This window comes from Bufo gargarizans, chromosome 3 (genome assembly GCF_014858855.1).
Source record: "Bufo gargarizans isolate SCDJY-AF-19 chromosome 3, ASM1485885v1, whole genome shotgun sequence".
In the NCBI taxonomy this organism is placed as follows: Eukaryota; Metazoa; Chordata; class Amphibia; order Anura; family Bufonidae; genus Bufo; species Bufo gargarizans.
Window position 1 is genome coordinate 157,956,982 of NC_058082.1, and position 106,285 is coordinate 158,063,266.

Sequence of the window (106,285 nt, forward strand, 5' to 3'; positions counted from 1 at the left end):
GCAACATTTTTCCAGTCTTCAACAGTCCAATTTTGGTGAGCTTGTGCAAATTGTAGCCTCTTTTTCCTATTTGTAGTGGAGATGAGTGGTACCCGGTGGGGTCTTCTGCTGTTGTAGCCCACCTTTCGTTCCCATTCTGACATTCAGTTTGGAGTTCAGGAGATTGTCTTGACCAGGACCACAACCCTACATGCATTGAAGCAACTGCCATGTGATTGGTTGACTAGATAATCGCATTAATGAGAAATAGAACAGGTATTCCTAATAATTCTTTAGGTGAGTGTATATCTGGGGAAAAGCCCATATATACATACATATATATATATATATACAGATGTGTGTAATATAAGGGGCATACACATCCATCCATATCTCTCTCTCTCTCTTCTCTCTCTCTCTCTCTTCTCTCTTCTCTCTTCTCTCTTCTCTCTTCTCTCTTCTCTCTTCTCTCTTCTCTCTTCTCTCTTCTCTCTTCTCTCTTCTCTCTTCTCTCTTCTCTCTTCTCTCTTCTCTCTTCTCTCTTCTCTCTTCTCTCTCTCTTGAGAAAGGCTCTGTGTTTTGAGCCGAAACGTCGCCTCACTGTGCCACTGTGGTTGAATAAATCTTGAATTTTTCTACTGGATGTGCTGTCCGTTTCCATCTACATACTTTGGGTAAGCAGTGACAACCCTGGACATAGCACCCGCTATGTTTTTTAGTGAATTGGTGCTGCCACACTTTTCCCTTTTTTATATAGATATATATATATATATATATACCGTATTTTTAGGTTTTTGGGGAGGAAAATAAGAAAAAAAATATTTTTAACCAAAAGGTGTGCTGTGTGTTTGGTGGGTTTGGAACTAATGGTGGTCTGTGGATGGCACTATTACTGGAGATCTGTGGATGACTGACACTGTTATGGGGGGGATCTGTGGATGACGGACACTGTTATGTGGGGGATCTGTGGATGACGGACACTGTTATGGGGGGATCTGTGGATGACGGACACTGTTATGGGGGGATCTGTGGATGACGGACACTGTTATGGGGGGATCTGTGGATGACGGACACTGTTATGGGGGATCTGTGGATGACGGACACTGTTATGGGGGGATCTGTGGATGACGGACACTGTTATGGGGGGATCTGTGGATGACGGACACTGTTATGGGGGATCTGGGGGACACTGTAGGGGGATCTGTGGATGACGGACACTGTTATAGGGGGGGATCTGTGGATGACGGACACTGTTATGGGGGGATCTGTGGATGACGGACACTGTTATGGGGGGATCTGTGGATGACGGACACTGTTATGGGGGGATCTGTGGATGACTGACACTGTTATGGGGGATCTGTGGATGACTGACACTGTTATGGGGGGGATCTGTGGCTTGCACTTTTACAGGGGGGTTGATCTGTGGCTGACACTGTTACAGGGGGGATCTGTGGATGGCACTGTTACAGCGGGGATCTGTGGATGGCACTGTTACAGGGGGGATCTGTGGATGGCACTGTTATGGGCTGGGGGGGATCTGTGGGTGGCACTGTTATATATGTGCCATCCACAGACCCCCCAGCCCATAACAATGCCATGCACAGACCCCCCCAGCCCATAACAGTGCCATTCACAGATCCCCCCCTGTAACAGTGTCATCCACAGATCGCAATCCGAATCCCCCCCCGCCGCCATACAAATATAAGATGTCATATTGAATTAATAGTTATTAAACATGCCCCCCAACTCCTATTACTACCTTACATCCTAATCGCTTCTGTAAAATTCAGGCAGGCCGGCCGGCCGGCCGGACGGCCGGCGCGTCTCACTGACGTCACTTGCCTGCGCCGCCTACTTCATTCATAAAGTAGGCGGCGCAGGGTGACACAAGTTACGCTGCCGCCCGCCTGGCCTGCCTGAATTCTACAGCAGCGATTAGGATGTAAGGTAGTAATAGCAGTTGGGGGGCATGTTTAATAACTATTACTTGAATATGAAATCTTATATTAGTATACCGGAGCAGCGGGGCTATACTACACTGACTGCACCGCCCTGCCGCTATTGCCGGCCCCCAGCTCCTCCTCCCAGTCCCTCCCCGAGTCCCCGCTCTGCTCATGCATCGCAGCTTGCGATGTAAAACTGGCAGCCATTTTGGGGGAAGAAAAAGTGCGTCTTATGGGGCGAAAAATACGGTATATATATACCCATACCTGGGCCCATACAGGGCCAATATATATATATATATATATATATATATATATATATATATATATATATATATATATGTTCATATTAAAAAACATATATACATATATTTGCATAATACTCCTTCCCTCTACAGAGTAAATCTTGGTAAATTCAATTGATTGTTTTTGTGCTGACATGCATCGACTAAGAAATTATTTGTAGAAGTCAGGTTGAATTGTAGAAGTCAGGTTGCCATATGTGCTTCATAATTTGTGACTTTTTAGGGGGCGGGTCTTTACGCAGCGGAAGTTATATCTTTACTATATACACCAGCTTGTAGCTGGTGTAGAGTTCAGTTTCTGGCACAGAGCAGGGCATAGGTGCATCTAATTTATTGCCTCTTAATAAATTAGGTACATCTTACACCAGAGCAGGGAATTCAAGACTGGCATATGGAAATGCCAGTGTTGATAAATCTCCCCCATTGGCTTCTATCATTCTCAGGCCGAATGCACACGGCCGTTGTTCACGGCCGTGAGCGGTCCGTGGAACCGTGGCCTGGATTCCTCCTGAGAGCAGGAGCGCACGGCGTCATGGGTTGCTATGACGCCGTGCGCTCCCCGCTGCCGCCGCAATACATCTATACCAGTGTATTACCGTACTGTGGCTGCAGCAGGGAGCGCACGGCGTCATAGCAACCAATGACGCCGTGCGCTCCGGCTCTCAGGAGGAATCCAGGCCGCGGTTCGACGGACCGCTCACGGCCGTGAACAACGGCCGTGTGCATTCGGTCTTACCTTAAGGACAATTGTAACTATCAGGAACTGGGGGAAAAGAGCCTTGGTGGCAAAAAATATCCAAAAGAGTTACACTGAAATTTCCCAAAATGACTCGGACCACTAGAGACAATATTCTATGGTCTGATGAAACCAAGATTTAATTTTTCTGGGAAACTAGTTACGATTAAGGGAAAGATGAACAGAGGAAAGTATGGAGAAATCCTTGATTAATACCAGTAACAGACTGGGAAGTTTAAGTGGCCCTGGAAAAAAAAAACTAAAAGTGGCCCCATGTTGTAGAGGTGTCCAAATTGACACCTCTTATCAGTTGCCGGATGCACATAGAGGTGACCAGGAGCAGCACACTATATGTGTAGTCTGCTTTCCTGCACATAGATGCACAACAGCATAGGTAGGTTTAGCTTAGGAACTGCCTGACTGAGACCACCTTGGCGCTTGGTAGGTGGGCAGAGATGTGTTTTGATCAAAATATATTGGCTAAGAGTCTCAGATTTTATTATATCAGAATGAGGGCTTAGTCTGTATATAATGCTCACATCTATTCAGTTAGTGTAGTATTATTTGTTTTCTGTGTTTTTTTCCATAAATGTAGCCCTGTCTGCAGTCTTACTGCTAGGATACTCATGTTGAATGTGTGGGACTACAAGTCCCAGCCGTACAGTACAATCATATTGCTGATACACACAGGATATTCCCCCTACCTGTTTGTGTGCAATGTTCTGTAGACACTTCTTCACAGCCAGTAGAAGAGTACAGAGCTGGTTGCTACAACCAGCACAGCTCTCACAGTGACGTTCCATGCACAGAGGCAGACCTGCTCCTCCCGCTCCCTCAGGCTTGTGCACAGAACGTCATCAGAGCAGGGAAGAAGCTGACATCATAGGTCATGTGACGCTCAGCTAACTAGGAAGTGAATTGAAAACCCTTATATTTGCTTAGTCAGAAACATACAAAGAACAAAAAAAATAACTTGGCCAACCCCTTTAAAGGCATATTCCCAACACAAACATGTAAAGGCATATTCCCAACACAAACATGTATGGCATATCAAAGGAATATTCCATAGGTGAAAGATGCAGGTCCCAGAAAAGTACTTATTTGCAGAACAGGGGACCCTCATTATGGAACTGACCTATTATGTTATCAGAATTGCTGCTGTACCAAGACAAATAGTTTTGTAGGGAATTAAAATTCCATTCCTCTGCCCTGCTGGCAACATATTACAGCAGCCAGTATTCTGTTAATGGAGATAAACAAAGCAGTTGTTGCAGCGTTTTTTTTTTCTATAACCAGAAGGTAAAGGTGTATTCTAATCTCAGGCATTTATGGGGTATCTAAAGGATATACCACAACTGACAGATACAGATCCCAGCTCTGGAACTCACAACCTCTTCCCTCCCAGATGCGGCAGCTAAAGATGGCTATTTCCGTAGTCACCACTGAGCGGGCTGTGATGTGCTGTACCTCTTTGACATGGGAAAATCCCTTTAACCACTTCCAGGCCATTTACCCCCCCTTCCTGACCAAGCCTAATTTGCAAATATGACATGTCACTTTAGGTGGCAATTACTTATCCGAGCTGTGGTGGTATAGATATCGAAATAATTTGTAGATGGCAGAATATTAGATACCCCCCCTGATAGTCTTGTGGCTGTCCATAAAATCGTCAATGTCTTATTCCCAAAACCAGAACACAAGGTCTGTCTAAACAAAACCAAGGGAGCAGAACAACTCCACTCCAACACCCATCATTACCTATCATAAACCCTAAATTAGAGATGTCCTCAGGGCCCTAGACCTGGCGCCCGGGGATCTCACTGCACTTACTATTATGCCTGGGCACCGCTCTGTTCTCCCGCTATGCCCTCCGGTATCTCCGGCCACTAAGTTATAGTAGGTGGAGATTTCAGTCACTAAGTTATGGTAGGCGGAGTCTGCCCTTGTTCTGCTCTAGCGCTGGCCAATCGCAGTGCAGAGCTCATAGCCTGGGAGGTTATTTTCTCCCAGGCTGTGAGCTCTGCAATGCGATTGGCCAGCACTACAGCAGAACAAGGGCAGACTCCGCCTACTATAACTTACTGAGCGGAGATACCGGTGGGCATAGCAGAAGAACAGAGCGGCGCCCGGGGATAATAGTAAGTGCAGTCAGATCCCCGGGCGCCGCTCTACATGTCTGTGTACTTAGTTCACAGTGTAATAATCGGTGAAAGGTTCTCTTTAAGTAGAGGATACCATCAACTGCAGAAGGGGTCACTTATCAAAAACTCTACCGATGAATATTCATCAAAGTAATACTGGACCTGGGGATAAATGCTTTTATATATATATATATATATATATATATATATAAAACTCATTCAGAGTATGTTCATCCCCTTTCCATATCATAAAGATATCGTCGATGTAGCGCCACCAACTCAGGATGCGCTCACAGAAGTTGGACCTGTACACATACCGATCTTCAAAGCGCCCCATAAAGATATTGGCATAAGTTGGGGCCACGTTCGACCCCATCGTCGTGCCCCTCCTCTGCCAATAGAGATCCTCCCCAAAGAGGAAATATATAATTTAATTGAGTTGAGGACTGGCGAAGGGTGCTGATATGTCTTAAGGTGTCGGTATTTGACACCTATGAGGAGAAGTGTATATATATGGTGGTGAAGGAGAACAAAGGTTAATGTATCCTGTTGTCCCTATTAATAAAGTTGAGTGAAGAGAGACGCATCGTTACATGCGCAGTCTGGTGAATAAAGTGTAGGAAGTGTGGACATGCGCAGTTGATTGTTGATCACGCTGAGGAGACATGCGGCGGCAGCCATGCTACAACTAGCAGATGCATGGGTGATGTTAGGAAAAAGATGTAAGAAGGGGCTCCATGTATGGGGAGGATAAATGCTTACATATATATAAACACAGATAATTGGTTTAAGTATGTTTTAATCTGTATACAAGTGTTTTATTTGTGTAACCTGGAGGAGGTATATACAGGGAGTGCAGAATTATTAGGCAAATGAGTATTTTGACCACATCATCCTCTTTATGCATGTTGTCTTACTCCAAGCTGTATAGGCTCGAAAGCCTTCTACCAATTAAGCATATTAGGTGATGTGCATCTCTGTAATAATAAGGGGTGTGGTCTAATGACATCAACACCCTATATCAGGTGTGCATAATTATTAGGCAACTTCCTTTCCTTTGGCAAAATGGGTCAAAAGAAGGACTTGACAGGCTCAGAAAAGTCAAAAATAGTGAGATATCTTGCAGAGGGATGCAGCACTCTTAGAATTGCAAAGCTTCTGAAGCGTGATCATCGAACAATCAAGCGTTTCATTCAAAATAGTCAACAGGGTAGCAAGAAGTGTGTGGAAAAACCAAGGCGCAAAATAACTGCCCATGAACTGAGAAAAGTCAAGCGTGCAGCTGCCAAGATGCCACTTGCCACCAGTTTGGCCATATTTCAGAGCTGCAACATCAAAGCACAAGGTGTTTGGCCAAGGTAAGAGAGGCTGAAAGACGACTACCACTGAATAAGACACACAAGCTGAAACGTCAAGACTGGGCCAAGAAATATCTCAAGACTGATTTTTCTAAGGTTTTATGGACTGATGAAATGAGAGTGAGTCTTGATGGGCCAGATGGATGGGCCCGTGGCTGGATTGGTAAAGGGCAGAGAGCTCCAGTCCGACTCAGACGCCAGCAAGGTGGAGGTGGAGTACTGGTTTGGGCTGGTATCATCAAAGATGAGCTTGTGGGGCCTTTTCGGGTTGAGGATGGAGTCAAGCTCAACTCCCAGTCCTACTGCCAGTTTCTGGAAGACACCTTCTTCAAGCAGTGGTACAGGAAGAAGTCTGCATCCTTCAAAAAAACATGATTTTCATGCAGGACAATGCTCCATCACACGCGTCCAAGTACTCCACAGCGTGGCTGGCAAGAAAGGGTATAAAAGAAGAAAATCTAATGACATGGCCTCCTTGTTCACCTGATCTGAACCCCATTGAGAACCTGTGGTCCATCATCAAATGTGAGATTTACAAGGAGGGAAAACAGTACACCTCTCTGAACAGTGTCTGGGAGGCTGTGGTTGCTGCTGCACGCAATGTTGATGGTGAACAGATCAAAACACTGACAGAATCCATGGATGGCAGGCTTTTGAGTGTCCTTGCAAAGAAAGGTGGCTATATTGGTCACTGATTTGTTTTTGTTTTGTTTTTGAATGTCAGAAATGTATATTTGTGAATGTTGAGATGTTATATTGGTTTCACTGGTAAAAATAAATAATTGAAATGGGTATATATTTGTTTTTTGTTAAGTTGCCTAATAATTATGCACAGTAATAGTCACCTGCACACACAGATATCTCCCTAAAATAGCTAAAACTAAAAACAAACTAAAAACTACTTCCAAAAATATTCAGCTTTGATATTAATGAGTTTTTTGGGTTCATTGAGAACATGGTTGTTGTTCAATAATAAAATTAATCCTCAAAAATACAACTTGCCTAATAATTCTGCACTCCCTGTAAGTTCACACTGTGTGATGTTTATTATAGCTTGAGAAAGGCTTGTGTTAAGCCGAAACATTGCCTGTTTGCTTTGTTGATCGGGGATAAAAATCTTGCACTAGGAAGACGCTGGTTATGATCTTGTTTTATGTATAATGTGCAAAATTGTCAAAGATCGTTACTGGGGTAACGGGGTGTATGGGGTGTCTAGGGAGGGGTAGTACCTCTGGTGGAGGGCATGTCGTGCTCTTTTTAGGGCAGCTCATACACCTTTGGTCCCCACCTGACACTCAGCTCTCACCTGTGGCTCCTAGCAGCTGTAACATGTGCAGCGGCCAAACCCCGGGCAACAGCTTCGACAGGCTGGCTAAACCAGGTTGAAAGAAGCCGTCGGGTCATTGACCTTCGGTAACAGAGGGATTTGTCTATCTCGAGCATGTGAAGACAGAGTCTGGCGGAGTAAGCAGATGAGAGCCACTAAATAGGACTAACAGATAACTGCAGTATCTGCAAGCAATGTGGTGCGCTAAGAGCACAGCAAGACACGAAAGATGCCCTGGTCAACCACTGCGCCCAGCCCATCTCCAAACATCTCAACTCTTGTCCTGCCATTGGAGCAAGATGCAATCTGGGAAGAGAGAGTGAGGCTGACTCTGCACACCTCTCCCTCACTTAAATCCAATTAATGCACAAATCTTGACATCCCAACCAGCTCAAAGTCCCGTGGCGATAGGCGAGCGATGAAGCAGCAGGTCTGGAATTACTGGGAGCTGTGGGCGCGGACCTGCACTCAGGTGGCTCAGGTCTAATGGTCGTCTACATGCTGACAAAGCAACAGCTGGATTTGGCGTCTACCTGAGTGACTGAGCAGCCCTCTTTAGGATAAAACTGCTCACCTCCGTAGTATGAGGAAGCGCTAGAAAAGTTGCCCTAAACATTATTGCTTCTCTCAAAACCCTGTCCAGCTTACCGTGGCTGAAGGGAATCCCATTTTATGCGGTCAAAATACAAAACCCAAGATGAGACAAAAGGTATTGCCTCTTACTATTGGAACATGGAATGTATGTACGCTTCAAGACAATCCATTAGCAGATCGCCAGAAAGAATAACAGCTCTGGTAGCTAGAGAGCTTGCAACATTTGACATCGACATTGTGGGCCTGTGTGAAACTCAGCTTAGCAAATTAAGGTCTCTCACAGAAAGGCGGCTATACATTCTTTTGGTGTGGACTTGGCAGTGACCAATGTCGTGAGTCTGGAGTTGGCTTTGCGGTTAAGAATCATCTTGTTCGCCCACTTTTCAATCTTCCTAAGGGTGTAATTGACGATCGGCTTATGTCACTGCAACTTCCATTACTACGTGGAAAAAAGCTACGCTGATCAGTGCCTATGCACCCACAATGAAAAATCCTGATGAAGTAAAGGACAAGTTTTATAATGATCTCGTTGCCCTACTTTCATCTGTGAAGCGCACTGACAGAATAATTCTACCTGGTGATTTTAATGCGAGAGTGGGATCCGATCACTCCACCTGGGATGGCGTCATTGGCAAAAATGGAATCAGCACATTGAATAGCAATGGTCTGTTATTATTGAAGACGTGCTGCTCATGACTTGGTGATTACTAACACCATCTTCCGTCAACCCACTCGCAAAGGAGCATGAGAGCGTCAGAGCTGCGACGCTAGGCTCCGCCCCCCGCTCCCCCCGGCACGCTGGCCGCCCGGTCCGCTCGGATCGCGTGTGTGCTGTCCGCGGATCCCGCCATGTGAGACGCCGGTCTTGTAATGTGACATGCTGGGGGAATCTCCTGTTGTTGCCCTGCTTCCTATCCTGCCGGCGCCCTGATCCGCTGGATAGTCTGGCCATTGATGCTATTTCCCTGCCACCGGAGTGGTGAGTTGTTGGATTGCCGAGACTGAAGGAGGCTGCTGGGGGTGGAGTGGTGGTAAGGCGTGCAGACGTTATGAGGGACCGGTGCAGTCGGCGGTGAGCAGGAGGTAACTGTAGACCTTGGCAGAAAGAGGCTTCAGTAACTCTTTTTTATGGGACTTGTTGAGAAGTTACTTTCACTGTTGTTTGGCAATTCGTCATGCCGGCTGATATAACTGCCCCCCTTTCCTCAGTTTGATAAACATTGTTGGAGACCCGTAAATGAGGGTGAAGACCCTTAAATGAGGGTGAAGAAAGACGCGGATGGGGGAAAAGTGTATCCTCTGAAATCAAAGGTGAAATTAGAAGCATATGCTCTGGAAAGTGTCGGCTGAAGCTGGTGTGGTCTTCTTAATATTGGTGGAATAAAGTAATGAAGTGAAAGAGGGGAGAGGGAAGGGAAGGGAAGGAAAGAAAGAGAAGAGAAGAAGAAGAAAGGAAGAAAGGGAAGGGGAAAAAAAAATAAAAAGCGGGGGTCCTGGGAGGAGGAAATATCTAGCCGGTGGTCTATGATATTATATGGTAGTCGTTACAGTCCTTGACTCCCCCAGCTTGATTATGTTTAATTTCATGAAGAACCCCCCCCCCCCTTATGAACTTTCACCCTTTCTAACATTTAACCCTTCTAATACTTCCATCCCTAACCCCCTTCTGGATTAAACCTGGATTAACGGACTATCATCTCTACCTACAGTGCTATTTTACTCTATCTCATGCTGAAGATTTAACAGACAAGTGGATACTAAGTCGCTGTGTTTTTTTTATTTTTTATTTTAACATCAGAGGTGACTTTGAGTGTCTTCATGGAAAACAAGGACAACATCTATAACTTTGGACGGTTTTGTTTTATCCCCATCCCCCCCTTACTGTTGTGGTTGGTTTTTTTTTTCTCTCTCCTTTTCTTTCTTCGTTTTCTTCTTTTTGTGTTATTAACAAATTGTGAATACTTTGTTAATTTCCTTTTTGGTTCCCTGTGACTTGTGGTGGGTGGGTTGACGGGAGGCAAGAAGGGGAGGGAGATAAGGGGAGCTCAAAATGTCACCTAAGAAAGGCCCTACGGGGGGTAGTAATAGGAGATCAGCTACGGGATTGGAGACTGGGCCCAAACAGCAGGGTTTAAATACATTTTTAGCTCCAAACTCGCCAGGTTTTGGGTCCCCACAGAAGGAGAGAGCGACAGAACCAGGGTCCCATGGTCTGGTGCAGGACGGTGGGACCGTGGGAGGGGAACAGTAGTAGCATTCACAGAAACTGATGCAAAGATGATGAAAGACATACTTTGCACTGTCTCGAGGATGGAGAATGTAATGGGGAACATAGTGACCCAGATCGGGGCAGTGCAAATGGATGTTAGTGTGATACGGGATGAGATGGAGAAAACAAGGCAGCGCCTACATGAGATGGAGGAAAAGGTTCCCGTTCTGAAACATTCGGTACAGAAATTGGAGAAAGAGGTGGTCTTGTTAAAGGAAATGAATACTAGGATGGAACAAAAAATAATAAGTCAAGAAGATAGATCAAGGAGATCTAATATAAGATGCGTAGGGATCCCAGAGCGCGCAGAGGGTGATAACTGCACCGAATATATGGAGAGATGGATAAGGGATAATTGCATGGAAGGTGTTCTTTCTCCACTGTTTGCCATTGAAAGAGCACATAGGGTTCCTACAAGAAAGAGGGTTCCAGGAGAATCTCCTAGACAGATACTGGTTAAATGTCTATTAGGTAGGGACCGAGATATAATATTATCTGATGCAAGGACTTCCGAAAAATACCAGATACAGGGTGTAAAGATAAGGTTATTCCCAGACTATTCTGCACACACTAATGCCCATAGGAAAGAGTATATTGCCGTTAAGAAAAGATTAAGGGAAGCAGGTTTAAAGTATAGTTTACTTTTCCCGGCAAAACTAAGGGTGGAATATAAAGGTAGGACCGTTTTTTTTTCAGACCCCGGAGGAGGTTAGCGATTGGGCGGACGGGGAAGGCCTGTGAGGCCGGGGGTTGTGGAGGGGGAAGGAGCTAGTATGCTATGGTATGGAGTCGCCCCGACTGCTGGCTAGCAGGGAGGGGGGCTATTTAGGATGGGAGGGTGTGTGTGGGATGAGGGAGAGGGAGACGTGTTTTTTTTTTTTTCCCCTCTGCTAGATGGTTAGGATTGTCTCACTGAATACGAGAAGTCTACGGGAGAGAGTAAAGAGATATGCTATCCTTGAGTGGATGAAGAGGTTCCTGCCAGCCATCATTTGCTTACAGGAGAAACATTTGGATAAGAAATCTTTAAGATGGTTGCAGAAGAGATGGATAGGGGAAAGTTACCATTCCGTATACACCACTTATTCAAGAGGGGTCTCAATTTTGATTCATAATAAAATTAAATTTGAGTGTCTGGCATGTGAGGCCGATGACTATGGTAGGTACCTCTTTCTATATTGCAATATAGAAGGGGTTAAAACGGTAATTGCAAATATCTATATCCCTCCACCGTATAAGCCAGATGTTTTGTACCAATTGTATGGATTCATGCTGGATAGAAAGGAATCCATAATGATTGCGATAGGAGATTATAACGCAGTAATGGATCCACTCAGGGATAGAACGTCTAGCAGAGGGGGAAGAACACAAAAAGTAGATTTTTATAAACTAGCCCATGAATTTAACTGGATCGACGTTTGGCGCCTCCAGAACCCGGATGAAATCATGTATTCCTGTTATTCCAAAACACACCAAACTTGGTCTAGAATAGATATGGCCCTGGGAAATAAAAATCTGATGTCCTATAATAGGATTAAAATAAAGTACTTCCCCATGGCCCTATCAGACCATAATGCGGTGGTAATGGAACTAGATTTGAATAAAAAGAAGGCTTTACCACCGTTTAAGTTTAACCCCCATTGGTTACCAATGATTCCAGATAAAGAAAGTATAATGGAAGAATTAAAAATTTTTTAGGGAGAATAATTATTCCGCGAGTAGGTTAATTGTTTGGGATACTGCTAAAGCATATCTAAGAGGATTGCTTTGTAAAAAAGTGAACTACTGGAAAAAACTACTAGGGAAACGGGGATTGTTTTGGAAAAAAAAGTTCAAGAATTAGGAATGACATGTATAAGATACCCCACTGATCATAATAAGAAAATATGGGAGGAAGAACAGGAAAAGTTAAAGGTATATCAAATGGAGAGAAGTAGGAAAGAATTACTTTTTCAAGGGATTCGGTTGGCCACAGAGGGAGAAAAAGTTGGTAAAATCTTGGCAAATATAGCAAGAAATCAAAGAGAGAAATTCTGGATTGGGGCGATTAAAGATAAAATGGGTGAGATAATTAATACACCTGAAGGAGTTAAAGAAGTGTTCCTGAAATATTTCCAGGAGGTATATAAGTCCAAGGTACAATATTCAAAACAAGAATTAGATTTGTATTTAGATCAGATTCCTCTTAGGGAGATATCCCAGGCCCAAAAAGTATTTTTAGAAAAAGAAATATCAATTGCAGAAATAAATAAGGTTTTGGGGCAGGTAAAATCTGAAAAAGCACCCGGATGTGATGGGCTCCCTTTTGAAATATATAAAACCTTCTCCCAGGTGTTAGTACCTGAATTAAAAACAACATTGGACGAGGCTAAAAAAATTGGGGCTCTACCAGACTCTATGAAAGAGGCAATTATTACACTAATTCCAAAAAAGGGCAAAGAACAACTAGACCCTGGATCATATAGGCCAATATCACTTCTAAACACCAATGTTAAAATTTTGGCAAAAGTTTTGGCCGATAGGCTATCAAAGGTAGTTAAAGGTGTAATAAACCCAGATCAAACAGGCTTTATACCTGGTAGAACGATATATTCAAACATAAGAAGGTTGTTTTTAAATATTGAAGCCAATAGAACAGAAGCGGGGGAGAAAGCTGTACTATCATTGGATGCCCAAAAGGCATTTGACTGTATTGAATGGGAATATTTATGGGCAGTATTAAAAAGGGTTGGCATAGGGGAAGGATTTATAAGATGGATACAGTTAATATATCATAATCCTCGGGCTAGAGTGATGGTGGACGGGAGCTTGTCCCTGCCCCTTGCCCTATATCGGGGCACTAGGCAGGGATGCCCTCTCTCTCCACTATTATTCACTATTGCGATTGAACCTTTGGCATGTATAATAAGAAATGACAGGGAGATTAAAGGTTTTCACTATGAGGGTGGGGAAGAAAAATTGTTAATGTACGCGGATGACTATTTTGTTATTTATGCATAATAGTGGGGATCAGTTTAATAGAGTTATAGACATAATAGATAAGTTTGGCTGTTTTTCTGGATTAAATATTAATTGGGGGAAATCATATATGTTGATGTTGGGAGATGCACAACCACAGGGGCTTTTAAAGGTGCAGGTGTTGGGAAAACAAGAAAACTTTAAATACTTAGGGATACAAATCTCTGGAAATATAGAAGAATATGAAAAATTAAATGTACTCCCCCTATTAAAAGAACTTAGGGCCAAAATACATGTCTGGTGTAGATTACCAATTTCAATACAGGGTCGTGTAAATTTAATAAAAATGGTTTTCCTCCCTAAAATATTATATGTTCTTCAAAATGCCCCAGTTAGGCTGCTGCAGGGTACTTTTAGACTACTTGATAGTTTAATGGGAGATTTCCTTTGGAAAGGTAAGATTCCCAGAATAAAGAGAGAGATACTCCAGCTCCCAGTGAGAGAAGGTGGATTAGCAGTTCCGAATTGGTTTTTTACTATATAATTACACAATATGGTCATATAAAAGTAGTTTAGATGGTTTGGTGGGTAGGCAGGTAGTAAATAGATTGGGGATGGAAAGAAGAATGGAACTTTTTAGAGGTGCTGGAATCAGGTACACTGGGGAGAAATAGTATCGGAAATAGAGTTTTAAACTTACTGGAATACATATGGGTGGAAATTAAAAAAATATTAGAGATTAAAGGGTTTTTGCAATATACACCTATATATAAAATATTAACCTTAAGGAACTGCAAGGGATTAAGACGTATATAGACTGGGAAAAAAATGGGATGAAATACTTAAACCAGATATTTGAACAGGGTAAATTGAAAGACTTTAATACAATGGTTAGAGAGTTTGGTATACCGCATAAGGACATATATAAATATTTTCAGCTTAGGAATGCATTGAGGTCAGCTATGCAAGAGGACAAATATAAGATGGAAAGATCTGAGTTATTGCACAAATTTACCAACGTGGGTGAAAGAGGAGGAATAACGGCAAAAAGATATAAGATATTGATGGAGGGAAAAAAGAAACGGGTTACAATATTAGCTAGGAAAAAATGGGAGAATGAACTTCAATTCTTTACGGAAGAAAAATGGAACGATGCTTTAAAGAATTATTCTCGAGTCTCAAACAGGGGTTCACATAAGATCTCACAATTCTTTGTAGTTCACAGGTTGCATCGATCCCCATGGATATTGAAAAGAATGGGTGTTAGAGCTTCGGATGATTGTATAAAATGTGGGGGAGAGAATGCCGATTTAATACATTGTTTTTGGAGATGCCCAAGACTGTTCAGATATTGGACAGAAATAACAGATACTATATACCGAATTTTGAAGGTTCAAATATCAGAAGATCCCATGACTTGTATTTTGGGGGCAACCGAACACCTGAGCCTAAATAGAGATATACGTATGGTCTTGAGTAAAGTGCTATTTCAAGCTAGACTCCTAATACTTAAGAAATGGGTAGGGGCTGACCCTCCAACAGCTCGGCAGTGGAGAAAAGCAGTTGACGACTTGATTAAAGAAGAACGGGTGATGGAGGGCCATAGTAGAAAAGAAAAAACTGTTGATGAAATATGGAAGAAGTGGTTACTTTAGGGCTGGATAGATCGAGGTTTTTTTTTTAATTCTTTTTGTTGTATTACACGTCCCCCTCTCCCTCCCCATAAGGGTGGTAGGAGGGTGGGTAAACAGGGAGTAAAAATATTTGCTTATGTACAAAGATTAGAATGTTCTCTTTCTGATGGATTAAAAATGTAACTTTTATCTATTGATGATGAAATTTGAAATGATGGAAATAAAGAGATATTTAAAAAAAAAAAAAAACACTCGCAAAAAGACGTCCTGGATGCACCCACGCTCCAAGCACTGGCACCTAATTGATTATGTTATAGTGCGGAGGAAAGACATACAGGATGTAAGAGTAACTATGGCCATGCTGAGTGCTGACTGCTGGACTGACCATAAACTCATCATTTCTAAACTAAATATCCAAATCAAACCAAAGAAGCGGCCACATGGAAACAGAGTTGTGATAAAGAAGATCAATGTCAATACATTGGCAAATCCCAATATAGCAGCCTCATTGGTAAAAGATATTGATAATCAACTCACGAACCTGCAAATACAGGAAAGCGCTGAGAAGGATTGGAAATGTTTCCGGAACATCTTGCATTCGTTTGCACTTAAGGCTCTTGGACCCGCATGCAGGAAACGACTGAACTGGTTTGATGAAAGCGATGAAGAGATTAAGGCCTTGTTAGCCGAAAAAAAAATTGCCTTCACCGTTCTCATCAAAATGGCCCGTCATCAACTGCAAAGAAAAATGCTTTTATCAACACTCACAGGACTATACAGAGTAAACTCTGTAAGATGCAGGACTGCTGGCTGAGTGCCAAAGCAGATACCAAACGTTTCTATGAAGCCATCAGATCCCTGTATGGACCTTAGTCCTCAGGAAGCTCTCCTCTACTGGATTTGAATGGTACAACTCTCATCACTGAGAAAACTCTGATTCTACAGCATTGGGCTGAACATTTCCACTCTGTGCTGAACCGCCCATCCACCATCAATAATGAGGCAATTGACAGAATACCCCAGGTGGATATCAACTATAGCCTGGATGTCCGACCATCAGATGCTAAAACCTTACAGGCCATCAGTCAACTGTCCAGCGGTAAGGTGCCAGGATCTGATGGAATTCTGGCGGAAGTTGGTGCAGTGCTTGTTGAAAAACTCACCCAATTGTTCCAGTCTTTCTGGAATCAAGGTTCCATACCTCAGGAACTGAAAGATGCGTCCATCGTGTACCTTTATAAAAGGAAAGATAATAGACAAATCTGCGATAATTATAGAGGAATATCACTTTTATCAATTGCAGGCAAGATCTTGGCACGAATGTTGCTGAATCGTCTGATTGACCATCTGGAACGGGGTCTGATACCTGAGACACAGTGTGGTTTTCGCAAAGAGTGTGGCACGATGGACATAATATTTGCAGCTCGACAGCTTCAGGAGAAATATCAGGAGCAGAATCGTGAACTATACATCACCTTTATAGATCTTACCAAGGCTTTTGACACAGTTAGTCGCAAAGGCTTATGGTGCGTTATGCTGAAGTTTGGATGCCCAAACAGATTAATCCTGATTCCTGATGGTATGGCAATTCCATGATGGTATGGCGGCTTGTGTTCTGAGCGTTGGTGAATCTTCATAGGCCTTCCTTGTCACAAATGGCGTTAAACAATGATGCGTGCTCGCACCAACCCTATTCAGCATAATGTTTTCAGCCATGCTGTCAGATGCCTTCCAGAATAGTTCACTGGGAATCAATCTGAGGTATAGAACCGATGGGAAATTGTTTAACCTACAAAGACTCCAGTCTATCACCAAGGTAAAAGAGATTGTGCTTCGTGACTTTCTTTTTGCTGACGATTATGCCCTTAATGGGAAATCAGAGCAGGAAATACAAGCCAGTATGGACAAATTCGCAGCAGCATGTGACAACTTTGGCCTCATCATCAATGCGAAGAAAACCAAAGTGATGTACCCGCCAGCTCCGAAAGCCCAATATCATGAACCTACCATCACAGTCAAAGGACAAAAGCTGCATGCAGTGGACAAATATACGTATCTTGGCAGTACCCTCTCCCGTGCAGTGACAATTGACATTGAGGTCAACTGCAGAATTGCAAAGGCAAGTTCTGCATTCGGCAGACTGCGGACCATTGCGTGGGACCGCCGTGGAAGTATACAGAAGACATGCTAGACAGCTGAACCACTTTCACATGACTTGCCTCCGTAGAATCCTGAGGATCCAGTGGCAGGATAAGCTGCCAGATACAGAAGTCCTCTTTAGAGCAGGCTTACCATCAGTTTACACCTTACTGATAAAAGCCCAGATGCGCTGGTCAGGCCATGTCATAAGGATGCCAGACCATCGCATCCCTAGACAGATCTTCTATGGTGAGCTGTCCGAGTGTAAGCGATTGCAGAGGGGGCAAAAGAAGCGATACAAAGATACACTGGAAGCCTCTCTCAAGTCCCTGGATATCAACATCACCTTGTGGGAATATCTGGCGCATGATCGTTATATATGGCGTTCCCTGATCCGTCAGGACAATCTTCTAATGGCCGAAGATCTATCAGATGTCAAGGTCCTCATCGAAAAAACGATGGATGAACAACACCACATGGTCCTCATGCTTCCAGAGTGGTCAGTATTGCCCTAAAAAGAGGGTTTCCTTTCTCTCTCCACATTGTTCAAACAGATGGTGATGGAAGGTTTATATTCTTAAAGGGCTATGTAGGTAACACACTGCTTTCCATAGCAAATCTATATGAACCTAATTCTGGTCAGATTAGTTTGATGGTGGCCACATTACGCAAATTTCAGGCGTTCGATGAGGGCGCCCGGATTGTGGGAAGTGACCTCAACTTAATGCTAGATCCCCTTCAGGACTCCTCCACTTCGTGCTCAGCGATTTCCTTTCTCCACCTTAGACAGCTGAAATCTCTATTGGCCACAATGCATTTGATATAGACGCATGGAGGATAATGCACCCGAGTGACAGGGACTACACATTCTACAATGTCCACAATAGCTATCAGAGATTTGACTACTTACTGGTCTCTCAGACCCTCCTATCCTCAATCTCTAGGTCTGATATAGGGAATAACACTGTTTCAGACCACGCATCGGTGACACTGAGATGTAACTTGCTGGATTTGGGGAAGATTCTTGGAGACTAAATGAGACCCTGCTGGGCAGCGAGGAGATACTCACAAGCTTTTGTTCCAAACTGACATTCTTCTTGCAAACTAACGATACTGGGGAAGTTCCTTTTCCTACGGTCTGGGAAACCCACAAGGCATATATTCATTGAAAATTCATAGCTCTGGGGTCCCGACTTAAAAAACGTAGAAATAAACAATTAGATTTACTACTAGCCCAGATTGCGGCCCTGGAGAAAATAGGGGGAAAAAAATCCATGGCCCCCTGTGATCAAGATGATTTAAGGGATCTTCGCTCGCAGTTGAAGTCTTTACTCAATGCCCATACTGCTAAAAACCTGATGTATGCTAAACAGAAAGTTTATGTCCACAGGGATAGAGGGAGCAGGTGCATGGCAGCGCTGGTTAAATCTGCTAAATCCTCAACTACCATAGATGCCATATGCTCGGAGAATGGTGCCTCCCTCACCAAGACAGAGCAGATAGCTGAGCAGTTCAGAGCCTTTTACAGTACCCTTTACAACCTCATAGTCAAAGAAACAACTTAATTTATACAATCACGATTGTCGAGTATCCAATCTTTCCTTAACGCACTCTTCCTAAGCACGGTTGACGCCACCAACTTTCGTCCCTGACAGACCCGGTGACAATACAGGAGATTAGATTGGCCCTTCAGTCAACCCCATTAGGTAAAACTCCAGGCCTGGATGACCTTCCTGTTGTGTATTTTAAAAAGTTATTTTCTGTGCTGGGCCCTAACCTCCAAAAGTTATGTCGCTATTTGCAAACCGGCTCTTCATTGCCTCCACAGGCAATTGAAACACAGGTCTCGGTCTTGGCGAAGGAGGGGAAAAACAGTACTCTCTGCAGCAGTTACCAACCCATCTTGTTGCTAAATTGTGACGTGAAGCTCTGGGCAAAGATTTTAGCTAATCGGGTCCAATCATTGCTCCCCTCCCTGATCAATGCCAAACAAGCTGGCTTCGTACCTTCTAGAGAAGGCAAACTCAATTCCATTAAGGTCATCAATACCATTTATTGTATCCTTACATGCTAAATGTATCCTTATCATCTTTGGAGGCATCTACCGCCCAGGCCCTGGCTCCCGCACATCACATATTTAGGAGTTCGGATGTCAAGGGATCTCTCGACGATCTATCCCCTTAACTATCAACCCCTTTTGACCTCAGTCTCTGCCCAACTTCAGAACATTAAAGCCCCCTATGTTTTATGGCTAGGTAGAAAAGCGATTCTCACCACCTTTATCATGCCAAAGTTTTTATATCTCATGCAAACAGCACCAATTCACCTCCCCCCTTCTTTTTTACCACTGTAAAACGTATGTTCTCTCACTTTCTCTGGGGAAGTTCTTGACCTGAGATATCCTACAGATATCTTACTGTGCTCAAGGGTCTGGGAGGTGCCAGCCTCCCAGATGTTCACAGGTACTATACAGCCATCCAGATGTGTAGGTGGTCAGAGTTTGTTCACCGAAAAAAACCACTTACTCTCAAAACAACTGGAGAAATCCCTTCTAGATATCTCCCTGCATCATTTGCTGTGGGTTACCCTCTCACTAGAAAAATGTTTGGTGTCTGGCAGAATCAACACAGATCCCCAGTACCTGCTCCCTTCCCCTCGCCTCTTACCCTGAAAAGTACTTACCATATCTGCTCCCTAATCTGAAATTGGAAAACTTGGCGGAGTTTTGGCATAAGATGGAACTACCTATCTCCTCTCTGCTCAGTGATGGTATGATTTCCTCTCTCCCAGCCTTAGATCTTAGGAGTCTCTGGGTTACAGAGGTTGGGTTACAGTTCCTATAGATATATCACAAATTTCGGCAGATTTTCGGCACACACTTAACAATAACGCTCTCCTCTGATCAGGTCTAGAAATGGCGTGTGAGCTCCACCTCCATAGGACAGGGCTGCTCAGTCAATCAACATGATCTTTAATACTGGCATTATTATCCAACCACCCCTCATTATGTATATCCCTCCATCTATATACTGATTGATCTGTATGAAGCTAGTACTGTATCTACTAAAGATTTTTTTTTTTCATATGCAATCTGATGGGCTGATTGATTGACTATCTCTGTACACATTTACCATTTTCTTATTATTTGTAAATGTTTATAATTTTAAATCAATAAACAAATATTTCACAAAATAAACACTAACACTATGGACCTAATCCATAACTTGGCTGTCTGCTGATTATGATTGGAATTAGGCCATCCACTGGCATCACTTGTGTTAACGTCACTTCAATCAGAGCCCTGCAAGATGTAATAATTAAGGAACTTATCCAGTACTACCTCTAACCCCTCCATGTTTGATTTGCGCGTGTCCAGAATATTATCACAGGTTCGATGGAAGTGGACAGATTATGAGCGAAGAACTGACCTTATAAAACTTGTTTGTTAACCCTTTCAAGACTAAGCAATTTTTTACCTTCGTGACCACGTCTAATTTAGCAAATCTGACGTGTCACTTTATGTGCTATTAACTTTGGAATGCTTTTATTTATCCAAACTATTCTGAGATTGTTTTCTCTTGACATCTTGCACTTGATGTTAGGGGCAAATTTGGCTCGATATGTTTTACCTATATTATAAAAAATCCACAGAAAAATTGGAAAAAATTACATTTTCTAAATTTTGTATTTCTACACCTTAACGGCAGATAGTGATACCTCATTAGATAGTTTTTACTTAAGATTCCCTATATGTCTACTTTATGTTGGCATCATTTTGAAAATAACATTTTATTTTATTAGGATGTTAAGAGGCTTAGAATTTCTCAACACCGACTTTTTCAAGGACTACTAATTCAGTTCTGAAGTCACTTTAAGGTCCTTATATAATAGAAACAACTCAAAAGTGACCCCATTTTAGTAACTACACCCCTAAAATTATTCAAAACTGGGTTTACAAACTATGTTAATCCTTTAGGTGTTCCACAAGAATTCAAGGAAAATTGATGTGAAATTTAGAATTTTCAGTTTTTGTGCAGATTTTAAATTTTTATCAAATTTTTCCAATAACACAGCAAGGGTTAACAGCAAAACAAACCTCAATATTTATTACCCTGATTTTGCAATTTACCAAAAACACCCCAATTATGTTCGTAAACAGTTGTTGTATGGGCACACAGCAGAGTTCAGAAGGAAAAAAGCAACATATGGTTTTTGGAGAGCAGATTTTGCTGGAATGGCTTTTGGATGTTGTGTCATATTTGAAGGCACACTAGGGCACCCCTACAGCAGAAACCCCCAAAAAGTGACCCCATTTTGGAAACCACCCCTCAAATAACTCATTGAGAGGATTACTGACCACTTTGACCTCACAGGCGTTTAATAATATGTAGAAACACTTGGCTGTGAAAATGAAAAATTATATTTTTTTAAAAGAAAAAGTCCCTTAAGGCCATTTTAACAAGGAATAACAGGAGCAAATGCACCCCATATTTTTTTACCCATTTTCTCCTGAATACGCCAACACTCCATATGTGGTCGTAAACTGCTATATGGGCAGATGGCAGAATTCAAAAGGAAAGGAGCGGCATCTGCATTTTCTAACATGGAATTTGCTAAAAATAGATTTTAAGGGCCATTGCTTTTTTATTTTTTTTGTTGACCAAGCTGTGTGGGGGCAAATTATTTGCGGGACGGGCTGTAGTTTTTAATTATACCATATTTGGGTACATATGACTTTTTGATTGCTTTTTATTAACAAAATGTATAAGGTGAAGTGGGCTAGCATCGCAATTCTGCTAGTGTTTTTTATTTTTATTTTTTATGGGGTTCTCCACGTGGGATATTCGATAAGATACTTTTAATTTGTGGGTTGATACAGTGATAGCGATACCAAATTTATATTGTTTTATTCACGGTATAACACTTTTATATCATAAAATTACTTTTTATTAAACATTTTTTTTTTTGCATAACCAAATCAAAGATCCCTAACTTTTAGATTTTCCCGTCAATTTAACTGTGTGAGTTTGTTTTTTTGCAGGGCGGGCTGTAATTTTTACTGGTACAATTTTGGGGTCTATATGACTTTTTGAGCGCTTTTTTCCATTTTTTAGGAGGTGAAGTGGGCAAAAATTATAGGGTTCTCCATGTATATTTGATATGATAATTTTATTCTGTGAGTTGATACGTTTATGGTGACACCAAATTTGTATAGTTTTTTTCATGTTCTACGACTTTTATATCATAAAATCACTTTTTGTTAAACATTATTTTTTGCATCACCAAAATCTAAGACCCATAACATAAATTTTTCCGTCAACATAGTTGTAGGAGGGACTATTATTTTTGCGTGATGGGTTGTCGTTTTCATTGGTATTGTGACGAATAGCAGACCTCTTGCCAGCTTGACGTCACCTATGTCGAGCTCACGAGACGCGTTATGGTCACGGGTTACCAAGCGTGACGTTACGCCCTCCAGAGGAGCAGGTAATGTCAGCTTGGTACAGTTTACACAGACACCTCTGGTCCAAGCGGGTACAGAGAGGCAACAAGCTGAGAGAGCCTTTTCACTGCCGCAGTAAAAACAGCGCTTTCTCAGCCCGGGAAATCTGCCACCAGCTTCTCATTTGATATAAGCCTGGTCCGCTAACGGGATTATATAGGGTGAGAAACCAACCCGCGGGAGCTTATAACTAGGCCGAAACACGGATGTGGGGATTCGAGATCGAGATACAAGATAGCACATGATTAAATTATATATTTAATCGCCGTAAGGGCACACTAGATATAACACAATATATACAGAGAATATATACAGTGGTCTGAGGTTACAGATACAGGTGATATAGGTACAACAGGGTTAAGCAGAGCAAAAGTCAGTTACCGAGTAGATGAAAGTCCCTTTGGGTTATGATGGTGGAATAGTCCTCGGCTGCAGTCACGTGGGGCAGTGATGTCAGCTGGTTCCCGGTCTCTCCAAACACATTGGCACGATGTGACCCCCTTCAGAAAGGACACGCCCACTTGGCACGAACCTTTTAACCTGTAGCCGATCCCTCCCCTCCCGGTCTTTGGGAGGGGTCCACCCTCCTCTCTGCTGGGCTGGCAGAAACTGACCCACAAAACCCAACAGGCAGATGGTTCTGGGACCAACAGATCCGCCTGGGCTCCGGCTACAAGTAGAGTCTAAACATGGTACCATTATTTGGTTTCTGTGGGGAGATATGTATATCTCCCTTCCCTGGCATCAAGCCAGTACAACGTGGATGCTTGGCTTTACCCCAGGATCACAAAAAAAGAACCGAATTACGCCTGGGATGGACAGACGATTCATAATTCCTTATGAAATGTAGGTGCCAACATGTCTGGGAGGTAGCATTGATCCTGGCAAGGGCTGAGACTTCCTGCTGGGGGTTTTCCTGCAGGATTAGCTTGCCTCCAACCTGGCTGGTTGAGGTGTGACTTTATCCACCTGGCGCCTCCTTGAAGCCTGGACCCCTGGGGCTTCCTCCCTTGCCAGTTGACAGCAAATGGCTGGAGCTTATCCGCGCCCAGGCCAGTTGATATTGAAATCATGACCTCACTGGGCCTGCGGTAAACAGTAAGAAGGCTGCGCTTCTTGAGCGCCGCTACCTTCTCAAAGAGCTAAACGGTGGGGGTCCTGGGTGTCGGACCCCTGCCGATCAGATGCTGATGATTTTTCCAGAGGATAGATAATCAGTTTAAACAAACTGCTGTTACCTCCAGGGAACCACACGTCTACAGTCTCGTAATATTAAGTTCTGGTCCTTTTATCCTTTTTTTTTTCAAATTATTTGTTGTATTGTATTTTTACCTTGTGATAACTGTATATTTTATACACACTGTCCTTTAGCTAGTAAAACTCCACTTTAATAAAAGCCTTGTGTGCTAAACAATCTCATGACCTCAGAAGAAGCGTTACGTATATTGGTGTATTAACCCTGTGAATGCTAAAGAGAGTAGTGGGTTTCAGTGGGTAATTCGGAGTTACCTAGTTGAAGGCGTCTTGTCTGCTTAATATGACAAGTGGTGGCAGCTAATATCCCTTAGATGTGGATTTCACATAGCTAAAGGGGGAAGATTTAGCGTAACCCTGTGGCTCAAAATAGAGGAGTGGGAGGTTGACCTTAAACTATGGGTCACCCTTTAAGCTCACATCCGGAGTCTAAGTCATGATGATCCTGACACAAGCTATTCTGAGATTAGTTTCTCGTGACACATTGTACTTCATGTTAGTGGTAAATTTAAGTTGATATGTTTTACCTTTATTTTAAAAAAATCCCAAATTTACAGAAAATGTGGAAAAATTAACTAATTTTCTAAATTTGAATCTCTCCGCTTTTAAGATAGTGATACCTCATAAAATACTTAAGGGGTTGTCTACTTTTTGGTATTGATGACCTATCCTCAGGATAGGTCATGAATATCACATCAGCAGGGGTCCGACACCCCCACCAATAAGCTGTTTGAAGAGAAGGCAGGGCTCATACGGAAGCTGCTTTTTCTGCTTTGTTTACCTGCGTGCTGCAGCAATTGCAGTGGTGAGCAGGTGTAATTACAAGTATGCCATTCCCATTCACTTCTACGGGATGGCTCTTTCCTATGCACTTGAGCAGACAGAGCTGTCCCATAGAAGTGAATGGGGACAACATTCTTGTAATTACACCTGCTCACCACTGCAATTGCTGAGGTGAGCAGGGAATGCAGCTCTCATATGAGTGCTGCCTTCTCATCAAACAGCTGATCGTGGAGGTGCTGGGTGTCTGACCACTGCTAATCTGATATTGATGACCTATCCTGACGATGTCATCAATAGCAAAAAGCGGACAACCCCTTTAACATTCACCATATGTCTACTTTACATTGGCATAATTTTGGCACTGTCATTTTATTTTTTTGAGGACGTCAAAAGAAAAAAAAAAATGACTTTTTAAAGGATTTGAAGTCACTTGTGGGGCTCACATAATAGAAACCACGTATAAATTACCCAATTATAGAAACTACACCCTTCAATTTATTCAAAACAGATTTTAGAAATGTTGTTAACCCTTTAGATGTTCCACAAGTAAAGCAAAATGAAGATGCACAGCAGCGCTGGGAAGGCAAGGAGCACCATATGGTTTTTGGAGGGCAAATTTTGCTGGAATGGTCTTTAGGTGCCATCTTACATTTGAAGAGACCCTACAGTGGAACCCTCCCAAAAAACAAAACAAAACAAAAAAAAACACACATTTTGGAAACTACACCACCCAAAGAATCTCTAATGGGTGCAGTGAGCACTTTGACCCAACAAGCGCTTTATAGAATTTATAATACTAAGGCTACTTTTGCACTAGCACTTCCATTTTGTCCCCATTCATTGTCAATGAGGACAAATATAAACGAAATGGAGTGCACTAGAATCGGACGGATCCGTTTTCTCGGACACAATAGAAAACTGATCTGTCCCCATTGGCTTTCAATGGTGTTCATGCCGGATCCGTCATGGTTATTTTAAAGATAATACTACTGGATCCGTTCACATCCGATGGTTGAATTATCATGACGGAAGCATTTTTACTGATCCATGACTAATCCAGCAAAAACACTGGAGCAGCATCAGGATTTTCTAACATGGAATTTGCTAAAATGAATTTTAAGGGCCATAACTTTACTTTAATTGTTAAACGAGCTGTGTGAGGACACATTTTCTGAAGGACTGTAGTTTTTATAGGCACCATTTTGGGGTATATTTGAATATTTTGATCAAAACACATCTGTACCCGCCTACCATTGACAAGGTGATATCAGTTGGGCACAGATGTGTTTTGATCAAAATATATTGGCTAAGAATCTCAGATTTTATCATATCAGAACAAGGGCTTTATCTATATATTATATTTGAATCTACTGTTGATGGACCATGTGATTGGAGCATGTGATCTGACGTCACCACAGGTCCTTTAGCCGGCAGCTCATCATTAAAGAAGTAAGAAGAGACCGGCAGCTACCTGATCAAGAGGAGAAGGTGAGTTAATTATTTAATTTTTTTTAACCCTTAATTGACCACCTACTAAGCATTCTGTATTCAGAATGCTATTATTTTCCCTTATAACCATGTTATAAGGGAAAATAATACAGTGAATAGACTGTCACCTAGCAACCATGCATGAAAATCGCACCGCATCCACACTTGCTTGCGGATGCTTGCGATTTTCACTCAGCCCCATTCACTTCTATGGGGCCTGCGTTGCGTGATAAACGCACAATATAGAGCATGCTGTGATTTTCACGCAACACAAGTTCACCTACCGCATTGCACCCGCGCAGAAATCTCGCCCGTGTGAACTCAGCCTTATAGTATGCTTGGAGTTGTAGTTTTTCAAGAGCTGGAGGGCCACAGGTTGAGCATCCCTAATTTTTCTAAATCTTTTCCAGTGATTTTTGTTTAGTCTGTAGTATATACTTAAAGGAGTGGTACCTTCAAGTCTAAATGCTTTCCTATTATCCCACTTTGGGAGTAGCATTTTTTTTTTGTGTGCTTTTGCCCCGCCTATACCACAGGTGAACTTGATTAGGTGGTACATATAGCTGTGCGAGCTCTTCATCTCTTTGGATGCTTGACTGCACACAGAGGTAACAAGTAGCAGCACACTAGGGGCCAGATTTATCATTAGCTCAGGTCAGAATAATGGAGTGAAAAAGTCCCAAACGCTAAAACTGCGCACAAATTTGCTCTGCTCTGCACTATGCTTGCCAGTTTTCTGAAAGTGGGCGTGTTTTCTTATGTAAATGATTCTCTAGACAGATTTACTATTGGGACTATTTAAAAAGTCGCAAAAAAGTTGCAATTTCACTCCAGTGAGGACCATGCTTATCTTATGAGACTTTTTAATAGAATGTGCGACTTTTTCATAAAGATGACTTTTACTGACGGATAAACTGCTACCATCAAACCACATTTATTACAGTCTTAAAGGACCGATCATAAATCTGACTTGGCTAAAACTGACTTTAGCCATATGTGAAAGTGGAGTGAGCTGTCAGAGTCATGATAAATCTGTCCCTGTATGTGCAGGGTCTGCTCTCCTGAATGTAGCCATGGATATCCACATATTTATTTATCATATTGTGCAGGATGTTTTTATCTTAGTTTTTTTATCTTTTCTCAGTGATGTTTGTTTAGTTTGTACTACACACTTGAAGTTGCCACTCCCTTGAGTGTAATGTGCTCCTCTATTATATGGGGAGTAGCATTTTTGTGCACTTTTGCCCTGCCTTTCCCACAGTTGACCTTGATTAGGTGGTTCATATAGCGGTGTTTGCTCCTCCTCTCACAGGTTGCTTGATGCACACAGAGGTAACTAGGAGCAGCACTCTATGCGGGTGGGGGGGGGGGGGGGCCCCCTCACATGGGTTAGGGTCAGATGCGTTCAGGGTGCATTGTGGGAAACCTGCGCGAGTAGGCACGAGATTGCATTCTGATGTTCAGTTTTTTTTCCGTGCAATGCGTTTTGCACGCGCGAGAAAAAAAAAATGAATGTGGCACCCAGACCCGAACCTCTTCACTGAACATGGTGATGAGCCACCCCGGACCCTATTAAAGTCTATTCACTGTATTATTTTGCCTTATAACATGGTTATAATGGAAAATAATAGCATTCTGTATTAAAGAATGGTAAGTATAAAGTCATTTGAGGGTTAAAAAAAATAATAAAAAAACATAACTCACCTCAGCCATCCACTTGATCGCACAGCCAGCATCATCTTCTTTGATGTGACGCAATCTTCCATCTTCTTTCAGAAGGACCTCCGCCGACATCACCGCACTCATTACGTCATCAAAAGGTCCATTTGTAGGGTCTGAAAGAAGAAAGACTATGCCGGCTGCGCGATCAAGTGGATGAGGGGAGTTAATTTTTTCTTTTATTTTTTAACCCAAGGCACATATTACTAAGCATTCTGGATTAAGAATGCTATTATTTTCCTTTATAACAAGGTTATAAGGGAAAATAATACAGTGAATAGACTTTAATGGGGTCCGGGGTTACTCATCCCCATCTCCTATCAGGCATGCCTGAAAATCGCACCGCATCCGCAATTACTTGCGATTTTCACACAGCCCCGTTCATTTCTATGGGGCCTGCGTTGCGTGAAAAACGCAGAATATAGAACATGAGCGTTGTGTGAGAATCGCACCAAGTGTCACCGCTCATCTGCACAGCCTTATTGAAGTGAATGGGTCCGGATTCAGTGCGGGTGCAAAGCGTTCACCTCAAGCATTACACCTGTGCAGAATTCTTACCAGTGTGAAAGGGGCCTATATGTGCAGGGTCTGCTCTCCTGAATGTAGATGCCCAACAGCATAGGTAGGTTTAGAGTAGGACCTGCCTGACAGACCACCTTGGCACTGGTAGGCAGGCAAAGATGTGTATTAATCAAAATACATGTTATAGGCTGAGCGTCTCAGATGTTATCAGAGTAAGGGCTTAATCCAGGGCTGGCCAACCTGCAGCTCTCCAGCCGTTGTAAAACTACAATTCCCATGAGGCCCTGCTGTAGGTTGATAGCTGTAAGCAGTCTGGGCATGCTGAGAGTTTTTCCAACAGCTGGAGAGTTGCAGGTTGGCCATCCCTGGTTTAGTCCATATATAATGTTCTCATCTATTGTGTTAGTGAAATTTTTTTTTTCTCTGTGATTTTAGCCTGCAACTGGGGCTGATATATTAACTCCAGTTACAGAGGGAATATAGCCCCCAGAGAGGTTGTACAGACTCACGGCAGGTTTGATCAAAATCCAAGGAAGACCAGGCAGCTCCTACAGTCTCCCTCGGGCCCGGTAGTCACATGACAGTCAAGGCCGGAACGGGAAGCGGCATATTGCCTCCCAATCTGTATACACAGTGCACCTTTAGCGCTATGAATACAGCGATCCAGAAGGCAGGAACACCCAGGAATGGTTCCCGCCTTCTCTATGGGATGCCCTGCTGTCACTGGAGCAAGTGTGACTTTTTAAAGTGTCAATGATAACTCTGGAGTGAAACTTACCACACCCACATTTCAAAACTGGTGTAAAAAAGTTCCAACATTTTTTAACAAGCTAGTGCAAAAAGTCGCACAAGACCTATTTTGGGACTTTTTGAAGCCAGAATTATGGCGTGAAGGCATGATATATCAGGGCCTCAGTGTGACTCTAGAAGGACTGAAACACTGCGATTTGCAGCCATGAATTTGTGTACAGCATTTTACAGTACCAGAAATGTGGACGAGATAAAAATAATCAGCGTGTCGATTTACTTTGCGGATGTCCACCCTGGATCTCTCCTTTGTAATGCAAAGGACAAAATCTGCAGTGAAATCCACATATAAAGTCACTGGGATCCTTCCGTGTATTTGACGTACAGATGTACTCTTCATACGTCCTTTAAAATGGTGACCATTTTGGTTCAGGACACATTCACAGACTGGACTAAAATATACCAACAAATGCAGTTTGCTTTTATAAAAAGTTTATTTATTCATACCTGTGCCTGGAAAAATATGCACTTTCATTTTTAAAGTATATTTTAAATATGCGAGATGTATTTGAACTGAACAAATTGCTGAAGCAGACATTTCTAGAGCTTTTCCCCTCCACAAATGAGCTCCATTTAAAATGCCACACTGCAATACATAAAGGGCGGTCAAAGCCGTACAAAAAAAAAAAAAAAATCACACAATTTACACACAGCTGCACAACAGTGAAGTCCAGTAGTTGTAGGGAGTGTTCACTTCTCTGGCCTGGAAAGCTGAAAAAGTCAAAAGAAACAGAAAAATCCTACTGGAGAGAGAGACACCACACAGGAAACCTCAAATGCGCGCTTCCATGTGCATTTTGTAACTTCATAAGCAATTCAGTTACTGTGAAAGCGAGCGGAGCTTGACGACAAATATTCAGCTACAGTTACCCCAAATTTTTAGCAAAATGCAAGGTTATGTGCTTATTATAGATTTTATAAGTGATACATGCCTCCATATAATACTAATCCTTGAAGACTAAATTAATGTATTCATATAGATTGTACACTGAATAACTTCTGCAGCACCAGGAATGGAGCAAGGAGTGGACACCATGCCCCCGGTGCTTTTGTAACAAGTTAAATTGCCAGGTCATTTACAGACAGGGCTATGGCAGCAAACTGTACCATTGCCTCTAGTGAAGGCAAGTCTAGCTAAAGTTCTGCACCGTACACCTCAAAATGCTTCTAACCCAATAACCAACATTGAGGGGTATTGTAAAGCCATTTTTTGCAGAAGACAATCTCATTTGACTCTTCAATTCTCCAGAAAATGAACTTCACACTTACACATTATGGTTCTGACTAATAAGGAAAAGGATTGTGCAGTGTAAAAAAACTAAACCTCCATAAATCTAAAATATTACGTTTTAGAACTTCCTACTATTATCCAAGTGCCTTCATCTGAAGATATCCACTCCTGACCCCTCCAAGTCTGGCTTGTGCTCGAGGGCTGTATAAAATGTCATCAGGGCAGCGTGTGAAGGGGACAGCTAAACGACCCCTTCTTCTGTCACCTTTGATGCAAACACTCAGGAAATGCTGTCCTATGTCAGGCTCAAAAAGAAGTGGCGGTGCCAAGACCAGATATCTTCAGATGGGGGGCACAATGGATGACTAAAGTATATTAGGTTCCCCAACTTGCCATTTTAGCACATGTAACCATAGCTTCTTTTAAGCGGACAACCCCTTTAAAAAGGAAGGGCTAGGATATTTCTAACAATTTGTGTGTGCGCATTTTCTGTGTTTAATGGTTCCTTTAAAAGACATTTATTTTTGGATCATGATTAACGTGTTCAAATGGTGAGCGATATGACCCAGCAGGCAGAAGAGAAACAACTGCTGCACTGTATTTTCTTGCATCTGCAAATTTGACTTAAAATGGGAGAGAAGCCGTATTCTTTTGGATGTGACCTGCATTACAGAGGACCTGTCACCTTTTAGTAAATCATGGTATTCCTCGTGAATGGACAATTGTGGAGCATCTTTTCCTATAAGTGTGTTAAACTGATCTTTTATTCCTACTAGAAGTTTATGAATAAATTGCCAACCGAGTGTTACCAGTGAGTGTGTTTGGGGGAGGGAGTGCCCCTGCCCACTGTCTAATCAGTGCTGGCAGTGGCAGACTGTGCAGGGACACACCCCCTTGACAAAGAGAATAGTAACACCCAGATGGCAATTTATTCATAAATTTATAGTAGCAATAATGGCGTTAACAGCACTACATAGGAGCCATACAATGCTCCAGATTATGAGGCATGCAAGTAGCTACTAAAGCAGAATGGCCTTTTTTTACATGACACTATCTTTAGAACAAGCATTTTTTCCAGACAAGCAAAAAAAAAAAAAAACCTGCCCAATGCCCACCTAAAAATCCATTGCAGTATTATGTAAAATCCTAATGTGTACACAGAGTTGTCGGCGCAGAAAAACACACTGATTCTGAATTGACCATCACACTAAATAAATCACCACATTGTAACAGCTTTTCAATGTACCTTTAGGATTGTTTTTTTCCTTTGTTAACATGCCAAAGATCTATTACTCACGTGACCCCAGCAAGCAACCCAATCCCGATGTGATCTATACCAATTTAAAACAGTTTGTTAAAATAGAAGATTCTAGAAGATTGCACAAGAATCTCACAGGCATTGCGGTATTTTCAGTAGATAACCCTAATACGCAAGCAGCACACCCAGTATTTTTCCGAAATCCCTGGAAAGGAAGAAGGAAAGAAAACACATATCCAAGGGGATTAAGAAACCTTTCCACAAGGCATTTAATATCTGTATGGAAATGAGGGATTATCCGTCTGAAGAATCAGCTCCTGTACCAAAGCTCTGTTGTATGCTGTGGGCATTTAAAATAAATATATCTTGGCACAAAATACACACAACTAAAGAAATCTGCAAAACGTTGTCCCTATGGGCAAAACAAATCTCACAGGGGAATTATCTCCATCATAGTTCAATTTATAGTTGGGGGTAACACGAGCCAACAAAACTGCACAAACATACCATATATTTTATGTATATAAAACAAAAAACCAAAAACACACACACATACTACAAACAGACACTGCTTCAAAAGACCACAGAAATAAATGAGGACATGGCTTGGAGCACAGGAGACATATGTTCTGCGTAACTTCAAGTTTGACTGTAAACACAAAGTGAAAGGAAAGAGAATGCAGCTGGTCAAGATTTAAAATGAGCAAACTTTAGGTTTTTTTTTTTTTTTTTTTTAAGTTTTTGTCCCCATATTGAAATGAGTTGTCAGTCATCATGTCCCTTTTTTGGGTGATTAGTCTCAGTCACCTTCCGAAATTTGTCTCAAAGTAAGCATACCACTATACAGAGTAGGTGCCCTGAAACAACCATACCTTTCTTGTGAAAATCCAAACCTCAGAATTTTTTTATGCAAGTAAGGTTTTCGGTGCACTGCTCCACCAGTGATACTGCCCAGTGCCTGTCTTTAACTGGCACAGGGGAGGCCAGGTGCACCGAATAGAGGGGCCCCGCCAGCAATGCAACAAAGTGGTATTTGAATAGAAATATAAAGCATTTATATGGTATGGTAAGGTTTCTGAGCACCTACCTCTGCAAGGAAATCTGCACATTATCTGCGTAGCACAATGGCTGTTCACTCAGCTTGGAGCTTCATAGCCATGAAGATTATGTGGTTATGTAGGTGCATATAGTAAAGCCTAATTCACAAGTCAGTGATTTCAATCAGTGATTGTGAGCCAAAACCAGCATTGAAGCCTCCACAGAGATAGGCCTCATGCAAACAACCGTTGTGTTACATTCCGCAAAATGGGGTTCCATTGTTCCGTTTTAGTTTGTTTCCGTGTGTCTCCCTTTATTTTTGGAGGATCACCAGACAAAGGAAAGAAAAAAAAACTGACGTGGACGATAATCTTGTGTGCCTCCGCGTTTTTTTTTTCATGGTTCCATTGACTTGAATGGGTCTGCAAACCGTTTTCTGTAAAAAAAAAAAATATATATAGGATAGGTTATATTTTTTTGTTGGACTGGAACCACGGATCACGGACGCGGATGACAAATGGTGCATTAGCCGAGTTTTCAACGGACCCATTGAAAGTCAATGGGTCTGCAGAAAATCACAGAAAACGGAACAACGGACACGGAATGAAACAACGGTCGTGTGCATGAGACACACCTAGTTTTGGCTCAAAATCACCAATGGAAATCATTAATCTAAACACAGACTATGAATAAGGCTTTGTTCACATTTCTGTATCAGTATTACATACATAAAAACAAACAAAAAAACACGTCCTTAACCTGTGAAGATGTCCGTGAAGGATTAGAGTCTATTTTTACCTGCCGTGTGTCATCTGTAAATCACAGACAATGCTCAGGTGAAAATTAAATTTCAAGAGCATTTCCTATCCGTCTTCCATGAAAAACAAGACCAAGGAGAGGGGGCGATACTAAAAAGCTTCTGCTACATAGGGAGGCATACTGGATACATTAAATCCCAGAGGTCTTAATTGGGATTATAATATTATGCATCTATAAGTATTTTTTTCATATTACTAATCCTTGTTTTATGTACATCTTTTAGACCTCAGCTTTTCAGTAAATTACTTTGAACTGATAGTATGTGATCCTTGAATATGATCTTGACTGAAACATTATATCCAATTGTAAGGTAGAATCCACTATTTTTCTTTAACGTTTTTTCTTGCTTAATACTTTTCTTATATGTACTGATTGACACTTAGAGTGCACCACCCATAATGGGTGTTGGACATCCTTGTAGGCGGTACTTTCTGTATATATACACACCACTTCTATTCCTTTTAGGATGTACCAGTTGATAAAGGCATGTTTGCCGAAATGCGTCCTGGTTGTAGGACATGATATATCTTGGAATAAACTGAATTTGCAAAGACACAGCTGCTGGGATTCATTACTACATGTTGACTGTGGAGGCAGCTCCTTTTCCTGTGCATTGAGCTAGTGCTGACCGGCTTTGCTACTTGCATGAAAAACAGACGCACCCGTGTCCGTGATTTTCACAGATCCATAGACTTCAATGGGTGTGTTTGATCCGCATCATGGACCAAAGTAGTGCATGTCTTCCTGACAAAAAAAATTATGGAAATAAAAAAATAAAAAAAAACTTGATATGTGAACAAATGTTAAAATAATAGGTACGTGTGCTGTCCGTGGAAAATGCGAACAGCACACATCCATGAAAAATGGAAGTGTAGATGAGGCCTAAGGCATAAAGCACTTCAATATAGCTGTAGTAACTTGAGCAGAGACAAAAGTACATTTACAGAATGCACAAGGTGAACAAGTAGTCTTCTCCTGTCAGTTTGCGGTAGCATGCAAGATTAACTCCTAACTTTTTACCCACTGTGTTAGGGCTCATGCACATGACCATATACCCTCCGAGACATACGGTCCATATGTCCCAGAGCGGCATACATCATGCAGCCAGCATCATAGGTTACTATGATGCTGTGCACATCGGGTTGCCTGTGGGGCCATTGTCCCACACTCATGAGATCATATCAGTGCGGGACAATAGTCCAGCGTGCGGCCCAATATGCACAGCATCATAGTAACCTATGATGCTGTGCGCACAATGTATGCCACTATGGGACATATGGCCCACTCGCAGACTGCATGTCGGAGGGCATACAGTCGTGTTCATGAGCCCTTAGGCTGTATATAAAAAAGAAAGAAAAATAATTAAGACTAGAAATAAAGTAACATTATGCTCAAAACATGGGCATCATAATTAAGAACCGCACTATACATAAGCGTCACAGAAGAAAAGAAAAACCTGGGGGGGGGGGGGGGGGGGAACAAAAAACAAAAAAAAAAAAAACACCACACGTGACATTTTTTGTGCTCCATGTTCCCTTGTGTCAAGATTGGAATTGGGAAAAACCAAACACATACATAACCCTCCACAAAAAACACACAGAATTCAAAGTAGCAAGAGCCCCACTGCACATCCATAAATACTGCATCTTCCATTCATTCAAGGTGGAGAGAAGCTGCAGTGTGGTACCTTTATATGTTCACATCTATGAGACAGGATGAGTGGCAGAACCTCTATGGAACGGCTGCATTGTCTGCTGCTAATTTATTGTGACAACAACCAAAACAAACTGAACATCTGAAGCTAGTGCCAAATGACAGAGGGTTTAAAAAAATATCTACTTCTTTATTCTAGACTACTTGCACAAAATTCTCCTGCAAAATCTAAGTCCATGGTGGTTTGCCCAAGTCCAGGTTCAAGTCGTAGCATAACTCCCGTTACAGATACCAGTGATTTACGAGCATGCCTTTGCACCTCATATAAAAATGCCCATAATTCCATTACAATGCCTCTGCTCCTTCATAAGTGTTAGCGTTTCTTCTGAATGTTGCCAAATTGTTGAAATTTGCTTTGCTCCTTGTAGGCCAATTTCCATTACTTTCAACAGACGCCAAGTGGAACTAAGAAAATGAATATGGATTGTTTGACGTTGATATCATAGTGCACTGTGAGGGACGATATAAATCAGATTATGTACCCTTGGAGTGTCTTCCATACAAAAGTCAACAATGGCAAGTCCTTAACCTGCACTCAGCAAATGGGCACCGCCAGCAAGAGTGGGGCCCGGGGCCCGATTTGTTAAGCGATAGCCTGGGATACAAGACCCTGCTTTTTGGAAGGAAGGATGAAGCATATGGAGAAGCACAAGGAGTGCATATATTAGTTTGTGCACAATTAAATTTCTTCAACCCCATGAGCAAATATCATCACCAGACCCGGCTCTAAAACCATGTCCTCTCCCATGTGTTGGTTCTCACAGGCCATCACCACCACAGCCTGCTTTCCTGGAATTCGTTTTGCCACGTAGTTCTCATAATATCGCCGGTTCATTTGCCTCGTCTCAAGAGTAGCCAGACCCTGCGGCCAGTTGCGTTCATGGGCGTTCTCAATCAGCTCATTTACTATGGACGCCGGGCACCCACTTTCTACTAATGAGCGCTTGATGACCGCTTGCAGCACAGCATCTGGTGTGGAGATCATTCCTCCCCAGCGAGTTACACGTGCAGGTTGTAAGGAGTTCACCCACCTATATTTAAAAATAAATAAATTACACATATATATTTCTAGCTGAAAATTCAACTAGCTTATGTATATTAGATTTGCAAAGAAGCATTCAGCAATTTAATCTAGTCATTTATGGCTTCTGTAGTTTAGAGAAAATTTCACCTTTTGTAACTTCTGTTCCTACTCCTTAACCTATCCATTCCCACCATTCTGGATATGGCTCATTATCCAAGTCAGGTCTCAAGGCCTGTTTTTAAGACTGAACATTAACTTATGGGATAGCTACATTACACCTGGGGACATTAGAGGCTCAGCTTGTTAAAGGGAACCTGTCACCCGTTTTTAACCATAAGAATCAGCATCCTGAGAGAGTTCTTCCCCACTCCAATCATCCTCCAAATACTTTTACTTTTCAAGTTATGTAAATTAAATGTGTCTGGAGGAAAGGTTTGTACACAAACAAAGAAAAGGATTCTTTACGGTAAGAGCAGTGAGACTATGGAACTCTCTGCCTGAGGAGGTGGTGATGGAGAGTACAATAAAAATTAAAAAGAGGCCTGGATGTATTTCTGGAGTGTTATATTACAGGCTATAGCTACTAGAGAGGTCATTTATCCAGGGAGTTATCTGACTGCCTGAAGGGAGTCCCCCCCTTAAGTGGGGAAAATTGCCTTCTACCTCGCAGTTTTTTTTGCCTCTCTGGATCAACTTGCAGGATAACAGGCCGAACTGGATGGACAAATGTCTTTTTTCAGCCTTATGTACTATGTTACCTCATCACTTCCCATTCCTAACCCCACCTCCCGTTATAAGAGTGACAGAATCTAAAGATCCTACCGTCCTCCAGAACTCACGTCCCAAATCCCACACATGTGCAGAACCTCACCTCACTCACTGATGGGGCGGGGAGGGGGGGGGGTTAGGGGGGAATCTAGAATATTCGCGATTACGAAGATATAGCACTATATTCTATAGCTTCACAAATTCTCAAAGTGCTGATATTCGCGATTAGAATATTTGCGATCAACACTACTACTGATCATATAATGTATACTGCACAGCTGCGAGACTTTGACGAGAAGGGGTGGAGATGAGCAATCGTAGAGGGTGTGGCTGCACTCCGGAAGTCAGAACGCTGGACTCCTCTCTGAAGCATGGAGGAGACAGGACTCATCTAAGGGCATTTACATATATTGCAGGAACATTTATTTTATGTTTTTTTTCTCTGAACAGATAGTTCGCTCAGAATTGATTTTAATATTAGGCAGAATGCACACGGCCGTGTGCATTCGGCCTTAATGTATTAAAAAAGTATTTATAGAAAAAGTGAGTGGATAAACAGGCGTGTGTGTGTGTGTGTGCGCGCGCACAGATTCCACTGTGGGGCCTTATGAGCAATGTACAGGCAGGAGCTCAGCATAGCACATCGCTGCTCCTGCCTGTGCCCTCTCTGCTAAAACATGGCATATCACATAGATGACAGCTCCTGCCTGTACATCGCACACTGGGTCCACAGAGGAATCTGTACTCTGAATGGAAAAATCATTTGCATCTAGAATAGGTTTTAAACAGACCTTATTTGAAAGCTCAATTACGCTTTAAAAGGGGTTGCGCCAAGTATGAAAGTTATCCCCCATCCGCAGAATAACTGATGGTAGGATCTGACGGCTGAGACCTCTACAAGTCTCAGGAATGGGGTTTCCATGTCTGTCCTGATGGCCCGCTGCGCTAAGCACACGCCCTGCTACTCCATTCAATCTTGGTGGGGCTGCTGGAAACAGAGCACCATACTTGGGATCTCTGGGAATCCAATATTGAATTAATGTAGCAGGACAGGGGACATTGGACCCCCATTCTCAGGATCAGTGAGGGAGCCAGCGGTCCTGTGGATGGGAGATGAATTTATACCTTTAAAGGACATTTCACAATACATTTTGGCTGGTCGACATAAAATAAAAAACATGTCCTTTTCAAAACAGTTTGTTTGAGCCAGCTTTGGCTTACAGGTTAAAGTTTACATAAGGAATTGCTGATATTTTTGTCAACTGTATGAGAACTACAATTAATCTACAAGATTATTGCCACTTACTCGAGAATTTCATTATACTCTATAGTTTCCTCCAAGTTCTGCAGGTTTGGGTTGGCACTGCGGATCGCCCTCATGTACGCCTTTAAAAGCTGAATGTCCCGTTTCTGAAACAGTGCAAGGAGGTAACGAAAGGTTATTAAAAAAAAATAAAAAAAAAATAAAAAAAATCAGTATTCCTGCATACAGTTTGTATTGAAAATGGAGAAATGCTTGGCCCTTAGGGTACTTTCACATTTGCGGCAGAGGATTCAGGCAGGCAGTTCCGTCACCGGAACTGCCCGCCGGATTCGGCAACACGGACGCAAACTGATGGCATTTGTCAGGATCCTGATCCGTATGACAAATGCATTGAAATGCCGAATCAGTCTCTCCGGTGTCATCTGGAAAAATGGATCCGGCATTTATATTTTTTCAGTCCGAGCATGCACAGACCGCAATGCCGGATCAGTTTTGCCAAAACACTCGGAGCTAGAGCCGGCATTAATGCATTTCAATGGGGGGGAAAAAAAATAAAAAAAAATATGTTTTGGATCCGGCATTCCGACAAGTACTGCGGTTTTATCTCCGTCCTGAAAAGTCAAAGAGACTGAACTGAAGACATCCTGAACGGATTGCTCTCCATTCAGAATGCATTAGGATAAAACTGATCAGTTATTTTCCGGTTTTGAGCCCCTCTGAGGGGGAACTCATGGCCGGAAAAGAATAAACGCAAGTGTGAAAGTACCCCAAGTGATGCTTTTTGAAGATAATCATGATGTCACCAAGCCACAGGCTACAAATTATAACTATATTGACCTGTTTAGTTACCAGAAAGGAGCACATTACAGTCTAACAATTTTTAGGGCAGTCAGCCGACTTTAGCATAAAACACATTTCCACAGAAATAGACTTTCTTCAAAAATGGACCATAACAACAACAGTCTAAGTTCACATCTGTATCAGTAACATATCCTCGTGCAAATATCAGTAAAAAAAAAAAAAAAAAAAACGCAAAGCGGACTATTTTGTCCGGTAAAATTATGGATACCATTATAGTCAATGGTATCCACATAGAACCAATAGGTTCAGTTATATGCTGGATTCTGCGCTTCTAATATTTTCATTATTCTGCTCATGTAAGTGCAGAATGGAAATCAATAGCGCTAGTGTGAAAACAGCCCAAGATGGTGAACTAAATTTTTCTTGCGAAAGAAATATAGGATCAAGCAGTCTGAATTTCAACAGGCCCAATCCTTTCCACTCTTGACATAAGCAGCTGTCAGCCTTCCTGCAGCAACATATTTCCCTCTCTGCATTTAAAACTTATGCATTAGAGATGAGCGAATTTCCGCTTATGAAATTCGTTCACACTTCGATTGTTGGTAAAAGGTGAATTGCGTTATGGATTCCGATACCAAGGACCATAACGCAATTCTATGATGGAATGCATAACAGAATGCCTTTAGAGGCATTCCATCTTAATAGAAGTCTATGGGCTGCAAAACTGATCCATTCCGTTTCAGTTATGCTGGAGAGGACTCCCCTGCATAACAGAAACGGGACGGATCAGTTTTGCAGCCGATCGACTTGACAGAATGAATAACGGAATGCCTCTAAAGGCATTCAGTCATAGAATTGCGTTATAGATTCCGTTACCACAGACCATAACTCAATTCACCTTTTACTAACAAAATTTCAAAATATGAAACTCATCTCTATTATGCACGCTTGATTTTACAAACAGAAGACACAAGGGGACAACAGCAGTGTTCCCTATATACAAAAATGTCAGCTTAAAGTGGTTGTCCAGATTTCACATATTAACCATAGGTCATTAATACCATATAAGAGGGGGTTTGACTCTCCTGCCGTTCAGCGGAGACTGAGCAGCTGTAATTACACTGTTTCGCCGATGCAATGTAGATGGCAAACAGGGTGCCAGGAGTTGAACCCCTGCTGATATTGATGACCTATCCTGAGCATAGGTCAACAATATAAGAAAACCAGATAACCCCCTTTAAAAAGGAGTTGTCCAAGATTTTGATGGCCTATCCTCTGGATAGATCATCAATATGAATAAATCAGTGGGGTCTAGCTCCTGGCACTCCCGCCGATCAGCTGTTTGTAGAGAGTGCAGAGCGCCAGTGAACCTTGCAGCTTCTTTCTAGACCAGTAACGTCATGTTCATCGGTCACACAGCCTAGTGAATGGGGCTGAGCCACAATACCAAGCACAGACGCTTTCCAATGGATGGCAACGTGCTTGGTAACTGCGAGGAGGCCGCAGTGCTCACTGGAGCACTGCAAACCTCTTCCTATAGCCTTTTGATATTTCCCTCAACAAAGCGAGAGTGCATGTTCTTTTCTGTGGGGGCAACCTGTAGTTTTTATTGGTACATAACCTTTTACCATGCAGGATAAATATGTTTATATTTGAGTTGTTTGGACACGGCAATACCAATTAGGTTTATTTTAATATATAAAATTGGGGGAAGGGGGGGGGGGGGGGGGGGGGAATTTCAGTTTGTAATTCATTGGAACTTTTTTCTTTAGTCACTCCCGGGGTCTTGAACATGTTGAATCATTCATACCATAAACTGCCATATTATACTAGTCAAGTTTATAGGAATTCTCCACAATGCCCTGAGACACGGCTTAACAGGCAGTTTACCATGGCAATCCTAGGAGCCTTCATAAGGTCCCACTCTGCCATAACAACCAACTGATTTCACTCCAAACGGGTCTCAGAGGAAGCCCCCCTCCCTTTGAAAACCTCTTTAGATGCCAGTCACTACTGCCGGCATTTGAGGAGTTAAGGGATCGGGATTGGAGTTGCCTCCGAACGCGGTCATTGCCTGCACGTGTCAGTTGTATAACACTGGTTAGTGATCTCAAAGCATTTACTGTGTTTAGGATGGACCAGAAAGCTGGAACCCAAGGGGGTCATGGTAAATGTCAGAATGGGAGAAATAGTGAATCAACTGCTGGATTCCCAAAAAGGTCAGTGAAAGAAAGGGTTAGTGGAAAAAGTTTTATTGAGCAAGGTGTGAAATGCAGTGTCAACACATTAATGGATATCGGACATATTTGCCTGTATACACTACAATACCGGTGGGTAAATAAGTGAGAGCCCTGTACTAAAAGAAAGCACTTTATTCCAGGAACTGAGTAGTGTTCGTAGGAGTTCCTGCTTTTCATACTATACCTGCTCAGAGAGCTGGTGCTTGTTCTCAGCCGCTGCTTTTTCTAGCTCCCCTATACGAGTTTGCTGCTGCTGCACTACAGAGCGAAGATGCTTTATGCAGTTATGATTTGGTAGTTCATCTTTGGGCATTTCAAGGCTGAAAGATAAGAAAAATAAACTACATTACTAAAAGATTTAAAAAAAAAAAAAAAAAAAAAAAAAAAGTTCCCTGGGGATAATTTTTCCCAGGAGACTGTAGTATGTCCTGTGCAGAGAAGCAGAGGAAGCGACTGCCCAGCATCAAGCGTAACTAAAAAGACCCTCAAAACAGGATTTCCTGAAGATAAAGGAAAAAAATGCAATGGAGGGCCCGTTGAAAGCACTGTCTGCTCTACAACACCCAGCTGGATGATTATATACTAAAGTTTGCCCAAATGCACAGGATATAAGGATAATTCAACACACTGCCTATGGAGGTGCCCAGCCATAAGAATACCATGGAAATCACCTGGCAAGGAATTCACTCCGAATGTACAGGTCAATAAAACACTTAAAGGGGTTAGCCAACCCCTATAATGCCAAGGCACCTCATACAGGTTATACATCCAGCAACGGGCGGGTGGGGGGCACCAGGAGCACATCCTTCATTCACTGCGCCAAATACAAAACGGGACAGCGCAGGCGCGGGATTTCTTCGCCGATCAGGAGAAGTCGGACGTCACTCAAGAGGACCTGGGCGTGCTAAATGGTTCGTAGACCGAGCCTCTAGGTTAGCATATTTTTTAAGTGTATTTATTTATTTATTTTTTTGGGAGAACGGCGCAGGGACACAATTATAAAATCACACTTATGTACTGCTGACAATAGCACATCACTAATGTCAGTCAGCTACATAACAGAATTTCTGATGACAGAAACCCTTTAACTCTGAATTCCGGCAGATGTCAACTGACATGACTAGAGATGAGCAAATTTCAGGTTATGAAATTCCATCACGCTTCATTTACTGGTAAAAGGTGAATTGCGTTATGGATTCAGTTACCACGGACCAGAACGCAATGCAATTCCATCATAATAGAAGTCTATGGGCTGCAAAATGAATCAGTCCCATTTCAGTTATGCAGGAGAGGACTCCCCAGCATAACAGAACAGATCCGTTTTGCAGCCAATAGACTTCTATTATGATGGAATGAATAACGGAATGTCTCTAAAGTAATTCCGTCATCAAATTGCGTTCTGGTCCGTGGTAACGGAATCCATAACAATTCACCTTTTACCAGTAAAAAAAGAGTGATGGAATTTCATAACCTGAAATTCGCTCATCTCTAGACATGACTATACAAGTTATGCAGTGAGGAACAGAAGTATTTGAACACCCTGTGATTTTGCAAGTTCTCCCATGGAGAGGTCTGATTTAGCAAATCATGGAGAGGTCTGAAATTCACATTGTAGGTGCATTCCCACTCACAGAATAATTTTTTTTTTTTTTTAAATAATGATTTTTTTAAGAATTGCACTGCTGAACATAAGTATTTGAACACCTTAGAAACAACAAGAATTCTGTCTTGAAGACCTGTTACTGTGCCTTTAAAAAGTCCACTTCTACGGCTAACTTGGATAAAAAAATATAGCAATCTACAAAGTAGGTAAGATGTATGGGTGCTACTATCAATAGATCCCCCCTGTGAATAAAATGGATATTAAAAGTGGAGATAGGCACGACCAGAATATTTGGTTCACTTTGAATAATAGTTATTTATTCAACATACTATAATATCTATATATGATAAAATATTGGCGGCAGTCAATAGCAGTAAAACAAAAAAAAAAATATAAATATGATAACTTTAATCACCAAATGGCGATATGTGGTGACTCAGGCAAAGGTCACATATATGTGGAAAAGATATTGACAAGGGGGTAGACTCCACACCCTATATAGTGAAGCCGTTAAATCTGTTTGAATTGTCTCTCCAGAAACAGTGCAGTAGATTAATTATGTGCTGTGCATGCTCACATTGGGAAGGATATGGAGTGATGTCAAAGTATATTCAAGTGGGGATATTTGGTATAGTTTTAGTTCGTCCACTTCAAAATAACCCCTGCTTTCTACAATTGTAGTATCGGCATTAGAGTACTGACAGTTCGCATCTCCAGACCGCAGGTGATGTTACACGCTGTGTGGCGTCCCACCTGTGTTCAGAGTGAATGCGGCTCCTTGCGTGGAGAGTCTCGTGGGTTCTCTCGAGATCTTTAATATTAACCCTGTTGTATTTGCCGGTTTTGAGTCCTGGGGTCAATGGGTTAGTAGACAGGTGCTCTTGGTGGCTAATCAGGCTGGTGAGCAAGATTTCCAAGATAAAAGTCCTTCGTAATATTCCAGTTGCGCAACTTAGTACTTTTCTCAATGTAATGCTGGGGCACTTCAAACTTATTTTCTCTTTAGACCAAACGTGTTTCGGAGTGTATATAATTTCCCACTCCTTCAGTGGTGTCAAAAGAAAAAAAAATTGCGGATCTCCACAAGGCTGGAAAGGGCTACGGGGCAATTGCCAAGCAGCTTGGTGAAAATAGATCAACTGTTGGAGCAATTGTTAGAAAATGGAAGAGGCTAAAGACTATTGTCAGTCTCCCTCAGACTGGGGCTCCATGCAAGATCTCACCTCATGGGGCATCACTGATAAGGTGAGAAATCCACCTAGAACTACAAGGGAGGAGCTGGTCAATGACCTGAAGAGAGCTGGGACCACAGTTTCAAAGGTCACTGTCGGTAGAACACTACACAGTCATGGTTTCAAATCCTGTATTGCACAGAAGGTTCAGGCTCAAGTCATCACATGTCCAGGCCCGTCTGAAGTTTGCCAATGACCATCTGGATGATCCAGAGGAGGCATGGGAGAATCAGGTGGTCAGATAAGACCAAAGTAGAACTTTTTGGTTAAACTTCACTCGTCGTGTTTGGAGAAAAAAGGATGAGTTGCATCCCAAGAACACCATCCCTACTGTGAAGCTTGGGGAAGGCAACATCATACTTTGCGGGGGCTTTTCTGCAAAGCGGACAGGACGACTGCACTGTATTAAAGGAGAGGATGAATGGGGCCATATATTGTGAGATTTTGAGCAACAACCTCCTTCCCTCAGTCAGAGCATTTAAGATGGGTTTGTGGCTGGGTCTACCAACATGACAACGACCTAAAGCACACAGCCAACCTGACAGATCTAGAGGAGATCTGTATGGAGGAGTGGGCCAAAATCCCTGTTGCAGTGAGTGCAAACCTGGTCAAGAACTACAGGAAACGTTTGACCTCTGAAATTGCAAACAAAGGCTTCTGTACCAAATATTAACACTGATTTTCGCAGGTGTTCAAATACTTATGTTCAGCAGTGCAAGACAAATAAATTATAAAAAATAAATAAATCATAAAACCACTTCAGGAAATCACATTGTATGTATTGTATTCTGTCTCTCAGAGTGGGAATGCACCTACAATGTGAATTTCAAACCCCTCCATGATTTCTAAGTGGGAGAACTTACAAAATCGCAGGGTGTTCAAATACTTCTGTTCGTCACTGTATATGATTTCATTAAATTAGCCTTTAATATGGAGTTAGGCTAGGGCTACACGACAACATGTGTTGCATGACAATTTTTATAATGATAGTCTATGGTGTCGCATGCGAAGCAACAGTCACAGAAAAATCCATCTTTGATGTATTTTTTGTTACTGTTGTGTCGCACTGTGACACCATAAAAGAGTATTGCAATACTCAATACCACGCGAAAAAAAAAAAAAAAAGCTGTGTGCATTCTGCATTTTATGAAACATTTGGCCCATAATAGAACAGTCCTATCCTATTTTTTGGGGTGACAAGGTGACAAAAACAAAAAACAAATCGCATGTTTTTTTTATTTATTTCTCCTTTATTTTCTGTTACGGCGTTCACTGCATAGGAGATATTTATTCATAGTTTATATATTTTATATGCAAAATTGGGAAAGGGGGTGATGTATGCTTAATTTTAGAGTTTGTGTTTTTTTTTTTACTTACTATTAGCCCCCTTAGGGGCTGGAACCCTTTGTCCTAGTCACCCTAATAGAGCTCTATCATGGTGATTAAGACTACACTCTCCCTGCTGCCCTGGGCTTTGTGCACAGGGCAGCAGTCTATGGTAGCCAGGGCTTCAGGAGTGTCCTGGCTGCCATGGTAACCGATCGGAGCTCAGCGATTACAGTTCTGGGGCTCTGATCGGAACTGCCACTGAACCACCAATGACCAATACTGAATAATACAAATACAGGGAGCTGCGATCGGCTGCAGTTAACCCCCTCAGGTGCCACAGCTCCCAGTCAGAGGTTGGGTGCCAGCTATATGATTCCGGCACCCGCCTCCTGTATTTGTATTAACAGGTCAGTTATCTTCATTGGTGGTGCAGAGCCCACAGCCCCTCCCCTCCTCCTCCCGTGTCTCTTCTTATTGGCGGCAGCACAGGGGGTAGTGAGACTTTCTCCACTGCACTGCTCAGAAGAACATCGGCAGCAGGGCAGAGAACTATCATCTCCTGTGCCCCGCCGCTGTATTTAACTGCAGAGCTGCGGGTCTAGTTGCAAATGCCCCCCCCCCCCCCCAACTGGTAACACCCATCTGTACCTTTACAGCTGCTGACAATTCGTAAATTGCTAGTAGAAATAAATAAATACCAAAGGAATGGCAAGACATGGAGTCAGAATACACTCTTCAGAATAAAAAGGTAGTTACCAAGAAATCTTTAAAGAGGACCTTTCATCTGTTTTACTTATAGGAGCCAAATACCTGTACTTGCAGGGTACACCCTGCTGATCCTGCCACCCGTTTTTTTTAAATCGCTCCTACACCCAGCTGTGCCAAACATCCCTGGCTGTAACGCTCTCCGATGCGATTGGATCGCAGTACAGCCAGAGAGAAGCCCATTGAGAAACCCTGGCGTCTTCTCCTCCTCCCTGTTCCGATGCTCAGTATTAGCATACTGAGCGTGAAAACTTCAGGAGGGCACAGCGGGGCGTAGCAGCAAGGTTAAAAACACGGGTGGCAGCAAGTACAGGTATTTAGCTCCTATAAGTAAAAACAGATGAAAGGTCCTCTTTAAATTCTTAATGCCCAATTCTCATGGGACAGACTAGGTTGTCATTATAAAAAAGGTTAAACCTGAAGAAAGGCCAGGAGGTCTGCCAGCAGTTTTCACCATGGCAAACTGCTGACAACATTAGGCAGGGGCTGGGGACAGCAGGACAAACATACCTTTTGTGATCCACTTGAAGTGCTGGAGCTTCACAATGACGTGCTCCCTGCACTGTGCGGCTTCACCCCCCCCCCCCCCCCCCCCCCTCTAAGTGACAGCTGTGGGGGTCTCCTGGTTAGATGCTCCAGCTATCGCTCAAGCAGAGGGGAAGGGGCTCTGATGCAGCTCAACACAGAGAGAACTTTACTGTGAAGCTTCATCCTGGGCATAGTCACGCCACTACTACTACTACTACTACTGAGAAAACGTCACAAAATGGGATGTTTGTATTGCTCTGCAAACTGCTGGCCATTCATTCATAACTTTCTAGAAGGAATAACAGGACTGGCATGACAGTTATTACAAGAGGAATGCAAGTAGTCACTACAGAGGTGACAGGTCCTCTTTAAACACCACTTTACAGAGACTACTGAAAATTAAGCAAGCCCATAAATACACCGCATTACTTATTTGCATTCCTTGCTGGCTTATGTCTGTACGGGCTTGTTCAGTTGATTTGCACGCTAAGGCTGAGTTCAAATCTGCGTTCAACCTTTCCGTTCTTCTGCTCAATTACAGGAGCAGAACAACAGAATGGACGGATTTGGCACATAACAGTCTACGGATCCCATAGACCAGGGATGTCAAACTTGTGGCCCTCCAGCTGTTGCAAAACTACAACTCCCATCATGCCTGGGCATACTACAGCTATAAGGGAATGATGGGAGTTGTAGTTTTGCAACATCTGGAGGGCCATGAGTTTGACATCCATGCCATAGACTAAGGCTACTTTCACACTTGCGTTTAGAGCGGATCCGCTCATATAATGCAGACGGTGGATGCGTTCGGAACGGATCCGTCTGCATTATATTGTAAAAAAAATTCTAAGCGTCAAAGTAGCCTCAGACGGATCCGTCCAGACTTTACATTGAAAGCCATAGTGTGTCATATTCAAACGGATCCGTCCCCATTGACTTACATTGTAAGTCTGGACGGATCCGTTTGCCTCCGCACGGCCAGGCGGACACCCGAACGCTGCAAGCAGCATTCAGGTGTCCGCCTGCTGAGCGGAGGCTGAACGCCGCCAGACTGATGCATTCTGAGCGGATCCGCGTCCACTCAGAATGCATTAGGGCTGGACGGAAGCGTTCCGGGCCGCTTGTGAGAGCCTTTGAACGGAACTTACAAGCGGAGCCCCGAACGCTAGTGTGAAAGTAGCCTTATGGGGTCCTTTAGGGTTTCTGCTCAGAGGAAGATTTTTGAAGCAAAAAACAAAAGTTGTATATACAGGACTTTTGTCTCCGCTTCAAAAATCTTGCTCTGAGTGGAAACCTAACAGACCCTATTATAGTCTATGGGGTCCGTAGGCTCCATTCATCCCAGTTATGTGCCAAAACCATTCTCTGTTCTCCAGCTCCTATAATGGAGCAGAACAGAAAGGCTGAAGGCTGATGTGAACTCAGGCTAAGCAGTGTTCTTGGCACCAGGCAGTGTACAGTAACTTCAAGTAGGAAAACCTGTCCAAATACAATATACATAATATAGAGTACTTCCAAAACTACTCATATTCTTGGTGACTGGAGATTTAGCACAAAGGCCCAGCGGTGTCTGCCCCAAAACTTGTTACTCAAATGAGCCCCTCCCTCACCGCTTTGATTGACAGGGCAGTGGCAAAGCAGCAAAGGAAGGGCTGGCCACAGAAAGGTGCAAAAGGCCTAATTTGCATTAAAAAAAAAAGGGTTTTAATCAGGTGAACCGCAGCTGTGTGTATGCAAATAGTTGGATAGGGAGGTCGCTGGTGACACATTCCCTTTAAAAGGCAACACTTTTTTTTTTTAAGTCAATCTTAATTGTTTTGTAAAGCAAAAACAGAAAAACAACTTCAGTACCTGTAGCCTTTAAGAATTCACTAGCAATGACTACAGTTAGGGCTCATTCAGACATGTATATTTGTGTCTGCATCAGTCCTGCAATTTTCCATTGAGTAAATGTATGGAGTGGGCTGCTGCAGTGAGCTGGCTACATACGTGGCGGGTGCCGACGAACCCCTTCATTTAACCCCTCATTTGCCGTGATCAACACATACCATGGCACCTGTAAGATAATGCAGAGGGATACAGCTCCCTCTGCCTTCCGATCGGAGTAACGCAGTGAAATTGTGGGGCTCCGATTGGTTACCATGGCAGCCTGGACACTGCTGAAGCCTTTCTGACCTGCTATGGCAAGCTCCCTGCTGCTCTGTGTATGAGGCGTGGACAGTGTAAAAATCCTATTCACCCTAATAGATCTCCATTAAAGGTGAATAGGACAAGGGATCGAAATATCACAGGTTCTATTTAAAAAAAAAAAAAATCCAAAAGAATAAAAAGGACATCGAGCCACACAGTGACGTCAAAACCGCACAAAATTGTGTGCGTGTTTCTTTCAATTTTAACCCACAAATAACTTGTTTCCTATTTACCAATAACTAAAGTAAATTAAATGGTGCCCTAAAATGCATCCTGTCCCATATGGCTACATGAACGAAAAATTAAAAAGAAAAAGTTATCGCTATTGGAATGTGGGGGTAGTGAAGAGAGGAAAACAAAAAACAAATGCAAAACCAAAAGTAGTCCCAGTACTTAAGGGTTAACCACAGTGAATGCCATAAATTCCACAAAATAAATGTTAACGATTTCAGAGGGAAAGATGAAAAAAAATTAATACACCAACTGCTTGAACACAGAGGGAAATGTTAATGGTCCTTAACCCCTTAAGGACTTGGCCATTTTTTGCAAATCTGACCAGTGTCACTTTAAGTGCTGATAACTTTAAAACGCTTTGACTTATCCAGGCCATTCTGAGACTGTTTGTCACATATTGTACTTCATGACACTGGTAAAATGAAAATAAATTTTTATTTATAAATAAAAAAAAATAAAAAAATACAAAATGTACAAATAATTTGTAAAAAATTGCAAATTTCCAAGTTTCAAAACTGCTTTTACAACTGTAGTTAACCCTTTAGGTGTTCCACAAGAATTAATGGAATAGAGATACAATTTCAAAATGTCACTTTTTTGGCAGATTTTCCACTTTAATATTTTTTTTCAAGTTACAAAAACAAGGGTTAACAGTCAAACCAAACTCAATATTTATGGCCCTGATTCTGTAGTTTACAGAAACACCCCATATGTGGTCGTAAACAGCTGTACAGTCACACGGCAGGGTGCAGAAGGAAAGGAATGCCATACGGTTTTTGGAAGGCAGATTTTGCTGGACTGTTTTTTTTTTTTTTGACACAGTGTCCCATTTGAAGCCCCCCTGATGCACCCCTAGAAAAGAAACTCCAAAAAAGTGACCCCATTTTAGAAACTACGGGATAAGGTAGAAGTTTTGTTGGTACTAGTTTAGGGTACATGATTTTTGGTTGCGTTATATTACACTTTTTGTGAGGCAAGGTAACAAGAAATAGCCGTTTTGGCACAGTTTTTATTTTTTGTTATTTACAACATTCATCTGACAGGTTAGATCATGTGATATTTTTATAGACCAGGTTGTCACGGACGCGACGATACCTAATATGTATCCTTTTTTTATTCATGTAAATTTGACACAATATTTCTTTAACAAAAAAAATAAAATAAAAATAAAATGATGTTTTAGGGTCTAGAATATTCTAAGCCATAGTTTTTTTCTTTTTTGGGCGATTGTCTCAGGTAGGGGCTCATTTTTTGTGGGATGAGATGACGGTTTTGGTGGGCAAACGCCTTTTTGATCGCTTGCTGTTGTACTTTTTATGATGTAAGGTGACAAAAACAATGGTTTATTTAGCACAGTTTTTATTTTTTACGGTTTTAATCTGAGGGGTTAGGTCATGTGATATGTTTATAGAGCCGGTCGATTACGACGTGGCGATACCCAATATGCATACTTTTTTCCTATTTACCAATATTTTTTTTTTTACTTTATTTGGGGAAAAATACGTTTGTTTATTTTTTACTTGAAACTTAATCTTTTTGGGGGGGAAACTATTTTTTCAACTTTATTTTTTTTTTTGCCCCACTATGGGATTTCAACTTTTGGGGGTCTAATCCCCTTTACAATGCATTCCAATACTTCTGTATTGGAATGCATTGGCTGTATGAGTAATACACTGTGTATTACTCATACAGCTTCCTGCCTGTGAGATCCAGGGGGCTGGATCTCACAGGCTCGTCACCGGAAGGCAGCGCGATGCCTTCCTTAGACATCATGCTGCCTTCCATGCCATCGGGTCCCCCCCCTACAGCCGCATGGGGACCCGATGGCACTGCCGGCAGCAGCTGCCGGATAAGTTAAAAGTTGCAAACTGCAGGTCTGCTGCCCCCACACACATTGTAACAGGATGCCCGCTGAATGATTTCAGTGGACATCCTGTTGCGATTAACCCCCGCTGCGCCGCAATTTAAACTTAGGGCGTCCTTAAGGGGTTAAAGGGAACCTGAGGGCAGCATAAATTAGTGACAGAAATTTTGATCTCGCGGTGTGTCACTCATCAGCTAATAGTAAGTGGTTGCTGAAAACAAGACTCCATTATTGCAGCACAGGCCTTAAGAGTCATGGTTATTCCTAATCTCCTGCTCTCACCCATCTGCTGATTGGCAGTTCTCTCCTAGAGAGAAAGGGAGAAAACTAGGTAGAATACTGTCAGGTGGGCAGGAATTCATGAATAACCATGACTCTTCTCAGGTGGCTGGGACTCTTTTCCAGGCCCAGTCTGCAATGATTGTGATGTTGGTTCCCTGCAACCACTTACTTTTATAGTATAAATGACAGACTGTTTAAATCAACTCACCTGTCTATTTAATGCTGCTGTTAGTATGGGCAGCACAAAGTTGATGACAGGTTCCCTTTAAAAGGGTTTTCTGAGACTTAACACTGATTACCAATCCTCTGGATAGGTCATCAGCTTCTGATCAGTGGGGATCTGACAGCACAGTTTGAGAAGGCACTGTTACTCCTGTGAGTGCTGCGGCTTTCTCTGTGCTCACCAAGCACAATGCCGTAGATTGCGGTATCGCAGCTCAGTCTCATTCAATTCTATTTGGTTGAACAGCTCCTAGGCCATGTGACCGATGAACATGTCATCACATGGCTTAGGAAAAGCTGGAGAAGGCCACGGTGCTACTGCCGCTGCCTTCTCAAACAGCCGATCGGAGGGGGTCCCAAGTGTCAGGCCTCCAAATGATCAGATACTGATCTATCCAGAGAATAAAATCTTGAAAACCCTTTTTAAAGGCCGAAATTAGTTAAACATAACTTATAGGCACAGCACAAAATGTAGCATCCGTCTCTCCCTTAGGCCTCTTTCACACGGGCGTCATTTTTTTTGCCCGGATAAGAGCCGGGTGCGTTGCGGGAAAATGCGCGATTTTTTCTGCGCAAGTGCAAAACATTGTCATGCGTTGCACTCGCGTGAGAAAAATCGCGCATGTTTGGTACCCAAACCCGAACTTCTTCATAGAAGTTCGGGCTTGGGATTGATGTTCTGAAGATTGTATTATTTTCCCTTATAACATGGTTATAAGGGAAAATAGCATTCTGAATACAGAATGCATAGTAAACCAGCGCTAGAGGGGTTAAAAAAAATAAATAAAAAATTTAACTCACCTTAGTCCACTTGCTCGCGAAGCCCGGCATCTCCTTGTGTCTCCGCTGCTGATGAACAGGAGCTGGGGTGAGCTGCTCCATTAAATACAGGTTAAGGACCTTCGATGACGTCACTCCGGTCATCACATGGTACGTCACATGATCTTTTACCATGGTGATTCACCATGGTAAAAGATCATGTGATGACCGGAGTGACGTCATCGAAGGTCCTTAAGCTCTATTTAATGGAGTAGCTCACCCCAGGTCCTGTTCATCAGCAGCGGAGACACAAGGAGATGCCAGCTTCGCGAGCAAGTGGACTAAGGTGAGTTAAATTTTATTTTATTTTTTTTAACCCCTCTAGCGCTGGTTTACTATGCATTCTGTATTCAGAATGCTATTATTTTCCCTTATAACCATGTTATAAGGGAAAATAATAATGATCGGGTCTCCATCCCGATGGTCTCCTAGCAACCATGCGTGCAAATCGCACGGCATCCGTACTTGCTTGCGGATGCCATCCGATTTTCACACACCCCATTCACTTCTATGGGGCCTGCGTCACGTCAAAATCGGAAAATATAGAGCATGCTGCGATTTCAACTGAACGCACAAGTGATGCGTTAAAAACATCGCTCATGTGCACAGCCCCATAGAAATGAATGGGTCAGGATTTAGTGCGGGTGCCATACGTTCGCCGCACGGATCGCACCCGCACTGAAAACTCGCCCGTGTGAAAGGGGCCTTAGACAACCACCTAGAGTAATGCAGTCTACAATCAGCCTATACACAGATCTGTTCAGTACCTTATATCACGGTTCCTCTGGCTTGCAGTGTACTCCCTCTCTAGGTATGGTGGTGAGCAGTATCGTGGCAAATGCTTCACCGAGAGTATGCCCCAGCCGGCAGCAGCAACACTCCTGACTACACGCTAAAACTAAAGCTTGCGCTTTAGTCTGAAGAGATCTTAGCGTATAGGCTGGTTGGTCGTCCGTGGAGAGACAAATGCTACAGGTTGATCAGTGCCTACAAGTTAGGTTTGGTTATTGAATTTATTCCTTGCAGCAGTGGTGGTGCCACAGAATTTAACGAGTGGGTAGAACTGTACAAATGCCTGTGGTGACTCCTTGAATTGATCCTAAAATTTGTTATGTCACAGAGGTTAAAAAAGCAATTAACCCCCAAGTTGTACGTCGACAATAGTAACTTCAGAAGTATTAATTTACAAAAAAAAAAAAAAAAAGGGGGGGACTTTCAGGAGGGATTTTCCAATTTTAACGTGACTACACCGAGTTCAGACATTCTTGATCTGTCCCTCATTTTCAAAAGCCATACATGGTTGTTGCATTGGAATCAAGGAGGGAATTAAATGGGTTTTTTTCTCCCCTCTTCTCTATGAGACAAAAGGAACTGTGGGATTCAGGCATACACTTTGGGCACCAGACACAAAGCAATAGTGAGCACGTTTTGCCTGGGATTCACAATACTATCCTTTTGACAACTTCATCCTCAATCGGTAGACAAGGCCTGGGACTTCATGGACTGAATGAAAAATAACCTACAGTGAAATTGCATGAGTGGTCTCTGTTTTATGTATGCCTGAAAAGATTAGGAACAGGAATTGTACAATTATACTACTCCCACTTAATCTCTGCTCATACTGCACTTGAGCCTTTCATCGGATGTCTGCATCAGTGGGATTGGTGAGGCTTCTATGTATGCATGAATTTGTTAACCAAGCTATTTCATATGCAATTGGGGGGGGAAAAAAAAAAAAAAAAAAAAAAAAAAAAAAAAAAAAAAAAAAAAAAAAAAAGGTATACCAGCCTGACCGATGGACTGGTTTCTGGCATCTGCTGGATGAACATACCCTTACTTAAATACCATAGATATGCACTATTATGTGACAGATTGGCATGTCCATTTTATGGGAAAGTCTAAAGAGCCATATCGTGTAGACAGAAGCTTCTTGGACACATTCCCATTAGAGCACATTTGCCATTCAGAAGCCAAGATTTTTATAGCTGCAGGTTTCATACAACTGAAGGTTGTTACACAGTGTGAATGCTTATGACAATATATCCACCCACAATAAAAAGGTAAATTTGTACTTTAAAAGGGGTCAGCAGATTTGACCATGCTAGACTGCTGGCGGCACAAGGAAGGGGCTGGGTAGAGGAGGACAAACATACCTTTTGTGAAGGTTCTTTCATCAGGGAAAATGCAAATATGAACTTTTATTCTATCAAATTCTGCTCCTTAAGTGCACTGGAGGCGGTGCTTCACTGAAGTGCTCTCCGCATTGAGCTGCTTCACAGCCCCCACCTTCTGCTTCGAGTGACAGCTGTAGCAACCATCCAGAATACACCTTTAAGGAACAGAATAAAGGCTCATTCTCACTACTCCTGATGACTTACCCAGCCCTGTAAGCAGTTTAGCGTCATCAAAACTGCTGAGATTCCCTTTAAATTAGCACTTTTTTTTCCTGCAAGAAGAAGTATAGAAACTCACCCACATCCCTGCTCACATGTCACTGGTCGCTTTGGATTATGTTCACAGTCGTTGAGGTGAGACATGAGGTTGTCCAGTCGCACAATGGTGGTACAGCCAAAAACAGCGTTGTCACATGTGATCTGGAGCTTTGAGAGCATATTCCGCATGATGCGGGGGACTGGGCGTAGATGTGCTACTGTAACAACGCTGCGGTCCACAGGACAGGTCTGCTGTTGAGAGAACCACTGTGTGATGCAGGCATTGCAGAAGGCGTGCTCACAATGAGGAGCCTGAGAAGGAAAAGAAGTCAAAATGAAAACCAATATATTTGCCATAAATGCTAGTCTACAAAAAAGTTGAAACTTAAAACGTTTATAACCGGCAGACAATCACTGATACTGACAGAAGTGATCCAGGATGAGCGCTCCCTTCTTTCACAGTAGGGAGTCACTAGTTCCAATACGAACAATATTTAGGCTTTCATATATTGATCATATACCGTTTAAATACTTTATATCTACAACCTATATAATTAAGGCTACTTTCACACTCGCGTTTGGTGCGGATCAGTTATTCATCTGCAGACGGATCCGTTCAGATAATACAACCGTCTGCATTATCTTTAACATAGCCAAGATGGATCCGCCTTGAGCATCATTGAAAGTCTATGGAGGACGGATCAGTTCTCTATTGTGCCAGATTGTGTCATAGAAAACGGATCCGTCCCCATTGACTTAAATTGTGTGTCAGAACTGATCCGTTTGGCTCAGTTTAGTCAGACGGACACCAAAACGCTGCAAACAGAATGGAGACGGAACGGTGGCAAACTGACACATTCTGAGCGGATCCTTTTCCATTCAGAATGCCTTAGGGCAAAACTGATCCTTTTTGGACCGCTTTTGCGAGATCCGTTCAGGGCTCTCAAACGGAAAGGAAAAACGCGAATGTGAAAGTAGACTTAGTCGGCCCTTTTAAGCCGATTACTTTTATTAGTGCACTTTTAGTGAACTTTTAGTAGTTCCCTGAGCAAGGCTGTTCTGTCAATGCATAGATTTAATAATTAACTGATTTAAATGCCATTTTTTCTGCTACATACTGCAAACATAAGAATAACATTTCCCACAATGGGGGGAAAAAAGGGAAAGGCACCAAAAAAAGTACTATATCATGAAATTTTATTTAATAGTTAAAATAAATAAAAACATTTAGCCAACTAGGACAGGGTCAGATTGTGTGGTCCGAAACATGTAGATTGTATACCCGATCTTGCAACTGGAGGACTTTACTGCATGAAATAAAAAGGATTTCAAGAAGCTGGACTTCACCCTTAGAGTATTTGCACGGCAGAGTCCGTGCTTCTATAGCAATCAACGCAGGTGAGCGCTGCCAGTTATCCATTTTCTGATTAGGACAGAGCTCAAATTTTAAGTTAAATACATGTTGCTTTGTGTACAGTGTTAGAGTGGAAAAATAGGATATCTAGAAACTGTAAGACACACTGGACCATAAGACACACCTAGGTTGTACAAAGAAATGGGACGGACTCATTCAGAACTTTATGACAGCAACACATCTGAAAAAGATAGGGACAGAGGAAACAAAAAGGATGAAAGTAGTACCAGTATAAAACAGCTGGAGGAGCAATCTGCTACAAAATCACTTGACCGAGTATAAAAGAAAAAGCATGTTCGAGAGGCAGGGTCTCTTAGAAACAAAGGGCAGAGGTTCACCAATCTGAAGAAAACTTAAAATTCTGACAAATGTTCAATATGCAATTGCAAACACCATCTGTAGTACATACTATAAATATCAAGATTCAGAAAATCTGGGGAATCCCATGTGTGCAAGGGACAAGGCCTACACAGTCAATATTGGATGCTCATGATTACGCAAGCAGCGTTCAGGTGTCCGCCTGCTGAGCGGAGCGGACACCTGATGCATTCTGAGCGGATCCGCATCCACTCAGAATGCATTAGGGCAGTACGGATCCGTTCGGGGCCGCTTGTGAGAGCCTTCAAAACGGAACTCACAAGCGGAGCCCCGAACGCTAGTGTGAAAGTAGCCCAAGTGTAATTAGGGCTTCCCTCAAGGAGTCAGGCAATCTCCCCAACTCCCTCGAGGCAGTCCACATTTTGAGCAATTTTGGGATCGGTATTTCTCTATATTGAGCATAAAATTTCAAATTGAATGCCATCTATACCTGGGGTCTTGTTTTTAGTTAATATTAGCTTGATAATATTTTATCCACTTCTGTAGGGTCAAGGGGGCGTTCCAAAACTTCCCTTTGTTCCAATGTTAAGGGGGCAATTGTTTTATCCAGGAACTGCTGTATTTGCTTCATGTTTTCTTTTATCTTACTACTGTATATATTCTCAAAATATTCCTTAAGTAAAACTAACTTGGCTAGCTTTTTACCAGGTATATGTGCATAGATAGTTATCCCTGACAGTTTTCTTTTTGCTGTTCTGCTAGCAAAAACTATTAATCTTCCATTTTAGTTGCTTTATCTATCCATTCTTTATACATTTTGCTCTGTGGGGTCTAACTTTTTCTCATACCTCACCCCTTATTGTTCTAATTCCAGTATTTTCCTCCTTATGCCTTTCTTATAAATTACTGTATATTTTATGATAATCCCTCTAATGAAAGCCTTTGCAGTGTTCCAAACCATTAATTTCTGCTGAACCCTGATTTATATCAAAATATTCCCTAATCTCTTTCAAAATCTTAATCATGTATACCCATTATATTTATCCAAGCTATATTTAAATTCATCCCTCTTTTCCCCCCTCTAGCCATCGGGTTATGATCTGAAATCCCACATTGTCCATACCTAACCCGTTCAATATCCAGTGAACCCTTATTGTTAGTGAAAACTAAATCAATCCGCGATAAACTCCTGTGCGTTTTAGAAAAACATGAATATTTCTTTAGCCTTGGGTGCATTACCCTCCAAATATCGATCCATCCAAATTCTTCTGCGATACTTTTTAATTTAGATCCCGTACATTTCCCGTGTATATTCCCTAATCTACATCCATCTAATTCACCATCCATTACGTTGTTAAAGTCTCCCATTACCAAAAGTGATTTATCCCCTGCATTAAGGGCAAAGTTGTGAATTAAAAGTAAAACCTGTTTTAAAGGATGGCGGTATATTAACCTTTACTATTACCCACGCTTTCCCTTCTAATATACAATCCATAGTGACATAACAACCTTCTTTAACTATCTCAGTTCTTACTATTTTAATGTCTATATCTCGATGTATTAGTATACTCACCCCTCTTGCATATGAGGAATAGACGGAACATTGGATCCAAGGTCTACTCACCCCTCCCATAGTCTCGCTTGTCAAATGTGTCTCCTGTAAACAGACTATAGCGGGGAGAGACCTTTGTATTGCATCAAACACTGCGGCCCTCTTTACACCCCTACTCAACCCCCTAATATTCCATGAGATTATTCTCATAGAAAACCAATTGGTATTGGCTACCCATTGCCTAGTTTATTAATTGCCAATCGGGGGGGGGGGGGGGGGGGCACGTGGGGCACAGATGACACGGAGTAACAGAGGGAGGAGAAGGGAAAAAATAAAATAAAAAATGAATATTGCCATACGTTATTAATAATTTTCGTTCAGTAGATTTAGCAAAAAACATACTTTTAAGATGAGCTAATTACCTGTCTACCAGCAAGTAGGGCGTCTACTTGCTGGTAGCAGCCGCAGAAAACCGCCCCCTCCTTTTGTTGATTGACAGTGCCAGCCGCGATCTCCTCCTCCAGCCGGCCCAGTCAGCATTTCAAACATCGCGCGCCTGTGTTGATTCGGCGCAGGCGCTCTGAGATAAAGAGGCGAGCCTTCTCAGCACTCCCTCCGTGCGCCTGCGCCGAGATTTTTTTTATTGCCAAACTACAGTTCTTTATTTCTTGAAATAAATCTTGCAGACTAGGCATCTGCTCCCCTTTATTAGGGTTCTTTTCTTCCACCTCTTTCAACCGTTTACTACCTCTCTCCCCATACCAGAAATCCTCCCCAGGTGTTTTCAAATTAACATTCTCTGCCGAACTAAAGGATTCCCCCTCAGGTTCCTGGAGCGTATCATTTTTCTTTTCCTAGAGGGACTAATCTGTCCACGCCCATTAGTCAATGATAGTTGCTTATACTTTTCTACTTTTAACATTGGGGAAATTGAGGAGTTTAACTCCAGTTGCCCCCTCCCCCTTTTCCCCATCCCCTGTCTGGCCATCTCTAGATTCTGCATTTAGGCCTACTCTGAACAAGAAAAGACGGCCAACACTGCAGGAGAAAACCTCCCAACCCCCCAATAAATACTTAAAGTAAAGTAACCTGGCAAACAATGGTGTTAGTCAGGTTAATACAGTTAGGCCAATTTTCCCCAGCTCGCCGTTTTTATTCCTCTGCAACTCATCCACCAATTTCATACAGTTAACCATTAAATATACTCCATTAAAGGAGGATACTCTTCAGTTATTTCAATTATTTAACCACCGGTCACATGAGGGTCAATAAGTTACCAACACAAAGTGAAATTATGTACATATCCCAAACAATCCCTGCTCACAGTCCATGTAGTATCATTAGTGTGGTTAAACTCAAATTCCAATTAGCAATTATTTGGGCTAGTTCAAGCCGCCCACAGGTGCAGACCACTCAGCTGAACTCACGATCCAACTGAATGGTAAACCCCGTTAAATGGACATCCAGTCAACTACTACAATTGATCCAACCCTGGTGCTTTCACAACCAACGAGACCAATTACAGTTATAGGACCAACAATAAATTAGATGGGTTAGTTCATAACATAAACGATCAGCATGATTAACACAGCTGGGGTTACAACAGCTCAGTATAACTAACACGACTGCGCTCCAATTAATATACTTAGCCCATTGGGCGGTCCCAAATGTCCCCACTCTCCAAAAGTTAGCAAACATGCGTTTTGTATGGCAGCTCTCAATTAGTTGGGTTAGTTCTCACAGCAGTTATCAAGTTTCAGTACTTCCCGACTATCTCTGTATGTCCATAACAATCCAGTTATATTATACAATTTATACACGTTAGTTTAGTTCCCATCACTTCACTGTAAGCCCCCCCGTCAGCCGCTCTTGGGGCCGGTTAACATGGACATCCCAAACCCACAAGACTCCACTCACGGTCCGCTGAGGCCTGGCAGCTATACATCTCACCTCTATACCGACTTCCAGCTCAAGGGGAAAGAAGAAATTAAATGCTGCGCAAGTCCTCCCAGCGCTAGCGAGTTACAATAGCAGCACTCCACACCACACAGGCTCCGAAGGCAGCCAGTCACATCTCACCCCCTCGACCTCAGGATATCAAAGCGGCAGGCAGAGACGGGACACCAGGCGGCAAAGCGGCTGAACAGTGGAGCAGCGGGGCACCTAAGGCGGCCTCTATTCCATCGAGGTGCTGGCTGAAGCTCGGCAGCAGGAAGGGAGGTGCGCACGTCACCTGCGGGCAGTCCGCACGCATGCTCCCTTTAAGCTTTCTTTTATTTTTTACACTTTATTTAATAACCATTTCCCCCCCTTAGGGGCCAGAACCTGGGATTTTTTAATCCCTTGTCCTATTCACCCTGAGAGCTCTATTATGGTGAATAGGACTTCACTCTCCCTGCTGCCCTGTGCTTTGTGCACAGGGCAGCAGGGAGCCGACTATGGCAGCCAGGGCTTCAGAAGCGTCCTGGCTGCCATGGTAACTGATCGGAGCCCCAGGATTACACTGCTGGGGCTCTGATCACAACTGACAATGAGGAGCGGAGGGGGACCCTGTGGCCACTGCCACAAATGATTTTAATACTGGGGGGGGTTGAGAGGTGCAGGCGCACTGTACCAATGAGAATTAACCCTTAATACAGGAGGTGGGTACTGGCAGCAGATCAGCGGCAGTTAACCCCTCAGGTTAACTGCCGCTGATCACAGCTCCCTGTCAGAGGCAGGGTGCTGGCTATACGATTCTGCTGCCGGCACCTGCCTCCTGTATTGTGTTATATGGGTCCAGACTTTAAGTAGCAAGCTACACAGAGCGGTGCCCAGAGATGTCCCTGCACTTATTCCTGGGCGCCGCTCAGTTCGCCCGCCGTGCCCCATTACTGTCACCTGCTCCATATGCTAATTACTATCGGAGCAATGGGGAGGAGACATCAGCTTCTCTCCTGGGCGTTCCTTCTCCCTGGCTGTTGCACTGTCAAATCGCAGCGCAGGGAGAAGGAACGCCCACATGATGTGGACCCACTGAGTCCTACCTACCTCCTCCGCTCCCTCGATGCCACCCCGCTCTCTGCCCCTGGGTAACTCCTTCTGGGGGCAGCCATGTGAGGGCAAATACCCAGGCACCAGGACAAAATTCCCGACCGCCATAGGGACCTGGGATTTGTCGAGCCTTGCCTTAACCAATAGAAAACATTGGCACATCAAGAGTCGAAAAATCTGGTAAAGACCCAGGACTGTTAAGCTGCTAGAATCTTACATCAGACAAGATTCTTCTCTCAAAACTCCAGCAACTGGTCTCCTCACATATTGTAGGGTTAAAGGGAACCTGTCACCAGGATTTTGTGTATAGAGCTGAGGACATGGGTTGCTAGATGGCCGCTAGCACAATACCCAGTCCCCACAGATCTGTGCGCTTTTATTGTGTAAAACAGATTTGATCCATATGCAAATTAACCTGAGATGTGTCCTGTATGTGAGAGGAGTCCAGCTTGAAGGAGCCCAGCACCGCCCCGCATCCTCCGAATCTCCTTGCTCCCCGACGTCAAAGCCAGAGCGTCGTAATCTCGTGATGCGCGAGCTAACGCATGCGCAGTTCCTTCCCTGAGGCTGATGCCAGCACAGGGAAGGAACACTGAGGACACTGCACATGCACTAGCTCACATATTGCGAGATTACGGCGCTCTGGCTTTCTTATGTCGGGGAGCAAGTTGAACTCCTCTCACATACAGGACACATCTCAGGTAATTTGCATATGGATCAAATAGTTTTGTTTTGTTTTTTTACACAAAAAAAAAAAAAAAGCACACAGAGCTATGGGGACTGGGTATTACGGATGTGCTAGCAGCCATCTAGCAACCCATGTCCTCAGCTCTATACACAAAATCCTGGTGACAGGTTCCCTTTAAGATGGAAATTCTGCAGAGAGGGAAGCCATTTCCTGCTGGTCAGGAATGGAAAAGTAAACATTTCAGCAGTCAGCAAAGTTTCCTTTTAGAATTTTTCTAAACAACTCCAGATTCCCTAAAAATAGGCAGGCAAATTTACAAAAGCCTAGAAGGTCTGCATTTCTTATGCAGTTCTTAAAAGTGCAGCTCTTGTGTACATGAAGTTTATTATCCTGCCCTGATCACACTGCTATAAGCCTCTTACATGACCTGACGGATGATCTATGGAAGGGAAGGTCCAATACTCTCAGCCTGCTTCAGGATCTGCTCAGACAAGTCTTACGCATATATTTGATGGGGCAAACATCGTACCGAACCTGGTTAATGCAAATGAAACTGAACTAGCCTCGTGAGATGCAAGACGCATGAGTGGTTTATTGACGAACAAGGAATCGTTAGTTTCTTGGCAGTGTTGATCTTCCTCAGTAACAGATCCATTCTTATAATATGGAGTAGTTTACTCACTTACAGATCACACAGAGGCGTGGTAGCAAACAATTAACGAGCGAATGTACAAACATTGCTCTCTAATACATTTCTGGTCGCAAAATCTTCATCCACAATAGTCATCTGCTGGCCTGCTACAAGCCTTAGGCAGTATAGTCTGTCCATCCTTTCTTGTGCACGCCAGTGTCACTGGCATAGCCCTACTTAGAGCGGTGACATTTGTACAGAAGCACTCAACACATCAGGCAAGCAACTAAATAATTAATAGGTGTTTGAAGTGCAAAACCATTACAGACATTCAAATACGTCTCATACATGGAGAAAAATGTGAAATGACACTGACATTGTAACTTGATTTTACAACCATAATGATAGGTTTGTCTGCTACACTAATGGAGGGTGGGACTCGAACTACAGCCACTAGCTACGTTATCTCCAAGCACCAAAAATACTTAGAGTCCCTAATGAGGTTTCCAGGTCCCCTACATCGCCCCAGTACCATAAGCTTTTCATTCTGCAGAGTAAGACTGCGGGTCATCTCAGACAGCATAAAGATCTGCATTGCTTTTCTTATACTACAGTTGGGAGCTGCAGTCTGAAAGAGGACCACAGATTCTTCAAGGATTTAACCTTGGTGCATTGCCCAGGATGGTGCGGATAGTACTGAAACCTCAAGACACCAGCTAGATCACCCATGTGACCCACATCTGTGTGCTATGGAAGCCCAGGACCGAAGTGCGGGTGGAGCGAGCATCCCACTGCCTACCTCACTCCGGTATGAATAGGTCCGTATTTTACAAATCTGTCTATGTTAGCTATGGCCAACAGACAAAACAGACCATCAACCCTGCTTATCCTGTGTCTGGGTTAACCCCTCAGGTCCCGGAGACGCACCCAAAGCTTACCACACACACAGTGTAACCATTTCAAAAGCAGATAGCCGTTCTCCCAAAACATGCCCTTCTCACATACCCTCCCCCTCAGTTCAGACCCTTAGGGGCAAACTCTTGACAACAAACAATGGGTCTGGGATAAGGCATCCGCATTGCCTTGCAGTCTCCCTGGTCTGTGCTCCACTGAGAAACTAAAATTTTGCAGGGACATGAACCACCTTGTGACTCTGGCATTCCTCTTTGGATCTACTCATCCAAGTGAGGGGTGAGTGATCCGTTATCAGACGGAAGTGTTGCACCAGCAAGTAGCACCATAGCGCCTCTAGGGCCCACTTTATCGCGAGACATTCCTTCGCTACGATACAATTTCTCGGCCGGTGCGAGTTTCCTGCTCAGGTAGGTAACGGGGTGTTCCTCTGTTCAGTTGAGACAGGACCGCTCCCAGCCCTACGTCTGACACATCCATCTGCACACAGTGGCGGATCCAGAGCCTGGTCTCGGGAGGGGCACTTTCAGATTATTTTCTGTCTGCCGCCACAAAACAATGGTGCTTATAGAACAGACTACACAGTGTAGAGGTATACTGTATATTGTGTGGCACAGTGTAGGCTATAAGTGTATAACAAACATATTTCACATGAAAACTTACAGTCACTTGGCTTGGCCCGGCCCTTGGGGATCTCGGACGCCACTTCCACACTTTGGCCGCGGGCTCGGTGGAGCTGATGTTGTGCTTTATACTAATGAGAAATATTTCATAATAAGGATTTGGAGAAGGGGCAGAGGGATAGCAGAGCAGGGAGAGGCTGGTGCTGCTACTAGGGGGTCATACCATGGAGTAATAAAGCCCACCATAATGCCCCCCCCCCCCCAGTAGTAATAATTCTCCTTATAATGTGACAGTGCAAAAAATACCCCCTTGTAATGTCCCCAGTTGAGCTAAAGTTCCCATAGTGCCCCCATAATGTGCCAGTATAAAATACCCCTATATAGTGCCCCTAGTAAGTGACCCCATAGTGCTCCACACCCTCCTTCCTCCTGGTGCTCCCCATAATGTACCAGTATAAAATGCTCCAGTAGATGCCCTCAGTGGCCCCCATAATTTGCAAGTATAAAATACCCCTCCTTAGTGCCCCCCGTAGATGACCCCATAGTACTCCTCTCCCCCCTTCCCCATAGTACCCACCATAATGTGTCCCAGTATAAAATTGTACTGTACATAGAGCTTATATAAAATACCCCTTCTTGGTGGCCTCAGTAGATGCCCCTATAGTGCCCCCAATCATGTGCCAGTATTAACAGCCCCCAGTAATAAGAGCCCCCCTGTGCCAGTAATAACAGCCCCCGCCAGTAAAAGTATTGTATATAATAAAAAAAAAAAAAAAAAAAAAAAACACACACAACAACATACTTCCCTCCATGTCAGCGATGCGATGCAGCCTCTTCTGGCCTGTGTCCCACGCTGTATGGCTCAGGCGGCGCGATGATGTCATCGCGCCGGCCACTGATGGGCTGCAGGCACTAGGCCGGCAGCCTGTCAGAGGAAGGGAAAGGGACATGCCTCTCCCTCCTGCCGCAGCACAGGCATCTGTATCGCTGTCCTGAGGACGGCGATACAGATGACCGCTTCCACAATGGACGCGCTCATCTCCCTGTGCCCCTCTTTAAAGCTTGGTATTATGAGGATGGGGGGGGGGGGGGGGGCAGGGGGAAATATGGAGCTGACAGTTTCTCTTCAAGGCCTGAAAAGCACTTTCTGCTTGTGCATTTCACCACACCATGACAGATGCTTTTCCTTTCAAAGGTCAGTCAGGTGTGCGGATACTGTGGCAATGTTGGGTTAGAAACCACTTTTAATACCAAGGAATGCTCTGACCTGTTTGGTGCTTACAGGTTGAGGCCATCCCTGGACAGCGTCAACCTTGTTGACCTGTGGTTTAATTATACCGTGCACAATCACATACCCCAAGTAGCATGTCTCCTCCATCCCGACAGCACACTTCTTGGGGTTTGCGGTCAGACTGGCTGCCCTTAGAGCGTTCACTACAGCCTGTACTTTGGCCAAGTGACTCTCCCAGTCATAGCTGAAGATGAGGATATCCAGATATGCTGAGGCGAATCTCCTGTGAGGCTTCAGCACTATGTCCATTAGACATTGGAATGTTGCGGGGGCCCTGTGAAGCCCGAACAGTAACACAACATAGTGAAAGACTCAGGAGTAATGAAGGCCGTTTTCTCTTTAGCACAGTCCGTCAGGGGTACTGGCCAGTATCCCTTGGCGAGATTGAGCCTAGTGAAATACCGGGCTCCTCCCAGTCTCTCAATAAGAGACCATAGACCCATTCAAAGGGAGAAAATCCAGTAGAAGCCTGTGGTACCTCACGGATTGCAAACATTAAATAGGGTAACATCCCAGTCTCTCCCATCCTTGTTCACCTCTCTAAAGTTTTATTAAACCTTTCTACTAACCCGTCTGAGTATGGTATACCGACATGTATCATTCGTCCGGAGTACTGCATACTCTATCTATACTTCGCTAGATTTATTTGCAGCTATCTAAAACAACATTTGTTTATGTGGGAATTATTTTAGCCAATATCGTTATATAAAAGTTACATTTTAAAGTAGGTTTAATACTCCAGTGATTTCTCAGTTTAGATACCTACTCAAATATGCATCTTACATTACTGTGAATGGTATACCGACATGCTTAATTGTTTTATGTTTAAATAGATGGGTTGGCTCACTCTATCAATCACAACGCGAGGGTGCTCCCCCAAAAAAAGATATCCCCAATCTTTCAGAATAGTTAGATACAAATAAAAATGACGTGAGGGGCACACCTGCACCTAGAAATCACATGGAAGGTCAGCCAAAAACGTATGTGTAACAATAATTTTATTAAACACACTATATGTACAGATTGTATATAAATATAAAATGAGGATCCTCAACTTTCACATAAATCAATAAGTAAATATAAAAATTAAAATATCTGTGCAACAATTTAAATTAGATTAAATGGTGCAGACTTGTTAGATGTCAAATGCACAAAGATAGAGGCGCACTGACTCTGTTTAAAGTTCTGACTATGGTCAGTGGTAGTATCCAATCTTGATTGAAAAAGTTTTCACAGCTTGTGTGACTTGCTTTGCTGAAAACCCGCTCTATGTAGCTGGTATATAGTCTAATAATGCCGCACCTGTGTGGCCGGTAAAGGTGTTTGTATGAACAGTCTTTATAGTGAGGTTTTTTCACAGCCCGTATCTCTGAAACTGTTATTAAACCGTACTTAATGTACCCACATTACTCACTGTTCTGATGCGGTACAATACCCGATCCTCCGTGCTTAGCGTAGCGTCCCACGTGTTACAGCATCGGTGGTCTGGGTTCCGGTCTATTCTTTTTAACTGACGGGCGGATTATTAAGACAGAGTAAGCAGTGATTGAGACGCCGGGGTCAAACGTATTTGGGACCCGATGTAAATTTCGGCGTTGTTTAGTGTCTTTGATTCAAGGCACTTTGCCACTTCACCGCTTATATTCCTTTCTGTCCAATGTGTGGATAAGCGCTTCCGGAAGTTCTGTAGTGGTGCGCAGGTAAATCCGCTGCGGCTTTTTTCCTTTTTGGTTGAGACTTGTTACCAGACGCGTTTCGGAGTTGGCAGTGACTCCTTCCTCAGTGGTCCTGAGGAAGGAGTCACTGCCAACTCCGAAACGCGTCTGGTAACAAGTCTCAACCAAAAAGGAAAAAAGCCGCAGCGGATTTACCTGCGCACCACTACAGAACTTCCGGAAGCGCTTATCCACACATTGGACAGAAAGGAATATAAGCGGTGAAGTGGCAAAGTGCCTTGAATCAAAGACACTAAACAACGCCGAAATTTACATCGGGTCCCAAATACGTTTGACCCCGGCGTCTCAATCACTGCTTACTCTGTCTTAATAATCCGCCCGTCAGTTAAAAAGAATAGACCGGAACCCAGACCACCGATGCTGTAACACGTGGGACGCTACGCTAAGCACGGAGGATCGGGTATTGTACCGCATCAGAACAGTGAGTAATGTGGGTACATTAAGTACGGTTTAATAACAGTTTCAGAGATACGGGCTGTGAAAAAACCTCACTATAAAGACTGTTCATACAAACACCTTTACCGGCCACACAGGTGCGGCATTATTAGACTATATACCAGCTACATAGAGCGGGTTTTCAGCAAAGCAAGTCACACAAGCTGTGAAAACTTTTTCAATCAAGATTGGATACTACCACTGACCATAATTGTTTTATGTTTAAGAGCTTACACAGTTCCTTGGCGACTTGATATGAAAGGGGTACCATGACGCGTACAGATCTCCTTTGGTAGACCCAGTCGGCAAAACATGGCGAATAGCTCCTGTAACGGATCTCCTGGCACCCCGACCGGGTACCTCCGTCGATGGATGCTCCTAGCGCTTCCCAAGTACTCCACTCGACACCGTAAGCACTGCAGACCCCACGAACCTCCAAAGCTTGGTTCTCCTACCCACCCTGGACCTACGACAAGGCTCCATGCTCCAGTGGGTGAAACTCTCTTCCTTCAGAGAGCGATGCAGGAACAAGTAACTGGAACAAGCTCTTACAAGAGCTAATAGTATAGCCAGGGGAGTATAGCAAATCTTCAGCGTATAGCAATCCCCAGTGTCTATCAGTTACCCAAACACCAGCCTCAACATGATTAAGGGTAAAACAGGAACTCTTTATTGAACACACAAGCATTGACTTACACACATTTTCTAACAAGGTTACCACACAGGGTTTTGTAAAAACCACCAATAAACACGTATAATACACTCAGACACTCCCACACAAAATCCTCCCCTCTGCCTGTGATACAATTAGCCCACACAATGGGTTGATGCAATTGTATCACAGGCAGGAGAATACACAATGTCTTCTGTCCTGGAGACAACCGAGGCGCAATTCAATGATCTCTCAGGACAAAGGGAAATCGCCAATACACACGTGGAGACAATAGGACAGACATCACCACTCAAAATATACAATGTCCCACCCTTTACAGTACACAGACATTTAACATATCCCAAAATGCCACGAATTAGACCAGGGGTTCAAACGTTAGTAAAAGTCCTTTGTGAACAAAGGGAGCCTGGCTGATGAGGGCTCATAATCCTGGGGCAAGAGGCTGGTAGCCAGGCTTCACCACCCAGTGACGAGGTTGGTTTCGTAACAGCTCCTTAGCTAGGAGCTTCACCAATCTGTGCCGTAGTGGGATAGCTTCAAGATAACCGGCAGTGTAGTCCATCACTACCAGTATATGCTGATGCCACTGGGCAGACTTAACCAATGGACCTACCAAGTCCATGGCAATCCTTTCAAACGGGACCTTGATGATGGGTAGTGGTCCCAGCAGACTCCGTAGATATGCCAATTGCATGCTCCTGTGGCACTCTGGACATGATTCACAATTTCGTTTAACCTTACTGTATACCCCTGGCCAATAAAACCGCCTCAGGATGCGGTCCAGCATTTGTGACGCCTAGGTGCCTTCTGAGCACATGTTTATGGGCCAACACCAGCACTGTTTGGGGATAAGGCTGGGGTACCAGCAGTTGCTCCCAGGCCTCACCCCACAGCCTGTCAACCGAGTATAACAGTTCTTGGCTGACCATGAAGTGGGGAAATATCTGATCAGCATGCTGCAGTACCCCATTTTCCCTAGCCTGGACCAGAGTGGGGTCCTGGAGCTGAAGTTGTCACGTGATACCTCCAAATCAGACAACTGCTGCCCGGTCACTAACTCCTCAGTCTCACCAGCCATTATGTCTAGGGGGAAATATGGAGCTGACAGTTTCTCTACTGGTCACACCTACAGCAGGAACACCAGAGTCCGGGTCATTGGGCTCCGGGTCTAGGTCTTGACCCTTCTGTGTCATCTTTGCCCAACGCCTCCACACCAGCACTGAGATTTTTAGGGAGGGACCACAGCAGAAAGAACTTTCGTCAAGACGCCAGATCCTGGTTAGCCATAACAAAGTTTAGTGTCTAAAAGAAGATTATGGGGATAGACCATAGGAGCGGCTGCTAAATGGTTTTCCAGCTGGTTAATCCACATGGAAAGGGACCTAGCTGTGCAGGTGGCAGCAATATCAGGTCTAAACATAGCCGACACCGTCTCCCAAGATATTTTAAGGAGCCCTTCATTTATTTTATTTTTTTCCCATGGGTTTCTAAAGGACCCCCAATTGTCTTCAAGTGGGGGGGGGGGGGGGGGGGGGGCGGAAGAGAGAGGACTTTTGGAAATTCTGGTTTTAACAGAACATCAGTATCCTCCAGGGATCATTAGGGACAATTGGAGCAGCCAAAAGGAATCAGAGTCCCCAGAAAAAAGTTCTCCTTCATCAAAATCGATTACCAAAAAAAATAAAAAATAAAAATAATGGTGGATCTGTCCCAAACATGGACAGATGGAGAGGTGGGAGCCATACGTTGGTCTATTGCCGAATTTACCTCATCCCTAATAAGGGTTCTAAGGTTTTCCACAAATTATGGAGACTCTTCCGCTACTACCCTTTTAGTGCAGTGTGGACAGAACGGCTTTTTACAAGCACATACACCAAATGTCTGAACCTGCGGTTCCTCTCTGAGCAGGAATACTAGTGCAACAGTCATTTTTAGGGGGCATTCTGACTTCACCCTATTGGCTCCTCAGTACATGCAATAGAAAAACTAGACCCAAAAGGGAGTACCATCACTCGCACCCATTTCTCCAGCAATCAAATTTCTGGGATCGCAGAGCCATTTTAAAACTCTGCACCCTGCTTACACTGGCTCCGCCTCCACACCAACTCAGAGCTCTCCTCTTCCTCCTTGCCACGGCCCTGGCTGGTCTGCCCGACCAGTACTGGCAGAGGAAAGGGCAATGTGGCGCGCTTCCGGAATCCTCCTGCCCAGAGGATTCCACCTGCAAAGACGCGCATGGCGTCAATCCCCTCTACACAGGGGTAGGAACAGCCCGGTACTTACACCGAGGTAAGGAGAGAAGGAGAGCCCATGCTCCACCCGGCGCCTCTGTCCCCTGCTCAGCCCTCCCAAGAAGGGGAAGAATCCTAGACTAAGCGTCCAACTTCCAGCCAGTGCACTGGCAAGGATTCCACCAGTCCTGAGGGACAGGAAACAACTGGAGTGGGAATGAGGAGGGGGGGGGTCTTTATTTGGGCTCCCACTGTTTCCTGTCCCTGGGAGGCAGTCTCAAGCTCCTATCAGTGCCAATGTGGAGGCATTAGGGAAACCGTATCATCTGCAGGCAGCATGTTCTAGAGCAGGAGAAGCAGAGAAGATTGATAGGTTTTATTGGAAAAGATTCAGTAAAACTTTTTTTAAAGTTATAGCTGTAGCCCTGTGAACAGCTATGGGTGCAGGAGGGAGGCGTTATCTGTGACTGACAGCTATCTCCGTGTGCACACAATGTTATTAATCACCGATTACCCCTCCCTCCTGCACCAATAGGCATTTACAGAAGGTAGAGATATAAATGTATAAAGTTACAGGTCTTACTGAACCTTTTACCCTTAAACTATATCAATCTGCTCAGCTCCTCCTGCTCTACAATGTGGTGCTGTCAGATTGCATGGCATTTTTGGAGACTAGCTGAGGCAGGTCTGAATGACCAAAAAAGGAAACAAAACTACCGTATTTTTTGCCCTATAAGATGCACCTATGTTTTTGAGAAGGAAAAGGAAAAAAAAAAAAAAAAAAGAAATTTGAACCAAAAGGCGTGCTTTTGAACTAATGGTGGTCTGTGGCACGGGGGCTCGCAGTGTGACTCACTACTTCACGCACATACGCCGCCTGCTTCATTCACAAAGTGGGCGGAGCAGGCGCGTGACGTAGTGCGATTGCACCGGGCACCGCTGCCATTACAGAACCAGATCCCGGCCCCCAGCCCCTCCTCACTCATCCGATACACCCGATGGCCGCAGCATTCGCCCCATAAAGTCTTATAGGGCGAAAAATATGGTACTTCCAATGTTTTACAAACAAAAATCATAGCTTTGGAGGGGTCAGCCCTAGAGACATTCAATTGCAGATATTAAATTCACTTTACTTGAAGGGGTTGGCCACCTTCTGGTTACTATTGACATGCTTGTAAGATGACTGCATGACACTAATATAGCCTTTATGAAATATAGGAAAAGGCACAGATTTTTAATAAGGTATGTCACTTGTTTTCCAAGTCTTTTGTGCTGTCCACTGGAAGGTCCTGTCTATAAGATGGCCGCTAATGTAGGGTCATGTGATCAGACTTATTACTCAGCCTCCCCTAACACACTGCACTAGACTCCTAGTAGTGCTGGTGCAGTGTATTTGAATAGAAGAGATGTCACATGGAGATTACCCTTGTCACATGACCTCCATCAACAGCCATTTTATGGACAAGACCTCTGTCTGAGCATCACAATAGACTTAGCAAACAAGAGTACATACCTTATGAAATATAAAGCATGGTGAATATAATGAAAGCCTATATTATTGTTGCTATACAAACAGTCGTTAAAGGGACCAACCCCTTGAGGTGTATTCAGACAGTGTGGTTAAAATTACTTGCCGTCGTGGAGGATTCATAAAAAGGAAATTACTGGTTATACCATGAGAGATCACCCACCTCCAACCAGGTAGGGACAGGAGCAATAAAATTTGACCCTCCTCAGTGTCTTTCTGGACCGACAGCCTAGAGTCTTTCATCCAAACACAAACTTCTTCCTATACATATTTAAATGTTATTTATTTTTTGGGGCCGCAAAGGGGCTATCAAGATGACATGAGTTTTTTTTTTTTTTTTTATGAACCCTGGAAAAAATAAATAAAATCAGCAGAAAAGGGAGGAAATGCATATGCAAGATGAAAAAAAATAAATAAAAATAAATCCATCTTTGGGCCAACGTTTCAGTTGATTGAGTTAAGGGAGAAAAACTTTAGCTTTGCCTTCTTTGCTGACGCGAACAGGTCTACTTAGAGTTCCCCATCTGTCCGCTATCTGGAGAAAAATCTGCTACTCCATTTTGATGAATTTAGGGGAACCCCGCTTACAAAGTTTGCTTTTACGTTTTAAATGTACTGCAGACAGGGACCTCAGATGAATCTCTGCCCAAGAAAAGATCTTTTCCACCACTTGATTTAGGGCTACACTCCTTGTTCCTCCCTGTCGGTTTAAATAGGCATCTACTGTCGTGTTGTCCGCTCTCACTTGTATGTCTTTTCCTTCTATGTTTTGAGATGGAGCATTTACCGCCTGAAAGAATGCGGTTAATTCCTTCCAATTGGGAGGATAGAAGGATTGGTTCCTTGGACCATTGACCTTGACTGTTGAGAGCAATGAGGCGCCCCCCCTTCCCCACCAGAAAGTCTCCTTTTAGCAGATTGTATAGACTCCATTTTAAAATTTCATATCTAATGAATTTGTTCAGGCTCTTCAAGTTTATTATCAGATGGAATTTCCAGTTTTGTTTTATTACAATTGCTTTTAGAGTCAACAGCTCCAAAATGCCCCCCTCCAGTTTCTCTTGTAGAAAGGATGATTTCTGGATCGGGGTTACCTTGAACACATCTATAGGTGGAGGAAGACTAAAATAAAGGTCGTAGTCTAATAATATTTAGAACCCATGGAGTCAAGGTAATTTCTTCCCATTCCTTTGCAAAGGAGTTTAATCTTCCGCCCACCTGATGTCTGGAATAATTGTTTAGAGGTTTCAGAGCTCTTGGCGTTAAACGAGAAACATCTCCCCCTTCAAATTTTTTGACCTTTATCAGATCTTTTAAACTGAAACCTCCCTTTTTACCCTTCCAAAAAGGGAAATTTCCTTTTATTTGTTACCGCCAGAGAGGATTTATTTTTTTAAGTCAGTCTTCTCCAGGTCCTGACCAAACATTACATTTCCATGAAAAGGAGACTACATCCCTTCATTTTTGAGCTGATGCCTCCCATCCAAGATTTTAACCACTAAGCCCTTCTAGATACCACAAATAAAGCTGTAGTTCTTGCCGCCATCCTAACGGACTCTGCGTTCGCGTCCGACAATAAGTCTACTGCCTTCAATAAAAGAGGGAAGGAGTCCTTTAAGGAAGCATAGGGAGTGTTTCCTTTCATAAGAGACAATTGCTGCAACCACCTTTTAAGAGATCTAGCAACCTATGCAGCAGCCAAATTAGGCTAAAGAGCTGGAGCTGACTCCGCAAAAAAAATTCAGACACAAATGTACTTTATCCATGGGGTCTTTTAGGGACCCCATGTTCTCAAAAGGAAGGGCATTAGCACCTTTAACCAATTTGGAAAGGGAGATATTTACCTTAGGACAGGATGTTAAAAGTGCTTAGTATTCCTCATTGAAAGGGAGTCTACGCTCAATTGTCCTGGGAATTAATAACTTTCTATCAGGAGTCTTCCATTCCCATTTAATCATTTCATGCATGTTCTTATGAACCGGAAAAGCTTTTTTCGTTGTTCAATGCCACTAAACATTTCGTCCTGTACAGAACTTTGTACCTCCTCATCCGAGAGGTTCATGGTCGCTCTAACTGCTTTAATTCTTTAGTATCTTCAGAAGAAGAAAGAAAAAAAAAAAAAAAAAAAAAAAAAGTAATTCAGTATCAGACCCAGAGGAATCGTCCGAATCCTCAGACTCTAAATCTGAGTCCTGTTCTGAATCTGAGGAAGAAAAATAGGAGCGGACCATTTTAGGATCCCTGCGTCCAGATGTAGAGGGACCAGGATACAGAATTTTCAGTTAAGGCCAAATGCATTTCTTGTCTGATAAGGTCTCCTAGTTCTTTTCCAATACAGGGAACTAAATACTTTGCCATGTTAGAAGTTTCTTTGTGCAGGATTCAGGTAAATTTTAAAGAACAAATCACACATTTTCTAGGTTTAGGATTTGTTTTTGCTCTCTGGGCGCCATCTTTATCACTCTACATGCATACAGGATAAAGGAAGAGGTAACAAGTGGGTTAGCTTAACTAAATTATATAACCAGCATCTCTCCATGTGTACAGAGTCAGCCCCAGAGTGTTCTCCACTGAGTCAGTCCCCAGTTCAGACATGCTGACAGGCTACCACATAGTCGCCCTTACATGCAGACCTCAGATCAGAGAGAGACTTCAGCCTTGTTCAGCTCTGCCCCCTCCACACATCATCGTTTGGCCGTACGCCGGAAGTAGCCACTGGAACGCATGGCGGCTTCCTGTAATGTCACCGCTAGAGCCAAACCTATGAGATTGCGGCAGAGGGCATGCAGGTGACCGGAGGAATTCACAGAGTGTCTGGTCTCCACATGGAATCTTCTGCCCGACAAGTAGCAGACCCTCAAGCACCACAGGTACCCAACTAGGGAACGGGTGCTGATTGCCTTCCTCATGTGGCCAAGGCATAAAACTAAAAAACAGTTGCCTCTGTCTGCCTCCAGAGACAGTCCCACAGCATTTGCCATGAGAAAAAAAATAAAAAAAATCTGGTTCTATTTTGTGTGCTTTTCACACAGCCCTGCACCTATAGGAATTGCGTGAAAAACAGAAGGCATCTGGCTGCACTGCGCTTTTTGTAACTGATAGGTGCTGGGAGAGGTTGAGTGTTATTCAGTTTTTCTTCATGTGGGTGAAAAACACATTAAAACCCAATTGTAGACAAAACTGACTAAACTTAAAGGGAACCTGTCACCAGTTTTATGTTGTCCTAACTAAGGGCAGCATAAATAAGTGACTGATTTGCTTAGCAAAATGCTGGGTCACTTTCTTTAATTAATCCAGTCAATCTGCCAACATCTTGTATTGAAAAGCTCCAGCTGATAATTATGAGTCATGAATATTCATGAGCTCCTGACTCTCCCCACCTACCTGCTGCTGAATGACAGTTTGTTTCCATAGGAACCAGCAGCAGGTGGGCAGGGGAGTGGCTATTGCTCCGAATTAAATATACACTGGACTCAATGACATCACGCCGGACTCCAATCAGCTCATTAGCATGCGGCATCTTTGTGTGTATATTATGAGGTAACCATCTGTGACACCAGTAAGTGAATACATCTAAGGCACTTTTTAGTAGTTAATGATTGTATATAATTAGTTAGATTATAATCAAATATCCACATGACAGGTTCCCTTTAAATGTAAAACCCATCAGTTTTTCCCTGAACAGACCCAGACTCCTTCCATATCTCTTGTGTGAAATAGGCCTTGCTCTGACTGGAGTGCTCATTTATCTGTGATTGTAGGCCTAGGAAGCAAAGCCACAAGATGTCTCAAGCTTTTCCCTTTCATGAAATTGGTGAAGTAACACTTACTTGAACTGGCTCCTCCAAAACCCCACTGCAGATGGGGCAGATAAGATCTTCGTCCACATCACCCTGGAAGCGTGTTACATCATACCCCATCGCTCATCACCGACACTAAGCACTGTAGATAAAAAAAATAAAGAAATTACCGATAACTCCTTCAATACACTAGATCTCAGACCGTACACTTATCAGGATAAACTCTGAGGTCTTCATCCTAAGCACAGGCAACATGGCGTACCTGAAATGAATGCTTGCCAATGCACTGGTCTGTCAAGTTACAGTGGCCTTAGTTTATGAAATTTTCAACTAAAATGGTCTCAAGATAATGTAAATTGATAGCACCTACGGCATACTATGCCACAGAGTCCAGATTTATGGCACATCTGTGTGGCTGAAGGGTCAAGCCACTTAAAGTATTTACTGGTAAAACACCAGATTTCCTGAAGAACATGCATTGAGGCAGCTCAATACAGTAATACCTGTTCTGTACTGCCCTTTACTGGGCCAGGGTGAGCTGCTCCATGATTACCAGCGATCAGACACTTATCCATAAGTTAGGTGAGGAGTCTCAATCATTGGACATACCCTGAACTTTTTTTCTGTTGAGCAGGTACAGCACTGAACGCATCATTAATGTACATAAAAATGATCGGAAACAGATGATTTATTCCCCATCATTGAGCTGCAGGAGAGCTATATTACATGCAACAATCATCTACACTGCATGGGGATAAATGATCACTGCTGCAGTCACTCATCCCCATAGAAGTTCATCCCATGCCTGTTGACACAGGGCAATGTGCTGACCACAAACGACTATTTTTAGGTGCCACGTGAAAGATGCAGTAACCTGAAGAACAAACAGTTCCTTGTAGGAAAGCAGCTGCTCACAGGTAGTTTCCTCTCCTGGCACAAGTTTTTGCTGGAGAGGGGAGGGGGGGATGGCAAATAGTGACCAGCGATACTACTGCTGCAAACAGACTGCAGGCTTTGCAGAAGACGACTTGCCAGCCGGGGTCAGAATGTGGGAGACCCTCTGGATTGTCTGGGAGTATTGCATAAGAGGAGTGGCAATTATGCATTCATTTTTAAAATTATATTGTGGATTTTAATTATATTTTTTCACATTCTGACACAAGGGACGCCGTTTTAAAAAGGGCATCTGTCAGCAGTTTTGTACCCATGATGCTGGCTGACCTGTTGCACGTGTGCTTGGCAGCTGAAGGCATCTGTGTAGGTCCCATATTCATATCTGCCTGCATTGTGGAGAAAAATTATATTTTAATATATGCAAAATTAGCCTCTAGGAGCAACAGGGGGCGTTGCTGTTATAGAGGCTCTGCTCTCTGCAACTGCTGCCCCCCCTCCACTTTCATTGACAGGGCCAGGCAGGGAGAGTGTCATCACACCTGGCTCCATCAATTAAAGTGCCAAGCACACATGCAACAAGTTAGCCAGTGATAAAGGGAGATTTCGCGTATCGGAAGAGAGATTTATAGCTCCGTATTCCATCCCTTCTATTCCATTCCTAGACTGTTGCCCATATAACCCGGTTATTCTGTGCATTATATACACCCCTCCAGTCCTTCATATACCCCAGGAGTAACATACAACTCTCGCAGAGAGATATATTATCTATCCATCTCTTACTGATCACATATGACAAAGCAATGGACATTCTACATAAAGATACAGACACTACAAATAAGACCGTATATAGAGGACAACCCCACACACAGCTGCCTCAGTTCCTGCCCTCCCTGGATGCTAAGTAAATGTGGCTAATAATGTGTATGTATAAGGTATATTCAGAGTCCACCAATATACAGTCTACTGGATCTACTTTTCTACCCAACTCACATCCAGGACATGTACATAGAGACTCATGCACTAATAGCATATATAATCCACTGGTAATACAATTGCAGACTACAAATATCTATATGTACACATATTAAGTCTACTGGGATATTATACTTCTATACATACAAGCTTACATATAACTAAGCTTGCTCCTGAAGTGATGTTGGTCCAGGAACAGAGTGCGACTCCCAAGTTTCATGTCACCTATATGTTCCTGTGCCCGAGCCCCCACCATGGACTCCACCCTGTGACCACCCAAATCTCTTCCCAATCAGTTGGCCACGATAATGTTGTCCAAATGCTTTTACAATGTGCCCTTCCTGCCTTTGATATGCTAACAAGGGACAATGACCAAATTGCTACTGGCCATACTGATGTCACTAAATGGGCGAATACCACTGGATATCAATATACACCATATTTGTGTGGTATTCAGGCTGAGAGCCATATTTTCCGGTAACTGTTTTATAGGTACAAGTCTAATGATTTTTTTTTTTTTTACAGGGCATCTGTCAGCAAAGGTTTTCCGGGATTTTCCGTGGTCACATGACACAAACGAATCTTCGATGCAAAAAATTTGCACCGAGGATTTTGTGTCGAATTACTCGATTTAATCGAGTAATCGTTTCAGCCCTACCTGGCACCCCCGCCGATCAGCTTGTTGGAGAAGGCCGTGCGAGTGCTGCCTTTCCTTCATTGTTTACCTGCTCACCATCAACATTGCTGTGGTGAGCAGGCATAATTACATGAAGCCGTCCCATTTACCTCAATGAGACAGATCGTTCCTGTTCAAGTGCATACTACATAGCCATCCCATTGAAGTGAATGGGACAGCTTCTTGCCGGTGGCAAGCAGGTAAACAATGAAGAGAAGGCTGCGCTCACACGGACACGGTCTTCTCCTCAACCAGCTGATTGGCAGGGGTGCCAGACCCCCGCTATCTGATATTGATGACCTGAGGATAGGTCATCAATATTAAAATCCTGGAAAACCCCCTTTAAAAAGGGATCTGAAAAAGTTCCTATTGAATAACTACTAGTTTTATATATTCTTCCATCTTGGGGAGCCATACATTACTTCCACCCCACCCCAGCCTCCCCCTTACACAGGAAAAACAATGGGGGATAAGGGAATAAGCCTCTGGACACCTCTTTTGTGCGAAGGAATGAAGGGGCATGCTGAAATCCAACCTGCCATTTCCTTACTCCCCCTAGATTTGGGTAAGTATATATATACATAAATCTACAGATGCACATACCCCCATGTATTTACATAAAGATATTTTATCTGCTGTATTACACCATTAGGACTGCAGTAAACTATTATTTTAGCAATCAAGTATTCCATCTATTTTTTACGATTAATAGAGTACTCCAATAAGAAAAAAAATTAATAGACCGTTTTTTCTTTATAAAAACTCAGATCCCTGCCATCAGTCCCCAACACCCTTTGTTCCCCACCGTGCGATCAACCCAAGTGCATCAGCTCCACTATCCCCCAGTGCCATCAGCTCTCCCCCCCCCACCGCAGTGCCATCAGCTTCGTTCCCCCAGTTACTTCAGCTGTCCCCCACCACAGAGCCTTCAGCTGCACTGCCTCAGTGCCATCAGCCCCTCCATGACATTTCCCCCACTGCCATCAGATCAGCCCCTCCTTGCCATCCATTGCCAGCTGTCCCCCTTCAGTGCCATGTCCCCAGCACCAGAGAAATAAAATACTTACCTTTCCTGTAGGGGTGCAGCTCCACAGCTCCTTCCTCTTCTCCGTGTGCTGCACTGGATCCTGACTGCACACAGCGTCGGGTCATAGTGCGCGCTTATGTGCACCATGACCTGACGATGTGTCAGGATCCAGTACAGCGCGGTACGGGCCTGGCAGGTGACCACGGAGCGGTAAGTAATAGCACTTCACTCCCGCTCCGTGGTCACATGACAAAAATTTACATTGATGATTGGTGTCGAATTACTCGATTCAATCAAGTAATCGTTTCAGTCCTACTATTTATTAACCATTTGCTCCATGCACCTCTACTCCACACAGACCATGCTGTACAGAAAGCGAATGTTTTGGTCAGAGGTGTAGGCTGTGATGGACTTTGCTGACCACACACTAAAAGGAATTTTAGACATTAGATAAAATCACGGTACCTCTAGGGCTGAAACAATTACTTGATTGAATAGAGTAATTAGACACAAAATTTGTTTCATGTGACCATGGAGCGGGAGTGAAGCGCTTGCTATTACTTACCGTTCGGTGGTAACCTGCAGGCCCGTACCACGTTGGATCCTGACCCATGATCAGGTCATAGTGCACGTAAACGCGCACTATGACCCGACGCTGTGTGACATCAGGATCCAGTGCAGTGCACGGAGAAGAGAAAAGCGCCGTGGAGCTGCGCCCCTACAGGAAAGGTAAGTATTTTATTTAACTGGCGCTGGGGACATGGCACTGAAGGGGGGACAGCTGGCAATGGATGGCATGGAGGGGCTGATGGCACTGGGGCAGTGCAGCTGAAGGCACTGGGAGAACTGATGCACTTGGGCTGATCGCAAAGGGGGGAAACAAAGGGTGTTCGGGACTGATGGCAGGGGGTCTGATGAGTTTTTATAAAGGAAAACAGTCTATTAATTCATTTTTTCTTATTAGATTATTTTTTCACGATTAAATCAAGTAATTGATAGAATACTCAATTACTCAAATAGTTTACTGCAGCCCTAGGTACCTCTGACTAGTGTGCTAGTAGTTTTTATTCATTATGCTAAATCTTGCCAATTTTGGACAACTCGACTGGTGTTTTTTTCCTGGTAATGTAAGCGGCAGTGTATTATGCGCTCCTCGTGAATTCTCGTTTACAGTATATCTAGGTCAATAGCATGCAAATTAGATGCAAAGTCTGGATTTTGACCCTGCAGCAGTCTCTGCTTTATAGACAGACAGTAAACACATTCACAATAAACCCTATGTAACCAGTAGTAATGCCACATTTACAGAAAGTATGCAACATCCATGCAAAATGTGCAATCCCATAAAATAAACTCATTTTAAGAAGGGGACAAAGTTATCTATATTTTCTGTGCATTTCAGGAGACTGAATTGTGTTCTGCCATTACAGACAGCAATGCCTGCCCCCTGCTTATGTGATATTAGCAGCTCCCTCGCGGTTATGGATGAAGCATTATAAAGGATTAACGTGTAGCTCCAGCCAACTGGTTGTCATGATATGCCGTTCACGATAATCATCTCTGGACCAAAAGCCGAAGACAAGAAACATCGTTTTTCAAAGATACTGTGAAGATCAGTTTCTGGGCTAGTCCTGAAGCAAAGGTGGTCATGTTCTTTTTGAAGCAGGGCCATTTAGAGTACTGAAATGGAAAGCTCAGGGTTTATAGAAACCAGAAAAGCCTCCTGTAACACAAGAGAAAAATGCTAGGTTTCTTTATTCACATCTGTGTTTTCCTTTCCAGTTTGGAGATGTGGCAGGGGACTTCAAAACCAGAGAAAGGGGAAAAAAAAAAAAAAAAAAAAAAAAAAAAAAAAAAAGAAAACCAACACACACCACTTCCATTCATGGTCAATGGGGACAAAACTGAACAAACCGGAACTGAGTGCACCAGAATGCATTTCCTTTCAGTTTGTTGCCTACCGTTTGTGTGCGGCATCGGAAACTGAACGGCTCTGGCATCAAAAACCATGTATGTTTCTATAAGTAATATCAGGAAGTATTACTTTACTGAGAGAGTAGTGGATGCATGGAATAGCCTTCCTGCAGAAGTGGTAGCTGCAAATACAGTGAAGGAGTTTAAGCATGCATGGGATAGGCATAAGGCCATCCTTCATATAAGATAGGGCCAGGGGCTATCCATAGTATTCAGTATATTGGGCAGACTAGATGGGTCAAATGGTTCTTATCTGCCGACACATTCTATGTACGGTGCCGCAGACTTTTTTTGGACACGAAAACAGCATGTTCATTTTCGATCGGAATTGAACAGATGCTGCTGGTTGCATTATTCAAACGGATACGGTTTCCGACGGTTCTGAGATCCTCTGCTGGATCTCAAAACCAGAAAGAAAAATACAAGATGTGAGTAGCCTTACCGAACTCCTAATAAAATGAGACTGACACACAAGCGGATTAATAGTATAGACTTCTATGGAACAGGCATTTATCAGCTAAAATGATGGAAAAAAATTACATAATTTGTTAATAATCATTTAAAATAATAATGGGAACAGAGTACTTAGGAATACTGCAAAGCTGCACCATGCAGCAGCTACAAAGTAGATGGAGCGATGTAAATAATTGGGCGGACGACGACACAGTTGCTCTGTAGGGGTGCTGAGAATTGTACCAGAACAGTAGACCTTGGATATTCTGCACTTAGAAACCGCCCTTATATTACATATCTGCAAGTTATTACACATGCTGTCCAGCAGAGACATTATGACCGCCATTCTAGCATCCACACAGACTGCTGGGGTCATGGCAAACCAAGTCTCATTGATACTTGTGGAAAGAGAAGGCTATCCTTTCTGTTCAGAAACCACAGAAAGGCCATTTAGCACAAACTGCAGCTGGTTTCTTAGTGTGGCATCTGACACGGACTAACCTGCAGCCACTTTGATGGCATGTTACTCCCCTGTACAGGCAGAGTTTTTACACAGTGGAGTAATTTACTAATGCAAATCAAAACACACCAGCATTCTGGCATACATGCGCTGCACCACTTATTAAATGTTTAGCCAACTCGTCCAACTAGGGGGTGTTCTTGCGGGAAAGCGGTGTAGCCATCTGAAATGGATGGTTCATCACTGCTAAGTCATCGGTCGAGGGCAGCAGATTGTGCTTCTTCCACAGCGATGATTCTCTATGGTGAAGAGCAAATCACAGTAACAGTTGGTATTCCTGATCGAGAGGAAATTATTGCTGCATGTAAATGCAGCTCTCACCTTCTCTGAAGAGCAGGCAATTATCAGGAACAAACCGCTCCGTCTGGACAAGTGCCTGCTGTGTCGGCCATGTAAAGGAGCCATTTGTGACAGTGTCTTCATTCGTTTTGACAAAAGGTCATTAAAAGCTCTAACGGGATAGCACAGCCACCAAAAAAGAAAAATCTTCAAACTACTATACATCCAGTGTCATAAAAAGCAATATGTAAAAATGGTCTTGTACTCCTACCATCAGTAAAAGAAATGCAAGAAAAAAATAAAATTTTTGTTTATTTCATTTAGCTCCTTAACAAGAAGATATCAAGGATATACGCTAGATGTGGATACAAGAAGAAAATACTCCTGCAATCCGCTCAAACGTTTTGCTGGAGAGGATATAGAATAAATAAGGCCACAAGATCTGTATGTGCGATTGCAACCCAAAGCTAATTTCACAAAAGGGGTGTTTGGTTGGGGAAGCACCCTCTGTGTGATGGCTGCAGTTCCCAGACCAAACACTGCACCTCTCGCCCAGACCACAGGTCTACAGAGTACAGCGCAGCAGACCGGTGGTCGGACAGGAACTCACAGCATTATAAATAGTTATGCGAGTTCGGGTCAGAGGAGCAGTGTCCATTCTGGGAAAGGGAACCATCACGCAGACCGTTTCCTGGAACGAACACGTGTGTTGAAGTTAGTCTAAGCCATGATGCAATTCTAAACTTACTTGCCATAGAAGAGCTGGAGGCTGCCCACCACCACAGCACCCTCATACAGCTGCATGCCGACTTTCACTCCAGCTTGCTCCACCAGGCAGGTCATGAATGCTTCTTTTAGCATTCTCCGATATACAGACACCCACATTTTGTGATTCAGAAGCCAAACAGGACTTCAGAATCATCTCATAAAGTAACGGCAAGTTAATATATAAACTTTACAGACTTATAAGTACGGTAACAACTACTCATCATGACAACCTGTATAGAGGAGTAATAGAGAGCTGGTGTACACACCTTCAAATGAAGAAATCAGAGGTTCAATAAATTATTCACAAAATTCACTCTTGTATGTTCGTTCATCATAAGTTACATCACGAGAACAGGGGCCCCATACCCCTGCAGCCCGTTGGGCATGTGTGCGACCGCACCATTCATTTCTTTTTAAACTCTCTATTGGATTTCAAGTTACAGAAGAACAAAAACTGTACACAACACAGTAACAGAATAGGGCCTGACGTATACAGCATAGGTAACTGAGTACTTAAAAATCAAGGACCAATAGTAAGTTAGCTGGCCTAGCAACCAACATTGCGCTCCATTCGTGGCTATGGAATTCCAGATCTAGCCGAGTACAGTGCTCCGCCATCTCTAGAATTCCCATAGAAATGAATGAAGCGGCAACAAGGGTGTGCGAAAGGCCACTACATTCATTTTAGGGGGATACGGGGCCCCTGTTCGTGTGATAGGAGAGGGTACCAGCAGTGGGCTAGGGGATAACAATCTAACCGGAAAACCCTTTAAAGAGAATTGGGGTCTTTTACTAATATTTTTATGCGTCAATAAGTTGCAAGACCCAGTTTGTGCATCAGCCCTGACCTGCGAACAGGCGTAAACGTCTGTTTTTTTTACACCAGACGCACAGACTGCCGAAGGTGCACCAAATTTATGACAAGTCGCAAGCCTCACCAGAAATTAGGTGCATCCGCATAACCTATTGTTTTCAGACTGTTTTGGGGTTTTATTAATCCTACACACAGTTTTGGCATTGGTCTCTAAGGCCACTAATATGCAGACCCCTCATGATCTGCACAAATCACTTCTCAGCAGTCATCCCATTATCACAGGATCAAACATTCATAAAAAGGTGATATAACAGCTTATCTACTCCCTCTGTGACCTGTGCAGAGGTCAGGAGCATGTTTAACATGCATATGACTGCTGTAAAGAATCTCTAAATCATCATGTACAGAAAATGTAAAAAAATAAAATAAAAATGTACAATCAGAAAGAGGGAAGACCGTCAATTTTATCTATGCCCTGGAGAGTGCTGTACCCTACATAGAAATCTCCCTGATGCTCCATTCCAGTGCAGAGGGTCCAGCCTCTTCCAGTCCCCGGCACAAACTTGGATGGGGTCACATGTGCTGCTAAGGCCAATCAGCGGTGATGTATTTCCAAACACGTGACCCAGCAATGATGTGCGGCTTAGGGTACTGTCACACTAGCAGTTTTCTTTTCCGGCATAGAGTTCCGTCCTAGGGGCTCTATACCGGAAAAGAACTGATCAGTTTTATCCCCATGCATTCTGAATGGAGAGCAATCCGTTCAAGATGTCTTCAGTTCAGTCATTTTGACTGATCAGGCAAAAGATAAAACCGTAGTGAAAAAAAAACCCTGAAAGACTTGCCGGATCCGTCATTTTTCCCCATAGGAATGTATTAGTGCTGGATCACACTGCCGCTAGTGTGAAAGTAGCCTTAAGCAAGGACTGAATGACCACAGCAGTGATCCTGCCTGGAGGTTTACATGCCAGACAATGGCAAGTTTGGACAGCGCTGGAACGGAGCACCGAGTGCCTTTTTGTCCTGGTCCTACATAAAATTGGAATGGAAGCAGAAGTTTTTTTTTTTTTCCCTGGAAATAATTACTTTTTATCCAATGCCCACAGCCTGCCTCCATAATCAAAGACTAATACTCTGCTCTGGTCCTCCATATTGCTTCCACTGTGTCCATATTAGTCCACGTAGTGTTTACATCTGCCACTGCATGGGTATGGTCACATGGTCCACTGCAGCCAATGACTGGCTTCAGCAGCAATGGAGCCACTTCATTCCTGAAGGCAGTTATTGGCTACAGCAGAGCATGTGATCATGCCCATGCAGATGCCAATACTACAGTGGACAGAGGAGCTGAGCGCAAGGGAGCAGGCAAGTATGCAGGCCGCGGGTGTTAAAGTAATTATTATTGAAAAACCCTTAAGCCCTTTTAAGTAAAGAGCCGCATCTGAAGGAAGGAAGTGAACCAACCATTAATATGTAAGGTGAACATTTAGACATGGCAGCTGCATCGCACATGGAAGTACAAACTGAGGGCTTGAGAATGAAATTCCTATCTTATAAAGATGAAATTCACCTGCAATGAATCTGTGTGTCACTATACTGTATAGCTCCATGCCAAATTGAAAAATCATAGCGGTGAACTCATCACTTACGTAACAGATGCTACACTGCATGCCACAGCGTTTACGGGCAGCATTAATGTGATTTTAGTCAATAAGTAATCAGGATGCATCATTTACAACCTGATCCGCTTTGATCCTGTGACTGAATGTAGGCTGCACATTACATCATGTCACTGCACTAAAGTCTTAGGTGAAGCCTTACGATATAACGTAGGCTTTAGCAGTCTGACACCACCCCAAATCACGAGCAGCAAGAGCTGTCAGACCTAATGCCATGTTCACATCTGTTAAAAGGGGTATCCCGGTTGTTCCCAGTTAACCCCTATCCACATGCATGTCCAGGATAAATACAATGGCAGCCTAAAGGTAAAGCTTATATTACACCTGCAGAGTTTGCATACAGTTGTCAGGAGGGAAGCGTTCCTCCCCGGCAGTCACCTGCTCTTACATGCAGCGATCTCCTCCATAGTATGAGACGCTATTGCCATCACGAGTCCTCACACATAATCATTGTTTGCCAGCAGCAGAGTGTAATTAGGACAGCACAATCTGCCGCTGGTAAGAGATGATTTTTAAACCTAATGAAAGACTGATTGCTCGTTCATAGAGTAACTGGCGACACTATTACACCGTCAGATCATCGCTAACGAACGCTCCTGCGAATTCTCATTTAGTGCCGATCTTCAGTATCATCTGCAGGTGTTCTATAAGCTTAAGACAGCCAACTAAAGATACTTTTACACGGACTGCTAACCAGGCCAATTACTGGAGAGAAGGGTAGAAATTCTTCTGACTGCTGGAGACATCAGGGGGAGGGGAGGTCGCTGCCAGGCAAGAGGTCCACTCTGGGGTCAAGACTCAGGAGAGGTATGATGAAGTACTGTGCACCTCCTGTCCTGTGTTCACCGCCTCCAGGCCCTCAGCATCTGTCCTCTCAGCAAGCCTGGCTTCTATTAAAATTACATTACACTGCGGCTCTGACTGCACCAGCATGACCTGGCTGAGCCTCTCATACCAATGGTCAGAAGAACAAGCCGAGGCTCAAGTGCTCAGCCAGGGCATGCTGGTGCAGTCAGTAAGGTTTGGGCTACACAGTCAGGTGGCTGAGTTATTAGCATTCTGTATCCCCTGTATTAATTTGTCCTACCAGCACTATCCCCCCCAAAAAGCTGGAGATACTTCTGTGCCGCTCTGACGTCTCACCTCTGGGCACTGGATCTATGGTGCTGGTATCTAGAGCACTAATAACTTTGCTACCTGTGCAGCCCAGACATGTGGGCTTATGGAGGAAAACATCAGAGTACACTGCACCAGCATGCGCCAGCTGAGCCTCTGATCAGTCTTCTGTCTCATCAGGTATGAAGGGCTCAGCCAGGGAACACTGGTGCAGTATGGAGGTTAGGTTTTCCTCAGCATGTCTGGCTACATTATATTTTTAAAAATGATGGGAAAACGGTTTTTTAAATGGTGTACAAATCAGATCAATTTAAAAGTTGTCCAAGTTTGCTATTCATGCATGGAAGCCTGTTTTAGAGTAGGCTAGTAATGGTTCCCTACATCACTCAACATAATATATGCTGATGTATTTGAATTACTGGGACTTTGGTACACTATGCTCAGCTAAAAATATGCCTCAGAAATGCTAAGAGGAGCATTTAATTAGGCTACTTTCACACTTGCGTTAGGAGCGGATCCGTCTGGTGTCTGCACAGACGGATCCGCTCCTATAATGCAAACGCTTGCATCCGTTCAGAACGGATCCGTTTGCATAACTGTTTATTTCAGATCTGATTTTTCACTTCGGAAAACTCAGATCCGACAGTATATTCTAAACACAGAAGCGTTCCCATGGTGATGGGGACACTTCAAGTTAGAATATACTGAGAACTGTGTACATGACTGCCCGCTGCTGCCTGGCAGATGCTGCCAGGCAGCAGACCTCCCCCCCTGTATTTAACTTATTGGTGGCCAGTGCGGCCCCCCCTCCCTCTCCAGTATTAATTGTAACCAGTGCGGCCCCCCTCCCTCTATATTCATCGGTGGCCTGTGCGGATTCCCAGTATTAAATATGACCAGTGCGGCCTCCCCCGCCCTCCCTCCCCAGTATTAAATATGACCAGTGCGGCCTCCCTCTATATTCATTGGTGGCCGGCCAGTGCTGAGTCCAAGTATTGTGACCAGTGCGGCCTCCCCCCCCCTCCCCCCCCCCCCTAATTAAAACTCCGATCTGATGGTATATTAATAGGGACTCCTGACTTTACATTGAAAGTCAATGGGGGACGGATCAGTTTGAAATTGCACCATATTGTGTCAACGTCAAACGGATCCGTCCCCATTGACTTGCATTGTAAGTCTGGACGGATCCGTTTGGCTCCGCACGGCCAGGCGGACACGAAAACGCTGCAAGCTGCGTTCGGGTGTCTGCCTGCTGAGCGGAGGCCAAACGGTGCCAAACTGATGCATTCTGAGAGGATCCGCATCCACTCAGAATGCATTGGGGCTGTACGGATCCGTTCGGGGCCACTTGTGAGAGCCTTCAAATGGAACTCACAAGCGGAGCCCCGAATGCTAGTGTGAAAGTAGTCTTACTCTGCAAGAAAAAGTTTAGCCCGACCTCTGTAGCCGAGTACAGCACTCCTCTCCGGAAATCCCATAGAAGTGAATGGTTGCATACACAACTGGCTGCTCCTATTCATTTCAGAGGGATCCACATGGCCCCTGTTCTCATGGTCAGGGGGTCCTAGCAGTAGTAAATGATTTTAGCAATAGAGTATTCTACCTAATTTTACAATTAATCAAGAACTCCAATAATAAAATAATAAAAATGAATTAATACTGTTTTCCTTCATAAAAACTCAGACCCCCTGCCATCATTCCCCAATACCCTTCGTTCTCCCCTGTGTGATCAGCTCAACTGCATCAGTTCCCCCCCAGTGCCATCAGCTCCACCATCTCCCAGTCCAATCAGCTCCCCCTGTGCCATCAGCCCTGTTCCCCCACCTCAGTGCCATCAGCTTGCCTTTTCCTGTCTTCTCCGCACTACCGTCCTGACGTCACACAGCATCGGGTCATCGTGCACGTATGCACTGTCAGGGCTGAAAGTGCAGCGCGGTACAGGCCAGCGGGTGACCATGGAGCGGTAAGTAATAGCAAGCGCTTCACTCCGGCTCTGTGGTCACATGACAAACGAATCCTCGATGCAGAAAATTTGCATTGAGGATTTTTGTGAGTCAAATTACTCGATTCAATCGGGTAATAGTTTCAGCCCTAGACCCCACCAATCTAAAAGTTGTTCCCCATCCTGTGGACAGGGAAAAACTTAAGTGGAATACCCAGTAGCTCCATTGTGTAGTGGATGAGCTCATTACTGCAGCGCTGCTCTCACTACATAATGGACGGAGCTGTATAGTTCCGTCCCCACAGCAGAACAGCTGATTGGCAGGGGTACAGGGTGTCTGATGGTCTATCCCGAGGACAAAAAATATTGACTGCAAGTAGAGGGCCAGAAACTGAGACAAAGATAAGTTGGATAAATTCCATTCTTTCCTTGTTGATTTCCTGCAGTTTTGTGGGATGAAAGAAAAGCACTCTTATAATGCCCCATTAAATTGGTTTTATGTCAATAAAGTGGAAACCATACCCAAGCATTATTGACACTGTATTAACAGGATGGCCAGGTAGTCAGTCAGCTTGGAGACCAGAAAAATTATACAGAAAGGAAGGTCTCAAGAGAAGTGTGAGGAAGTGACGATTACTGATAGAATGACTTCCTAAACCCCGAGGAGTCTTGTCCATCGAAGAACTAGATATGGAAGGTCATCGAGCTTGCCCATATGGTAGGCAGTCAGAATAAATTCTGACATAAGGCTATATGCAGAGTGTGAGCTTGTCTATTCCCACAGTACTGTCAGCCCATGGTGATGTATAGTCCCACAGACATTTCCATGTTGATATTTATCATATACACACACACACTGTAGAATTTAGGAGCCCCAGGCCACATCTGCATGCAGTGGATTAGATGCAGAATACATGAGAAATACACCCCAAATATGCGGTACAAAAATCAATAAATATGACTTGAGAATACACTATCTGTGGCCCTATGTAAAATGCATGGCCACTTATAGCCTGTGGGTGGATGGGCGTGCAAGTTCAGAACGGATCTGTTTGAATTATTCTTAAAAAATAAAAAGGTACTTTCACACTAGCGCTTTTCTTTTCCGGCATAGCGTTCCGTCACAGGGGCTCTATACCGGAAAAGAACTGATCAGGCATATCCCTGTGCATTCGGAATGGAGAGTAATCTGTTCAGTTTGCATCAGGCAAAAGATAAACCGCAGCATGCTACGGTTTTATCTCTGGCGAAAAAAAACTGAAGACTTGCCTGAATGCTGGATCAGTCCTTCCTGCCTGCGCAGACCGGTAAAAATGTGAAAAAAAATATACAAGACGGATCCGTCTGTCCGCATGACAAGCGGAGAGACGGATCAGTCCTTGCAATCCATTTGTGAGACTGATCCGGATCCGTCTCACAAATGCTTTCAGTCAGTGGCGGATCAAGCAGGCAGTTTCCGACTCCGAAAACGGATCCGTCCTGAGTTACATCAAAAGCCAATGGGGGACAGATGCGTTTTCAATTGCACCATATTGTGTCAGTGAAAACAGATCAGTCCCCGTTGACTTACGTTCTAAGTCACGACGGATCCGTTTGTCTCCGCATCGCCAGGCGGACACCAATACGCTGCAGGCACTGTTTTGGTGTCCGCATCCAGAGTGGAGGCAGAATGGAGCCAAACTGATGCATTCTGAACAGATACTTATCCATTCAGAATGCATTGGGGCTGAACTGATCCGTTTTGAACTGTTTGCGAGAGCCCTGAAACAGATCTCACAAACGGAATTCAAAACGCCAGTGTGAAAGTAGCCTTACTGGTAGTTCAGTTTCCAGAGATTCCCTCATGACAGCACAACAGGAGATTGCCATTTGACCTCATTGGGACAGGAAATAGAGGTTAAAAGCCCCCTTCCACCTCCACCCACCAGTGTTTCTCCAGATTACTACACCAGGATGGATGCAAACGATTAAAATCATAAGAAAATCTTATCTATATACATTTTATCTTAAAGGAACCTGTCACCGGGATTTTGTGTATAGAGCTGAGGACATGGGTTGCTAAATGGCCGCTAGCACATCCGCAATATCCAGTCCCCATAGCTCTGTGTGCTTTTATTGTGTTAAAAAAAAAAAAAAAAAAAAAAAAGGAGCCATGGGGACTAGGTATTGCGGGTGTGCTAGCAGCCATCTAGCAACCCATGCCCTCAGCTCTATACACAAAATCCAGATGACAGGTTCGCTTTAATATTTACATAATAGTTTGTAAGGGAGGGAATGTATGCAGTGTCCTGAAACACACGGCTTAATATTGCGATTGTGTTTCATGAAAATGTGCTTGTGCCCGAGTTTCCATGAAGTTGCACAGGGAGGGGGAGGTTCTAACAAACCTCCCAGGGCTGACTCCTGCTTCTCCTCCCTAGAGAGCAGCACGGATAGAGTGATGTCTGAGGAAAAAGCTGCACCTCAGCAGCAATTTTGGAGAGTTATCTAAAATCCAGCAGTTAGTTCCATGTACCAGCCCATAGAAGGGAAAGATTATAGAAGATCCAGGCAATCCAGAGAGGGAGTGAGAATATTGCTATAGAGTAAAACTACCCCTTATGCAACTTTTGGGAACTAACCTGAGCCATTGTAGAATCTCCCTTGCTGTAAATGACTTTTGCGCACATTGGCGATCTTTGGATCAGCTTCAGTAAAGTACTTGGAATTTGTTAAGAGAACTGGTCTCATTGTGCAATCTTATCACCCATTTGCACCTTATGGTGCTAGCGTCAAACACCAGGGACCCTGCCTACACGGCACCTTAAGGCTAGGTCTACACGACGACATTTGTCGCGCGACTAGGGCGCAACATTTTGTTGTACTAATGTCGCGCGACAATTTTTATAATGGCAGTCTGTGTGTCACACTGCAACGTGCGACTACGATGCAACCGTTTCAAATCGATTTTCTGCGACTGTTGCGTTGCAGTATGTTGCATGTGGCAGTGCAACACCATAGACTGCCATTATAAAAATTGTCGCGCGACATTAGTACAACAAAATGTTGCGCGACAAATGTCGCCGTGTAGACCTAGCCTAAACCCACACCACCAAGGGCACCTCAACCACAATCTGGCAGGAATCCCTGTACAGCAGAGTGTGCCCCAAAGGAACTGGTGCTAGCCTTCCCATCACTACACGCCGCCCCAGGGAGCTACAGAACAGTGAGTAAAGCTACTACGACCCCCATCGTCCAACCAACACACTCACATATTGCCCCTCTGGCCCGGTCGCTGCATGTACGGGTCCGGTCATAAGGGAATCTCTGAAAAACCGAATTACTGGCAAGTCTAAATCCTATTTTCCAGCTCATTCCTCATGACAGCACAAATTATAATTTAGGGGGGGAACCAAGTCTAAAAGGACAACATCTCAGATGATATTTATTTGAAGGAGAAAAAAAAGAAACACACAATTTCATAGAGTCAGGAATAAACCAGAGACAAACTTTTTGATTCTGCCAGAAAACTAAATCTTGATGACAGAACCCAGTTGCAACTCTTTATCTGCATCCTTGATCAACAAACCCACCTCTGTTTAGACTTAAATACAAGAAAGAATAAATTGTCTTATTAGAACATCGGCAATAAAAGGATTCCCTTTACCTCTAAGCCTAGTCTCTACCTCTAAGCCTACTCCGGATGTCTACAAGGTATATATAAGAAACCGAGCCAGGCTGACAGCACTGGCACATGGCAGACATGGACATCAACGATGAGGTAACCAAACTAACTTCATACCGATGCAGGACAAGCTTGGGATTCCGTGTTGGTATGAACTCAAGGGAGAAGAAAGGAGAAAACCCTCCCGACGAAACCAGGCCAACCGAGAACCCACCTGCCTGCATAACTTCAAAGTTCAGAAGCAGTCTTAAGGGTTTCACAAGATCTTTACATGGCACTAGCCAGGACACACCGGGACTGAGGAGTGGCAAAGGATTACAGGACCTGTGCAGCGTGCATAGCCACAGCTATATGTGTGAAAATGGCTGTAAGTGTGAATGTGAACAGAGGAATGCAGTGTCTATTGCAGTTTGTAGCTCCCTGGGTTGGCATGCAGTGAGGGGAGTCTCCTTCCCGGAGGAGACAGAGGTGCCCTTGAGGTTATGTGTATTAGGTGCAATGAAGGCAGGGTCCCTAATGCTAGAGAAATCAGCACCCTTCGGTGCAAATAGGTAGAATAACAGAAGTTTAGAGTTTAGTTGTGCACAAGTTGACATTTACTGAAATTTACTTGTCGTGAGGTAGACATACCAATTTCTTGCAATAGTAGGGATAGCTGTAATCCATACAGGAATTCCCAGCCAGGATGGTGCTGCCTCCCATACAACAGGTCTGGGTAGGAACTTTCCCAAATGTCAGTGCTCTGGTCACACTAATGTTCCTTTAACTTCAGGCTGACCCATACTACCATCTCCAGGTGTACAGTACACTATACCCTATAAATCACATGGCCCGTACACATACATGTCTTGCACGCCTTGAATTACATATAATTTCCATTAATATTGTCCATGGAGGAATGTGGCTCCAAATACAGCTTTGAGCTAAACTCTAGATCGTGAATAGGCACCGTCGGGGAACAACCTCCTGTTGTGCCATCATGAGGGATGAGCTGGACAAAGTGTTTTAATTCGGGACCCAAATCCCCCCCCCCCCCCTTCTCATATGCCTTCGTATCCAAGAGGGAAGACTTCCGCAATGAAAGGCGTCAGCAGTGATGATCAGCGAGAGGGATGGCAGAGGTGGGGGCAGTCTGCACTGTTATTTATATTTAGTACCGATGTTTCCAGATATTCTATGGTACATTGTGAATCATCAGCTTACAGATTATACCGTACACCACTATGGTGTGAACATGGCCTTGCTGTGAAGCAACTTGCATGCAGCTCCCACCTCCCCACTTCCCATGGCTGGTTTACACAGATATATTAAAGGGATTGTCTCACTTCAGCAGATGGCATTTATCATGTAGTGGATGTTAATACAAAGCAATTACTAATGTATTGTGATTGTCCATATTGCTTCCTTTGCTGGCTGGATTCATTTTTCCATCACATTATACACCGCTTGTTTCCATGGTTACAATCACCCTGTAATCCAGCATTAGTGGCCATAAGGGATAAGCATTCAGTGGCTGGGACTGCGAGGGTCCGCATAGTCCAGTATTTTTCTTCTAGTGTGCAAGCACGTCCACCACTGCTGGAATGCAGGATGGTCGACTCGTAACCATAGAAACGAGCAGTGTATAATGTTATGGAAACATTAATCCAGCCGGCAAAGGAGGCAATATGGACAATCACAATACATTAGTAAGTGTCTTGTATTAACTTTGTCTATATGATAAGTGGCACTTGCTGGGGTGAGACAAGCTCTTTAAATAGGGGTATTTCACACAAATACAGTGCAGGCAGTTACCACAATGGAAGCCATAGCAGTGGTGATAAACGCACAAGACTATTTAATGTGGCTGATTGCAACATGTCTATTACAGTGGTATTCTGGTTATAACACATTCCCCATTTCCTGGAAAGGGGAGAACTGTTAGATTGGTGGACCACCACTGTTCCTGAGAATGGGGGTCCCCTGTCCTCCATTTGAATGGAGCAGTGGTCAAGCATGCTCACTGCCACTCCAATCAATGAGATGGCGGAGCACCGTACAACCTCTGGCAGTTCCCCACAGCTGAACTGAGCGGGAGGGCGAATGCTTGACCTGTTACTCCATTCATACGGGGGAACCCTAGACCCCTGCTGTAGCCCCCACAATCTAACATTTACCCCTAGCTGGAACAACACGAACACTACTGAAGTCACCACTGCAGCAGCCATGTGCCCAGGTCAACACATCAATGCTGAAGACCAGTATACAAAGTGGAGGCACGAAAGCAGCTATTGACAAGTTAGGGCAAGCCAAGACCAGTGTTAGAGGCTTTGTTTACCATCTACGTCACAGATTCCATTAGACAGGACAAAAAAATTCCTGCATTCAGGACTTTTGTCTGGTTCTGAAGAAAAAAATAAAAATAAAAAAAAAAAAAATTTTTTCTATTGTTCTGCTACTCTAACATTAACATGGCCTAATATGAGCAGACGTCAGTGTTTTTGGCGGATCCGTTTTAAGTGGACCGCAAAACACATACGGTTGTATGCATAAGCCCTTAGTGTAAAAGCACATGGAATTACAATGCAGATATCATGGGATGAGCACGGCTTAAGACCGAAGTAACGCTTCCTCAGTATCAGGTTTGGATGCTGTAGGTTGTAGAAGTAAGAGCATGTCACTTAAACCTCTTTCACACGACCTGCATGAATAAAACAATTTGCTCAGGTAGGATTCTAATATCGCAGCATATATGGCGATGTTCCAGCAAATATCCCCCAAGACCCATTTAGCATTGGTTCAGCAAAGACCACCTTACGTTCATGACCTACCGCTTCAGAAGTATTCAAACCTGTATACTTTAATGCATGTCCTACATTAAGAAAAAAAAATATTACAGGGTGGTCGGACAGTGTTTAAAAAACAACAATCCCCTCACCTGAGCAGTGACGTGTGCATGAATGGCGCACACAACCACTAAGCAGTCACATGACATTTATGCCCATCACTGCTGAGGCCATTAGGGTGTTTTTTCTTCTTTTATACACAGTCTGTCCTGCAAACTCTTGACTAACCTGGGTCATGGCGACACAAACATGTCATCACTCGGCCTAGGAAAAGCAGAGAGAAGATTATGATGCTCACAGGAGCGCCGATGCCTTCTCAAACAGCTTGTCGGCAGGGTGTACCCGGGGTCAGACCACCCCAGATTAGATACTGATGACCTATCCTGAGGATAGGTCATCAGTATAAAAATCTCAGAAAACCCTTTAAAGGGGTTATCCAGGAAGTAATGTTGACGACTTATCCTCAGCATAGGTCATCAACATCAGATTGGTGTGAGTCCAACAACCAGCTCAGAGCAGTTAGTGGAGGCAGTGCGCTCTGAGCACTGCAGCCTCTTAGGTCATGTGATGTCACCGTACCTATTCAAGTCAATGGGGCCAAGCTGCAATAGCAAGCACAGCCATTATACGATGTACGGTGCTGTGCTTGGTCTGGTGAGGGCTGCAGCTTTCTGAAACAGCTGATTGTGGGGGGTGCTGGGACTCAGACCCCCACAGATGTGATACTGCTGACCTATCCTGCCTGATCATGGCAGCCCGACTTGCAGCACCCCTGCAGATAAGCCGTTTGAAGACACCAGCCTGTTTCTAGGCCAGAGAAGTCATGGGTCACATGACCAAGACGCAGCTCAGTCCCATTCAAGTGAACGAGGCAGAGCTGCAATACAACGTACAGTGCTGTGCGGAGGTCACATTACCCACCAGAGTGTCACAGCCTCTTCAAACAGCTGTTCGGTGGGGTTCACAGGAGTCAAACCTCAGGATAGGTCAAAACTATTAAACACTCAGAGAAACCCTTTATGAATGAGGTTTTCCTGTGGCTCTAAACAGCACAGTAGTCTACTCAAGACACAGGGTTATGTTCACATCCACAACTCCATGTAGCGCTATCTTCCCACAGGGTGGACATGTCCGCGTAACCGCGAAGTCACAAGTTCCATCAGGCACTGCGATGAGGTTTCCGTTTACACCACTGATGTGAACACAGCCTAAACCTGAGAGACATAAGCCAAATTCACAAACGTGTCAGGGGCGTTGCTAGGTCAAAACATTCAGGGCTTGGGCCCCCAATGTTTTGTCCCAGGCCCTGAATATCCTGCCTGCCAGATAGATACAACTGTATTGCCGTCCTCAGGACGGCAATACAATTGAATCCAATGCCCTGCAAGAGCTGAAGGACCTGTGGTGACATCACAGGTCATGTGATCAGTTCTAAATGCAGTAGCCTAAAAGGACCTGCGATGATGTCACCATTCTTTGACCAGTGTAGGAGAGCACTGCTCAGCAGTGAAGAGGAGTCCTGGGAAGAAGCCGAGGTGATGTCTGCTACATGAGGAGAGGTAAGTGAAGGGAGAGGCAGAGCAATGCTGGGAGTTGCGGTTATTTAACTGGGAATGTATGTTAGGGCTGTAGGGAGGGAAGTTATTTACATGGGACTGAAAATTGAGGGGGTGGTGTTATTTACATGGGACTTTATCACTCCCTTCCACAGCCACCTTCAACATTTACACGGGACTGAATGTTGAGGGGTAATGTTATTTACATGGGGCTGTATGTTGAAGACGGCATGGAAGGGGGTGACGCTATTTACATGGGACAGTATATTAGAGGGGGCTGGAGAGGTGGTGTGATGATATTTACATGGGACTATGAGGGAGGGAAATAATATTTATATGGGGCTGAGGAATTATTATTTCAGAGGACACTAAACAGAGGAATATTACTACAGGGGGCATTATAAATACTAGGGCACTTCAGGGGGAGCATAACAACAGTAGGGGAGATATAAATATGGGGGCACTTTAAATCCAGGGGACATAAGGCATTCTTATTACTAGGGGTGCACCGAAATTTCGGCGGCCGAGAATGCACCTAATCTGTTTCTGCCGATATTTTTACATATCGGCCGGAAATAGCGGGGAGGGACTGGGAGGAGGAGCTGGGGGCCGGTGCGTTCACTGTGCTCCGGCCCCCAGCTCCAGTAGTTATAAAATGTTGTACAATTAATAAGCATTCTATTCATTTGGCCCCCTCTGCAGTATTACATTCAATACAGCCACATCCTACTCACAGGGCTGTGCTGGCCGGCCGGGCAGACGAGCGGAAGCGTCACGACTGACGTCACATGCCTGCGCCGCCTCCTTCATTCAGAAAGTAGGCCGGGCACATGACGTCAGTTGTGACGCTGCAGCTCCTCTGCCCGGCCGGCCAGCATTAAGATGACAGCCCTGTGAGTATGATGTGGCTGTATTGAATGTAATACTGCAGAGGGGGCCTCATGAATAGAATGCTTATTAATTGTACAACATTTTATAACTACTGGAGCTGGGGGCCGGAGCACAGTGAACGCACCGGCCCCCAGCTCCTCCTCCCAGTCCCTCCCCGCTATTTTGAAATATTTTCTATTAATCTATTAATTGTACAATGGGGGCTGTGGATGGCACTGTTATGGGGTGGGGGTCTGTGGATGGCACTGTTATGGGGTGGGTGGGGGTCTGTGGATGGCACTGTTATGGGGTGGGTGGGGGTCTGTGGATGGCACTGTTATGGGGTGGGGGGGGGTCTGTGGATGGCACTGTTATGGGGTGGGTGGGGGTCTGTGGATGGCACTGTTATGGGGTGGGTGGGGGTCTGTGGATGGCACTGTTATGAGGTGGGGGGGGGTCTGTGGATGGCACTGTTATGGGGTGGGTGGGGGTCTGTGGATGGCACTGTTATGAGGTGGGGGGGTCTGTGGATGGCACTGTTATGGGTGGGGGGGTCTTTTAAAAGTATTTGGGCAAAAAGCCATTTTCGGTTTCGGTTTAGGGGTATCCTGAATTTTCGGTTTTGGACCAGAATTTTCATTTCGGTGCACCCCTACTTATTACTACTGGGGGCTCCATAGGAGGGTTTTATAGATCCACCTTATTTCTACTAATAGCACTGTGGGGGGGCTTATTACTACTGAGGGGTGTGTAAATAGCGTTATTACCACTGGGGGGACAATAGGGGGCCTTGTTTCAACTGGGGGGCTCTGTAAGGGCATTATTAATGCTGAAAGGCTCTTCTACTAATGGAGGGGAGCACTATCACTGTCGTGAGCAGTATTACTAATTCTAGAAGGTAATTACTATTGGTGGGACTATGAGGAGCACTATTACTATGGGGAAGATCATCTGTATGGCACTCATTTTTCTTCAGAATAGTATTTGGGGGTACAAAAAAGTGAGGAACCCAAGATGTTTATGTGTCACACTCTGCAAAGACGAGGCAGCTGAGAGAAGTTGTCTGGACCAAATGGAGAAGATGACAGAAGATCTACATGAGAGGAGACGTCACCTGGGAGGCCCTGGATGTGACAGGTATTGCTGTATAGCAAGTACAGTAAAAGGTCTTCAGTGCTAGTGTTTGTGGTGGGGTCGGCTGGTCGCCTTAGAGAATTGGTCAATATGCATTGGGCCCCTGCACTCTGTACATACAGAAACAAGTGTATCATAGGAAACCTTCAACCTATGCAATAAATGCATATGGTCTGGAAGGATATTACCCCAGCCTGACAGCAGCAGTGTCACGGGCCAGGACCACCCGACAGGCTCTCCTCCTGCACACAGCACTCACCTCAGACGCCATAACACACAGGGGTGCAGAGGAAACACTTCAAAGTGCTGTCAACAGAAGTTAGCTCGTCCTCCTCCCCCCGCACCGCTCACCCCCGGCCAGGCTCCCTGCACAACAACATCCTCGCGGAGTTTTCCCCACCTGCCCGAAGATCTACTTCCTTCAGGGGCCTCTCCAAGCTCCTCAGCCAGGAAGGCGAGCACTTCAAACGGGAGCCGCATTAACTCACCGTAACTATCCCCGACCCCAACGGAGCGGACGCCGCCTCTCCCGGGGCAGGGAGTCTCCAAAGCCCGGGCGCTCCGTCTCTCCGTTTGCCCCTGACAGAGGCTGACGCCACCACCGGTCTCTCAGCTCTGCTGCTATGCAACCCACAGCCAAGTCACGCCCGTCCGTCCCGTGACTAAGAGAAGACATTACCCAATGATATGGCAGAATTCTGTAGAGTGGGCGTGGCCTTTTCACTAGCTGGCGAATTAGAAACAGGAAGAGGAAAAAAGGCGGGGAATAAGGCGTCGCTGTGTCCTGAGAAAAGGGAGAACCTTTAACTCATTCCTGTGCTTATGACGTAGCAGGGCTGCCGGCCAATCAGAGCGTAGTTGCTAGTCAATTGTTTCTATACGTCACCGGCTCGTACGCCCACAGAGTTCTAATTACGGCTCACTGTAAATTGTGGCCGCCATCTTGGTTCTTTCCATTCATTGGTTGCAGGGGGAGCATCCTTGTTCCGGGGGATAATTGTTGTGGGCTGTGCATTATTTGCCGCTTTTCTATGTGACATTTACCTCATGTCAGGGAGACTCCTCAGGTGCAGGTGTAATTTGGGCATTGACGTGTGAATAGGAACACCAGCCTCCTCTGATGATGCCAGTGGGCACAGGTGTACCTAATGATGGATGTCTGTGTCATACATCCAGATCGGTCACGACTGTCGGCAGTACCACCGGTCAGTGCTGCTCTTACCATCATAATGCCTAATGGCCGGTGTCTGTCCTCCCAGAGGTCGCCTTAGGACACCTGCATTACGGTTTCACAGGTGTACCGCCCCCGAACCTGTCCTCAGAACAGGTGTGACAGTATGTCCGTCAGCGCAGTGTGACCCTATTCATCAAGAGAGGGCACGGCCTGTTAGTGAATCTTATCAGATAGATGGAAAACAATGCTAGGTCAGACGTGCTACTGTTATCTTCCGTCACATATGATCAGAAGAAGGAAACTAGCTCAGTGCTGGATTGTCCTATGATGGCCACCAACTGGGCGACAGACCCCCACCAACTTACAATGGGTCAGTGGGATTCTCATCACAGAGTTTGCCATTTTGATGGGAAGGTTAGCGCTGCATGCCTCGCTGTTTTTCTCAATAAAGGCTATGTACTGCTTTGGAGGCAATTTAAAAAAAATAATAATTGCGTTACTCATTTTTGCTAAAAATTATTTTTTCAAATAGCCTTTATTAAAAATATTGAGCTGTTCAGTCACAAAGGGTTAACTGTTTTTCTAGCTGTGTGACTGGTACTTTCACTTTGTGCAGATCCTCTTATTTAAGCCACCTTCTTATCAGTAAGATAAGGATTGAGCTTTGAGGAGTGTTTATAATGTCAGAGGGCAGAGATAAGGAAACCATCTGCTCCTCAGATGACTGAAAACCCACAGGCTGCTACCATAGCATGTCAGCTCTGTACAGAAAAAAGGATGCCATATTTTTAATAAAGACCAAATTAAATGATTTTTTTTTGCTCAAAATGAGTACAATGCAATAATAATTAAAAAATACCCCCAAAAGGTGTATATAACCTTTAAATATGACAAACTCGGTGACAGAGGCTCCAAACCCCCTGAGGAAGCATTTAGGCCTCTTTCACATGGGCGTCACAGATTTTGTCTGGATGCTTTGCGGCAAACCAGCGTGAGTAGGCACGCAATTCCAGTCAGTTTTGTCTGCGATTGCGTTCAGTTTTTTCCACGCGAGTGCAATGCGTTTTGCACGCGCGTGATAAAAACCTGAATGTGGTACCCAGACCCCACCGAAGTTTGGGTTAGGTGTTCTGTTGATTTTATTATTTTAACATGGTTATAAGGGAAAATAATAGCATTCTTAATACAGAATGCTTACTAAAATGTCGATTGAGGGGTTAAAAACCAAAAAACTCACCTCATCCACTTGATCACGCAGCCGGTATCGGCTTCTTTCTTCTTCCTGCAGGACCTGCAAAAGGACCTTCGATGACATCAGATCCTTCTATCTTCATTCAGCAGGACCTGAGCTGATGTGGTGAGCGCGATGACGTCATCGAATGTCCTTTTGCAGGTCCTGCAGGAAGAAGAAAGAAGACAATACTGGCTGCGTGATCAAGTGGATGATGTGAGTTTATTTTTTAACCCCTCAATGGACATTTTAGTTAGCATTCTGTATTAAGAATGCAATTATTTTCCCTTCTAACCATGTTAGAAGGGAAAATACAGTAAATTGACTTTAATGGGGTCCGGGGTTGCTCATAACTATCATCATCTCCTAGCAACCATCCGTGAAAATCGCACCACATCCGCACTTGCTTGCGGATGTTATGCGATTTTCACGCAGCCCTATTCATTTCTATGGGGCCTGCGTTGCGTGAAAAAACGCAGAATATAGAACCTGCTGCGGTTTTCACGCAACGCACAAGTGTGTATGACTTTTTGATCACGACAAGACAAAAAGTGGTGAATTGTCCATTTTGATAGGTTTTTTTTGTTATGGTTTTCACCGTATGGGCTTAATAAGTTTATATTTTGACAGTATGGGTGTGTTGAGATGCTGCGGCCTCATACACACATACGTGGATTTTCACGGACCGTGTGAATGAGGCCTTATTTTTATTTTTTTGTTATTACAGGGATAGAGGGTGATTTATTTATTTATTTATACATATTTTAAATCCCCCTTAGGGGACTTGAACATGCAATCGTTGGATCGCTTGTCCCATAGACTGCAATGAATTACCATTGCAGCCTATTGAATGTTCAGGGCTCCACAGGAACTATCACTGTGGTAGTCTTGCATCCTTCAGAGCGACCCAGGCTACCACAAGGAACGAACCGCTCTGCCAGTTATGGCCACTCGCAGACATTGTCTGTGGTGTTTGCTGTTTAGAACAGCAGAGACCTGGCAGCTATGTGTACAATGGGTCAGGGGGAAGCTGTAGCTGACTGACATTAGCACATCGCTAATATCAGCACTACATAACAGTATGTTTTTGACATTTCTCCCTGTAGCTGTTTTGGTAAAATAAGCACTTTTATAATATGCTAATTAGCCTCTAGGTGACGCTCCTCTTGATTGATGTGACGGTTCGCAGCATGGTTGACGAAATCCCGTGCCTGCGCCGTTCACTTCTGTATTCACCGCAGGCGCAGTGAGTGAATGATGCGCTCCTGGTGCCGGATTCCTCACTGCACCTGCGCTGCCTATGTCACAGTGAGGAAGCCAGCATCAGGAGAGCGGCCTTAACTCACTGCGCCGAAGACAGAAGTGAACGGCGCAGGCGCGGGATTTCGTCACCGATGCTGCGAACTGTCACATCAATCAAGAGGAGCGGGGCGGAATAAAGGGTAAGTGGACGGAGCCTCTAGGTGCCGATTTTACGCCCACATAGCACCTAGAGGCTCATTAGCATATGATAAAAGTGCTTATTTTACCAAAAACGGCTGCAGGGAGAAAGGTAAAAAGCATTCTGTTATGTAGTGCTGACATTAGCGCATCGCTACTGTCAGTCAGCTACATAACAGTAATTCTGGTGGTAGAAACCCTTTAATCTCCAATAAAAATTTTCACCTTTTACTCATCTTGTCATTTCCCTGTTTGTGGGTGGGCAGCAGCTCATTACATGTTACAGTCAGGCACCTGCATAGAGAATAGTCCCTCACACACAGCCCCAGGAATTTCACTGATAAAAAGCTCTATAGTGTGCAATGCTTCTCTCTCAATGTCATTCTCAGTGGCGACTCTAGGATCAATATATAGGGGGGCACAGAAGATAGTCAAAAATGGGGGGCACTAATAATTTTCACCAGCTAATCATACTACTTCATTACTTCTTCTTCAGTGTCTGATAGGCCTCCTGAGTTATATTACTCCTGTATAATAATGTACCCTGATATCCCTTAGTTATATGACCCTGCCGGGCAGTGGCATAGCTAGAAATGACTGGGCCCCACAGCAATTTTTTTAATGGGGCCCCCCTCCCCAACTAACTTTTTCGCAACCCCTTCCTTTCATGCCGCCCCCATTCCTGTGGCTAGTAAAGGCCCGGCAGCTGTTCCATCCTTTTCCTACTCTGTCTGTACTATCTGTATATTTTTTCATAGTGTAAGGGTCCATTCACACGTCTGTGGTGTGTTGCAGATCCACAACACACCCGGCAGGCACCCGCTATAGAAATGCCTATTCTTGTCCGCAACTGCAGACAAGAATAGGACATGTTCTATCTTTTGCGGAGCTGCGGACCGGAAGTTCGGGGCCGCGCTCCGCAAATGCGGAAGCGGAGAGCACATAGTGTGCTCTCCGCTTCACGTCTGGGCCCATAGAGAATGAATGGGTCCGCACCCGTTCTGCTAAATTGCGAAACGGGTGCGGACCCTTTTGCGGATGTGTGAATGGACCCTAATACTGTTGAGGAGGCCCCGACAAAATCTTTTAGTCCTCACTCCTCCTCCTGGATGGGCCCCTTCTAGGTCAGGGCCCCAAAGCAGCCGCTTCCCCTGCAGCTACGCCCCTGGTGCCGGGGTATCAGGGTACATTGGGTGTAATATAACTGAGGAGGGCTATCAGACATTATAAAAGGGGTAATATAGCTTACATTACCCCTGCATTACGTCCCTGATAGGATAGCACTCCTCAGTTATGTTACCCCTGTATAAAGCACCCTGATACCCCTTAGTTATATTATATAACTAAGGGATATCAGGGTATATTACACAGGGGTAATATAACTGAGGAGGGCTATCATGGGACATTATACAGGGGTAATGTAAGCTATATTTCCACCATATAATGCCTGATAGGCATCCTGAGTTATATTACCCTTGTATAATAATGTACCCTGATACCCCTTAGTTATATGACCCCGCCGGAATCAGATAACTAAGGGGTATCCGGGTACATTATTATACAAGGGTAATATAACTCAGGAGGCCTATCAGGCATTATACGGTGGTAATATAAGTTATATTGCCCCCTGTATAATGTACCCTGATACCCCTTGGTTATATTACCCCCTGTATAATGAGGTAGTGGTGGTACATACTTTTAAAAAAACTTTTTATTATTACTTTTCTTAGCTTGCCAGTGCTGCCACACACAGTCCTCCTCTCCGAAGCTGGGGTCTGGGCACAGACAGGCTTACTAGCAGTAGCAGAGCTGCAGAAGCAAGCGTTCGCGCAGGCAGGCACGCTGCTTTACGTGGTGATGTCAACTCTGCGGCTGCTGCACTCCCAGCCTGCGCCTGCCCTGCACGCTCTGCCTCCACTGAGTCCGAACGTCGCCCCCACCCCATCTCTCATGTGTATGTTGTCTGTTGTTGTGAATCAGTAGTGCGGGCGCAGCAGCGAATCAGCAGGGTGGGCAACGAATGACCTGGGGGAGGGGCAATTGCCCCCCCTGTAGCGACGCCGCTGGTCATTCTCCACTGTCTAGGGAAAGATATAGCTATATACGTCTATGAAATCAGAAGTAGGGATGGATGAAAGGTGTCTGGGCCACTGGGCAGCAGTACCTGAGTGTTGCCAGCAGCATGTTTGTAACGATCATTTTCTTCCTGCAGGCAGATGAAGCAAAAGCTGTAAAAACTTTCTTTAATCCCCTGCTGGCGCGCTTCTCTAGTCAGGCTTGAAGTCACGGAGGCAGCGGCCTCCTTGCTTCAAGTTACATTAACCACGCCCCCTTCCCTGCCCCTTCGCTGTGATTGACAGCGCTTATGCACGAGAGTTCGGCTGGCTTTGCCGAACTGCCGGCTGTCAGTCACAGTGAAGGGGGCGTGGTTACCGTGACTTGAAGCAAGGAGGCCGCCGCCTCCAAATCCGCAGCATTATGCAGTTTCTAAATTGATTGTTAAGCGACTCCATGATTTTGCCTCAGTCTTCAGCTGAGTTGCAGCAATGTCATTACCACCCAGTGTGGCCTCACCCCTAAAACACTAGATTAAGTGAATAGCATTGATTATCATGTGACAATGGCACCTGTCAAGGGGTAGGAGATATTAAGCAGAAAGTGAGCACGCAGTTATTTGGGCAACTTATAATGGGGTTAACGGGGTTATCCCATGGAAAGTATTGCTATGCAATAAATAGGGCATTGCAAATGAAGTACTATTGTAATATACAGGCGACAGTTTTTTATTTATTTTTATTATCAGGTAGCGCCTCCTGCTGTTACTACTGTGGATACAATTCTGGTCCGCCTTCTCCTGCACAGTGGTGTACTACTATGCTCAAGTGCTGATTGCAGTGCACTCCTGGGGTTACAGGAGCTTGATGAGCCGCTACCCACTCCCAGAAAAGGAAGAGGAAAGTCCTGTGCCAGCAATGCCTATATTACGGCCCGCAAACAGCTGGTCCTCAATATACGGGCACCGGCCGGGTGCGCACCTTATCAGGAATGCGGCACTCATTCACTTGAATGGGTCTGCATTCCGGAAGATATAGAGCGAAGGCACTACGAAGTGCTTCTGTGACATTTCGGTCCGTGCCTCCGCACCACAAAAAGAATAGAACATACTCTATTTTTTTGCGGTGTGGATGGATTGCAGACCCATGCATCCGCCAGTGCAGGCCACGTGGATGGTGCCCGTGCATTCAATGCACAGCACGGGCATGCGCATGACCCCTAAAACAGAGGGAAAAAAGCGTA

At 44.0% G+C, this 106,285-nt stretch overlaps 1 protein-coding gene across 2 annotated transcripts; it reads right to left on the reverse strand.

Moving 5' to 3' along the window:
* Window positions 1–33,790: 33,790 nt before the first annotated feature.
* RNF41 (ring finger protein 41) lies at window positions 33,791–99,783 on the reverse strand. Of its 2 annotated transcripts, none has more exons than XM_044284971.1 (6): window positions 99,632–99,783; window positions 76,011–76,122; window positions 55,156–55,427; window positions 41,800–41,935; window positions 38,617–38,720; window positions 33,791–36,549 (listed from the first exon to the last, which is right to left on the reverse strand). In XM_044284971.1, the coding sequence occupies exons 2-6, from the start codon at window positions 76,098–76,100 to the stop codon at window positions 36,198–36,200; spliced, it is 954 nt and encodes a 317-aa protein (XP_044140906.1). In that variant the 5' UTR covers window positions 76,101–76,122; window positions 99,632–99,783; the 3' UTR covers window positions 33,791–36,197. The 2 variants fall into 2 exon arrangements, with proteins under 2 accessions (XP_044140906.1, XP_044140907.1); XM_044284972.1 differs by lacking the exon at window positions 99,632–99,783 and adding an exon at window positions 99,403–99,521.
* Between the last annotated feature and the right edge of the window lie 6,502 nt (window positions 99,784–106,285).

What these genes read in the sequence shown, in the direction of transcription:
- RNF41 (XM_044284971.1), bottom strand. Translation starts at nt 76,100, where the DNA reads ATGGGGTATGATGTAACACGCTTCCAGGGTGATGTGGACGAAGATCTT. An exon ending in TTTTGGAGGAGCCAGTTCAA is followed by an intron (nt 55,428 to 76,010) that starts GTAAGTGTTACT and finishes TTTCCTTCTCAG; the next exon opens with GCTCCTCATTGTGAGCACGC. An exon ending in AGCACCAGCTCTCTGAGCAG is followed by an intron (nt 38,721 to 41,799) that starts GTATAGTATGAA and finishes GCACTGTTTCAG; the next exon opens with AAACGGGACATTCAGCTTTT.